Source organism: Lytechinus pictus, chromosome 3, assembly GCF_037042905.1.
Source record: "Lytechinus pictus isolate F3 Inbred chromosome 3, Lp3.0, whole genome shotgun sequence".
NCBI classification, from domain to species: domain Eukaryota; kingdom Metazoa; phylum Echinodermata; class Echinoidea; order Temnopleuroida; family Toxopneustidae; genus Lytechinus; species Lytechinus pictus.
The window spans coordinates 78,421,140-78,565,318 of record NC_087247.1 but is presented as its reverse complement, the minus strand read 5'-3'; the positions used below and the strand labels follow the sequence as shown (position 1 = coordinate 78,565,318).

The window sequence follows — 144,179 nt, the reverse complement described above, 5'->3', positions numbered from 1 at the left end:
TGTGACCTCCGACTGCAGCATAACATGCAGATCCCCCAAGTCCATCTACCATCCAAGTTTGGTGGAAATGCGACTTACGGTTGAGGAGTTAGGTGTCATAAGAGAGTCTTGCATGTAAACTTTAACATTGACCTGAAAATGACCTTTGACCTTACCATGTGACCTCCGACTGCAGCATAGCATGCAAGTCCCCCAAGTCCATCTACCATCCAAGTTTGGTTGAAAAGCGACACACGGTTGCGGAGTTAGGTGTCATAAGAGAGTCTTGCATGTAAACTTTAACGTTGACCTGAAAATGACCTTTGACCTTACCATATGACCTCAGACTGCAGCATAACATGCAGGTCCCCTAAGTCCATCTACCACCCAAGTTTGGTTGAAAAGCGACTTACGGTTGTGGAGTTAGGTGTCATAAGAGTCTTGCATGTATACTTTAACGTTGACCTGAAAATGACCTTTGACCTTACCATGTGACCTCAGACTGCAGCATAACATGCAGGTCCCCCAAGTCCATCTACCATCCAAGTTTGGTTGAAAAGCGACTTACGGTTGTGGAGTTATGTGTCATTACAAGTTTGTGACGGACGGACGCCGGACGACATTTGGATCCCTAAGTCTCGCCTTCACCTCTGGTGGGCGAGACAAAAAGTTTATACTTTGAAAAAGCCCTGGGAATTAAAAAAATATACAAAATGTGGGTAATTTTTCACATATAATCTTGGGTTTGGGTCTCATCTATCCAATGAAAGTAAAAGTTTTGACAGAATGTTACACTTGAATGAGCACTGTCCATTTTTGTAAAGCTCGCAGAAATCTGTTTGCGCAGAAATGCTCGTTTTCACGCTGTGTCAAAGGGACAGGGCGAAATCAAACTTACCCTGCAAAACATTTCCCTTGCACTTTTAGTCAAATGAAATAAAAACGGATACATTCAAGTATTTTGTAACAATTTTACCACCCAATTGAAATTTCAACACTTAGTAAGCACAACCTTTACCCTTTCTGTGCCAGCTGGATCTGAGGGCATAACTGAATCTGAACAAAAGTATCTCCGGCATTTTTTCACTATGTCTTTATCACTTAAAGTGGATTTATATTTCATTTTGCATTTACTTATTTCTCCACACTTTTTCCAAGCTCGACAATGATTAACAAAATGAAAATTAAGCCTAAGCAATTTCATGTAAATCACAGCTCAGTGTATTAAACAAGGCAAAAGCAATTTTGTGTCTCACCCACTTATGAAAATGACCAGAAATATCGTGATTTGCGAGGGCACGCAAGAGAATTATATCGAAACTTCATTGTGAAATGACTGGGAGGGAATAACACTTGTCATAAGAGCCTTGCACGTAAACTTTAATGTTGACCTGAAAATGACCTTTGACCTAACCATGTGACCTCCGACTGCAGCATAACATGCAGGTCCCCCAAGTCCATCTACCATCCAAGTTTGGATAAAATGCGACTTACGGTAGCGGAGTTAGGTGTCATAAGAGAGTCTTGCATGTAAACTTTAACGTTGACCTGAAAATGACCTTTGACCTTACCATGTGACCTCTGACTGCAGCATAACATGCAGGTCGCCTAAGTACATCTATCATCCAAGTTTGGTTGAAATGCGACTTACGGTTACGGAGTAAGGTGTCATAAGAGAGTCTTGCATGTAAACTTTAACGTTGACCTGAAAATGACCTTTGACCTTACCATGTGACCTCTGACTGCAGCATAACATGCAGGTCCCCCAAGTCCATCTACCATCCAAATTTGGTTGAAAAGCGACTTACGGTTGCGGAGTTAGGTGTCATAAGAGAGTCTTGCATGTAAACTTTAACGTTGACCTGAAAATGACCTTTGACCTTACCATGTGACCTCTGACTGCAGCATAACATGCAGGTCGTCTAAGTACATCTACCATCTAAGTTTTGTTGAAAAGTAACTTACGGTTGCGGAGTTAGGTGTCATAAGAGAGTCTTGCATGTAAACTTTAACGTTGACCTCAAACTGACCTTTGACCTAACCATGTGACCTCCAACTGCAGCATAACATGCACGTCCCCCAAGTCCATCTACCATCCAAGTTTGGATGAAATGCGACTTACGGTTGCGGAGTTAGGTGTCATAAGAGAGTCTTGCATGTAAACTTTAACGTTGACCTGAAAATGACCTTTGACCTTACCATGTGACCTCTGACTGCAGCATAACATGCAGGTCCCCCAAGTCCATCTACCATCCAAGTTTGGTTGGAAATCGACTTAGGGTTGTGGAGTTATGTGTCATTAGGTTTGTGACGGACGGACGACATTTGGATCCCTAAGTCTCGCCTTCACCTCCGGTGGGCGAGACAAAAAGCAAATATTGTCACGATGGCCTCAGTGTGTGCGGGAGTGGGGTGGGGTGCAATGCACTCTTTGAAGTGTTTTGGGCAAGGAAACAAGTTTAAAAAGGTAAAAGATAAATTCAAATCAATTTTACTAGCTGAACCCCACGTGTTCTTCATGATTAAGGTCTACTTTTATTCGCATAACTATTTCAAAGTTCTGCGCAAATCATTTTTCACTAACTTTTCAAAAGTGGTGCTCACTCAAACAGATATATTTTTCGACAGTAATATCATGATTTGCTTAAATGGATCTGTACCACTGTTAAAATGTGGACAAATCTTCAGGATATTACAAATGTATAATTTTACAGGATTTTTTCTATGTGTAAACTTTTTTTTTGATACACACTATATATTAACATTTTACATGACAAAGCAGAGAATTACGTTTGATATAATTTCCATCAATTTGAAGCTCGTTTGTGCCCAACTTTGGGCTCTGAATTCATGAATGGAATATATATGTGATACATCATCGAAGGCGCATGCGCATTGTGCTTCTTTTCTCGGAACTCAGAAGACGTATGTCCAGAGATGGAATAAAAATTAAAATGACAGTTTTAATACTTCCAAGTGAACATAACATACTTTGCTGACATTGTCAATATTTTTAGTATGGCCATAAAATCCTATTAAATCATCACTATTTAACATCAAATAATAATTTATATAAATTCAGAGCTCGATCAGAGATATTCGTATTTATTTTGATCGCATGCTCTTTTGCCAAAAATTATAAAATGGATTATCAATCATATCAAGATTAATTCTCGAACGTCATCATAACTCATATTCCACAATCGTTATAATGCATTGAATACCATGATTCAAATGACCATCCAGAGAAAATTACGTATGATATTTATTCCCATCAATTTGGAGCTTATTTTGGATCCAACTACATCTTAGGCAAGTTACAGTGCTCTCCGCTGGTACAGCAGTTGTTTACCGGCAAGCACGTCTGTCGTTTCGGGAGAGTGAGTGTACGGGGCTGCGGACAGGGCTGTAATTTGTGCGAGTCTGGACTGCCAATGCTAGTTGACCAAAAATCATTCGGATCGAATCTGCGTGATTCATGTCTTTAATATTGTTTCATTTTAAACTTATATGTTGTCGTCTGCAAATATCATTGTTAAAGATATTTTGGGAAGAATTCTGCATTGGTCCATTTTTTGTGTTTTGTGATCATGCAAAATACAAATGAACTTTGCTCTCTCGTCTGCTTATGCAACGCCTACCCTCCCAGGGCATACCGTCGCATAGATCAAAAGCTGCAGTCTCTGTATTTTGGTTGTTCCGCTGAACTGCGTTGGCTCACTCACCAATACATAGACTGAAGAGCTTGGAGGCCCGTACGTACAGACAACGTATTAGCAGTAACGTTAGATCTAACATTCGGCGGAAACCCGATTTTCCAATCGTTTTTTTGTACATAAAATGTCACATTATGAAAAAGAAATCACATCCATATTTACGAAAAAATGTTTAAAATTCAGAAATATCGTACCTTACACCGCAGTTTAACTGCTAATTCCTTTCAAATGATGATCGAAACATCACCATCTTCGATCCTTTCGTTGGTCAACGTAAGTTGCCATCTTGGATGACGTCATCCTGATTACACATGCAGGCTTGCACTAACACACTACTGTTAGAGAATGGGGATTTTAGTAAAATGTCAGAAATTGTTGAATAAATCCCCAGAAACTACGGTTATTCCTGTCTAGCCGTCGCAGTGCGTGCATCGACGCGACAGACGGAGCAAAAAAAAAAAATTGATTTTGATTTTCCCGCCGTTAAATTTTGATGCATCAATGTTCAATCAAATTAAAGCTGTCGAACACCGGTTTTCAAAATAATTGATATGACTCAGGCTCAAAATAGACCACCACTAAATTTATAATAGTACCCGGTAGACCTAGTGACCAAAGAAAGGGGGGAGGTGCAACAGGAAGGCCAGCGACTGCCCACATGATCTCGATCTACGATCCGGCGAGCGAAAGTGCTGAGTTGGACCGATATTATTGAATTATGAAACAAATCTGTAGATCTATAACGAGTTGTTGTGTGTCCAGATAGACAGGAATAACCGTCGTTTCTGGGGATTTATAAAATTTATTTAACAATTTCTGACATTTATTGGTGAGTGGAGCCAACGCAATTCAGCCGAACAAATGAACTCTAGGCTTAGATCTACAGAGACTGAACTTAGTGTCCGGATAGACAGGAATGACCGTCGTTTCTGGGGATTTAATTAACAATTTCTGACATTTTACTGTCACAGGGCTCGACACTAGCGGCGGTCCGACGGTCCCAGACCGGTAAAAATCGCTGTCGGGCCAGTAGATTTTCAGAAATAGGAAGATTTACTGTTCCGACATGACCAGTAAAAAATATCATTTTCGGGCCAGTAATTTTTCCAAAAATAGCAAGATTTAAGGGTCCGACATGACCACTAATAAAATCCACTGTTGGGCCAATAACTTTTCCAGAAATGGTCAAATTCATTGCAAACTATTTCCCCCCCGTTAAATTCTGTCATTCACACACAGAATACACACACTAGAGTAGCATACAGTGTACATGTAGCCAGCCACACAACCCACGTGGTAAATTCTCTACTGGCTGCGCGAACGAAGCTTGGCTAAACTCTGGCAGAAATCTCTCACAGAACTGTAAAAATTCACGGTTCATACTCATGAAAGGCTCTTATAAGTCCATATTTCCTAAAAATTGGAGTAACTCTGTCATTTGTAAGCAGTAAAAGGAGAAATTTTCACTTCTGTTTTGGTTCAAACAGATCGGGTTTCGGGTGATATCTTCTGAATACATAATAGCCCCACATATGCATTTATGTGTGTGTTGATACACTTGGTTTCTGACTTTCTTTCGTAGTTATTTTAATTGAGCCAAAAAGAAACTGATAAATTATTTGATGATAGTTTTAGCTTTCTTCCTCTGTTTTCTTCCTATCTTTCTTTCCTTCTTTCTATTCCATCTTTCTTTGTTTCTTCCCTCTTTTCTTTCAATTTTTTTGTTACTTTTTTTCTTTTTTAATTTCCCTTTTTTCTTTAAATTGTTCTTTCTTTCCTTTTAAAAATATTTTTCTCTATTTTTTTTTCTCTTTCTTTCTTTCTTTCTTTCTTTCTTTCTTTCTTTCTTTCTTTCTTCCTTTCTTTCTTTCTTTCTTTCTTCCTTCCTTCCTTCCTTTCTTTCTTTTTGATATTTTTCTTTCTTTAATTCTTGAGTCCATCCATCCTATATTCATCTCTTCTCTCATTCCTTTCTTTCCTTCTTTTTACCCTTTTCTTTCCTTCATTCTTTGTTACTTTCTTTGTTTCTTTCTTCCTTCCATCCATCATTTATTTACCCTTTCTTGTTGTTTTTTATTTCTTCCTTCTTCCAACCCTTTCTCTTTTTCTTACATTCATTCCTTCCTTTCTTATATATGTCTTGTTCTTTCCTTTTTCCCTTTGTTAAATCTATCCTTTTACCTTTCCTTTCTTTTTTTTGACTGCTTGCTTCCTTTCTCTCCTTTATTCTTTCATTCCTTCCTTTCTTTGTCTCTCAGTCTTTCTTTTTTTCTTCCTTTCATCTATTCTTTTCTCTTTTCTTTTTTTTATATTGCTTGCTTCTTTCCTTCCCTTCCATTATTTCTTTCCTTCTATCTATCATTTTACCATTCCTTTATTTCTTCCTTAATTTCCATTCTTCCTTCTTTCAATCCTTCCTTCCTCTCTTTCTTTATTTTGTCCTTCTTTCCATCTCTCCTTTTACCCTTTCTTTTTTATTGCTTCTTCTTTCTTTCCTTTACTACTTACTGGATTTGTTCTTTCTTTCTGTATTGCTTGCTTCATTTCTTTCCTTCATTTCTTTTTTTCTTTTCTTTCTTTCTTTCTTTCTTTCTTTCTTTCTTTATTTTTGTTCCTTCTTTATTCCTTCCTTCCTTTCCTTTAGTTCTTTCTTTTTTTCCTTCCTTCACATCTATCCTTTCTTTACCTTTTCTTTTTTTCTTCCTTCCTTCCTTTCTTTTATTCTTTTCTTTCTTTCTTTCTTTCTTCGTTTCTGTCTTGCTTTCTTTTTGTCCTTCATTCCTTCATTTTATTTGGGGGGGGGGGAACGAAAGGCTAGAAAAATAAACTTGCGCCTTTTTTTAATGTTTTCTTAATTTTGGGGGACCAGTAGATTTTAGGTTTGGACCAGTAAAAATTTGAACAAGTGGAATGCCTCTGGCCGTCTCACCTGCATCACGCGATTCAATATAGCAGCAGTGCTGATTTTGAAAACTACTATAACTCGCACAAGATGTTCAGTGATACTTGGTTACTCTTATTTCCACGTTTTATGAACTAGACCAACACACTTTCAAATTTATGGCTGTAATTCAACAAATACCCCAATTTGGCCAAAGTTCATTGACCCTAAATGACCTTTGACCTTGATCATGTGACCTGAAACTTGCACAGGATGTTCAGTAATACTTGATTACTATTATGTCCAAGTTTCATGAATCAGATCCATAAACTTTCAAAGTTATGATGGTAATTCAACAGATACCCCCAATTCGGCCAAAGTTCATTGACCCTAAATGACCTTTGACCTTGGTCATGTGACGTGAAACTCATGCAGGATGTTCAGTGATACTTGATTAACCTTATGTATAAGTTTCATGAACTAGGTCCATATATTTTCTAAGTTATGATGACATTTCAAAAACTTAACCTTAGGTTAAGATTTTGATGTTGATTCCCCCAACATGGTCTAAGTTCATTGACCCTAAATGACCTTTGACCTTGGTCATGTGACATGAAACTCAGGCAGGATGTTCAGTAATACTTGATTAACCTTATGGCCAAGTTTCATGAACTAGGTCCATATATTTTCTAAGTTATGATGACATTTCAAAAACTTAACCTCAGGTTAAGATTTGGTGTTGACGCCGCCGTCGCTGCGGAAAAGCAGCGCCTATAGTCTCACTCTGCTATGCAGGTGAGACAAAAACTGGGTATCTACTGGTCCGACATGAATAGGTTGGACCAGTAGAAAAAATGGGTTAGTGTGGAGCCCTGTAATGTAGATCTAGATCTACTGGTTAGTGGAGCCAACACAGTTCAGCGGAACAACCAATTGGTTGTTCCGCTGAACTGCGTTGGCTCCACTCACCAATGTCAGAAATTATTAAATAAATCCCCAGAAACGACGGTTATTCCTGTTTATATGACACCTAGATAGATCCTTGGCATTTGATTGGTTGTTTGATATTGTTCATTCAGCCCAATTTGCAATGACGTCATCAACTGTGCGATTTCGGATCCATTCATCGTGCAATTGTGGATCCATATGATTTCGTCCATTACACGCGCGCACCGAGACTGCAGCTGCAGGCACCAGCAGTGCGCATGTTGTAATGACGTCATAACAATCAACAGACCAAACTCAATCGGAATTCATTAATTTCATATGAAAAAAAAAATCTGTTTTTAAGGTGTCATATAAACCAAATAGATCTAATGTCAAATGAATGTTTCTTCATTCGTGGAAGGACAGAATACTTCATTCGGTGAAAGATGAAATAATGATGATGATCCATTCAACTCAGCTCACTCACACAAGCATGCGAGGTTAGTTAAACTCAGCTATGCCTCGTTGAATGGATGATTTCCTCTTTCACGTCATGAAGTATTCTGTCCATTGCACTCATAAACATTACTACTATCCGGACACAAGAGTGAGAAACTGAAGCTTTTGCCTTGCTTGGTCTAACTTAGTGTCCGGACCACCCAAGGGTTCATTACATGCCGCCGCGCACAGAAAAATCAAGCCATAGAAGTCGTGTGTTGTGAACACCAGGGGAGTGTTTCATGAACGGACTTGTCGGACGTTTTATCCGACAAGTCCCATTTTACCAACAGTTACCACAGTAACAGTGCCTCACAGCCAATCAGAGTCGGAGAAAGATGTCAGATCTGACAACTTGTCGGACAAAAATGTTGATGAAACGCTCCCCAGAAGTGGGATCCTCAGCACGCGCGATCCACTAGTTAGAAATCCACTGCCGAATGCGGTTCATGGTGCGAGGTTAGTATACTAATACTTAGACGGGATTTATTCAACAATTTCTGACATTTTACTATAATCCCCATTCACCGACGGTAGTGTGTTAGTGCGAGCCTGCATGTGTAATCTGGTCGGCAATTCGGAGGACGGGTTTTGTCCAGATTTTAATTTCTTTTAGATTCTAAATGACATTATATTATCTTGAACGAAGGCCCACTATTTTTGTTAGACTCTAATCTTTCTTTTGATACTATGTAAGTTTACTATGTAAGTTATAAGAAAATATCAAAAATATGTACGTTACCGATGAGTTATTCCTTATTTTTTAAATTTTCTGCAGGAGAGGAAAAAATGGCAGCCGTGTGTTGTTGTCCTTTACGTTCAACGAGTTGTGCTTTTATCAAGGCTTTCCGATTAAATTTTCGATATCCTGGCCAATCAATGTGAGCGCACGCACATCTACAAGCGCAATGCAGCGGCACAAATCGAGATATATAGCGACTGGTAAATACGTCTGTAAGGATGACGTCATCCAAGATGGCAACTTGAGTTGACCAACGAAAGGATCGAAGATGACGATGTTTCGATCATCATTTGAAAGGAATTAGCGGTAACTGCGGTCTAAGGTACGATATTTCTGAATTTTAAACATTTTTTCGTAAATATGGATGTGATTTCTTTTTCATAATGTGACATTTTATGTACAAAAAAACGATTGGAAAATCGGGTTTCCGTCGAATGTTAGATCTAACGTTACTGCTGATACGTTGTCTGTACGCACTTGTTCACTGCTACCATCCTGCCTGTGGAGAATCTACAGGAAGGACTATGGTATGCCAATGCTGTATTGAGCACACACAATAAAAAATCATTAAAATATCACTTTTGTGACCAAAATTATTAATTTCCATACATTTGCAATTCAATTTTCATTAGTAACTTAGAATAATTTTTGCTTTGACCAGAGCGCCCGAAAACTTGAATTTTGGGCATATATTTGTGTACGCCCTCTATTGGTGGAAGTAATATGGCAAGAAAATTTTCATTTTTCAAGCTCTATTTTTAATAAAGAAAAAATAATTTAAAGAATCAAATTTACTTAAGAGCCAAGTTATATAATGAAAAGCTGTAATGGAAACTGACAGTGTAAAAAAATCAAGCATTTGTCCAAAAGAAAAAGAGAAAATAATCCAAACATTGTCAGCCTTATTTTGCCACACATAGAGATGTAACTGAGAACAAGGTTATATCATAACCTTGTTAATTGAATGAGTGTCTGTACGTACCGGCCTCCAAGCTCTGCAGTCTATGTATTGGTGAGTGAGCCAACGCACGTACGTGCATAGCGCCAACTTAATGTGTTCCGCCATCTTGCTTGTTGGTTGCCGATAAAATGTGCATTTTCAGATTTTTTTACACTCAGTCATTATCCATGACTGAAACATTGACCAATCAAAAACTAAGATTCTATAAGAAATATGAATATTCATATACGAAAGTATAAACATAGATAATTCAGTTTTATGTGAAATTTAAACCCAATACTTCAAAATATGGTTAGTTTTATGTCTCTAAAATTACCCTTAAAACCAGAATTTTTTTTTTTTTAAATAAGGGTTTCCCCAAGTTGCCATGGTAACGCGGTCTGAGTTAAAAAAGCTTAGCAAACACTTCATTTCAGTGATCGAGGATGTACATGTATTTGTTTACGGTATACGTCTACAAAAGTTATAACATTTTTTTCCAGACCATGGATGAACTTTCAAAAAGAGAAATTTTAGGCAAGTTTTTATGATTTCCGGCAATTTTCTGACACAGGATCTTTGTAGACGTAATTTTTACAGAATTAGAAGAAGACATCATGGATTTTCCTAATTATCACGACGGATATGCAACTTACTTGTAAACAAATCAAACAAAGTCTATGATACAATTTTGATAATGCAAAAAGAGACATTCAAGTCTCTGATTGAGAGCCGCAGATTGAACATTCGCACGGCGCAATGGTAACCTTTTCGCCGAATTTGTCGGGGCGAAAACTCCAAGCGAGCCGTACCACTCACCAGTCCCGAACGCTGCGCTGTATGTTTGATGATATATCTGGTGCCATTTCATGCTTATAAATTTGTTTTTTCTACTATGCCACTATCTCATTAAAATTGTTTGTCATGATAACATTGGAAATATTAACGTTTAATGGCCCAAAGGATCGACTGTAATAAAAGATACTTTGAAATATTGTCAGAGAGTGATTAGTTAGGTGATGTTTATGGTCAGAATTTAGTCATGGCTTCGGGTGAACTTACGCGAACACGGTCATTTGCTCACGGGGCAAGTCGGCCTGGCCCTTTGGTGGAAGGCCATTGGGCAACGTGCAGTGCAGCTAGAGAAGAGTTGGGGAGTTAGGTAAAAATACTTTGAAATAAGTAATCTGCATATATTTTTGTCTTATCCCTTTGGATTACTTAGATAAGAAATTCAAATTCTCAAAGTTTAAATCCAATTTTAGACAGTGACATAACAAAGAGTGGTGCTGTATGGGGGGGGGGGGGTCTTGCATGCCCCCAATTCACGAACAAGAAAAAAAAAGGAAAAGGAAAGAGAATCTTGCGAAATTGTTAAATTGGATTTTTGTAACAAAAACATCAAAATTATGCTCATGTCGCTTGCTTGCAACTATATACTTTTATAGATTTTGCCTGATACGCCATATCGTATAACCCTCAATTTTTTTCGCTCGTTGCGCCACTGATATAACAGCTAGTTTATGCCAACATTATTTGGTTGCGGGATCAAAGCATCAGCTATAGCTAAACATTTATACTTTATGCCTGTTCAACTTCCAATAGGCCTGTATTTATGAGATGTTAAGATCTATGGGTGCCTTTATTATTTTCATTTTCAATTAAAAGAATTATCATTAATTATGTATTAATTTAGTATTAACCTCCATGATACAATTTATTGTGTTAAATCATACAATTTTTGTTATTAACTTATTAAGCCCTTTTAAAAACATGCTCAGTAGCAGACCCCCCCATATACAAACACAATAGAAGTGTATATAGAATTAATTGACCCCCCCTCCCCTATTGAGGACAAAATGAAAAAAAATGTTCAAAATAATCGACCGCCCCCCTTTGACGAGGCAGCTGTCGGTGGCATGGTGTCTTCATTGACTTTTTTTTGCTTCGATCTGGATCTGCAAGTGCATGGGGCTGCGCCCTCTCCAACGTCATAGCTACCCCATATCTTTAGGTTCTAGTTCTCATATTATTCAGCTCCCTGATTTTTTGGAAGAAAAAAGAAAACGATGCAAAAGAAAAGAGTGAAATAAATCAAATACGATTAATCAAAATTTGAATTGTTTGAAAGAATTATACTTATCAGAGAAACTAAATTAAATTCTACAACCATGAAGAATAACAGCAATCTTGATAAATTCTGTTTGTTTGTTTGTTGTTGTTTTTTTTTTCAAAATCAGAACCAATCAACCTTTTTCTGATAATTCTGTCACTTTCCATATTTTGGAGAAAAAAAATTAAGGTGTTCATCGACGCCCTGTACTGCATGATGAAACTGTATCCCCACTCGGCCCTCTTAACTCCCCCCTCTCTCTCTCTCTCTCCCTCCCCCCCCCCCCCACCACAAAGCCCCTTGCTCATTTCTCTTATCTCACCTTGACCTTTAATTAATTAATCTTAACTATTTGGCGGTACAGTCAAACGTGACTGGTCGCCATCATAGTTTCATCCCCAACAAACACGGAACAAACAATAACAACAATTCTGTTTTTCGACCCAACATCATTCCTTTCAATATGCGTAAGGCCATACGTGGGCATGCACAAACAACGTGGGTTCACAAAAACTGACCCGCGTTTGGACTGAAATTGTGATTAAAATAAAAATGTCATAAATATTACACAAATATTGGTATAATAAAGGATATTTGATTAACGGAAAAACATCCATCGCTAATTCATAAGAATTCTGGAAAAGATTTGAATGAGGTTTTTATCAACGGTAATCAAGAGGAATTAGTGTATGGATGAATGGCGTTCGAGCGTTAGCCGGTGAGGGTGCGGGCCAAATCTGGCATGAATCTGGCAGTATGGCATCGTCCATTAAGCTGACGTTAGCCAGCGGCGACTGCACGTACGTGAACGCAGTTCAGCGGAACAACCAAAATACAGAGACTGAAGCTTTTGGTCTAACTAATATTAACCTCGCAATACATGTGAGTGGTCCGGACGACAATTTTAGAAAGTCATTTGCACAAATTTTCAAGCGAAGTTTCATCAGTTTTTAGTATGGCAAGTTCCCCCAAGTCTGCACAGGTGCCGCAGTCCCCCTTGTCTGCGCACACGCGTATCTGCAAGATTCTAACATACCTTGTAACATACCTTGTTGTGGGCGTAAAGTTTTACCTATAAAACTTGTTTGCCCCTCTCCTCCTTCCAATTTCTTGAAGTCAGTAAAAGAAGATACACAACGAGCACGAACTTTACACATGCAATACATAGACAGGTATTCATAAAAAATCTGACTCAAAATGTTGAAAAAATAATGAATTTAGGGCATTTCATGTGACGGCCTCAAAATGTCATCTTTTTGTCATCAAAATCCCCGAATCGTGTGCAAAGTGAATGAGTGCGCAGACATGGGGTACCATTTTTTTTTCAATCTGAAAATGACTGCCCGAGGTTTTTTCAAGAAAATGATGAAAATCCTATATTTTCTTTCATCTTTTAATGAGAAATTTGGTACACTTACTCTTAATCATATAAGGAACATTATTAACCAAAAGATTTTGTGAAATAAGAAGAAATTCATGTTAAATCTTAACTCAAATTGTTAGGTGCGCAGACTTGGTCTTGGGGCCCACCATCAATCATACAAAAAAGTGTTAGGAAATATTAGAGAACAAATTGATCGGCATTACAAATACTGAATTGGTATTTATTTTCACAATGTTAAAGGAGAAATATATTGATTATGAATGTGGTCTTATTATATATCAATGGAAAGGTAATGATGTGGGGATTATCAGTGGGTCATTCAAAAATAACGAAAATAATACGTAAGGTGAAAATCGCCGATTAAAAAACGCTAAAATGCCTCTCTGAAATATGCCTCGCATCGGTCTCTGAATTGACTCGAATTTGATGACGTCACTTTCTGTACGAGAGACGTGATTGGCTCTCCCACGTGAACCTCCACTTGCATGCAAAACCTGTTGCGAGGGTACGTTTTCTCCATACTGTCACTGAATACTTCGATCACGAAATGAAAGAAAACCCAGAATTTTATCTAGATTTGGATTTTCAAATTGATGATTTTGAAGATGAAGAGAATGATGATGAAATGAACAACAAAGTGACATAGTTGGAGGTAAATTGGGGGGAATTACGCCGATGATGATGAGTCGGACAATTTAACTTGCAACACGATCACAATCACATGCCGATTCGCCACACTTTCCAGACAGAGTCTCTTACCTCTGTGACTATGAAGAAGGAAAATAATGATATAACTGTACTTACAAACAAGTGAATATAATACGAACCTGAAGGCAAATCACCTCGACGAATAGTAGCAGACGATATGCACCGACGATAAACTTCATGTGGCTGGGATAGATTAATTGTCACTCGTTCTGTTAGATGTAATTTTTATCTCATTAATTTGACAAAATTACGAAACTCGGGGAATTATTTATCTATATAAAAATATAGTAACATCTCGTATTATTTTTTAAATTACGATAAAACCTTTTTTGAAGGAAAACGTCGAGGTAAATTAAAATTAGATATAAAAAGATCATCCCGAACATGCGTAGCTTGTATGCATGCTTGTTTGTCATTGCAAACAAACCATCTCAAACACATGTACTGGTATTCCTTGCTGATTGAGAGCTGTGCAACACGTGCATAGATCAGATCTACTCTCTCAGCCAAGGCGAGCAAGCAATACGGCATGTTTGTGATGGTTTGTTTACTATAACATATATGAGCTGCGCATTTTTTTAAATTAACCTCAACGTTTTCCTTCAAAAAAGGTTTTATCGTAATCTAAAAATAACACGAGATGTTACTATATTTTTATATAGATAAATAATTCCCCGAGTTTCGTAATTTTGTCAAATTAATGAGATAAAAGTTACATCTAACAGAACGAGTGACAATCTATCCCAGCCACATGAAGTTTATCGTCGGTGCATATCGTCTGCTGCTATTCGTCGAGTTAATTTGCCTTCAGGTTCGGATTATATTCACTTGTTTGTAAGTAGTTATATCATTATTTTCCTTCTTCATAGTCACAGAGGTAAGAGACTCTGTCTGGACAGTGTGGTAATTAATTTTCATGAATTCAATTTGGCCCGCGCAGTGCATGTAGCTAGCACTTGTAGCAGCTACATGAGTTGGTAGCGAATCGGCATGTGATTGTGATCGTGTTGCAAGATGAATTGTCCGACTCATCATCATCGGCGTAATTCCCCCAATTTACCTCCAACTACATAACTTTGTTGTTCACTTCATCATCATTCTCTTCATCTTCAAAATCATCAACTTGAAAATCCAAATCTAGATAAAATTCTGGGTTTTCTTTCATTTCGTGATCGAAGTATTCAGTGACAATGTGGAGAAAACGTACCCTCGCAACAGGTTTTGCATGCAAGTGGAGCTTCACGTGGGAGAGCCAATCACGCCTCTCGTACAGAAAGTGACGTCATAAAAAAATCCCCAATTTCGCGGACGTAATTCTGCGTGTTTGAAGCATTCAGAGAGAGAACTTTATAAACTATCAATTAACTGAGTTTCATCGGTCTCCATGATAAATGATGTACATCATCGTGTTCTCCTTATTTTCTTCTTTGATTTGATATATGATTCTCCATTTTTACGATTTTCAATATATTTCTACTTTAAAAACAATACAAGGTAAATGTATGTACATAATAAAATCAAAAGTATAGTGAAATGGCTGGATAAACCCACTCAGCTTTGTTAATATAACAAAACTGTTCTTCCCTGGGGTCCAGAGAATATGTAACAACAGTTACTGTACATAACATGACATAACAACTGTTACTGTACATTACATATGGCAGTGTATCCTATTGCCGGACACCTTTATTTCAGTGCTTTGAAAATGACAACTAGAGGAAATACAATCAAGAAAAAATCACACTTGCTATTCCAAATATTATGAAAATTATGAATATGATAAAATTATTTTATATTTACCAACCATTTTCTTTGCATCGCAGTTGCCGCATACCCCTCCACGAAAAACAATTATTTTCGTGCGCGACAAATTACATCATGATTCCGGACGCGCGCCGGACGGGTTAAGAAGATCCTTGATTATAATGATGTCAGAACAAATTTGTGTGATTTTTTTCTTCTTATATCATATCATAAGTTTTTATTTGCTTTTTTATATCGAATCTGAGCAGATGTTGGTAATAAATTCGTGTTTGATAACTCATTTTATTTTTTCTTGTTAGCTGCATGTTCCATGGCACTTTCCAATAATATATGCTCGCGTTCGTATCGTGACGCTCGTCAAGTTCTATCGATGCGCTGCCGATCGACGGCTATACTCACGGTAAACCTCGCGCACGGGTACCTTGAGAACTAGCCGTCGACGATCACCCACAATACACCACACCTCATCATTCGATCGAAGGAGTGGACGAAATTGAAATTCGGCAAATCAGGCCCATATTTCCGTTAGAAAATATATCAATTGTTAATGTAAAACTATGTTATATGATATTTTAAGCATTTTCTGTCATTTTAGATATAAATAAGGTAAAAGTTGGATTTTTTCGCCTTGTTTTTGCAATCTTGTTCTATGTATTGCTCTGTGAAATTGAATTGCGGAAGTCTTACGGTACGAAATTGTTTTCGAATGCAGTAATATGCGCGTCCGGAATCATAATGTGTCCGGTAATACAATACGTGACTATAAATAGAATTAGGGTGTCTGAAGCCACACTGAAAAGTGTCAGCATAAGACAGGCTGATTTAGGGGAAAATATGGCACATTTTTTTCGGGAAGTTCAGGCTACTAGAAAAATGTGATCTGAATTGATTATTAACTTGTGTTTGGCATGTATGGAAAGAGAAAATTCAGGGGCTTCTTTTGACAGTAAGGACAAGTTTATATGATCATTTTAAATAAGGATTTAGAGATAAATTGCAAACCCTTATTTTTGTGTGTGTTGAGATTGCCATTTCCCCATGCGTTTTCTATGGGAAAATGAAATTTTTGTTTTGCACAATTTTTCATTGTGATCTGGTTTCCAAATCTTTATAAAAATCATACCATCAGAAAGAGCATAAAAAATCCTATTGGACTCCTTATGGACAAGTTTTTGGCATTAATAATAAATTTATTACAGCTCTCGGAAGCTAAAATTTGGATTTGTGTGTGTCCATTTCTTAACTACACAGTCTATGGCAGAGAAATGCTGAAAATTGACCTAATTTCATTCTTCTTTTTTGCAGCCAATAATCAGATTTTTTTCAAAAATGTTAAATTTCTGTCAGTCTGAAGGTCATTTCTCTTCAAATTCATAAAGAAAATGTGATATTTTCTTGAAATAAGAAAAATAATATTTTTCTCCAGACACCCTAACAAGTTAATTAGAATTACCGGTACCGTATGGGTACTAGTATTCAACCCGGCATAATTCAAAGATTTTGACATATTCCCCAAAATATTTATAGGGAATTTATCTTAATTTCACACCTTTGTTATTTCCAGGGTAATCTGTTGTCGATATTTTCTTTGTCAATCTGTCGACTGTATGCGCGGAGGATCGAATTATGCGGCGATGGCCTTTTGCACTGAATGGTACTACTAGTATTCAACCTAGTGAGGATTGATAGCAAATCTCAAAATGGTTTAGATTGCTAAATTAGATCTAGATCTATGTAAGTCTCTGGCTTTGATTAATTCCCTGTTTGGTCTCATCTCAAATGGTCTAGTCCATAGTCGGATGGGACAAGGGCAGATTGAGAGACAGGGCCATCTTTCATCGCTAGGTTGAATACTAGTGCCGACGGGTTGAATACTAGTACCAAAATCCGTCGCCGTATAATTCGATCGCCCGCGCACACAGTCAACTGGTTGAAGAAAAAAATAACGGAAAAAGAATAACCAGCATTTGCTCTTGGAAATAAGACGGGTCTGAAATTCAGGTAAATTCTATATTTCTATATATTTGAGGAAACTCTCCAAACGGGTTGAATACTAGTGCCCTTACGGTACCGGTATTAGAATTACCGGTATACCCAGTTGTTGTGTGTCCGGACAGGTTGTGTGTCCGGACGATCAATTTTAGAAAGTCATTTGGAAAAATTTGAAAGCGAAGTTTCATAAATTTTTAGTACAAAATGTTAGGAAATATTATAAAGAACAAAATAGAAGATGATTATGATGGGGTGTCCAAACTTCGCGCACTTTTCAAAAATATTCATCAGGCATAATTTTGTTCACAAAATAATTCATAATTTATACAAAACCAATTCAAGAAATAGTTACCACATTGACGGCAAGATCGTAAACTATAAAATCATGGACGAAAATGTAAAGTAGGTCAAGGGGTTTCGCCGGTATCGCGATCTCAAAATTCTATTCCGATCGGCGAATGCGGGCTGTGCTGGAAAACCGTTCAGAAAAGTGTGACCTAACTTCGCGCACCAAAGCTTTTGTGGAGATTTAAACAAAAACTCAAGTTCAAAAAGTGAAAAATTAAATCAGATTGATGGCAAAATGCTATGGAATCGGTTAGTACCACATTTAACTCACATTTTTGATGATTTCTGCTTGCAAAATGGTGATATCGTGATGCTTGTGATTTCTTCAAAACGGGCGCTAGTGGTGACAAATTTGCCGATCTTTTGCCAATATTTTCATGAATACTGAACTCATCCTAAAGAAATTTTCATTATACGGTAATTTTTAGGTCGCTTTTCACGTTGATGATGTCAGATTTTAAGGATATTGGCTAGTTTTTGAGATAAGGACCGTCCGCGAAGTATGGACACGCGCGAAGTTTGGACACACTGCCATACAAGTATTGAATTCATATTTTTAGTGTAATCCAAAGACAAAAAAGAAGGCTTCAAAAATATAAAGTGTCCGGACACCCGATCCCCCATCCCATTAATTAGTTTACATAACTAAGTCTAAGATTAAATAATTGAGCGAAACAATAATGAAAAACAACAAAAAGAATGCAATTCATATTTTTAGTGTAATACAAAGACAAAAAAAAAGGCTTCAAAGTTCAAAAATATAAAGTGTCCGGGCACCCGGTACCCGACCCCATTTTTTAACGTACTTAGAGGCGGTCGAGGCCTAACGTTCAGTCGTTGGACAGGCTCACTTAGAATTAACCCAGGGAACTCCCGCCCGCGCAGCGGGCGGGAGTTCTGTGCGGGCCGGAGCTCCCTGGGTTAACTTAGTTAGAATTAGAGAGGCCGAGGCTAAATAAACGCAACGTTAGATCTATCTAGATCTAACGTTATTTTTGTTTGTAAAGAGGCATCGATATTTTCCAAATAAGAAATAATCAATTGGGTGATTAGATTACCTTATCTGAATACAACTGGACAAGTCTTTTCATGCGGCTATGTGGTCCAGAAAACACATCAATTTCGGATGGTGCTGGAGATGGAGCCATCTTGTTTTGGAGTTCCATTTCCAATCTACGTCATGTTTATTACGTCACGCACGGCCGGTGTACGATCGAGGGTATGGCACGCAATTTCCCCAGTAATTCCGAAAACACCCATGCCATGCACTGTTGAAACATCAAATTTGGAAAGCAAAGGAAGAACCCGAAAGAACGTTATCTTTATTTGCCTTTATCAGATCTATCAGAGTTAATTGTGATGAATCTGTTACTCTAGCGGGGTATTTAATGACTTGTTGGCAATTAAAATCTTTAATAATATGTCACATAATTTTTCTGCCTGCCACCTTTTCTTATTTGGCCACATATCACAGTTAAAATCCCCCAACATTATGAATTCACTTGCTGTGTCTTCAAGCGTTTCAAAACATTCTCGTATCTGGGTGAAAATTTCCGCTTTCGCACTTGGTGGTCTATATACCGTTACAACTAAGAATGGCTTCTGTTTTTCTGGAGAAATTTCTGCAACCATATATTCAAGGTTGTCATGCATCAGGTCATATCTTATTCGATAATTCAAATTCTCACTGATATACATAGCAATACCTCAATACCTCCACCTGATCTATTTCTATCAAGTCTTACTAAGTTAAAGTTCATAATACCGAGTTCAGTGTTTTCTATATCAAATCATTTAAATGGGTTTCACTTAGTGTAATTATATGACGTCATCCACTCACTATTTCTTTTGTACTTTATACTACTGATATTGAGGAGATCTGGTTATTATAAGTGAATTCGTTCAATTTTTTTTAGGCGATTTGGGTATCTAGTCATTGTTTTCTATATATATATGATCAAATATAATTGTGTTTTAGAACAAATGCAAAAAAAAAGGTGACTTCATGAAATAATGGAAACTACCATAATAAGTACATGTAATGATATCATTAGGCCTACTTGCACCTTAAATTGGCATTTATCGTGGTTTTCCAGGCCTGATGGCGTCTTTACTCGTACCGTTCATGAATATGATAGACCAACATTCAGAAAAGAAGCCATAAGAGAAATGCAGGGTAATTTGCTTAGATTTCTCATCCCTTTAGGATTCCTATATTTACTCCACCCCCTCCGTATTTATAGTAAGTTTCATGGGTCATGTGAGTGAGGTAGATACATCATTTTTCTTTATTTTAAGATAGTGCCCTTTTCGAATGAAAATATGAAAAGGTGCACTTTTCCCTGTGCCCCCACTTTCAACTTCGCTCCGCCGCCCCTGCATAACGAGATACTAGTATAAGATCTTGACATCCGACCATCTCCCTCTGGCATGTCAGGTCTCTCGATAAACTCTGTGTTTCGCCCAATTAACACTTTTTATCAAAAGAAACTCTGTTTTCCTGGTGAAAAACCTTGTTTATCAAGAAAAAAATACTGTTTATCGATAAATACCTTTTTTGTAGAGCGAAAAAATACATTTTTTATAAATACCTTTTTTTGTAGAGTGAAAAACAGTGTTTATCGGGTTCAAAACATCGTTTATCGTGAAAAATTATGTTTATTGGGAGAAATACTGTTTCGATAAACCATACTTTTTCTCGATAAAGTGTCATTATCCCCCAAAACACCTTTTATAGCTCGAAGAACATTGTTTTTTGGTGCTAAAAATGTTTATCTGAATTATTGGGCAATTGGCGCACCATACCAGGTTAAGGCAGTGTTTCCAGATACTATATATAGATAGTAGCGTGCGCGTAGTCTGCAGGCACAGACCCTGATTGGAACTTTGATCAATAAGTGTGCCTCCACGCAAAGACTAGCACATACAAAACTTGCTGTTCGCCTTCAGTACACAAGGCATGAGTAGGCTGCACATTCAGACCCTTAACTCGAGTGAAGGGTTTGCCCAGCAGACTAGCGTGCGCGTGCGATATCTAGGCTTAGTCTGAAGGCACAGACCCTGAACTTTGATTAACAAGTGGGTCTCCACACAAGCACACAAGACTAGCATATATAATAGACATAAGGGTGTGTGTGTGTGTGAAGAGGCAAAGAGGTAATGCATTATAGTAGTTCCAAAATAGTTTATTTCTTAGTCCAAATTTTCGACGTAAATCCCACGTCTTCTTCAGGAATACAAAAAAGCTCACATTGACAAGATATGGAAATAAAAAACCTCTTTTATCTCATCTATGTCCAACACGCGAAATGTAATATCGTTATACATACACACACACCCTCACTTTTTTTTTTTTTTTTGAATAATGTTTTTATTCTGATTTCATGAACACAAAAAAAATATATAACATTTCAAATCACATATAATACTTGACATTAATTTTCATATTTTCACTTTTTTTTCACTAACTTAATAAAATCATGAATCATATATATCTTAAAGAAAACAATGAAATCAGTTATTATAAAAATGCTTAAAGACCAAAACTTCCCCCTCCCCCTCCCTCCCCCGCCCCAACACACACACAAACACACACACATACACACCACACACACACACACAACACACCACTGTCCAGAAGATCTGCTCACACTCATCATAAATAAATGGGGACATCCCGATAGACCGCGGGTCCGATAGACCGCGGGTCCGTTAGACCGCGGGTCCGATAGACCGCGGGTCCGATAGTCCGCGGGTCCGATAGACCGCGGGTCCGATAGTCCGCAGTGTGTGTAAAATTATGATCAGATATATCAAATGTCATCGAGAGGTCCAAAGGTCAAATGATACAAGGCCATGGGGTTATATCAGGTGCGGATCCATGGGGGGGGGGGGGCGAGGGGGAACTGCCTCACCCCCAACCCCCAGCTCAAAAAAAGAGGGGGGAAGAGGGGAAAAGGAAAATAATAAAAAAAGAAAGAGGAAGATGGGAAAAGAAGAGAATAGAAAAGAGAGTAAGAAGGAGAAAGGAAGAGAAGAAAAAAAGAGAAGAAAAAGGGGAAAGGAAAGACAAAGAAAATGGGAGAAGAAAAGGGGAAAGAAGAGAAAAAAGAGAGGAGGGAAAAGGAAGAGAAGAAAAGAAAGGAGAAAGGAAGAGAAGAAAAGAAAGGAGAAAGGAAAAGGAGGAAAAAGAAGAAAAAAAAGAGGAAGGAAGAGATGAATATTTAAATAGAGGAAGATGGGAAGAAAGATAAGAAAAGAGAGAGAGAGGAAGAGGGGAAAAGAAGAGAAGAAAGAGAGAGAGAGAGGAAGGGGGAGGGAGAGAAAAAGAAAAAAAGATTAAAAGAAAAAAAGGGGGAAAGGAAAGAAAAAGAAAAAGGGAGAAGTAAAGGGGGGAAGAGAAAAAAAAGTGGATGAGGGAAAAGAAAGAAAAGAAAAGAACGGAGTAAGGAAAAGGGGGAAAAGAAGAAGAAAAAAAGAGGAAGGAAGAGAATAATATTTAAAGAGAGAGGAAGATGGGAAAAGAGAAGAAAAAAGGAGAGAGTAAGGGGGAGGAAGAGAAGAAAAACGAAAAAAGAGAGAGGAAAAGAGGGGAAGAAAAGACAAAAAAAGAGAAGAAAAGGGGGAAAGAAAAGATGGGGGAAAAGGAGAAGAAAAGGGGGAAATAAAAGATGGGGGAAAAGGAGAAGAAAAGGGGGAAAGGAAGACAACAAATGAGAGAAGAAAAGGGGAAAATAAAGAGAAGAAAAAGAGAGAGAGAGCAGGAAAAAAAGAGAAGAAGAAAAGGGGAGAGGAAGAGGGGGAAAGAAAGAGAGAGAGAAAGAAAAAAAGAGAAAGGAAGGAAGGGGAATGAGGATAAGAGAAAGAAAAAAAAAGAAAGAAAAGGAGATGGGAAACGGAAGAGGGATGTTGACCTGGACGTCGATTTGATGGCGCCAAAATGACGTTCGAACTATGGGGCGCCGAACTGATGTTTGAACTGGGAGGGGGGCGCCAAATTGATGTTCGAACTAGGGGAGCGCTAATTTGAATTTTGACCATAATGCGACAAATACATGTTTCAGAGAGGGGGAGGGAGGGCAAAGTTATATTTCACATGGGGGCGCCAAGTTTATGTTCAACCGAGGGCGCCAAATCGACCTTGAACTTAGGGGGCTTCATGCAAATTCAGTTTCGACCGGGGGCGCAACATTGCTCGTATTGCCTGTTTATAGTAAAATATATGTCCTGCCCAAAAAACTTAAATTAAATGCGACTGAATTAAAATATATCCTGTTTTTACGATAACAGACAAAAACAATGTTTTCGAGTTTTAAGTCTGTTTAGCGAGATAGATACCCTGTTGAGGGTCACAAAAAGGGGTTATTATAAAATTCAGCTCGCGCTACGCGCTCGCAATATTTGATTAATGACGTATACATCCTCTGCATCAATCCCAGTGTTAGTAAGTGTAAGTGTTAGTGTTTTTCAAGTCAACATACATAGGCCGATCCAGGGGGCAAAGATTTTGCCCCCCCCCCATGGTGGCGCAAAAAAGGGGTAAGAAACAGAAAACAAAGAAGAGAAAAAGGACAAGCAATTAGAATAGGAATTATACCTTAGTCCTTCTTAAGTCAGTATATAAAAAAATTGAGCTCGCGCTTCGCGCTGGCAAAAATAAATTGTTAAGTTATATACGCATCCCGACCTTACAGTTTTTTTATGCGAACGAGAAGCACAAGCTGAAAATATTTGATATTCTAACCTGACAACTGAAAATGTATTTTTCATTTCATCATTATAAAAGTTTTCAGCTAGCGCTTCGCGGTCGCATTCATTTCTTAATAGATATGCATCGTGTTCATCATAACAACTACTAACATAGGCGGATCCAGGCGGCCCGAGGGTAACCCCCCCCCCCCTCCCCCCTATTGACAGAGCAAATAAATTGGGAAAAACGGGGAAAGAAAAAAGGGGGAAAGAAATGAGAAAAAAAGAAGACGAAACATAAAAGGAGGAAGACGAGTGAATAAAATAAGGTCAGGAGAAGACTTGGAAAACAATTTTTGAAAATATTTAATGTCACTGTATTGAAGTTTCGCTCGCGCATCGCGCTCGCATTGCCTGTTCGATGAGATACATATCTTGCTCAATATGATGATATGTAGTTTAAAATATCAAGTTTTGATATCAATATACAAAACATAATTCAGCTCGGACATCGATCTTTCATTATATTGTTTTATTTACCAATTTATGTTTTTAAGTGCTCTGGAAAATGTCCGTTTTAAAGTTTGAATCAACATTTACAACATTTTGTGCGCTCGCACTATTTGCCAAGTAGACCTACATATTGTCTTTTTTTATTTCATATAAGATACTCTAAATATACTTTTTCAGGTGTCTCGATTGTAAAAAAAATAATAAAGGCCTATGAGCTAGCGCTGTGCGCTCGCATTTTGATTGGTGAGTTATGTATACCTTTTTATCAATTCTCTAACAATTAAACTTCTTAAATTCCCCCATTAAAAAATTCCGGATCGCGATTTGCGCTCGCATTATTTGCTAAAAATATATCAACCAATGAATCCTATTCATGATTACAAAAATACTTAAAATATCAGGTTTTCAGGCCTCATGCACTGTCAACAAATTTCACACACTCATTAGGCTAAACAGATTAATAAATATGAAATAAAATTTGTATGAATTCCTAATAACTAAATTGTCCCTTTTTCAGAAATAAATATTGACAAGTTTTAGGAAAAGAAATAGAAGATAGTCATCATTCTTATATGATGACAAAATGTCCTTAGGCCTAAAATGTCTCGATCCTAGGTCAAAATAATAATAAAATATCAGCTCGCGCTTCGCGCTCGCATTATTTATATAGTGCTATCAAATTTCCCTATATACACAGTGCTGTAAACAGTGCTTAAATTGACCCTTTTCACATCGGAATTTCAAATATTATTTTCAGCTCGGGCTCTGCGCTCGCATTATTGATTTTTATGATGAAAAATGAAATGTATTCAGATTGCCAGGATTCTGTCTAACTCTAAAACACGCGCACGCATGTTTTTTTTGCGCTCGCATTATTATTGTAGGAAGATATCAAAAATTATCCATGCTTTTTCATGATTGACAAACATGAATCGAATGTCCCATTGGGGGATTTGAAATCTCATCTTTTTAGGTTGGAATATCAAAAATATTCAGCTCGCGCTTCGCGCTCGCATTATTTAATCGTTGAAATATGTATCATCTTAATGGCTAACTGCAAAACATCCTTAACAGGTCCCTTTTCGACCAGGTCAGAACGAATATTTAACATTTCTGCTCGCGCTTCGCGCTCGTGGTAATTATCTAGTTACATACGCGTCCTGTTCAGGTTCACAAACATTGCCCAAAATGTTCAATTTTCAGGACAAAATACATGAAATTTCATTTTTAGATTACATAGGGCTTAAGAGATTATTACACATTTATGTTGCTTATAAAGTAAAGCTAGGAAATGACTGTTAGGACATGGGCGTTTTGCCCCCCCCCCCCCAAAAAAAAAGAGAGAATCAAGACTAAGAAAAAATAGAGAGAAAAGGAAAGGGATTAGGATGAAATATAATATTATTTTCCAAATATTATGTCAAAATCTATCACAACCTTGTATTTTTGTAATAAAAATGTCATAATATTTGCTTGCTCGCTTCGCTCACTGGCAACTTCTTATCAATTTTATGCGATACACCATATCGAGCCCCCTCGAAATTGTTGGCTCATTACGGCACTGGGACAACCCCTTCAAAGAAACAAACAAAAAAATCAACTTTGAGCGGCCGATCGGGGAAAATATGGGTGAAAAAATGACCCCTCCCCCTATTGGCGGAAGCTGGGTCCGCCCCTGACTTAGGCTTTCAGGATATAATACTTGAAAAATCTATTTAAAAAAAAATCAGATCGCGCTTCGCGTTCTCATTATTTATTTAGGCCTTTTGAGATACCTCAATGTGTTTTTAAGAATGAAATCTCAGATTGTCTTTAACGTCTACCCCCCTCCCACTTCATTTTTTTTTTAACTTGGTGCCGTCGCCACCCCCCCCCCCCCCGTGCACCCATGCTGAATAAATACGCCGCTGATTAGGAGAATTAGTCGATTGCTTCGAGATTGCATTATTCCCAAGAGGTTATCATTAATATTATTGAAGGGTATTCTAAAACAACAGTACAGAAACAGCTCCCGTTCACACAATATTCTAGTAGGGCCTACTCTGGTTAGAAGTTAAACCAAATTGAACCCCCCCCCCAAAAAAAAAAAAAAAATAATAATAATAAAAAAATCGCTCGTGCTTCGCGCTCCCATTTATATTACATTTCATGGATTTTTTTTTTTTTAAGAACAGATGAAAAAGTGGTCTTTTTTTTTTTTTAATGTGATTATAAGATAATTCAAAATCCATTTAAGGCACTTAAGTTAGCCTGGCCGGGAGGGAGTGGGCGCCATTTTTCGAAAAGTACACATGGGCGCCAAAAATCAGGTCAAATCCCCCCCTCCCTCCCACGAAATCCTGGATCCGCGCCTGGGTTCTATAACAATAACCCAATTAGGGCAATCACCCCCTGACAACTACTTCAAGGAAAATATTATCCCCATATTTTTACCGCCGGGGACTGTTACCCCCCTCCCCCGGAAATTTACCCTCCAGACAATTACCCCGGATAATTACCCCTAGTACGGAGCCTTATAAATGCCATCAACGTGACGACATGGCGTGGTACTTTATCTTGCCATGTCTTAATTAATCATTATCGGCGGAAGAAAAAAAATTTAGGGGGGTCCACCTGAAATTTTGGGATGGACACAGGTAAAAAATTTAACAAGCAAATCAACCAAAATTTATAGGAGGGACCACCAAAATTTTTTGACAAGAAAAAAAAGGTTATCAACCAAAATTAGGGGGGGGGACAAAAAGATTTTAGTGGGGGTCCACCTCAATTTAGGGGGGGGGGGCGTAGAAAACAAATTGACAACCAAAAAAAGGTTCTCAACTAAAAATCTAGGGGGGACCGTCCCCCACCTCAAATTTAGGGGGGAAAGATCCCCCCCCCCGCTTCCACCGCCTAAGTAATTAATACGCTTATTATTTCGACATAGCGATATATTCTATCTTGTCAAGTCGATATGTCCACATGGCGAGATATGAAGTATACAAGTCCCGATATATCGCCATGTTGACATGTAACTTATTTAAGTCGACTTGGCAAGATAAAATATCTCGCCATGTTGACATATAACTTTTTATAAGTGGACTGACTTGGCAGGATAACGTATCGCGCCATACGGACATAATAAGCTTATTTAGTCGACAAGGCAAGATAAAGTATGTCGTCAAGTCGATGGCATTTAAGAGGCTCCGTATGGCGTCTAGAGGGTTAATTTCCGGGGGGGGGGGTAACAATCCCTGACGATACAAATATGGGGATAATATTTTCCTTGAAGTAGATGTCAGGGGGCGATCGTCCAATGGGTCATCGTTATAGAACCCCATGGACTCGTATCATTGGCCTTTTGACCTCTTGATGACATTGGATCTCACTATATCCTGATCATAATTTTACACACACCGCGGACTATCGGACCCGCGGACTATCGGACCCGCGGACTATCGGACCCGCGGTCTATCGGACCCGCGGTCTATCGGACCCGCGGACTATCGGACCCGCGGTCTATCGGACCCGCGGTCTATCGGACCCGCGGTCTATCGGGCTGTAAATAAATCATGTTTAAAAGTACAAAACAATTCGATAAACAATTTTGAATATAACAAGCTCACGGGAGAAGCATTACATATATTGAAAGTAAATAAAGACTTACAACTTAACCTTATCACAATTTTACTGTTTCCCATTTTTGCAAGTGCCGCCCTAATTTCCCCATTTTAATAGCTATTTTCTTTTCTTGATCCTTATATTCTAAAATAAGTTTATGTATATCGTCAATGGTTGGTAATACCCCCTCCTTTCTAAATATAAATAATATATATTTTACCATAAAGATAATAGTATTACAACTTTTTATTTTATTTGTATTGCCTGACAAACCAACAAATATATCCCGCCATTTCAAGTCCTTTATTTCATCTAATTCAAATCGCTGTATCAAAGTTTCCCATATCAGTTTGACCTTTAAGCAAGACAAAAATATATGTGCAATATGTTTCTGTTTCCCGTTTATACAGTACGAACAGAGATTATCTTCAGTCAACAAATCCAAATCTAAACAAATTAACTCTAGTGTAAATTGCCCCATGCAGAAGCTTAAATTGAAATTCCCTATGTCTTCCAATTAATAATGTTATTCTTGGTCTAAAAAAACATTCACCAATTTCTTTCTCTGTATAATTATAATTATTTTGTCCATCTCTTATCTGTAAATCATATGACTTTTGCAGTTCTTTAATAAAATATTCATATATTTTTCTTGATGGTACCTCCTTAAAGCTAATTTCCCTCCCCAACAGAAGCAAGTTTATATTAAAATTAATTAAGTCTATCTCACAAAACTGTATCGAACCTAAATCATTTCTCCAATCACTTGGAATTGCATGATATATTTCACCTATTGTAAACAAAAGATCACTTCTCATACCAAGATTCAAAAAGTATGCGACCGGTTTAACATGTCCATTGTCAATGATATGTTCAACCTTAATTAACCCTCGTTCTAATAAATCTTTATCAAATATCATCTTATTTTTTATACAAATATTCTTATTATTGAAAATGATTGGATTTTTAGAACCATTGAAATGCCTTAAATTATCAATCTCTTGCCAAAGCATCTAGCATTTCCAAATAATAAGATGGAATATTCAACTTACTTTTTATCTTTTTCATTTCATAATCGCAAGAAAGTGGCATCGTCGTACTTTCAGCGTATTACCACCGCCTTCAGCGCAGGTCGGTCGCATAGAAGTTGCAGTGCAATCGTCTCGCAGGCTAAAAATAGAATTCGAGGAAGATTCTGCTACGATTTGCGGGATTTACACAGATCGCCATGGTCGCCACGATCGCCTTCCTAGTGAGATGGGGGTAGAAGATAGTCATCATTTTCATACGATGACATGTCCCGGTCCTATATATGTCAAAACTCAAAGTAATTATAATCAAACATATCACTGGACCTCTAGGAAGAACAGAGCCATTATATCAATGGCTCTGAATAGAGTGATCCATCCGTATATTTTTATGTGCATGTTTATATATTTATATTTAATCTAATATCTTGTGAAATGTATTTTATTGTGATTTTTATACGGTAAATAAAACCAAACCAAACTAAACCAAATCACCTTTTTTCTTTAAACATGTTAAACCGTGATCCATATCCACCTTACAATTTTCCTACAAAGTGCTTGAAATACAGAGCTTGAATTGACCCCTTTTCAAATCGGAATATCAAATATTATTTTCAAGCTCGCGCTTCATGCTCGCTTTATTGATTTTCATGATAAAAAAGGTATTTATAGAATGCCCAGATTCTCGGTCGAAATCTGGAAAACGCCCGCGCATGTTTATTCAGATACGCAGCTAGTTCTCTATTTAAATCATTATCCAGTTTCAGATCACAAAATCAAAAATTTTGTGCTCGCGCTTTGCGCTCGCATTATTAATGTAAAAAGTTTTCAAATTACTCATCTTCTTTATGATTTACAAAACATGAATAGTCCCATTTTTAGGTGTAATTCTCGATTTTTTCAGCTCGCGCTCCGCACTCGCATCAATTGTTTATAATTGTATATACTTTTCATTTTACGATTAAAAAAACCATTCTTCAGGTAGAAATGTCAAAATTTTCAGCTCGCGCTTCGCGCTTGCATTATTTAATTATTGAAATAGTAACGTCTTTATTGCTATAACTGCCAGCAGCCGTTAACAAAACCTAACGTATATCAAAATTTTCTGCTCGCGCTTCGCACTCGCAGTAATTATTTAGTTGGATATACACATCTCGTTTAGGATATCACAAACATTGCCCATAATGTTTGAATTTTAGGACAAAATACATGAAATAAAAAAAGTAGCTCGCGCTTCGCGCTCGCACTATTTAAATAAGGCTTATGAAATTATTTTTAATGTTGAATTATAAAAATAAAGTGACTATTATATAGGACTACCCCTTAAAAAAAAACTAAAAAAAAACTAACAAACAAAAATTAACTTCGAGCGGCCGATCGGGGAAAATGTGGCTGCATTTTTTGTTGTTGCTGCCGTCTTATTTAATTCGCTCCCTTGTGATATACAAAAATGCACGTCCCTCCATGCATTAAAAAACACTGTAAATCATTGAAATTCTGATTGTCATACACTGAATAACTTGATGTAATGATTCCATGATACTTATTGATTCACCCTATTATGTATATGTTTTCTGTTTTCACTTTGTTTTGTTACATACATTGAATTGCTATTGATGTATAGTTATTTTTTTAAACTGCAAGGCGCCTTTGAAAAGCAGTTTTGCATAACAGACTAGGCCTACCATGCCGGTATAAAATCAAGAAAACAAATAAATAAATTAATAAAAAAAAAAATTCTCTCCCCTATTGGCGAAGGCGGGATCTGTCCTTGAATCTAACAATTCCTTGCTTAATTTAGTTAGTATCATAAACAAGAATGGCATTGTGAACTGAAAACGAAATTACGCAGACGAAAATCTTGTACAGATTTTGTTGTGTTTTCACAAATTGCCAATTGTTTTTTAATATATAATGTAATATTCCAATAAATGGGATATTTTTGAAAATTAGGGTAAATTGTTGATGATCTCACTTCCTTTTCCATCTTTTTAGTACTCATAACCGTAACGGTATGTTTTCTTTTTCAGGCTGTGTCAAAAGTGTAATAAATATTATTTCTTCGTCCTCTTCTTCCTTTTTCACCCCCCTTCTGCATCTTTCCCCTCACCACTTTCCTTCTCGATTTCCCCCTTCAAGTTTACCTCCTTAGGCCTATATATATATTCTTCTACCCTTTTTTCTTTTCTGTTTCGTAATTTTTATATCTCACATTTGTTTCTTCAATGTCATTTTGTGCATATATCGCTGTTTGAATGTACTATCGAATTGCTTGTTGAATATGTGCTGTTGTAAAGTGTTCTAATGTTCTAATATGCAGATTTATGTTGCAATATTTTACCATAAACATGTTTTGCTGTATCATATCCGTTAATGCTCCTTGTTGAAAGAAGCAGATCAGCAAATAATTTGAAATTTATAATAAATTGCAAGACAAATCATTAAAATAATTTCACCCAAAATAAATTTGCGAATTTCTTGCAGCACTCCTATATCCCCAACGTTAAACTTGTCTTTGTTACGTGTAAGTTTGCTCAATACAATGATTCACCTGTCACATGTCACAACTTAACAGATAGTCGGGTCTGTCAATAGGGGTGAAAAGGATATTGGAAACCATTTTATGATATATAATTTCCATCAATAGTTTTGATAATCCCATATTATGCAATTTAATATTATTCATTAATTAGTCATAATTAAAAGTGTTGGAAGTATTTACACTAGATTTCAAATTATATTCCAAACAAGTCTTATTTATACACAATAACCCCTACAAAAATATTGGTATATGCCCGAACCGGCGTATCCATAACAACCACACGCGCTATGCATCTGTACTGTTTACTCAAAAGATCCGCCTACCCTTTTCCGAAACCACGTCGCAAGATACACTGGGTAGTTTAGATTTTTACATGTTTTTATTTGCTTCACCTGGACATTTTAATCATAACTTCATTTTCCTGTTGAAAGAATAAATAAAAACCATCAGAATGGGTGAATTATTTGATGTACAGCGACAGAACTTTTGGACTGAATCTATCCACAAAGAAGCATATACACGACTGGCGTGGCATGAGAAGTACAGCAAGGAGTTTGCCCGTGAGTCTCGGGAGGGAGGGCAGGCAGCTCTCGCTAGGAGGAAGCGGCCTGATATGGTGCCAAAGGTGAAACTCATCCCTGTTCAGTCTTTGAAAACCAAGAAAGCAGCAGCAAAGATCGACGCTTCCAAAGCACAGGAAAGTTCAAAGAAGGAATTTGAAACACTTGCCGGCAAAGATCCTAATGCACTATTGGTTGAAATGAGGCCAGTTACAGCTGATGTTCGTGAGCAATTGTTCCAGGGATTCAGCAAAGAAGGAACAGGACGCTATGCCTATCTTCAGATGCGAAAATTGAAGAAACCAGAGATGAAGTATGAGGTTCCACTCACCAGTTCATGGGAATATGGATGGAGGTTGAATGATGTTGTGAAAGAATTCCGCGCACCTACATATGGCCGTTCTCGAATCGTGAAAGACACCTTTTTCCGTACAAATGGAATATTGTAGTCGGTGATGATATAGACCCTAGATCTATCTAGATCAGACAATTCAATCTATCTTAAATCTAATGTTAGGCCTACCAAATATGATTGGCTAGTTGCAGATAAATAGAACGTTTTCAGCCTAGAAGCAATAAAAACAAAATAACTGCATCAAAGGAAGCAAAGAGATTGGTCTTGAAAAAAGAAAGAAATTCTGTCATGTCTTCGATTCTTACAAGAAAATGAGTGAAATCAAGCAAACTACAGAGCCAGAGGGTTGATTCATGTGATCTGATTGAGTGATTCAACAAGATTTCAATGCAACATGCCATATGATGTCCTAGATTTCATTCTTTTTCTGTTCTGAAATGACATACGGTACTGTACAGTCTGTGTTGGACTAGATCTACGTTACAAAGGGCTGCATCGAAATGTTGAGAGACATGCATAAATATTTTTTTGTTATTTCAGCAGAATGATACTTTGAATCTATTTCAATTTTATCAAGGATTGGATGCAAGGGGGGGGAATGGTTCAGATAGTCAAGATTGATAGAAATACTGATGAATTTAAAATAGGTTTATTTAATCATATGCCAAATTTCATATTCGTATGTTGAAGGCAGAGAAAGTGTCATACATGTATATGTCATTCTTCCATTCATCCAAATGCCCTCTTTGTCATATCAGTGCTAAATTTGTATATGTGAATTGTATATTTTTTCATAATTGAAACAGTATTTATAAAATTTCACAAATCTATGCATTCCTTTTCATTGTCTGTGATTTGACATTTGTTTTTGTTCAAATTTGTAGAGTTTGAAATAATTATCTTGAGAAATGGTGACATTGCTCCAACATGTTTACAGCATAATATCGACCTGAATGTTTATGTTTAGCTAAGGCAAGAATCATTTGAAAGGAAACCATGCAATATGTATCTTGAATTAAATGAAGATCATTGATGAAGATACACATTTATACTGGTACATGAATCTATTTTACAATTTGAAATTTTGACAGGGTCATAATATATTGGTATGCAATAAATATAGGCCTGTTATCAATTAATGAGTAAAATGGTAATGATTGTTGAGGATACAGTTAATATAATGATTTGTTACAGATGTTAAACAGAAATCCCTTGACCAGCACTCTTTTGTTGTCATAAAGCAAGTAAGAGGAAAATATGTTATATTCAATCCTATCCATGTGCAAATTTTTCATTCATTGCTGCACAGATATTTTTTTCTGTAGTTATATGTATTCAGAATCCTTTTCCCCTTGAACATGCTGATTTACAAGAGATACCAACTCGGGTGATGGGATATTTGCTGTTCTGATTCTTCTTTTCAAGTCCTTTATCTGAGACTTGTATATATGTGATGATGTTTGTTCCTTTGGAACAAATACATGTAGGTGTGGAACAAACTATTGGATTTTCACCTGTACATAGATCTTTGAACTATAATTGTGAATTCAAATTACATTTGCTTATTCCTCACTGGAGTATGCAATAAAAATCATATTGTGCTTTAATTGAATTGATTCCACTATTTTTTTTTTTAAATAAATATATTGGGTGGGCATTTTTAATTTTTTAAAGGTCAAGTCCACCCCAGAAAAAGGTTTATTTGAATCAATAGAGAAAAATCAAACAAGAATAATGCTAAAAATTTGGTCAAAATCGGATGTAAAATAAGAAAGTTGTGACATTTTAAAGTTTCAGTATTTTACACAAAACAGCTACAATGTATATGCACAACATGGCAACATGTAAATGAGAGAGTCAATGATGCCCCTCACTCAATACTTTTGTTTTTATTGTTTCATTTATACAATATTTCAATTTTTAGAGACTTGACTGAACCATAAAATGTTAAAACAATGGTAATTCCACATGTTCTGGGACAAAGAAAACTTTGTTTCACTAGAGAATTAGGGGAAAATTAGAATATTTACTATTTCATATAATAAAATACAAAAGAGATAGTGACGTCATCAGTCTCCTCATTTGCATACCTACCAGGATGTGCATATAACTTTTTTGTGAAAATAAGCGAAACTTAAAAATGTCGTAGCTTAATTTACAGCTGATCTTTATGAAATTTTAAGTGATATGCTTGTTGGATTTTTCTCTTTTTAGTCAAATAAACTCTGTTTGGGTGTACTTGTCCTTTAAAGTTACGGGCGACATTATAAGCAACTGGTTACCCTTTCTTGTGGTAAATATACATCACATTTTCATTGGTGTTCAGTTCCAAAGAATTGGTCACCAGTCATTTGAATGGTTGCTTGTACGTAATGAAGAGCTTTACAAAACATCTACCAGAAGTTGGATAAACATGAGGGGTTTAAATGAGAGCGGCAAATAAAATAGCAGAACAGTGAAAGGGAAGAAAGAGAAGGGAAAGCCGGACAAAGAGAAACCAAAAACAACAGAAAAGGAGAGAAAAATAAACAACCGAAGAAAACAGAAAAGGAGAGAACATAGAGAGAATTGGAAAAGTTAAAGAGAGAGAGAGGGAGAGAGAAAGAGAATGGGAGAGAGAAAGAGAATGGGAGAGAGTTGATGAGTGAAAGAAAATTATGTAATATCCATACATCAATCATAATCTATTCTTATATAACAACATAGGAGATAAACAAAGGTGAAGAGGCAATGCATTCATAATAAAACCAAATAACATGGGCATTGTTAAGTATGAGAAGTGATAATTGTGTTTGCATTTAGATTATTCAAGGAGTAACTTAAGGAACGCTGGTCGATTTACGAGTCGTGTATTATCAGGAAGGTTAATTGTTCCACTTTGTGGCACCAGAATAGAGGAGAGATTTGGTAGAAAGTGGTGGAACAGTCTTAAAATCATTACATTTGACCGTCTAGAATTTCTCGTCGGTACTGTGGCTAGACGTACAATTATACATGAAAGTATGGGTGGGGCAAGTTTATGAATTATTTCAAACATTGTGCAGCAGGCAGATTTCCTTTTAATGTTGGCCGAGATGATTTATTAAATACTTCATTGGACAGGGTTTCCCAGGTTAAGTGTGAAATTAAGTACTGTATGCCACTCTTATGGAGGCGATTAAGGATATCTTAATTGATATGCACTTCTTCCTGTCCATACATTGCAGCAGTGGAGAATATGGGGAATTACTATCCCAAGTAAATTGTTCTGCAGAGAAGGTAGATCTCAATCTCCTCTGAATACCCAACTTTTGCTTGACATCTTTGGCAACTTTGTATGACTTCTAAAGCCAAGATACGATAATGACCGCGAGACATTTATATTTATGAATTTATATAGAAATGGGGAAGCTGCGGCAACAGATCCATAAAACACAAAGTTAACATTCAATCTGATATTTATTCTGAAGTTAGAGCCCTTTCTGGCTATTTTCAGTACTGAAACTTTGCATAATGAACAAACAAAATAGCATGAAATAGGAATTGAAATGAACGGTTAGTTTGCATGTTTTCATTTGTGAAACCAGGGAAGGAGGAGTTAACTCCCACTTCCCTGGTCCAAGTTTCATGTAACAGATCCATTTGCTTTCACCGAGTTCAGTTCAGAGTTATGGTACATGTACATGAAGTTCGATAAACTCAACCTTGGTTAAGATTTCAGTGTTGATTACATCATAAGGATTCGCAAAACTATGAAAAGTTATATTGCAAGCAGTATCTCTGCAAAGAATTTGATTGGTCTACACTTTATTTTCGTAATATAGGTTACAAGTTTCCCGTCTGTATCCCTTTTGAACACCTCATATCACACCGACTACATAAAATTACATAAACATACCAATAGTGATTTATGATTGATTCGGTTGAATATCATGCTTTTCTCATGATCCAATTACACAGGTAGAATTTTCTTTCAAGTGAGCCAGAGCACAATCCTCTTCATCAGACCTATTATCACTACCTTTATCATAACTATCATCACTACCTTTACCATAACTATATCCTAGCCGCTACAATCTGCGTCATCACCACCACCACAAATCACCATGATGTCTATCATCATCACAATCATCATCATAATCATCATCGGTAAATTGCCAACTCGTCCACTTCCCACATGGTCTACCTTCATTTATTCTAATGCCATTCCCTCCATCAACAGTTTATCTAACAACCATTTGGTCCAATCATCACTTTGTCTAATGACCAGTTTGTCTATGACCATTTTGTCTCGTAACCAGTTGGTCTAATATCCATTTTATTCTAATTAATTTCGCCCAATTAACACTTAGTTCAATTAGACCAAATGGGTTATGGACTAAATGGCTATTGGACCAATTGGTTATTAGGCGAAATGGCAATTAGCCCATGTGGATAGTGGATGAAATGATGGTAGACCAAATGATAGAGTTGCCAATTGGACGAATTGGCAGTAGACCAATTGAAAATAAACATCATCATCACCATCATTATCATCACCATCATCATCTTCATCATCAGCAACATATTCGTCATAATCACCACCACCATCGTCATTGCCTTTCATTAAATCCATATTAAATTCATTATCAGTGGAAAGATGGTACATATCAAAACAGGTTGGACTATCTTAGTGTAGGTCTCCAATGACTTCTGATCAATTTCAAGTCCCTCACAGAGGCAGTACTAAATTGGTCAATTCTTGTTGCATTATTTTGTTGTGTGGATTGAACACTTTATTCAACAGCAAACATACTTTGAACACACAGATATAAAACAAAAGTGATATAAAATCTAATACAAATGAGATATGTACATCAAATACATTCTTCATGATCATTATTAGATAACTATATTTGAATAATTTAAGGAAATGTAATCAACAATATTAATAATTAACTTACAATTGTTTTGTTATCTTTGATATGTAGATACAAGAATGTAAACCGTAAAGAAAATAACTGATTTTATTTACAATAAATTACCAATCACAAGATATGTAATAATGAATAGAAAATGGACAGATACATACTTTAGTGAAAGACATGGAAATACAAACAATTGATCAAAGTATATATATTTATACATATATTACATAGGCTATGTAGATTCGAATCAGTGATAGGTCAATTCGCCATCACATGATCATAGCTGCGAGGATCACATTTCTTATATTCTAGGTTTTGACGTCACCTCAGTGAATATAACTGCGTGTATTGTCAATTTCGGCGTTATATTCACCAAGGTGACTTCACTTGTTGCTTACCCTATGGTTGTATAATCAGGTAGTTTATTTGATGTATGCCCTAGTGTTAACACATCGATTGCATGAAGAACGCGCTCGATGTATTTTCCAAAATTTTTCTATTATGACATAGAGGGATCAGAGCTGCAGCAAGAATTTTGGGTTAATCAGAGAGCCAGATGATGAAAACAATCTCTGATGGCGAGTCTACATAGACTATATAATATAACAGATAATGCCTGGTCTATCTTTTTGATAAATAACATTTCAACTCCCCTCCAAAGCTATATTTTTCTCTCGGGAGAATATTTTCCCTCAGCGCTGCACGCTTCGGGCAAAATACAATCCCTTGGGAAAAATATAACTCCGTCGGGGAGAGGAAATGTTATATTCAAACTCTAGGTAGGCAATATCTGTATGATATATATGGATTCAATTTTTGTTAATAAAAGGAATATCCATCCCAAAATTGAATTTATTGTTAGATAAAATACAAGATTATAATCATCAAACACATATAGATATAATTGAAAGACAAAATATAAAATGATAGCAAAAAAAAAACAATTCTCAATAGTTTGCTTTGGAAAAATGTTTTTATAACCATGGAATAGAAAAAAAAATTCAGGATACAATTTAGCTTTCAGACATGCACTGTCTAGATATATAAGATAAAATTTCTAATGGCCCATATATGACCAAAAAAAAATAACATGAGAGAGGGTGCTCAGATTCAAATTTTCACACAGAATGAATTGATGAAAAAAGTGGTAAAACAGCCGCTACATATGATTATGTTGGATATATTGCCACCGATTTCATGAACCATCATAAACCTACATGTAACTTTTGGAATGACGTTTTTTGTATATTCTGAAAGCCCGTTTTCTGTTAACCAAATTTCAGATGAAATAATCTTCACTTTATAAGAATAAGATTCAAATTTTCAATGCTTTCAATGTTCAAAATATCATTTTAAAAAAACAAAATGTCAATTGTTTTCTACACTATAGGAGACTCCAGAATGGGTTTATTGGGTAGGGGTCATAAGCAAGCTTAGATATAGTGTGTGTATGCATCAAGTGATTTACAAACCAAGCTTTATGAAGCTGGCATATTTATTTGACATATACATCCCAAAGCAACCGTTTTGAAATATATTGTAAAATATTTATTAGTAAATTCATTTGTTAAATCCTATTACCAAGATTCATTGATTCTAGATCAGAGTTTGATTATTCATGTCTTATTTCAATATCTTATATTTTTATCAACTATTGTATGTGTATTGTATGTATCAATCATTTTTGTAAATTGTACGCAATTCAACCGTAAGGCTGCTATGTGCAATATTTTCAAACCGAAATAAATAAATACAAAAAGCTAACAAGTGGAACGCCTCTGGCAGTCTCGCCTGCATTACGCAATTTAATATAGCAGCAGTGCTAACTTTGAAAACTACTATAAAATAATCATTCACAAACACACCATTCATATAATGACATAATAACACGTTCATTGACCAAAGATGACATTTGAACGGTGACTTAAGACTTGTCAAATACACCTATGTCCACATTTCATTCACTCTATCCATAAACTTTCAAAGTTATGATGGCAATTAAACAATTACCCCAACATGGCCTAAGTTTATTGACCTTAACTGACCTTTGACCTTGGTTTTGTGACCTGAAACTCACGGGGGATGTTTAGTGATACTTGATTACTCTTATATCCCAAGTTTTATGAAATAGATCCATAAACTTCAGAGTTAGGATGGTAATTCAACAAATACCCCCAACACGGCCAAAGTTCATTGACCTTAAATGACCTTTGACCATGGTCATGTGACCTGAAACTCGTACAGGATGTTCAGTGATACTCGATTACTCTTATGTCCAAGTGTTATGAACTAGATCCATAAACCTTCAGAGTTAGGATGGTAATTTAACAAAGACCCCCAACACGGCCAAAGTTCATTGACCTTAAATGACCACTGACCATGGTCATGTGACCTGAAACTCGCACAGGATATTCAGTGGTACTTGATTAACCTAATGTCCAAGTTTCATGAACTAGATCCATAAATTTTCAAAGTTATGAAGGTAATTCAACAAATACCCCCAACTTGGCCAAAGTTCATTGACCCTAAATGACCTTTGACCTTGGCCATGTGACCTGAAACTCAGGAAGGATGTTCACTAATACTTGATTAACTTTATGTCCAAGTTTCATGAACTAGATCCATAAATTTTCAAAGTTATGAAGGTAATTCAACAAATACCCCCAACTTGGCCAAAGTTCATTGACCCTAGATGACCTTTGACCTTGGCCATGTGACCTGAAACTCAGGAAGGATGTTCACTAATACTTGATTAACCTTATGTCCAAGTTTCATGAACTAGATCCATAAATTTTCAAAGTTATGATAGTAATTCAACAAATACCCCCAACTTGACCAAAGTTCATTGACCCTAAATGACCTTTGACCTTGGTCATGTGACCTGAAACTCGAGCAGGATGTTCACTAATACTTGATTAACCTTATGCATAAGTTTCATGAACTAGGTCCATATACTTTCTAAGTTATGATGTCATTTCAAAAACTTAACCTTCGGTTAAGATTTTGAAAATAATTCTCCCAACATGGTCTAAGTTCATTGACCCTAAATGACCTTTGACCTTAGTCATATGACCTGAAACTCAAGCAGGATGTTCAGTAATACTTGATTGACCTTATGTCCAAGTTTCATGAACTAGGTCCATATACTTTCTAAGTTATGATGTCATTTCAAAAACTTAACCTTAGGTTAAGATTTGATGTTGACGCCGCTGCCGCCGCCGTCGCCGTCGGAAAAGCGGCGCCTATAGTCTCGCTCTGCTATGCAGGCGAGACAAAAACCATGCATACGGTTTTACAAAGATACCTAAACTCGCTGTTTGTGTTTTGCAGTTTCTGAAATGTCTTCCTGGTTTTCATTTCAAATATTCAAATAATTTCAAATGTAAACAAAAATCTTCAAATTGCGATATGAAAGAACTTATACTTTAAGTTATGTGCATCAGAAAAAAATACAAACTTGAAAGTGATTACGGTATATAAAAAAATTCAAGACCAGCCAAGGTTTAGGACAGTTCAATGGTGATGTTAGAATGACAATTTACTCTATCTGAGTTTATGATATCACTTCAAAGCCATGATTACAGATAACATGAACAAGGATGATTCCATAGATCATGTGAAAAATATAAATATATTGTAAGTTTGATGTCATTTTGTTTCTACCATTGGAACACTGATATCAATACATGTAACATTGAAAAAATACATATCCACCACCCACTTACAGTAGTTGGCATAAGTAAACTTTCTATAAATAAGCAGAAATACAACCCCCCACCCCAAAAAACACCCACTAAAACATGCTGCTGCATTGTACATGTATTTTTTTTCTTTACTCACTATTTATAAAAGACCACATCTACTTTGTTTTATGAAGGGAAATTATAAACTGTGTGCCTACATAATAAATTGAAGTCATATTTTACCTTTAAATGATTAAGTTGTTGATATATATTAAAGTGTGATTGTCTTTCAATATCATCTTAATTCAATAAGGGTAGGTTCAGTATGAAATCCATTATATAGAACCTTGATTGAGATGAGGAATAATACATTCTAAACACTCAATGTAGACTAACCAGAAATAAAATTGTGGAACTATATCTAAACAATCGAGGACAAACAATTTTTCTTAAATATTCAAATGAATCACTCAGTGTACAAAATAAAAACAAACATTATCATCTATAGTATGCTACATCATATAAAATGTGTCATTAAATATGGAAGCAAATTAGTGAATTTAGGATATGAATTAGTTGATGCTATTGCAAATTAACTACAACCTCTCATGAATGCAAGGAAAAAGATAACAGATAGGAATATGCAGTTTCCCTTTTCCATAAAAGACTAACGTCATTGTGATAAACATGCATTATTTAAATTTCCTTGAATGCCAAAATTATAATGAAGCATTTTCAACGTGACATTTTACTCTATTTGATTTAATTCTTAGAAACTATATACTGTATCTATCAAGAAATATCTATCAAGAAATATCCTTATCTTACAGACAAAATACTAAATGACCAAGAGATCTACATGTTTTTCATTAAGGATGTTCATTTGTAGTTTGAAAGAATGTTAAATACTAGTAGGCTGCAATGGCAATTTATGAAAATCAAAGATTTTGATTAAATGATTTATGTGAAATCAAACCATATACATGTAATCAAGTGAAGTGTTGAGATTTCCTTCATATTAAGTGGGGTATATGGGTGAGCTATAGTAACAACTGTTAAAAGTATGGGGTGTGATTTGATAATTATTTTTAGGAATTATATTATTTCCTCCATCATATTATCTCTAAAATATATAGCCTTTTTATCTTTTTAATGGACCCCATGGTAAAAATTGATGTGATTTTGCTCAAGTGACCCTTCAAATTATACATTTATCATGACTAGTCCCACCTCCAGTCTTAAAAGAGGATTGCTTTGAGGCTTCACTAGAACATTCCAGTCATACCCAGCTTTTTTCCTATACCTCGCTACCATTATCATCTTCTTCTTGTTCTACTCCAGCTTTCTTGCGATCTTCAATCATCTTTGCCAGTGAGTCCATGTCAGGTGCAGCTGAGATACTATTATTGACCTTCTTAATCTCTCTTCTCTTGGCTTGTCGAGACTTGATCAACCGTTCCCTCTCCTTCTGACCCAACAGACGTCCAGTCTTTGGTCGTGCTGATCCTTGTGGCGTTGATGGCTTGGAACCTGAGGAGTTAGAAACCAGTTCTTCTTCATCAGCTGTGAAAGCCTGTTAGGGTTATAAAGATAGGTAAAATTATAAGAAACCACTTTAATGAAGAACATTAGTCTGCAATGAAGAAGTTTTCAGAGATCCATCAAAGTAATTGAAGAAAGGGAGAGAAAGTAATCACTTTAAAATAAATGACAAAGATAAACTTGTGTGACGTTCTCATCTTGTATATTTTGTTCCATCACAAATTCAAATTAAATAATTTACTTAACATATTAAACATTAAATAAATCCCAATTTAATTCAAGTGATTGATGATTTTACAACATAAGGTGTTTGTATGTAAACAACCTAGAAATACATGTATATAGAGCTCATAATTCAATTATGTAGAAAGCATGATCAAAGACATTTGAAGAACTTTTTTTTACAAAACAAAGATCATATATTAAATAAATAAACATCATGCAAAAATAAAAGCAAAGAATCCTCCATCAACTATTGAATAATATGGGTGCAAAATGGAAAAAATAATGCACAACATGGTTGTTATCACATTATAAAAAAGACATATTTCAGCCTAAAAAAATATATTTTTATTAGTGAATAACCAAAGCAATAACAGATTGTGAATTTCCCCTGTTGAAACACAAGTAGGCAATACTAATAAAAAAAAATCATCATACACAGTGATAAAGCAACCACTGTTTTTGTACAACTTTTGTACAACAGAAGATCATGCATTTAAAGTGGAATGAAACCTTTGGAACAAGTAGGCTTGTGTTGAAACAGAAAAATCAAAGAATAAGAACAAAGAAAGTTTGAGAAAAATCAGGCAAATAATGAGACAGTTATGAGTATTGAATTTTGCAATCACTAATGCTATGGAGATCCTCCTATTGGCAATGCAACAAGGATGTGTGATGTCACATGTGAACAACTTTCCCTTTGATGGACTATAAAATACCCTCAAAATATCTCTTTTTGCTTTTTCTCATGGTGATACAAACTTTTTATCCATGATGTATTCTTTAAAGTCTGTATTACATGCCTTCCTATAGAAAGAACACATGATCTACCAATAGATGTGATAAAAGAGGCAATTTAAGTGACAAATATACTTAAGTAATGGGGAGAGTTGTTCACAAGTGACATCACACATCTTTGTCGCATTGCCAATTTGAGGATCTCTATAGCATTAGTGATTGCAATATTCAAATGCTCATTACTTTTTCATTATTTGTCTGATTTTTCTCAAACTTTCGTTGATCTGTTTCTTTGATTTTTCTGTTTTCATACAAGCTATCTTGTTCCAAAGGTTTCATTCTCCTTTAAGGAATACAGAAGTATGGATATTAAACATATAATACCAATAGTATCTAATGACCTCTACTTTTACAAATTATCAAAGCTCACCTCTCTGGCCAAAACAAGTTATGCAGTGACATTGAAAGTGATAAGGTGACCAAATTTTCTTTAACTAAACATTTTTTTTCAAACTGCAGAATGAATGAAGATCTCCAAGATGATAAATTGACTTCGCATAGATGAAAAAAAAACCCATCAAAACAAAAAACAATCAAATAAATAGAAAATAGTTTTTATGTGTTTCCAAGTAACAAATATACAATCATATGGAATGGAGGACTGTTATCCTTTTTTAAAATTACTGTTAAAACCAACTCCACAAAGACAAGTTGATTTGAGTAAAATGAACAAATGTCAAACAAGCATAAGTCTAAAATTTCACCAAAATCACTTAGATTTAAAGTAAGTTATGTTAAAGTCTCTTACAATTACAAATTGATGTCATACCCCCACTATTTCTTTTGTATTTTATTACAATATGAAATATTTCTAGTCTTAGTGCTTTGATAAAAATAATCTCTTCAGTAATGGTTTGGTAAGAAGAATCTCTTAAAAAAATTCTTATAACTTGAATTATAATGACATGAAGGATCAAACCAAGGTATACATGTTTGGAATGGAAAATTGAAATAATCATATAATAATTTAAAAAAGATATAGTGAGTGTATGGCTCCAATTGTTCCCTCAGTTGCATACTATTAATGATGTGCCACTTGTGCATATCACTGGTTTGTGAAAATAAGTGAAAAATTGAAAGTGTCATAACATTTTCATCACTCCGATTTTGATGAAATTTACATGATTATGCTTGTGTGATTCTTCTCTTTTCATTCAACCTAAACAAGATCATGGTAGGGGGAATTTACAAAAAAAATATCAAATCACATTATCATTGGTACTCAACTAAGTGAGTAACAATATTTACGGATTCGGTCAGATGCATAAAAAGTAGCAAACTGAAAGATCATGCTTCAGCAATTGCTTTTATGCATAACCCTTTTCTGCCTTCAGAAAGCACTAGCAGTTTGAACAATAGCGACATCACGCTGGTGCAAACACGACCGACTCACAGAAAAGGCAGGACTCAAACGCAAAGGTGTGGCAGTGCAAATTACCTTAGGGTAACATTTTTTTCCTGAGACGTGGTGTCAACTAACTTGTTTCTTTTTGATAAATTTATGTATTTGGCATTTGTTTGCATTTTTTATTAGGAAGAAAACATGTACATGTAGGCTATGGTACACCATGGGGTTCTCTCTCAGGTGCATAAAAATAAAAAAAGCGTGAATGCCCTTATCAAGCAAACGCTCAAGCTGCTTTGACAGAGCTTAAAAAACCCCAAGTGCTAAAACGCACAAGCGAAATGTTCGCTTTGTGCATACACTTTTTAGCAATAGCTTAGTCATCAAAGAAATGCTAGCAGTCAGTTAGCAATTGCTTGAACTTACTAGGAAGAGCATTTGCTTGCTCATTTTTATGCATACAGAATCAAGCAAAAGCAATTGCTACTTTTTATGCATTTGACCCATTTTGGTAATGATATGTGTATTTTAAGTGTACATAATTTGGCCTGCTATTCATGTTAATCAAAAGTTGATGTGTAAAGGTGATGAGATGTCAGATCTCAATACACAAATATCATTGTGACAGTGATGGAAACTTACTACTATAGCTTCAATACCATCTGTAAGTGAGTGCTGGGTAATAACTACATAATAAGATGAATAAAATACTGTACAAAATAACAGAGATATAAGTACTCTTATGCAATGGTTTAGTTTCATAGGAACAGGGTTTGCAGGTGACAGGGTGATTCTAGTGTAAAGTTTTCATGGTAACTCTTGGTACAATCCTTATAACCATATGTTTGACATCAGGATTGTGTCATAATAAGATTGTGCAATCATTCAATGCAGAAGAGCAAGTTAAAAGAAATTCATTCAGCAACTGCAATGTGAATGTAAAAATTCAAGGAGTTAAAAACACAATCAAATATAAAAGCAACATAGATTGTGTTTACCATCTAGCATTAAGACAGGGTAAATGTATAATTTATGATTGTGCACATGCTGGTTGTTCAGAAATGGTTTTTCAAATCAAGTATGAATTGTGCAGAAAAAGAGCTTACATGTAACTCACTTGTAAAATCACTGCATAATTTAGGTTGGATAAATATCCCTAAAATAAGATCTTAATTTGGGCAAACACCACAAAACTCAAACTGACCTGTGTAACTGATCTTTCACTGCACAGACAAATAAAATAAGAACAAGGGCATACACATAAAATGGATGAAAGAAACTGAAATTATAAAGTTCTTGATTGAGTTTAAAACTTTGATTATCAAAATATTAGTAGCACTGTATGATATCTACTGAATGAGAGAATTTATATCTTTTCTAATGCCTAACAACATATTCTTCATATATTTGACATGCAGTGAAATATCAGTTACTTTCAAAATCTAAAAAAATTAAGAAATAACTGGAAAACTTAGAAATAATATAGAATATTGTTGTGCACAATAACAAATAGAGGTTTACTAGGGTCTTTGGAGAAATAACTGTTTGTAAACATCAGAGATTATATTTTTGAAGGAAAAAAAAACTGGAAAAGTTATCAAAATTCATAACAATCACAAATTTTAGAAAAATGCAAATACAGAATGAATTGAAATTGAATTTAATAATTGGAAAATTGAATTAAAAAAAGATAAGGTGCACTAATTTGAAGTATTTTATAAATCTTGATTTTTTTTTCTATGCATCCCTTTTACATACTAATTTGCTAATTTCTTCCTCCAAGAAATGTAGACAAGCATGACAGCGTGGATTAATGCTCTTACTGAGCATTCCCTCCTACAAAGAAGATTAATAACAATACCTTCATGAGCACTGAGAAAAATATAAAGATGCTCATTTCTAAATTATCATCACATATCTTCTTATTGATGAAATTGTTAATATTGGCATATAAATGTTTTTATCATAATCTTTCATTCATATCTGGTTTATGATTGTCAAAAGAGTATATTTAAGAAAACAAGTGGAATGCCTCTGGCCGTCTCACCTGCATCACGCAATTCAATATAGCAGCAGTGCTGACTTTGAAAACTACTATAACTCGCACAAGATGTTCAGTGATACTTGGTTACTCTTACATGTATGTCCATGTTTTATGAACTAGACCAATACACTTACAGAGATATGATGGTAATTCAACAAATACCCCCAACATGGCCAAAGTTCATCGACCTAATATGACCTTTGACCTTGATCATGTGACCTGAAACTCGCACAGGATGTTCAGTGATACTTCATTACTCTTATGTCCAAGTTTCATGAATCAGATCCATAAACTTTCAAAGTTATAATGGTAATTCAACAGATACCCCAATTCGGCCAAAGTTCATTGACCTTTGACCTTGGTAATGTGACCTGAAATGCGCACAGGATGTTCAGTGATACTTGATTACTCTTATGTCCAAGATTCATGAACTAGGTCCATATATTTTCTAAGTTATGATGGTAATTCAACAGATACCCCCAATTTGGCCAAAGTTCATTGACCCTAAATGACCTTTGACCTTAATCATGTGACCTGAAACTTGCACAGGATGTTCAGTGATACTTAATTACTATTATGTCCAAGTTTCATGAATCAGATCCATAAACATTCAAAGTTATGATGGTAATTCAACAGATACCCCCAATTCGGCCAAAGTTCATTGACCCTAAATGACCTTTGACCTTGGTCATGTGACGTGAAACTCATGCAGGATGTTCAGTGATACTTGATTAACCTTATGTCCAAGTTTCATGAACTAGGTCCATATACTTTCTAAGTTATGCTGTCATTTCAAAAACTTAACCTTAGGTTAAGATTTTGATTCCCCAACATGGTCTAAGTTCATTGACCCTAAATGACCTTTGACCTTGGTCATGTAACATGAAACTCAGGCAGGATGTTCAGTAATACTTGATTAACCTTATGGCCAAGTTTCATGAACTAGGTCCATATACTTTCTAAGTTATGCTGTCATTTCAAAAACTTAACCTTCGGTTAAGATTTGGTGTTGACGTCGCCGCCGCTGTCAGGAAAGCGGCGCCTATAGTCTCACACTGCTATGCAGGTGAGACAAAAAGGAAGAATCCTTAGGAGCAGAAGATTCACATTCCTTTCCAACAAGTCTATACCCGTATGTAATAAATTAGTAATGCGTGACATAAAAAACATGAAGTAGTATTAAAGCAAACTTCTATCAATTTCTGATTTTACTTTATAAGTAATGCATCACAAAGAACTGCTTAACTTAAGGCAAAAAATTGAGGTGATTTATTTTAGTGCACATACAAGTGGATATATGCAGTTACATGATCCTATGTGGATTAGATGAAATTAAGTTTATGAATGCTTTATGCATGAAATAATGTTTGATTACACTTGGTGTTATACTCAGTTATATACAATAAATAATGTCCAGTATACACATTACCTATAAAAGAACACATTCATCATGGTATTTTCATATCCAGTACCAATCTAGAGTTGTCCAAGGAAAAATTATTTAACAAAGGCAAATTAAATTTGAAGAATTTATTTCATTGTTTTGAAATAGAAATCTAGGTCAATTTTCCTTTCTGATGCACTAATTTTGAAGCAAAAAATGTCCCTGAGCCAGGAAAAAACCCCAATGAGTTTTATTAGATAACCTACTTGATAAAAGAAATAAGAAGTGCAGTGATACAATAACTTACACTCTTATGTCCTGCTCGATAGCTGGATTCATCTCTCTTAAATTGACTATTGATCCGATCGGCTATCTTCATCATCTTCTCATCTTCCGTCAAACCAGATTCCTCTTTCTCCAAGTAATCTTGAAACTGTTTCTTGCCTTCTCCTTTAAACTTCATGGTCTGTGTGCGTTCATACCTTACACGCTGGACACGTTCCTTTACCATTGCTATCTGACGTTCCCTTTCATCCTACACAATCAAAAACATCATTTTATAATGCTTTCATTTGTATTCTCTAGATAAATCTCATTCCATTCATTGAAACACCTGGATATACTGCAGTTTTACTAATGCAATTATAAGAAAATTCACTATGGCCACAATACTTGCTACATTATTTTCCAGTCTAAAAAACATCTACATTTTCTATAAAATCAAATATGTAATATTTTTCTCATTAATTGTCTAGCTTCTATCCATTGATTTCTTTGAATTTTATGTTCCTGTTGGAAAGAGAGTGGGGTTCAATTTCTCATATATCTTAATCTCTCACCTTCTTTTTATTTTCTACCATAGTTTTTTGTCTCTCTCCCAGGCCCAAGATGGTGGTGGCAGCATCCTGAATGCGAGTTTTACGCATCTCCAAACGTTCTTTGAGCTACAAGGAAAATATACAGAAATGAACTGGAATTGCAAAGTATATATTCTCCTTATGTATATCTTGGCTTGTTGAGTATATGTACGGGGGTACCTTGACTACCTTCCATGCTGCCGTGCTTGATAAGAAATTATTTTTATTCATTTCATTTATTTATTCATTTAATTCATTTCAATTCACACTTCATATCTGCTTCTGCATATATGAAAGAGTGAAATTGTTTTTATTTTTTTGTGTGAATATAGACATAATTCTACAATTTTCTTTTTCTTGTAATGGCAATGTGAATTCATAGAATAACATTAATTCAATATTTAAACTGAAAGGATGACACAAGATAGAAGCATAGAAGAAGGATCTACAGTCAGACCGCAGGTCCCTATGCTAATGAGCAAAAAGGCCAGATTCATCCAAATCATCTCGTGGCTGAAGGGGCTGAATCCTCCTCCTTGCAAAATCTCGTGATTCGTGAGATTTTCTTTCTCTAAGAATTTACCTGTTTTAACCTCAAGTTAAATGAAATATTATTGCACCATCAGATAGAGTAAAAGTTACTCTTTCATATTGGTCATTTATTTTGTATACAATATTTTGTTAAATAAGTAAATTTCTGGCCTGAAAATGTGCCTCAAAACTGAATTTTCTTCCTCTGTTTTCTTTTGCAAATTGTGCAAAACTTTTTATTTTGAGCCTCAATGATATCTATATCACCATAAAGCTGAACTTCTGTACTTTCTCACGATGCCACTCTTGATATGCGGCACCTCTTAATCGGGTCAAGATCACACTTTCCCACCAAGGTACAAGACGAGATTTCTGAAATGTTGTACTTGCAAGAAATCCAGAGTTCTGATTGGCTGGATAAGGTTCACAGAACAACAGGCGCGGGGTATTTGAGGAGATTACCACATGGGAAGTGTGACCTTCCCACGAACCCAGGCACTGGGACCGTTGGAATTTGCCATTGTGTGGTCTCTTTGACCAATCAGAGTGCAGTATTCTTGTTTTCAAACTGCTTTATGTACTTGGCAAATGAAAAGTGTGATCTTGACCCGATTAAAGCAATTCCTATTTTGAAACCTATATCATTTCAAAGCATACATATTCAGCTTTATCATGATATAAAAATCATTTGGGCTCAAACAAAAATAAAGTGTGAAAATAGCAGCTTTTGTCAGGTGAAAATATTTATTTTGTAGCATATTTTAGATCAAAATTTTAACCTATATTACAAAACTTTGAATAAATCCAAACACATGACCTGAAAGAATGATTCTTCTTCTTTACAATGGTACCAAATTCATGAAATTCGATGCACAATTAGAGCAGCAATGACCGAATAAAAAGAGGTGTTTTGGTCCGCATCAAGCTCATTAAATATGCGAAACATCTCAAGTCATGAATATCACTTGGATGAAAGAAGCCACTTTCTTGGGACCTGCAGTCTGACTGTCTACCAGCAAAGTAAATTCATATTATAGTAGTCAATGTACCATCAGAGAAACAAACATACTTACCTCATTAGCTCTCTTTTGTCTTTCCTTCTCCAGTTTCCATTGTGCATTGCTATGATGAGATAGAAGCATCTTAGACAAGTGTTGTTTCTCATCTTCAGACATGTCTACATCAACTACAGTCTTCTCTCGAATTAGACCTGGACCAGACTGAAAACAAAAGTCAAATCATTCCATTAAATCATGGACCACATAGGGTTAGGGATTGATGCAAAGAGGAAAGCACAGCCTCAAATAATAACAGCAGAAAAAAAACCACAAGAGCAAATTGTAAGACCGGATACTGATAAGTTTACCTAACAACTCAACACATACAGCAAACTGAATTAAAATGACAGAATTAATGAGTTGAGAGATAGAAAAGATTTACACCACAAATTGAGAGGTGAAAGAAATCCTTAATTTCTAATGTCCCAGTGATATAGATATAAGTGATGTTTGATTACTTTCTATCAAGCAAATCAACTGAGATGTGCTAAAGTGTTGTCTTGGTTTATGAGGCAAAAGGAGGTAGGATCGAGTAAAGGCTTTATGCTTTTGAAAATTGGTATGGCTTATTATTTTGGAACCAATGGCCCCCAATAATTTTGTCAAAACTTGACATGGTCCTAATATGTAACAGGCAGATTGAACAAAATATACTTGACTTAGACACCATTCTCATTATACTGTCTAAAACTGGTTAACTGGAAACCAGTTTGGAACATCGCTTTGCTAGCATTCCCATATGATCACCCGAAAGTAGTTTTCAAAACCACTTCCCGTAAAGCGGTCTTGTTGCTATGGGAACAATCTCAGAGGGGTGACATGTTTCGCACAAAATTTGAAACCGCAGCGTAGGCATTCTACATACAGTGTGTGGAGTAGCGTGCTCGAAATGTGAGAAGATCCCTTCCCGAAATATGGTTATGTCCTCACTTATGCTAAAACCAGTTTAACTAGGCAAAGCGATCTTCAAAACTACATCGCGAGGTGGTTTTCTGAACCGGCTTGGAAGATCGCTTCCAAGACCGCTTTGACCGTTCTCATTACACATCAAACTAGTTTCCACTGAACAAGTTTCCAGTAACTAGTTTTAGGACGGTAGTGAGAACGGTGTCTTAAATTAACCATATTCAGCATGCCTCGAAACCCCCGGGGGGGGGGGGGGGAAGGGCCACTTGCACTGACGAGTGGATACCATGCCCAACCCCCAAAAACATGTAAAAAAAGGATGTCTTTTTCAAGATAGGGCACATTACGTATGTAACGTAATAAGGGTGTCAAAAACACCAAATTAATGAAAAAAGGGTATCTATTTTGCTAGGAAAGCTACGTGTTAAGGGTCAAATTTGCGAGGGTATGAAAAAGACTAAAATACTTTATAAAGGAGGTACTTTTTACCCAACAGTCAATACTGCGTTTTAGAGTCTGATTTGCGCTAGGTGTGGGAGGTGGGACCGGGGCCGTACTAAACCCAATGATGTAGGTAAAGGTAAAACCGACAACCGAAGTCCATGACATCTAACAACTAAAATATCGCTGTAATTGTTTAGGGGTTCAATTCAGAGAATTCTTGCCAAGGTATCTTTTTTTTCAAATACTTGTTAAGGGTAGCCTTTCACATGCCAAAACTTGGTAAGGGTTGCGTTTTCAGAATATGGAAAATACTTGTTTAGGGTGCTTTTCAAAACCCCATGGTCGCGCATGGTATCCACTCGTCAATGGAAGTGGCCCCCAATAATGCACTAGAACAGAAGAGAGAATTCACACAGATGACCATGGCTCCGGAAAAAATACTTAGCAATTGATCGTACAGTAGTAGAACAAATTTTTAAACTATTGATTGCATTGACAACAATGTTCACTCAATTGTGAAGATCAGTCATACAAATCAGTCACATGATCAGTTTGCTCTATATGTTATGGGATTCTGATAAACTGAGCAGACAATTATCAAAACATCGTTTGTGTAGAATACTTACCTGTAAATAAGGTCAAAAAAATTGAGACAATTTCCCCCTAGCATAGCAAAAATCATGCAAGGTGAGAAAAATGCTTTTTCTAAATTGAATTAGCATACACATAGAATTTTGGTTAATGTTGATATAATTTAGGTGAAAGTTAGAACCATTATTTACATTATTTCATGCACTCTATAAGTGAGAGGTTTGTATATTAGGTCTGGTATTATTATTATTTTTTTTTTTTAAACAAAGAAGTGATATATTGGGTAAAAAATGTTAGCAACACCACATAATTCTATTTACATCCCCTCTAATCTAATACTAGTCATTGACCTTATGACAAAATAAAGAAAGAATGACAACAACAGCTGGGGAGAAAATAATAATGCTATATAATATGATGCATATGTATGTACATACAGAAGCACACTACAATAAACATGCAGGTAAACTTGCATGATATCATAATTCACATTACATTTCATTATTCACCTGCACGAGTAATAATCATGTGACCAAAAGTTTAAAAGACCACATAAACCACATACCTCGCTTGAGAGAAAAAATATTGATCTCTAAAAACAAGTTCTTCTCTACATACACATGAACATTTATGATTGGTTTTGATGATATGCAGTTACTAAGCTAGACATTTGAATGGTACATTCAACTATTCACCATTAGACTGAGGACAAAGTATTTGTTTTTATGAGCATGTTTGTACAACGCTTGAGCCAGTGGATATGCAATTATGATATTAAAATTAATTTAAATGGCTACAGCATATTTCAATTAATATTTATAATTATATGTTTTCAGAATAACACACAATATAAATATCTGTGCTGTCCTTCATTCTTAAAACCCCACAAACAACCAAGTGTGATCCCTCGGACATTTTTCACAATGTAAGCAAAAACATGAACCATTGTTTGATTTACAATGTATCCCCTCCTTTTTTTTTATAGAAACATGGTTTGCAACGCTTTTAAATTGGTCATATCAAAAACTCATTTTTTAAAGCACTTAAGATGACATTACGACATGTAAAAACTAAAAATGCATGGCTCCACAAGCAACTTTCATCAACAAATAACAAATATAATTTTGATGGTTTTTGCGATGGTTCAATGCTTGATTTATCCAAAAAAAAGAGAAAAGAACAACTGCACTATGCTGACACTGTATTTTGATGCACAAAAATCACTTCATTGATTAGTGCCAAAATAGATAATACAGCCTTCACAGTCACTGCAGTTTCAAAGAATGGGAAGGCACAACTATTCAACAATCCACCATTACCCCAAAGAGTGACAATTGGAGAAAAAAAGAGGTAAAATAAGAAAGGATTCTTTTTTCTTCAAATGTTGCACTTATCCTTGGTATGGTATCATAAGCTTAGACCCAGTATTAGTTTTCATTTGATTTAATATCCATACTGAACTATTGGCACATGTAAATATATTTTTGTAATCTATGCAGGTTCTGAGGATATGATATCACTGCTTGACATAACAGAATATTATCAATTCACCAAAAACTGGAAAGCCAAAAGGGAGGGTCTTTGGGATGGAAAGCGCCTTTGTTCTTTATGCAATAACTTCAATCAACTCACCAGATCCTCAGCTTTGGGTGGTGCCCCAAAATGTACCCCTTTCTTGCCCTTTTTCTTGGGCTTTTCAGAGAGGTAAGCAGTAGATTAAAACAAATAGCAAGTTAGACACCCACAATTAATAATAAGAGCTTTGATCTTATTTTGTTATAATTCTTGTTCCATCCACACACTTCACAGATTTTTTTTTCAGTCAGAAGTATCATTATCTATATTGATTCAATATGATAGAAAGCATACCTCGAGACGATCATTCACATACAACAATATAAAAGTCAGGCCTTACATACCCAAACCGGACCCAAAAGTGAAAATGACAAATCATATACCAATCGAAAGCTCATGAACAATTAAACACAGCAATGCAGACTTTATGCATTTTCACTGCTTACCAGCTAAGTACTTTGCTAAAACAATTACTGGGCTTCAAAAATAGGCTTTGAAATGTTGTGATTCCATACGTTCGTACAGAGAAAAAAAACGGGTGATATTTCTGCTTTTCAGATATAGTGCATTTTATTTCCTTCATTTTATTACATTGAGATATCATAAATATCTTTCAGTGCAAGCTTGAATTGACGAAATCTACAGCTTTGAACTAGTTTTTGTCATATTTTATTTCCTGCTTATTTGGCGCAGCTTTCCAATTCTATCTGCATTCAAAATTATGTGTAACAACTTTTCCTGACATAGTAATTTAGGCCCAATAAGAGTCAAACAAAGAAAAAAAATACAAAATTCTAATGAAGTGTTGTAGGTTTCCATCCCTTTGAACAATGGATGATGTCAATGCGCTTCTCCTAAGCAAATTGAAAAAAAATAATTAATAAGGAAATTAAAAAAATAAGCTATCCTTTCTACATGTACATTCAAAGCTATGGAATCACAACCCTCCTGACATAATGTGACATCACGCAATTCAGGCCGTTGATGAACCCTATTGTAGAAATACATTAAGTTAATTTTTTTATTAAAAAAAATACTCAGCTGTCAAACTGTGAATATGCATAAAACATACATTGCTGCAGGGGCGGATCCAGTCTTCGCCAATGGGGGGGGGGGGGAATTTTTTCCAGCTGTATTTTCCTGATCGGCCGCTCGAAGTTAATTTTCATTTATTTCTTTGAAGGGGAGGTCCTATTAATCAACATAAATGTGTAATGATACTTTGATAATCCTTTTTAAATTGTGCGAGCGCGAAGTACGAGCTAATTTTTTTTCAATTTCGTGTGTCCTAAAATTTGAACATTCTGGGCAATGTTTCTGATCCTGAACAAATCCAAATCCATATTTTATTGTTCGAAATAGACACCAGAAATAAATTACTCCGAAAATTTGTTTTGCCCAATTGATCGTGGGCCCGGCAGCCACTGTGCAGTGCCAGATCGACGAGGCTCTATCCCTTTAATTGTTGAACGCCAAAATTAGCAGCAACTCCCATCTTTTAACGTCTTTTGGTCTGACGCGGCCAGGGTTTGAACCCCCGACCTCCCGGTTGTGAGACGGACGCTCTACCAACTGAGCCAACACACCGGTTGATGTGTATTGCAACTAAATTACTAGGAGCACGAAGTGCGAGCAGAATTTTTTTTTTATCTGATCAAAAAGGGACCTGTTAAGGACTGCAGTTAGCAATGAAGACGATTAATATTTCAACAATCAAATAATGCGAGCGTAAAGCACGAGCTGAAAGTTTTTAACATTTCTACCTAAAGAATGGAAATTCTAGGCACTTTTTGTAATCACGAACAAGATTTTTAACTAAACAGTTGATGCTAGCGCAAAGCCGCGCAAGCTGAATTTTTTGGGACATTTCTACCTTAAGAATGGAAATTCTAAGCACTTTTTGTAATCATGAGCAGGATAAGTAAAACTTGAGATTTAGACCTGAAAATGTTTTGTAAATCATGAAAAGGTTGAGTAATTGGGGATCTTCCTACTTAAATAATGAAAATGCAAAGCGCGAGCACAAAATTTTTGATATTCTGATCTGAAACCGGATGATTTAAATAGAGAGCAAGCTTCGCATCTGAATAAACATGAGCGCGCATGTTTACAATTTTGTCCTAGAATCTGCGCATTCTAATAGATTATTATTATGTAAATCAATAAAATAAAGTGTGAAGTGCGAACTGAAAAATATTAAATATTACGATCTGAAAAAATGTTAATTCATCAGCTCTATATTTCAAGCACTTTGTAGGAAAATTGTGAGGTTGATATGGATCACACTTAATAAAGAGCTGATATTTTTTACTTTGAGTTTTGACATAGGACTGGGATATTCTAATTACATTTTGTATTTTGTCATCATATGAAAATGATGAATATCTTCCTATTCCCCTTTCTAAGAGATTAAACTCATTCCATTCGATATTCCATTCTGAAAAAGAGGGACAACTATTAAATTGATATCTTATTTATAAATCTAATAAGCCTAATGACAGCGCAGAATCTGTTAATATTATGGCCTGAAAACTGGACTTTTAAAGCACTTTTGTAATTAGGAATGTGATGCATGAGTTAATATATTTTTGACAATTAATGCGAGTACAAATTGCGAGCCGAAAAGTTTGATAAACTGTCCTGAAATGGGGATTTTAAGTAGTTTGTTTAATATAGAATTAATATTGAGATATACACAATTAACTCGCCAATCTAAATGCGAGCGTGCAACGCTAGCTGATACCTTTTGACAATCAAATCTGAAAATAGATATTTTTGATAACTTTATGAAATACAGGAAAATGATAGGTACTTGACCAATCATATTTTGTGAGCGTGCAGCGCAAGCAGAAAATTTTGATATTCAGACCATAAAACAGAAATTTTTACAAACACTAGTTTCTTAAAATCAATTTGTAAATCAAACAAAATAATGAAAGTTCGATTTCCAAGCTGAAATACGTTTTGTATATTGACCTCAAAACTTGATATTTGAAGATCGCTATCAGCCTATTAAGCAAAATATGTATATCACCTAATAGGCAATGTGAGCACGAGCGAAAATTTTATACACTGATATGAAAGACCTTTTTTCAAAATCTTCCTCTCATTTGCCTCTTCTTTTTTTCTCCCCTCTTTTCCATTTTTTCTTTTTTTCTTTCTAGGGGGGGGGGGGGTAGGCCCCTCACCCTTCCCCCTGGATCCGCCTATGTTGCTGTACTATGTAGCTCATAAATTTCCCATTTGTCAATTTCACTTTTAGCTTCAGTCTGTATCTTTGTACTGTGTGTTGATAATTATTTGTTTTTTAATACTTCCCATTCTACTTCAGCCAAAGTCTATTTCAATTATAAAGAGACCACTATCAACTAAATCAAAATGTAACTTCAATATCATATACATGTGCATGTAAGGTTCTTTGATACATAATTTGCAGAGAAAACCACTAACTTTCCTTGGACAAATAAATATTAGAGTTTGTGCCAATAAAATTTGTATTATTAGTATGCTATAAAAAGTGCAAGATTCTATATAAAATACAGCTTACCTCATCCCCAAAGTTCACCTAATTTAGTTCCAGGGAATGATTTGAATGAAATTAAATTATTATGGGATATGAATAAGTGATATGGCATAAATTTTAATTCAACACACATGATTCCTAAATACTATTATAGAAATAGGAATACATCATTGATTATTCATTCTTAGAACCAATATTAAATATTTTGAAAGCCATAAAATGATGTCTAACCAACAGTTTGAGGTATCTTAATCTTCATCAAATTCCATCACAATTACTCCGAATGGAAATAAGATTTTGAATACAACTAAGGTGCCATCAATAATATGATCTGTAAAGAATTAGGATTGGTGCTAATACTGTGTATAACATGACATATCCTTCCCTGGTTTTAAAAGGATCAGCTGCAAATTAAGAAGGCATTAGTACCATTATACAATGAAATCAATATCACTGTAAATCTTAGATAATACAAGAATGAGGCCGACACGCAAAAAATGTAATATGAAATATGAATGCATTTGTGCATCCCAGCCATATGGCGTAATTTCCTTCGGCAAGAAATTTATCCACATTGTGCTGCACTCAACCCAGGTGAGGTGAATGGGTACCTGGCAGGAATTTATTCCTTGAAATGCGTGTGCGCTGTAATCTTAGTAATTACGGCTGCCAAGCTACAGCTGGGGTAATAATATCCAAGTCCTTTGGAAGCGCATAGAGACATTATTCATAATTGTGATATGCGCTATACAAGAACTGTGTATTATTATTATTACCTTCTTTTTCTCTTTCTCTCTTTCAAAAGAGACCTCTCTTTTCTTTTGCTCTTCTTGAGCCAACCTCTCTGCTTCGGCACGTTCCTCTGCTGCTTTACGTCTTTGTTCTCTTCGGGCAGCCAAACGATCTTGCATCTTGAAGAATGAATAGATAAAAAAATGTTAATTGCTAACTTGTGTTGATCTTTTACATCATTACACTCAGACACATATGATGTGAATATTACAATTATATTCAATGACAAAAAAAAAGAAAGGAGAAACTAATCTCTTTGTGTAAACATTATCTGTCTAAAAAACAAAAAACAGCCCACTTGACCAAACTTTACAGTAGTCCCTCCTATAACACTGAGCTCCTTACCATAGTGTGTCATGGAATATAAACCTACACATTCATGTTAACACTTAAAATGCAAATGTTGATTAAAGTTTGATATCATAAAACAGATATGCATTTCATCATTAAAAAAAACCATCTCAGAAGAGTATGAGGAAAGACATTCTAAGCACATGTTTGGTAGGAATCAGTTTGATGAGGTACAAGGTATGACCACATGAAAACCATACTAGCCACTATCGGTGTATTAATGGCCTGGTTCTAAACATTTGGTTCTATTCAATAGGTGGAATTAGGTATTCAATAGGTCATATCTTGGGCCTGTTAAACAGATCTCTACAAATATTGGGTTGTATTATGTGTATTATGATTGTTTAATAAGAAAAGAAAATATTACAAGATGAAATACCCAAACCCAAAGTAATTGTGCCTTTACCACTTCAGTAAATAAAAAAATATGCATCAAATGAATTGATCCTTGAACATTGAAAATGAAATACAGTGGGAAATACATCAATGAATAAATAAATTGAATACAGTAAGAGCATATTATATCACTTGAAAATGTAATTATATTCTCCAACTTTGTAAAATATATATGTTCAAAAGATGATCTGAAATAAATGGTTAAAAATTAGAAAACTCCCAATCATGACTCCTATTTCAGAACTTTATTTGTTAGCTTGGATAATAATCGAAAATAATGTCTAGAAGTGACTATTGAGAAGTACAAAGTAAGCATTCATGATAAAGAACAATCTTGGACAAATCCGTCGCTAATGTAAGAGATGAATTATCTTCTAATGTACTTAGTAAATAAATTTTAAAAATGATATCCAGAAACTTTATTTAAAAAGTATGTTACAAATAGAATGCCTCACCAGTTGATTTTGTTTATTTTTTTGTTCTACTGCTGCTTCTTCTTTCTGAGTTTTGCTTTTTTCTGCAGCATGAATTAGAGCTACAGACAACTCATCTTCATAGTTTTTATCTTCTTGTTTCTGTTTCCTTGCAGCCATCTTCTCCATTGCTTGACGACGCTGTCGCTCAAGTTGAGCTTGCATTGCCTAATGAATAAAAGTTGAAAAAAACACAAACAATGAAAATCTAATGTTATAGAATGTTTGAAAGATAATAACATGTTACACTGAGATATTACCAGAACAGTCATGTAATATTGCTTTTTACTTTAATTTACTTTCCTGTCTTCTACACAGTAAAAATACTTTGTTCTGCCTGGCTTATCACATGAACTGATCAGGCATTGTTTGAATTTTTGTTTGAAATACATACATTCATTGCTAGTTGAACACTGGTGCTTGTTTTGTTTTTTAAGGTTTGTTTAAACCTCTTTAGACTGAAGAACAACTCTTAAGTTTAAATAATGAACTGGGTTATACTAAATTTATACATGAGTACTGTGTATTTACTGGGTCAATCTTAATTCTATCATGTGCACCTGTGTTAAATGTTAAAGTGATACGAATGGGAGAAGTGGTTTGGTAAATAATTTGATCTATAACTCACGATTTATAATTTTTTTTTTTGATTGGTAAACTTATCCTTATCAATTTCCATCTAACAGGAATTCTGATCTTAATATTTACCAAACAAGATTCTTACAAACAATCTACTTTATATTTACTTCCAATACATGTATCTAAACTTGATAATTTTGCCATCACTTCTTTCCCTTCCTCTTTTTTCAACATTCAACATTATTCTAATTTTAATAAAAAAATGAAAGTAAACGTTAATGACTTATATTACCCTTTTCTTAGCAGCAAACTGGGCCTCAATTTCTGCCATCATAGCATCAGCATCATAGGCTTCACTAGGACGACGCTCACGTTCTAAAATAGAAGAACATTACACAAGTTTACACTACAATTCATATTCATTTATTCCATTCTCATGGGGTACTTCTGTCAGTTAAAGAACCACTTTCTACAATTGAAAAGCTACAAGGAATGGATGCATTGACAGTATAAATAGAGAAAAAGCAACCATTAATGACTTCAAACATTCAAAGATACACAAAGATGACAACCTTCACAAACTGAAAAAGAGACTCTGAGATGAAACAAGTGGAATGCCTCTGGCGGTCTCACCTGCATCACGCGATTCAATATAGCAGCAGTGCTGATTTTGAAAACTACGATAACTCGCACAAGATGTTCAGTGATACTTGGTTACTCTTATGTCCGTGTTTTATGAACTAGACAAATACACTTAAAGAGATATGATGGTAATTCAACAAATACCCCCAACATGGCCAAAGTTCTTTGACCTTACATGACCTTTGACCTTGATCATGTGACCTGAAACTCGCACAGGAGGTTCAGTGATACTTGATTACTCTTATGTCCAAGTTTCATGAGTCAGATCCATAGACTTTTAAAGTTATGATGGTAATTCAACAGATACCCCCATTATGGCCAAAGTTAATTGACCTTTGACCTTGGTCATGTGACCTGAAATGCGCACAGGATGTTCAGTGCTACTTGATTACTGTTATGTCCAAGTCTTATGAACTAGACCAATATACTTTCAAAGTTATGATGGTAATTCAACAGATACCCCCAATTCGGCCAAAGTTCATTGACCCTAAATGACCTTTGACCTTGGTCATGTGATATGAAACTCAGGCAGGATGTTCAGTAATACTTGATTAACCTTATGGCCAAGTTTCATGAACTAGGTCCATATACTTTCTAAGTTATGCTGTCATTTCAAAAACTTAACCTTCGGTTAAGATTTGGTGTTGACGCCGCCGCAGTCGGAAAAGCGGCGCCTATAGTCTCACTCTGCTATGCAGGTGAGACAAAAAAATTGATCCCGCAAAAAGTATTTTATAAAAGGATAATGAACATTAACTAGAAGGTAAACAACAACAACAACAAACAGATCTTACTAGAAAACCTTTTAGAGAAGTTTGTATGTACATGTTGGTTTAAAAAATGACAAACTGGCAAAATAGGCCATGTTTGAAAGAAGAACAAGTGGAGCACCTCTGGCAGTCTCACCTGCATCACGCGATTCAATATAACAGCAGTGCTGACTTTGAAACCTACTATAACATAATTATTCACAAAAAACACAATTCATATAATGATACAACACTATGTTCATTGACAATAAATGACATTTGACCTTGATCATGCAACCTAAGACTTGTCAGGTGAGACAAAAACTATTAGAAGAAATAGAAAAAAGGGGAAAAATAAAAAGAACAAAAAATTAGAAGGTAAAAACAAAAACTAAAATAAAACAAGATATTAAGAAAACAAATTAACAAAAGCAGCCGATTTATAGTTCAATAGAAAATAGGGGAACAAGTATTTTTTTAGGGGGTACTGGGTGCTTGTGTGTTTAAAAAGTCTTTTAAAACCCTTGGGGCACCTCTGCATTAATATGTCTTCTTAAATAATACAATTGACAATTTAAAAAAAATTAACATTGGAAAAAATAACAAATTTGACAAAAAAGTACAACCCAATGTACAGTAAACCCATTTTCAAGGTTTATTTTCACATTATCAAACAAATGCAAATTCATCAAACCATCTAACAGCTAGCAGACAACAACACATAAATTAACAGTGACTTCACAGCTTGGTATTGTTAGTCCATTGTTTATCTTAAAACAGGAAATTCTTGGCACTCCAAATCTTCATTACTAATGAAATAGAAGTGTATCATTACCATTTTTTAAAACAACATATTTTGACTTTTGACATGTGTCATCAATCCAAATCTAAGATATCAATTCAAATTATGGCAGAGTCACAGAGTTGGGAACAAGTTTTTTCTCTATTCCGTAGTTCAGATAAAAGAGACAGTAGCATAATTTACGCTAAAAATTCTAGCTCAGAGCAAAAACGTTAAGTATTCTTTTTATTTTAGATTTCTCAAAATATTGAAATATAATTTTAAATCTTATATCAATATACTAAAACCATGGAAGCATGAATGTCATATTTCTTTATTTTCTTGTCTAAATTCATCAGTTTTGTCTTCAGTGGACAATGGTTACCAATTTAATAATGCACATTTTTTTTAATGTAGTGCAGTGGGCATATTAAGGACGTTCCCCAGTTATGTTTGTGCACATCCCTATCTGTGCATATTTTACGCCATGCTCGTTGACTTCACAATAATACCTCGGTCACATTTGCTCTACGGCGGCCGTACGGCGAGTCGAAAACAGCCGTTTCAATAGATTTAATTCAAGCCACCTATATGTAGCTGGTAAAAAAATGTTAAAATGGCTGTTTTTGACTTGCCGTAAGGCTGCTGGAGAGCAAATGTGACCAAAGTGAACAGATGAGTATTCAGCTACAGGTATCAGTAAATCTTGATATGTTATTTTACGAAGCTGGTAGCTGTAAATGAAATATGGACCAACTTTTTAATACCCTCTATCTCTTCAGAATACTTTACTCTGCAGTGCTGCAAAGTATGACCTTGAATTTGAATAAATAAGATAGTGGTGTAGAATTTCCCTTCTAAAGATACAAGCCTTTTGGTGCGTTTTTTTGTGTTTTTAAAAGCACATTTGTTCCAACAAAAGTGCTGATATTTTGAAAACAAGCACATGAACCCCCAACTTTTAATGTTTCACACCTCTTTAGTATTCCTTTCTCTACAATCAGGCAAAATTTTGAGAAAATGACATGGGTTTTAAATGAAATGCAGCATATATTGCACTTCTTTAATTTGTTTTATAAATTTCAAATTGAAGGTGCTACTACTCTTTAAAGAGCAAACAAATAGCAACTAATATGAGTAGATTCTTTACCTTAAGAATATAATTCAAAACTGTACAATTTGGTGAAATTTAGATGGAATTTGACTGATTAATTAAGGTTTACACTCAATGTTGTCATCTCGTGGGGTTTAAAAACATAAAATTATTTTTATTGCGTATTTCTCGAGACCTCGTAAATGGATGAACTTCAACGCTCAATAGCAAAAAATCAAGCACATGAACCCATGTTAATTTTTGTATATTTGGAATAATTAGGTGCTAAAGTAACTACCGGTATGTGCAAAATTTTGTGAAAATGACATGGATTTCATTTTGACTATGGAACGTCCTTAGGTGATCTTTGTGTAGTCCATCAATTGATATGTCTAGGGAGATGTCTCTTCACATAGAGTGAGTACATTGTGACATGAATTTGCGGAAACAAATAAGTGTGTGATATGACAACCTCTTTTACAAGAGACATCACACAGAACAGTGATTTTGGATAAGAAAGTGATTAGGTGTGACAAGCAAATCCTCAGAGTTCTTTCATTATGGTTTGGAAATCCAGTTTGTTATACATTTATGATATATACAAAACATTGTGATAGTTGTGAACATAAAAATCCTTGTTTTTATTATTACTTTGTGTGTTGTTCAAATTTTTTACATCTCATCACAATACTAGATTCCCATCGGCACAACAAAGGCAGAATCTGGAATTCTGACATGACTTGGGCCTATTCCAAACAAAATTAAAAATACATTTTTTTGCCCAATTTCCAAAATCCACTAAAACAATCCATACAATTGTTAGTTACTCAGTTTGCAATAGATGGGATAGAAAATAAAAACCAAAACAACACAACTCGAATTAGTTAATTTTCACACTATTCATTCAATGGGTACTTACTTTTATCTAGACATATAAAGTAATGGACGGGAAATGTCAATTAGTTCAGTAAAAAGAAGCCAATTTAATATGACTGTTAACAAACTTTCAGATAATAAATAAAATGGCTTTAAAGATGTAGAGTTTGAAGATATTTTGAGAAGTACAAACTTCCTAACAGTAATATGTCAGGACAAATACAAAGTGATTAGTGTACATCATAATATAAAACGTTTTGCTTTTACTTTTTCTGAAGATATCTCTATATTAAAGATCATCATAAAGCATTTTTTTCTGATTTCTCTTGAAACTCAATATTTTTAAAGAATTAACTCAATAATTGAAATGTTGGCTACTTCTTTAAAATTAGTCTCCTTATTGCGATTAAGTCATCTCATACCCTCACTCTTGAAACAAGGTGTAGATTTCAAGGTAATCAAATAAACAAGCAAGTTTTATATATAAAAATTCAAAGACACTGTCTGCAAGGGTACAACGTGAAATCACACCACTGCATTATGACAAGTTCATACCTTTTTCAATGGCTTCTTTCATTTCTTCATCAAGTTTCTGAAGTTCTTGTTGTTTCTGTTCCAGTTCTTGGTTAACCTCTTTCATCTCTGCTTCCTGTCTTCTCTCCCTGGATTGCTCCTCTTCTAGAGCCTGAGTAATCAACAAACGTCATCATCATCATCATCATCGTCGTCATCATCATCATCATCACCACCATCATCATCATCATCATTTATTTAACTCCAATGAGAGTTGCTTTCTTTTATGGCACGAATGTAGGTGTCATCGAATTTTTCAGCCATTAGAATTCAAATGTGGAATCTGGCACTCTCTCTCAACAAGGCAAACGCCAAGCGTTGTCTCGCCTGCATATTGCAGTCATGAAGAGACTGCATGTCAAAACTATGCTATATGACTTCTGAGGCTGTCAGCAGTTTAGGGGGTGAATTGTGGTTCTGACAGTTTACATATGCATTAATGGTATAGGCCTACTTTATCCCTAGAAAATCAGATAACACTAAGAATGCTGTTAATACTATGAAGCTATAATTATTTCCATGCAAGTAAGGAAATGAATGTTAGTGAAAAAGAATGTAATTGATAATAATGTGAGTAAAATTGTAAAATTAAATTAATTATTAAGGTGTTATGGCAAACTTATTGTTTGAAAAAATGGAGGAAAGGTTGTGCATGAAAGATAAATATAAAAACTTATTGTGTGTGATTTTTAGCCATCTTGCCTTCACTTTAGCAGTAGGGTTTTCTAAATTGATCTGTGTGCATATGATAAGTAAATGATGCAAGAGTGAAGTACTACAAGCTATAGAAAGTTATTGTGTGTACAACACAGCACAGTGCCAGTCATGGAAAGTTCATCGACCTGTGACCTTATTCAAATTCGACTCATATTCGAACTTGACCTGTGCCTTCAGGAGATGGACCTCTGGTATGAATTTGGTGATCCCACCTCGAAGCTATAGAAAGTTATTGTGTGTACAACACAGCACAGTGCCAGTCATGGAAAGTTCATTGACCTTTGACCTTATTCAAATTCGACTCATATTCGAACTTGACCTGTGCCTTCAGGAGATGGACCTCTGGTATGAATTTGGTGATCCCACCTCGAAGATATAGACAGTTATTGTGTGTACAACAGAGCACAGTGCCAGTCATGGAAAGTTCATTGACCTTTGACCTTATTCAAATTTGACTCATATTCGAACTTGACCTGTGCCTTCAGGAGATGGACCTCTGGTATGAATTTGGTGATCCCACCTCAAAGCTATAGAAAGTTATTTTGTGTACAACACAGCACAGTGCCAGTCATGGAAAGTTCATTGACCTTTGACCTTATTCAAATTCGACTCATATTCGAACTTGACCTGTGCGTTCAGGAGATGGACCTCTGGTATGAATTTGGTGATCCCACCTCGAAGATATAGACAGTTATTGTGTGTACAACAGAGCACAGTGCCAGTCATGGAAAGTTCATTGACCTTTGACCTTATTCAAATTCGACTCATATTCGAACTTGACCTGTGCCTTTAAGAGATGGACTTCTGGTATGAATTTGGTGATCCCACCTCGAAGCTATAGAAAGTTATTGGGTGTACAACACAATTGTTGACGACGCCGCCGGAAATAGTGATACCTATGTCTCGCTCCGCTACGCAGGCGAGACAAAAATAGGTGTATTTTTAAATACAAATAGCCCTTTGACCACTTGCTTTATTTATAAATATAATAACTGGATATAAGTAAGCTACAGACAAAGATGATATCATAAAATTATCAGCTGATTCTATGACTCAGAATGGGTTTTATACAACCAAAACAAAAATACCCAGTTATTTTATTTTGATCAGGGACCCGATTTTTGGTGCAAGTAATTTCTAAGCTCTTTCTAAGCACTTACAAGTATGAATGTTCATAACTTTGTTGGTAATTTTTTGTACTCTATCAGGAAAAAGTATAATGCAAGTTAAATGAACTGTATCAATACAATATCCCACCTTCTTTCTGTCTGCATATTCCTTCTCTAGCTTGGCAATCATGGCATCCAGTTCATTGGCTGACCTACCACTTCCTGAAAATACAGAATGTAGAAAATATATTACTCTTAAACAATGTGACATATGTGTAATTCAATGATGGTAATTGTAAAATACAAGAGCTCAAATTACTCATAGGAGGGGAGGGGATCTGAACACTTTATCAAAGTCCTTTAGATCCCAGCATGTATTGTACATATATGAATTGTGGAGGACCCATTTTCAAAATCAACCCTTAATAAAATACTGGTTGAATCAGTATTTTTATGAACACTAGTATGATAATATGATCATAACCCTGTATGTTGCCGTTGATCATAAAAAATAAGTTTTGGGGACATTACTCCATCCTGAATTATTTTTGTCTTATCATTGATGACGTCAAAACTGAACTCTATTAGCAAATGTATAGTAATTCAAATAATTATGACCAAAAGAGTGTTTGGTTTAAATCTATAATACCCTAAGTGAAACCTTAACTGGAAAATAGTTGCATTCATGTGGGCACCATAGAATGACTATCTCTAATGGCAATCTTTCAGAATTCAATAGACTATAATTATATTAAAAAAAGAAGAAAAAAATAAACTGCAGGCCATATAAATGTGCACTCTCCCTGGTTTGATGTCCACTAATCACATTACTTATTTGCACAAAGTAATCTTGTCACCTTGTAGCACACACATTGTGTGTGATGTCATGCACTGACACCAGACCCTTCATGGCAAATATGCTCACTTTCATGACCCTAGTGAGTATGCTATATTAACAACACATACTTTGGACAGATCAATTACACAGATACTTATCATGATGGATACTCTACAATACCTGGATACTTGCTCTCACACACTGAAGCACTTACCATTTTTCATTATCTTTGCCTTTTTCTCTTCAAGCTCTTTATCCATAGTTAAGAGGGCATCCTCTCTAGCTTGTATCCTTTTAGTTATCTCCTCAATCTCAGTGGTCATCTCAAGAGTGACCGTAGTGTTGTCAAACACTGTGACTGCTACATTGTCAAGCCATCCCTCCCGCCGTGCTCTGCGTTGAGAAAGTTTCATCTGAAGGAGGAACTCATCACTCTATGAATAGGAAGGAAACAAGTGCATGTTAGTATATGGTGTAAATACATCATCATTGTCTAAGTATTACTTCTATCAAATAATTCTCTGAGACTACAAGAAGAAGCTGAGCTCTTACCTGCAAGACTTCTCATATTTATTTCACCAGATGATCTTTACTCATTTATGTACATAATGTTCATGAAAAATATGAGAAAACTTTAATTTCATGTTATAAAAATTAGAGTAAAAAAATTGAACAATCAAACAATTGATAACAATTGGCATGAAATAACATTTTCAATAATATTTAAATACCATTTGAATGACATATTTTGTGATATATTTCCTAATGCAATGTAATGTTAGAAGAGAAGTTTGATCATGGTAAATAAAGTAGGCTGTTTATGTTGACCTCCCATCATTATACTGTTACCTTTACTTTTTCTGTAGATTCCAAGAAGAATAATTCTTTGAATGAGTGTCCTACACCAGAAGCAATGGATGCCATACTAAGACGTTTATCAAGCCCATAAGGAGGAGGGCCTCTACCTTTCCTTTCATCTCCCTAATTGATATATTGAAGGTGAATAGTGTGGTGGAAAGGCAAGCATGTGAAACTAATGTGATATAGTATGAGAATAGACAAATCCATGAAATAATCTTTTTGTTCATCTGACCATATTTCTCTTCATTCTTACTTCACTTTATAAATGGCTTGAGCCATGAATATTTAAGAGTATTACACCCTTTCATGTGAACTAGATAAAAGACACAAATCATGTCAGAAAGAGCCATTGCATAGGGGCCAGATAAACATATTTCATGGAATTGCCCCTAAATCTCTAAGATATATGAAGATGAACGCCTCTTGCAATAAATGGTAAGAGGCAGCATTAATGAAAAAGCATATATGCTATGAAAACATGCAATACAATTACTTTTGCAGAATGATCACTTAATATGCATAAAGTTTGAAATATTATGTGCAGCATATTAGGTGGGGGAGGTTTATCTGTTTCTTTTTCCAAAATGAAATATTCATGTCATACTAATAAAGAATAAAAAAAATGAATCTAACAGTGAGCTAAAGTGTACTAAGCAGGAACAATTGACAGTATTATTATCAAAAGCATTAACTGTTTGATAACTACCTCATGATCATACAATGTGTTTTAATTTTCTAACAAACTATATAAAAGTAGCAAATTATTTGGGATAATTATGCAGTTTATCAACATGAATGAAAAGTACATGAATCTATAAACATACATGCTATAAAGTATAAGTAAAAGCAGCCAAAACATAAGGCACTGGAAATATAGATCAAATAAGAGAATTAAGTGGTGGGAAATTATTCACTATTATATGATATATTGGACTAAGAAGCATCTCAGATATGAATATGATTCTGAATACTGGTATGCAAAAGGTGACAGATTAAATAATACATATATTTATGTAAATAATACACAACATGGTGGACAAGCTGAAAGTGATTATAGAACAAGGCTTATGAATTGAATTAAAAAATGAAAAAATAAATTGGCGTGTAAGCTTGAGCAGAAAACAAGAGAACATAAGAGAAGTATTTGTTAGACTAACCGGAAAGCCTTCCAGCACATGCTGGACAGCACTGACTTCAACACTTTGTTTTTGTTGAAGCTCTGTTAACATCATGATAGCAAGTTCCTCTTCAATCTCTTCCTTTGATAAACGATTCTCCTCAAGCAATGAACGACGGGTCACTAAAGAAAGAAAAAAATAATGTAAAAGACTTTATATTTTTTGTTGCTTTGTGTTGGAAGATGGAAGTAAACAAAAAAATTATTTATTTACATGTTCTGTTCAAATTTTTTAAATCAATGTATCAGTGGGCCTGTCTTCCACCCCATCTCTCTTTCTCTCTTTTTTATACAGCAGAAGAAACAAGGTAATAATATCATGGCACTGGATTTACATAAAACTTGAAGGGGGTAGTCAATTAAAAACCCTGTCTTGTCGAATCAGGTGGAGCAGTAATAAATATCACTGCCTCATCATGTGATCTATCATAAATGGAATAAAAAATTATTTTAAAGCTGGTGAACCAGAGCTATAGGCAAATCTATATCCTGTGCTCAGATCTGACTTTACATTCATGCTACTGTGTTAGACATGTAGTCTTTGTGATCTACTATGTCATCACCAATGTCTGGGCACATATTGCCTTTATTCCCAGACTGCAAATCAATTAGCAAAATATCTGCAGAAATCATAACAAGCCACACTACCCCGGGGTATGTATCCTAGAAGATGGTAGTCCTGGGGGTAATCAGGTAAGGGTATCATCCTAGTGGAAATTGCCCTTATGGGTGGTTGTCATAGTGGGCAGTTGGCTAGAATAGTTGTCCACAGGTTCATTGACCAAGAATGCAGTTGTCTTTAAGGGGGAGGGGGGTAATCAGGTGGGGACAATAATATCATGGGGTAGTTTGGGAAAGATGTCCAGGGGAACTTGTATTAAAGGGTGGTTGTCTCAGGATCCATATACTTCCAATCTAATGTTATTAGAATTCTATTGAGTAGCAAAAATTACCGTTCTCACTACCTTCCTATGACTAGTTTAGTGGAAACTAGTTTAACGTGTAATGAGAATGGTCGAAGCGAACTTGGGAGCAATCTTCCAAACCGGTTCATAAAACCACCACGCAATTTAGTTTTCAAAACCACTTTGACTTGTTAAACTGGTTTTAGCGTGAGGACACAACCGTTCTTCGGAAAGCGATCTTCGCACATTTTGAGCGTGCTACTCCACAGAACAAGTGTAGAATGCCTACATTGAAGTTTCAAATTTCGCACGAGATTGTTTTCATAGCAACGCGATTGCTTTACGTGAAGTGACTTTGAAAACCACTTTCGTGTGATCAAATGGGAACGCTAGTAATGCGTTCTTCCAAACTGGTGTCCTGAACTGGTTTCCAGTAAACTAGTTTTAGAAAGGATAATGAGAACGGTGTCTTACTGCAGAAGTCATGCCATAAGGGATGTGATATCTTACTTTCTATTTTGATGTTAATAGCATTCTTAAGAAGTCTATGTTGTTGTTCTTGATACTCTGAGACCTGTGTAAGATGTCTTGATAATTCTTCTTCATTCAGATTAGATACATCTACATCACCAAACTCTAGATCAGCATCCTCTCGAAGCTGTCGTCTTTCTTCCTTCAGGGCTTCTAACTGGGCAAGCAGATCCTGCATCAAAATATACAATGAGTCTCTTGTATAGTTATAATGCTCATATATGCTGATGTAAACACAATCAAACAATGTCATATTAACATATTCATCTAAATGTATAATATCCTTGATGATTTGGTGTTTGCTTATTTCATTCAGACACAAATATTAGATTAGAGCAGAGTACTCCTGATTGCTTCATGCATGCATGGTGATCATATCTTAGGTGCTCAAACATATCAGTCATTTAATCCACTTGAATTTTAAATCCAATATTGATAGATTGAAATTCTTGGTGTTAAAAAGCATCAAAATGCAAGTTTACTACTTGTTAAAATATGCTTGAGTAGAGAAAATGAAATCCTACTTACTTGAAACACCAGGGTCAAGTTGGGATGAAGCATAAGAAAATGTCAGCAGTCATGCATGAAGTAACTCATAACTTGCTAACAGTTATATTCAACTGCATAAATAAACTTATTACTTAATGATGAAGTGGGTGCTTATCATGTATACCAGGAATAAAACTGTTATATTAAGTTCACACTATTCATTTATCAACTAAAAGTTCTTTCCTACCTTGAGAGCTAGCTCTTCAAGTCGTGAGCGTTCCTTGGTATCATTCAAGGCACCATCTACCAGAGTGACTAGAACATCTCTCTCATTACTCTGCTTCTTATCTACCTCATCCATTACCGTAGAAACCAGGGATATAGGATCTTAAGAAAACAATATCAGGATTAAGATTATTCAATTAAAGTCACAAACATACACTGATGAAAAAATATAGGTTATAAATGAATATCAATCTCTTGCATACCCTCTCAGGGTAGGTCCAAACAATTACATGACTTGATTAGTGTATATCAATCTATCTATATTGACATCAAATGTAAACCTGTATAAACCACAATCACACAGGGACTAATCTTTAGATATAATAAATGTGATGTTCTCTTACAAGCACAGTATGAAAAAATTGTTATCATACATAAGAAATGTATACATACAACTGCTACAGAAAGAATGATTTGTTTATTGCTTAATAGAATATGCTGCGCTCTTCAGAAGTGAGATTTGATACATGCAGAACAAAATTATGATAATTTATAACCATATGCACACATACAACTTGTTCCATTCATTTGGGTTACTATTCATCAACAACAATGAAATGATAACAAATGGGTTAGAACATCTTCTATCCTACCCCCTCCCTCTAAGTAATAACCTGCAAATAATATACTTATATAAAACATGACAAAGAAGTACTAGAAATAAGTGCTAATGTTGGTAATGAGTTACCTTGCTTCATAACAAGAACGTCTCCATCAGCTGATGAGTGTGATGGTGAGGATAGGAGATGGTGCACACATGATGGAAGCAATGAAGATTAAATTGTACATGTAGAATGAAAATATGTTCTCCAAACTCACGGTGGCATGTTGATAAGGTTAATAAGTTAGAATAGCTAGTGATCAGTAATTACTCTGCTTCAATACTGCTTTAAGTGGGTGGATATTATATCTATATGTGATATTAAGTTCTTGTTAGTTATAATGAGTCAATGCTATGGGATGCACAGTTACAAATAAAAAGATAATGTCTTATATCATGGGGGGGGGGTGGTGGTGGTGAATATAAGTGAATTTGCTTTGTGTTCACGACATGGCATTTTGCATGTTAATAAGTGAAGCCAATGATGTGAAGTAGAGTTAAGAGATAATTGTCAGAACAGTTATCACACAAAGTGTAATTATAAATCATTATCTTTCACATGATATTATCTACATGCAATGAAGATGGAGTTGATGGATGAATGTCCATTACTGCATTTCATGGAATACAGGTGTGTAAAGTGGAATATAAATCAAGTAAAATAAATGAATATGAGATTTTATTCAAAGATATTAACAGAAGCAAAGTGGACTAAGAAATGTTAATTAGTAAAAACTATGCAAAGTCTATAGGAATAAAACAATGAACATGGTAATAAATCATGTATCAGTGACTTGTTAGACTTGGTTAAATTTAACAATGACAGGAAGTGAATTCAGGCATGATTACACAGAACTTTTCACCCAAGTGGTAATACTCTTTGACTTAATGAATTCATTAACATATAATTCCTTTGCATTTTGGACAAAATCTAAAGATACAGGTATATAAGATTGATAAACTGGGACTTGAGTTACTAAATTAAATATGATTCATCTTCATGGATGTTGAAATTAAAGAGCAACCATGAAATATATTACATCCTAACACATAGCTACCAAGCTTTTGAGACCAGAAATCAGAATGAAGTAAAAAGTAGAAATCTTTACAGAAGTTGTATACTTAAGCATTGACTTTTCATTGAAAAACAAGGAATATTAATCTGCCAAAATAGGAGTAGTTGGCAGCTATGCTAACAAATCTTGACATTTTTCGTGATAAATCCGCCGCGCAAATTTTTTGAGCGCGTCACTCACTGACTTTTTACTTTTAAGTCTCGCGCAACTTTTGAGACCAAAATCGTGACCCCCGGGTACGCAGGTCCAAAATTACATAACATTTTGTAAGTGCATGCAGACCCAAAATTACTCAAAATTGTGAATTTGTGTACAAATCCAATGCAAATAGTGTTTTTAGCCAAAATTCATGAATATATCATTATTTTTCCTTTTACTGCTTAAAATCAATTAATTTTATTTTTTTTATGGTCAAAATAGAGTCCCTGACAATTTCCATTGAAAAAAACAATAAACAAGTGGAATGCCTCTGGCGGTCTCACCTGCATCACGTGATTCAATATAGCAGCAGTGCTGATTTTGAAAACTACTATAACTCGCACAAGATGTTCAGTGATACTTGGTTACTCTTAATTCCACGTTTTATGAACTAGACCAACACACTTTCAAAGTTATGATGGTAATTCAACAAATACCCCCAACGTGGCCAAAGTTCATTGACCTTACATGACCTTTGACCTTGATCATGTGACCTGAAACTCGCACAGGATGTTCAGTGATACTTGATTACTCTCATGTCCAAGTTTCACGAGTCAGATCCATAAACTTTCAAAGTTATGATGGTAATTCAACAGATACCCCCAATTCGGTCAAAGTTCATGGACCCTAAATGACCTTTGACCTTGGTCATGTGACGTGAAACTCATGCAGGATGTTCAGTGATACTTTATTAACCTTATGTACAAGTTTCATGAACTAGGTCCATATATTTTCTAAGTTATGATGAAATTTCAAAAACTTAACCTTAGGTTAAGATTTTGAAGTTGATTCCCCTAACATGGTCCAAGTTCATTGACCCTAAATGACCTTTGACCTTGGTCATGTGACATGACACTCAGGCAGGATGTTTAGTAATACTTGATTAACCTTATGGCCAAGTTTCATGAACTAGGTCCATATACTTTCTAAGTTATGCTGTCATTTCAAAAACTTAACCTCAGGTTAAGATTTGGTGTTGACACCGCCGCCGCCGTCGGAAAAGCGGCGCCTATAGTCTCACTCTGCTATGCAGGTGAGACATAAACAAAAAGTCGAAAAACAAAGAAATACATAAGAAATTTAGAAAACAATAGAATACATAAGAAAATAAATGTGATGTTGAAATTTTTGAAAAATAAATTTGATCAGATGCCTATCTAGAGTATGTGAAACAAAAATTAGCATTTTAGGGGCATTATTTTATCAATTAGAGCAAAGTTATGATTTTTCGCATAAATTAGCATAATTAATGAGCAATGAGATTTTTCGTAGAATTTGATATTATAGCTTTGTAGATAATGCCATGGATAACGCGCATGCCATTTTTTGTCGTGATCGCGCGATCGATGGCCGAGATCATAAGGGGGGGGGCTGAATCAGCCCCCCCCCCCAGTCTTCTTAGGCGTCGAAATAGCCCAGTCTATTTAGGGTTAATAATCCAAAGAAAACCCCCAAATATGATATTGTTCTATTGCTACCATGCATCTTACCTGTCTTGGTGGCATGTGCTGCATCTGCTTTAGCATTCTCTTTCTCTTCAGTCAAAAGTTGTTCTTGAATTTCAGACCTTGTAAGATGCTCTACTTTACCACTTTGTTTTTCTGTTGCCATCTTGGCTCGTCGAGCTGCTAATCTCTCTTTAGCAAGCTGCTTCTGACGTTCTTTATCCTTCTCATAGCTAAGGTAACATGATAGAAAGAAATAATTACACTGAAGAACATCTAAGCCTCTTATTCCTAAATCTCGGGGGGGGGGGGGATTTAATTCTGATTTTGGAAATTGGGTTATACACAGTCATATAGAAAAATATAGAAATTTCAGTGACATGTGTTTGGTAAACGTAATCTGACACACGCACGGTAAGTCCGATAGCCATAAATTTGGTTTCAAAATTTGCGGGAAGGATCAGAGACAAAAAGTCCTGAAATTTTGTTTTGAAATATTGAGGCATAAGGAAGTACCCACAAAAATTTGACAGGAAGGAAGGGCCATAATACTTTTCGTGAAAGTATCATCAAATAGTGTAAATAATTACCACACAGACACACCCACACATATGCATCTGAAAAAGCTTGATGAAAAATAAAGAAATGCTTCTCCCAAGCATGTTCTGCCAAACCGACACATCCGCGGTGGCAGAACATGCTTGGGAGAAGCAGCACCACCCAGATTGGGAGGGTGTACATTGCATTGCCAAAGAGAGACATTGGTATACACGCAGGATTAAGGAGGCTATTAGTATACGTCTTTGTCCTAACAACTTCAACAGACACAGCGGGATCGACATCCCTGATTTCTGGATGCGAACCATCCGACAGCACAATACCCCCTTACCTGGCAGTGCACGCCGACCCGATCGTTCGCGGTCCCGAACGAGGGACCGCTCAGCTAGTCAACCCCTGCCCACGGGGAAACTAGCGAGCCCGCCAATTTGGTCTCATTTGCATATTGCCGACCCACGGCGTATTTGCATATACCCCCGGCTTATTTGCATATACGGATTACCGGCCGCACCGCACACCGACGCAACGGATTAGTGCCCACCTATTGTTCTCGCGTTCGTGCGTACGGTCCTGGAGATTAGTATAAATAGAGTACGTTATCAGATAATTTTCGTCACTTGATAAAGAGTTGCAGCGGCACTCAAAAGCTCGTGAACTTGTAAGCTAGTGAACACTTTTTGCGAGAGTGATCACGAATTTCCTAGAAAGCCAGTGAACACTTTTTGCGAGAGTGATCACGAATTTCCTTGTTGACCATAGTAGATTGCGAGACAAATGAATACCCTCTAGCGATTAACGATGAAATACATAAGAAACAACTACCACAATCTATATTTTTCTTTCAGGAATTGATAAGGGAGATATGAAAGACATTTGTACCAAAAATTGCTATTCCCGAGGCTTTATTTAGTGAGGAATACCAAAATCTATGATTTCTCGCTTAAATAAGCATAAATTAATAATAAAAATAAAAATAAAAGGACTTTCGTAAATTTAGCTATACAACTGTGTAGATTACATTATTCTTGACCCCTGTGCAAAATTTTGATCTCAGGGGGGTCATAATGCCCCCCCCCCCCCCCCGTTAATAACAAGCTTTGAATACCCCAGGAGTATCAGGGTTAATGCATTTCTATCAATTATATAAAAAGGCAATATTTCATATACAAAGAAAAAAAGTCTTTTGCTATATGTTGGGTGCAAAATTGTCAACATTCAATGGAAATAAAAAATATTTTTATCATAATTCAAATGTGCATTTTCTTTCTCTTTATATCCCTTCCTGTTCTGTGAACATTTTAATATAAATGGATAAGATGACAATTTCAACACACATTAACAACATGCCAAGTCCAGCATAAAAGCTTCCATCTATTTTACACACATGTATATTTCAATAACATCTCTAAGACTTACTTGGTTTCTCTAGCCTTCTCATGCTGTTGTGCTAATCCAAATAAAGCAGCAGCTGCTTCAAACTTCTCCTCATCTTGTAGTTTACGTTGATCTCTTCTAAGTTTAGCCAAGGCTAGTTGTCTTTCTTTCTCTCCCTGAAATGAATCATCTTGTTTTCTCAAGGCAGCTAGAAGAGCATTTTTCTCATCCTCAAAGTGATTGTTCAGTCCTTCTAAGATGTTCTAAAAGTGCAAGAAGAGAAAATCAATTATTTGAACTTCCATGCTGTCATTAGGCATGTTCAAGTTCAGTGTTAAGGATGCTCAATTATGATAGCTTATCCCAGCTCAAAAACGTAACCAGAGTTTACAAAAATGATTATATTACATTATTGACAGCTCAATGCCTAATGAACTTCATTCCTGCACCAGCTTCATTTTAAGTGTGATGCTATGCTAATCTACAAATTCATCTTCATAAAAAATGATCGACACAGTACTTCATATTACCGATACACTACTTGCTTCTCTTATGAAAATATAAAAACCTTTTTAAAAAAGGAAAAATATTACTGTGAGAAAAAAAGCAAATACAAATAGACTAATATCCTTTGAAACTATATTTGTGATTATCAAGTAGAGAGTCAGACAAAATGACAAAATAAGGAAAAGAAAAGAAAGAGAAATAGAGAAAAGCTTATAGATACAAAAGAGCAAGAGACAGAGAGGGAAAGAAATAGAAAGTAAGGTAAAAAAAAGGTAACTCACATGTCTCTTTTTCCTTTCTTCTAGGACTTCCTTTCGAGACATCTCATGTTGTACAATTTCATCTAACACCTCATCACTAGCCTCTAATCCTTGGGCTTCACGTTCCTCCTTTAACTGCTTCTTTCTTTCAAGACGCTGCTTCAACTTCTCTTCCTGCTCAGTTTTGGTAGCCCCTAGCAACCGAGCAAGTTCTGAACAAATGAAATTAAAAAAAGTGTGATAAAACTATGTTTGTAAATTGAAACAAATGAAATGATAGTATTTTTGTGGACATCATCAACACCATTCTTTTTTTCCACCTCATTTTCATCTTCCAAATAATCAACGCCAACATCAACACCACCACCATCACCATCAATTATCACCATCATCATCATCATCATCATCATCATCATCATCGTCATAACCATCATCATCATCATCGTCATAATCATCATGATCATCATGATCATCACCACCACCATCATCACCATCATCATCATCCTTTCTACCTGCTTGATCCTTGATGCCCTGACTGAGTAGGGAGTTGGCCTCATCAAACTTATTCTCTTGTCTCATCTTCCGTTCCTGGAGCTTGAGTTTCATGAGACGAGCTTGTCGCTCACGTTCAGTCAGCTTGGCCCATTCTGCTTGACCTGTCTGCTTAATCAAAGCCTACAGAAAATACAAATGCATCAAAATCTTCACTCAACACCACAATGATTTATCTCATACAGCACCAAATAGTAAGGTCTTGTTGGATTGCTGAAAGATTGTATGGAGTAGAACCAAGAATGCAGCATGTGAGAGTAGTAGCAATAGTTATAGTTCAGTGTCATTACGTTTCAATAAATATAGTTGACATAATATAGATAATAGTGTACCAAATTTAATTCCTTGGAGCTCTACTGGTGTGTCAATGGTCATCGTCGATACCTCAGCCATAATATATAAAACATACATACACATTCTACAGAAATCCACAGTCTAATCAATAGCAGAAGTACAGTGAGCTCACCTCTGCCAGTAGTTTGTCCCTCATTACATCATATTTGTTCTCCAAAGCTTTTAAGAGTTGTTCTTCAGTCACCATCTCAGTATCTGACTTGGTCACCAGGACAGTGGCTGCTACATTGTCATTCCATCCATTGGCCCTTGCAATGAACTGGACTTGCTTCAATTGCTTCAGGGTCATTGCACTCTGAAATTAACAAAGATCATAGATAAGATGGTATTTCTTAGATGTACATTAACAAGTCTGGGGTGTAATGAGAAACTGCAATTTGTTTTTTTGCATTGTGAAAGAAACCTAAAGATATCAGAATACACAACTCATCACCTCAATCTGTGGGTCATAGCTCAGTTATTCTTAGGACAGATCATTCTTCTTGAAACAATAAATGACAGATTCTCTTCAAGTATAATCTCATCAATTTTGTTCTTTCCTGTCTCCTCATCATTCATTCCTTTGTGTTCATAGTACTGTGCAGTGCTTTGACACTTTAGTAATGCAATGCATTACCATTATTATATGCTGATTTTCCCTATGAGGTGTGATTTCTTACCTTGCTTTCAAGATCTTCCATGAGATAGCTTGCCTCTTTGTCCTGTTTCTCCTGAAGGTCCGCAATAAGGCTGACCTCTACATCTTCATCAGTGACCTCTTGACCTTGATTAGCTTTCATTACTTGCAGGCGACTCTCAAGCAACACAGCTACTCCTTTCTGGAAGTTTATAGGTTTAAAGGCAACAAAGATGAAACATGTTAGGAATCACAACAAGTGATATAAAATGAGAATTTGAATAACAGCACATAAAGATAGTATGAAGAGATAAAAATGATTCATGAAGTAGCTTTTGAAGATCTATTCACTTTGTCAATGAACTTTTGCTGTGTTTGTTGCTCAAATGGTAACTTTGGGAATGTCATGACTGTTGAGGGGCCAACTCGGGCAGGATGTTCAGTAATACTTGGTTACCTTTGTGTAAGCTTCATGAACTAGGTCCATATACTTTCTAATCTAAGTTATGATGACTTTTCAATAAATTAACCTTAGGTTAAGATTTCGATATTGATTCCCCAAAATGGTCTAAGTTCATTGACCCTAAATGACCTTTGACCTTGGTCATGAAACATGAAACTCAGGCACGATGTTCAGTAATACTTGATTACCCTTATACTAACCCATATACTTTTCAAGTTATGATTATAATTATAAAACTTAATCTTGGTTAAAATTTCAGTGTTGACGACACTGCCGTTTTCGCCGTCGGATAAGCGGCGCCTTTAGTCTCGCTCTGCTATGCAGGCGAGACAAAAAAAAAAAACGCTTCGCGCGATAATTCCAAAATGCAAAAAGATAGTGCCACAAAATTTTATGACTTTTATCTTTGAAATCTCACTCAAATTTTGAGACCAAATTTGCGACATACAGGTATAGCAACACGATGCCACATGACTTTTTACAAGACAATGTCAAGCCGAAAACAGCTTATTTTTATACTTTGTGTACAAAGTCTTTGGAAGATGAAATTCATAAAAGGGTGATTTTTTTCATTCTAGTTGGTCTTCTTAATTAGTTTAGGGTTTAATTTAGTTGTTAAATGGTCTGTATTAATTTCCATTGAAAAAAAAAAAACAGTGAAAAACGAAAGATGAAAATACAAAGAAATACATAAGTAATTCTAAAAACAAAGAAATACATGAGGACGTTTTCTTTGTGGAAACCTCTAAATTAGATTACAAAGATGACATCTAGAAAAAAAAAAATTGAAGTGAAATTGGGTGTTAAATATGCAAATAATGTTTTTCACAAACAACTTTGCATATTTTATTCATAATATATATACAATTATTATTTTAAGAAGTTTTTATTTTTTACTGGCTTGTAATTTATGTGGTAAGAATGTGCTTGCCAAATTTTGGTGCGATCATGCAAACAGCGGTTGAGATCAGAAGGGGCCCATCATGCCCCCCCCCCCAGTCCTCAATACATCTCACATAGCCCAGTCCTTTTAAGGTTCAAACATCATTAAGAAGAGACTAATATATTTAGATCAAGACAAAGATGAAATATGCCTTCCTCAGGCTAGGAGTAGTCAACTGCAGCCCAGGCAAAACATAGCCACACTTCTCCATTACCACCAAATACAACAACAGCTTAACAGCAACTTGAGAAAGTGAACGAGTCTCTGTAAATAAGTGTGACAGCAAGCCTTCGAGTTTGAGCTAAGTAAGAAGGACAACTAAAGTGATGGCAGTCCACATACAGCAAAGGGAAGTTTACATGTGAGTAAAGAAGCTGTGGATTTGATGATAGGATGTGAAGCATGCATGACATGGGAAGCTTACACGGTCAGGATCTTAGCATTGATGTGTACAAAGCTCTGTCCAATACGCTAAGTTTTCATTGCGATGTGAACAGTACCATTGGGGCAGCAAAAGATAGCAAACCTCATCCTAAAAACTGTGACTAGCCTTGTTAAGGAGTGAATTATTGATGTAAGCTCAATATCAGAGGCAGTTTCTTGAGTAAGTGTGTTATCTCTTTGCGTAATACAACCCAGAATTGCTAGTATAAACTCTGGCTTGGCAAGCAATTTTATGTACCCTGATATCCATGGATTGCCATAAACTGACAATGATCTATGAGTTTGTCAGTGACTGAGAGATTTACTAGAAATTTTTTTGTCACTCCTGTATATCAGATGATGATATAAACAGGCGAATGGAGCAATCAAAGAGAGATGAGAATAGTACCATAAACAAATGGAAAATTCAGAAGTTGGGGAAAGTAGAATGGTTTACAAGAGAGAGATCGAGAAACAGTTGACTGACCCTTAGAATGTCAGTTTGTTCCTCTTCTGTCTCTTTGGTAGGCCCACTTTCTCTCCATTGTCTACGTTGTTCCTTAAGTTCACTGAGTCTCTGTTGACGTTTGTCCTCAGACATCAGATTTGCAGTTTTCCTTAGGTCTCCCTGACTTTCATCTTGCACCAGCTGTACAAGAAAAAGCAAAACATGAGAGCTTGAAATTTATCACTAAGGACTATTATTCTGAAAAATATATATTCCATGATTACATATGCAATCTAGAGCATTCTGCAGAGTGGGATTGCAAACTATCTGATATAAGGTCTACATATATTTGGTTTACTGATTATAAAACCTCTCTTAATTTAACCTGTATCTCCAAGGATAATATGAAATTCTTCAGAATCCTGCATGGTGCAGACATATCCACTCATTAAAGATTAATGTGTAGATTAATTCCTTTGGTTTTATTTCTGGAAAAGTAAAAAATTCCAACCTTTATCATCACCCTTGCTCTCACACACATGATCTCAATCAACCCTCACCTGCATCAAGAAGTCTCTCTCAGTTGCATGTTTCATCTCCATCTCTTGGATAACAGCCTCCTGTAAGCCTTGTTTGTCATTCTCATTCTCAGGTAGCATTACAGGGGTAACAGTCTCTTTCTTCTCCCGGGAAGCTGCCTTCAGACGGCGTCTCTGCTCTAAACGCTCCTTGGCCAACTGCTCCTGTCGCTTACGATCTTTCTCCACTCTGTAGTAAAAGTATAACATCAAAAATAAAGGAGCATATACAGCAAACTAGTAACTTCATACTTATCCAAAGAACTAATGTCAACACACAGTATGTCAATATTAGCCTTTTGTTTCCTGGAATAATGTATACAAACATTACAAGTACATATATATTATATCTGGCATTTAGAATGGAACTAAATTGCTAAACAAAAAGGATTCAATGAATTTCAATTTTCCATCTTTTATAAAACTCTTTTTTATAAGCCTGCATCATCAATTTTTTGCATGAATTGATTAGGTAGTTGTGTCTTTAGATTTATATCCAGGGTACAATGAATACTGAGGGCAGTGCTGTAATAACAAAGGTCAAAGGCATTCTAATTCACAGAAATAGAAACATTGTAATTTGCTTGACTCCAATTAAAATACTTTCCGTAAATTATGGGTAACAAGTAATTACACAGCATATAATCTTTTGCATCCAAACTAAACTGTCTATCCTTTGTTATGGCATGCCCAGTTCAGAAAAATAATCATACATCACAGTCCTTGCTTGAATTTAAACTTTATTCATAGTAACTTACGCATCATCAGCTTTCTGTGCAAGCCCCATTACAAGAGCAGCAGCTTCAAACTTGTCTTCATGTCTAGCCCTTCTCTGTTCCCTTCTCAGTCTAGCTAGCTCTGCTTGCCTCTCTTTCTCACTTTGAAGTCTGTCACCTTGACCTCTTAGTGCTGCTAACAGGGCTGCTTTCTCCTGTGATGTATATTTATAAATATCGTCATCATATCATCACCATTGTCATCATCATCATGATGATCATGATGATGATGATGATCATCATCATCATCATCAATCTACATTATCATGATCATCATCATCAATCTACATCATCATGATCATCATCATCATCATCATGATCATTCTTCTACATGATGATCATCATCATTCTTCTACATCATGATCATGATCATCGTCATCATCGTCGTCATCATCATCATCAGCATCATCCCCATCATCATCATCTATCATTGTCATCAGTATCGCCAACCACCAATAACATCATCATCCTCCTCCTCATCATCATCACTTTAATCATCCTCATCATCAATGACCTTAATCATCATTATCATCATCATCATATTCATCAGACCGATCCCAGATTGTCAAACAACCATCCAATGCTTTTTAAGAGCATTTTACCTATGGAAACGTCGAAAGGACTAATAGTGACATTGTGAAAGAAATTATGTTCATGTGATTTTCTACAATAACTTACATCATCTAATCTATTGTCAAGGTCTAGAAGAATATTTCTTCGTTGCTTCTTCAGTTCTTCCTCCTCCTGCTTAATCTCTTCATCCTCAAGACGATCTACATCTTCCTCACTCATTCCTAAATGATTTCAACATTGACAGTAAATAGATAAAAAAGTATAAATTTGGGTGTATAAATCTCTCTTTAATAACTTATAAGCAATTTGATAATGTCTGTAAAGATTACATAGATCAAAATATTCCAATAAAACAGGCAGTGGCTTAGCCATACATGTAGCTATGTTTATCAAGAGTTTTGGGTTGTGTTTGATTTCATTCAGGAAAGTTAGTTAAGTTGTGAGCACAACCGATACTGGTTAGTGAAAATTCTGCTTGTAACTACACCATGAGTAAAGTTAGGCCACGGGCTCACTTCAGCTCAGTCGCTTGACCTGAAGACTGATTTTCAGGTCTCAAATGAGGCTGATCAAGATTTTTTTCCCAGATCCTTGGGATTGACTAACTCCTCTCCTTCCTCAAAATTATACTAATTGCTGAACCAACCCTGGATAGAATAATTACACTATACTTTCTAAAACTCGGTAAAACTCGGTAAAATTATATTTTGTATTATTTTAACAGGATAGCCCGAACAGTAGCTGATTTGCTGTTATACTGGTAGCCCTGAAATATGTTGTGATTTTGTAAACTTACATGCACGTTACATATTTCATTCAAATCAATAGACTTATTTCAATAACTTTCTTGGAGTCATAAAAATCAATAAAAGTGCTTCAAGCAATCACAATTTTTCTCTGGATGTCTTATGCTGCTATTACACTTGCATGATTTGAGTTCCCGCATTGCCACGATTTTATCTCGCCAGTCCGTGAAAATGTGGGGCACGAAATGCGCCAATGGTGTGTGCCATAGTCCCGACGTGTTCACGACAAGTTTAGGCATAGGCATGACGTGTTCACGCAGTATTTACAAATAGTTCGCGCACTGTCACCAGGTGCTTATCCAGCATCAGATCCTTCAAAGCATTTCATGGGCCCAATTGTCTGGGGGCAATAGTGACTATTATGCTTGTGCATAGCCCATACATTTCTTTGTCATAGTTGATGCTGGATACGTTATTGGTCACGTCATTCAATTCATCATCATTCATTGCAGCATAAAATCGAACTCAATGAATTTGATATAGCCAAACTGCACAAACTGCGTGAATTATGCACAAACTATTGTTTAACTTGTCGCAAACAACTCGTGGACTAGGCGTGAACTAGTCATGAACTTATTATTTATTTATTATTCATTCGGCACTTCATACGTATTGAAGATTACGAAAGAAATATCAATTATTACAAAAAATGACCTAAAATATCATACAGGTATGTGCAATATTTGATAGCAGTTTGCCCAGTGCATCAGTTCGTGGCCAGGGAAGAGGAGAGCAAACTTAAACTAAATTTGTTGTGCCATGATTTTAGAAATCATAAACTTTTTGGACGACACATCAAGCATTGTTCCGCACTGGCCAGCATACTTCACGAAATGGAATGACGTGGCACGACTCGATGCGTGAACTATTCGGGCACAAAAATCGTGCAATTGTAATAGCTGCATTAGTTATGGCTTCAGCTTAAAAACTTGAAATACAGGGCAGCTTAATATCATCATCAATAGGTGGAAAGGGAGTTCCAAACAAAGAGCAGAGGTATCCTACTTCACTTTGACCTAGTACATGTGGTAAAAACATTATAAGAATAATTACCTTCAGCGAGTCTCTGTTTGCGTTTCTCAAGCCTCAACCGAAGTTTCTCTTCTTGTGCCTTCTTAGACTCCCCCATTAATGCTTCAAGAGCCTTCTGTGATTTTAAAGCATCTCCTAGTAGTGCAGAGGCTTCGTCCATCTTTCCTTCTTGTCTCAGTCTTCTCTCTTCTAGCTTGAGTTTCATCAGACGTAGCTGTCGTTCTCTCTCTGACAGACGAGCCCATTCACCTTCGCCCATCTGGATTATAGGACATTAAAAAAGAACATCACTGTCTGTTTTTTTTTCCATTCATTTATATTGCTTTCAATGTGATCTGCCTTCTAGTTCAGAGTTCTATCTATGCACCTAAACTTTCTAGTAGTATAGTTATTTCAGTCTATGATCTTTCAATATCCAATGATTTATTGATACATCCATCTATCAATCTATCTACTATTTAAAGGACAAGTCCACCCGAACAAAAAGTTGATTTGAATAAAAAGAGAAAAATCCAACGCGCATAACACTGAAAATTTCATCAAAATCGGATGTAAAATAGGAAAGTTATGACATTTTAATTTTTTGCTTAATTTCACAAATCAGTTATATGCACATCCTGGTCAGTATGCAAATGAGGAGACTGATGACGTCATCCACTCACTATTTCTTTTGTATTTCATTATATGAAATATGGAATATTCTATTTTTCTCCTCATTGTCAAGTGAAACAACCATTAAATCCTCCCTGAACATATGGAATGAGCATTGTTTAATACCTTATGATTCAGTCAAATTGGTCCTTATTGTCAAATCTATTAAAAAAATGAAATATAGTATAATTCAAACAATAAAAAGCAAAAGAAATAGTGAGTGAGGGACATCATCGACTGTCTCATTTGAGTAGTGCATATCACTGTTTTGTGAAAAATAAGCAAAACTTTGAAATGTCATAACTTTCTTATTTTACATCCGATTTTGATGAAATTTTCAGCGTTTTGCTAGTTTGATTTTTCTCTGTCTATTCAAATCAACATTTTCCTGGGGTGGACTTGACCTTTAAGCTGGTCTAACATTTTATCTACTTCCAAACATTAACATTTAAGAGATGAATAATCTGCTGATTTTTTGTTGTTGATATAAAACACAATTACCACATTAATTGCAATGAAGTGAAAAAGGTTAAAATCAGATGAAATCCACTTTTTATTCTCAGTGTTTATCATTTCATTACATAAAAATATCCCACAATGAGAATAAGTAAACCTGATTACAAAAAAAAAAAATGTGAATGGGACATGTATTAACAGAGCTACTGATAGCCTTTGTGTTATATAATGTGGAATTCATTGAGCTTCATCCTCACAGCAATAAGACTGACAACCACTTACCTGTTTCATGAGTGCATCAGCAAGTAACTTGTCTTTAAGAGCATCATATTTAGCTTCTAGAGCTTCTACCAACTGACTCTCATCAGCCTGATTACCAAGATCTGTACTTGTTATCACTATGGCTACATTCTCATGTATATCAAGTTTGATGGCTTCTAAACTCTCCTTCTGAAGCTTCTTCAGAGCTCCTAACTCCTACAAGAAATAATTAAAGATGAATATACATGAATATAGGCAATGTACACTGCTTTTAGTAGGTGTTTAAGAAAAAGAAACCATACTAAGTAAGTATTAATAATAATAATTGGGTATTTCATTCAATGCAAACATCCACCAAATGAGGTGCTCCTTGACTAGTATACAAAAAATGAATGTTTATGAGTGCAATGGACAGAATACTTCATGACGTGAAAGATTAAATGACCCATTCAACAAGGCATAGCTGAGTTAAATGGATCATTCATTTCATCTTTCACCTAATGAAGCTGTCCATTGCAAGAATGAAAAACATTCATTATTTGGTTTAGATGACACCTAAAAATAGATCCTTGTCATTTGAAATTTATGAATTTTGATGCAAAATATGCTCATGTGCACAGTGCGAGCTCAGTCTGTTGATTGTCACGTACATACTGTGCACGTTGCAAACACAAGTGTTTTTACTTGTGGTGCCTGGGGCTGGCCTGGTGTCATTGTAAAATGAGTTGAATGATCGACATCATGCAACCAATCAAAACACAAGGACCTATTGAGGTGTAATATAATTTACCATAAAGAATATTGCTCAGGTAAAGCATTATCTCAAACAATCAAGTGACCAGTACATGACTTAGGGTTCTTAATATAATTTTTTATCATAGCAATCATTATCATTTGATCACTGAAGGATAGGTAGGTCAACAAAGCTACACTTATGACAGGTTAGAAGAGAAATATAGCAGTAGTAGTATATCCGAAGTTTTAAATCTATGTTTGTCCCTGTACATAGGAGTTTCCAAATTTATTTCACAAGGGTGGAAAGTGGCATTTGCAGTTAAATGCCTTGTTAATAGAAGCCAGTGCTGCAGGGGGATTTGAACCTCGCAACATATGATACACAGTCGAGAGACTGATCCTTTTACCCTTTACTAGTATTATGATGGAATATCTTACCTTATCTGGAAGGGTCTGTATAATAGTCTCACTCTCTTTATCTTGATGCAGCTGTAAGTCAGCCATGATAGATACAATAACCTCATCCAAGGTAACCTCTGAACTTGTAGACTGTAGAAGTTTACGACGCGACACCAACTTCAAGATGGCTGCCTCTAACAGAAGCTTGAAGTGTTCCTCTTTGTTATCTGAATGAAAATAAACATATTCATATACAGTGCGTCCCACAAAAAACGAAACCGAGATTTATCGATGATTTATCATAACTTAATCACAAATACAATAAACAAATGACCTACCATTGTAAAGCTTAGAATCTCCTCTTTCATCTGAAATTTCTTAGATTATTTCTCAGTCACGCATGAGTGAGCAAAAACAATTTGAAAAGGGGATACCAAAAAGTCATTTGGCGGGCTGTATCTGGGTTTCAAAAAGATAACCGCATATTTAAGAAGTTCAATATCTGTTCTTTAATTTGATACCTCAATTACAGAAAATGGTCAAGAAATAACAAAGTTCTGGTTATTTGAAATAAGGCTTGAATTTCAATAATTTCATAAAATGAAGAGGTTTTACAGGCTAGCGTTCAAACTCACTCGACAGACCATTTTGTTGACGATCAGCCATGCATTAAGTCTTTTGTTAACCGTGCGATGGCATCTGTGAAAAACTGATGAAAACACGTTTATTAAATGAAATTGTGGAAATACAAGCATTGTTTTGAGGGAACATAACTTTTTTACTTCTTGATCATTTTTTGTGATTAAAGAGAAATTCCAGTAGTTGCAGTAAACACTGATTTCATGAGAAAGTCTGTAAAACCAGGCTTAATTGTCAGTATATCATCGAGGATCTACATCTGGTACAGTTACATAAACTGAACTTTGTGAAATCTTGAAATCTACGCTGAAAAATGTTCAGAATGAACTTCCCCAACACAGATAAGCGCACATAGGACAGTGTATAATTATTGCTTTGAGCGTCGGGCCCGACGCTCTACCCGAATCCTGTGCTTATTTGCTGATTTCTCAGCAATTACACAATTTCTTCTAGAATCCTTTGGCACATGCGTTTTATTTATACAAACAGACACTTTGGTGGTCATTTCATTTGATTCTGTACGAACTCATTTTGATATCGTTACCAAAACTAGCATTTACCTTTAAGGTATCAAATAAAAGAGCAAACATTGAACTTTTTAGACATGTGATTTTCTTTTTGAAATTCAGATACCCCCCGCCAAATGAGTTTTTGGTATCCTTTCTTCAAATTGTTTTTGCTCACTCATGCGTGAATGAGGAATAATTTAAATAGTATCTGATGAAGAGGAGATTCTAAGCTTTACAATGGTAGGTCATTTGTATATTGGATTTATGATTAAGTTATGATAAATCATCGCTTAATCTCGGTTTCATTTTTTGTGGGACGCACTGTACATCAGTTGATTTTTTTTTTAACTTTGGAATACATACAATTTGTGGAATTATCCATTACATAATTAAAAATAACAACAAAAGTGGCTACTTACATAGTGCACAATTCTACCTTTTGGTGTTGATGGTAAATCAAGAAGTATAATGTACACATGGCCAACAGAAATAGGAATTATCCTGAACAAAATATATCATTATCAAATCATTAAATACAATTGGTGTTCTAAAACAGAAATCCAATTAAAACAAGGACACGCATAAAATATTAAAACTACATAATTCTCCTACCAAGTTTAAAAATATTTTCTACAGATGACACAATGTGAATCTTGCCGGTTATAGACTCTATTAGTTGCTTACAATACTTACTTAAGTTGAGTTGTTTTCTCTGATTCCATATCTCTTGTTGTTTTTCAGCTCTTGCTTCATTCATGAGATTCTCTGCAACAAATTTCTCTTCTTCACTAAATTCATGTTGAAGTAGACGTAAAAGAGCAGCTCTCTCTTTCTCATGCTTGATCTCTAACATCTTCATTACAGCATCCTATCAATATACAGGTTAATATGATGAAACTATTACAGAAACACAAATCTTGATCTCTTATGAAACATATCAAGACCTAGGTTCTACAAAATATTTTATGGGGCATTCATCTGCAGAATATCTTAATTGTAAACATACCTACTTTTGACAAAACATGATTGCTTATACCAATTTCAAATAATATATGTACCTCACATATTCAAGACTTGTTTCACAACAAAAACTAACTGAAGTGTTTGAATGAAGCTATTATTAACAAAATAATCAACAAGTGGAGCGCCTCTGGTGGTCTCACCTGCATTACGGGATTCAATATAGCAGCAGTGCTGACCTTTGAAAACTACTAAAAAAAAAATTCACAAAAACACCATTCATTTAATGATACAATACGACAAAATTTTTCAACCGCGCCGCTCGCTGACTTTTTCCATTTTCGAATCTTGCACAACTTTTGAGACCAAATTTGCAAAGCCCGGGTACGCGGTTACGAAACTATGCAACATTATGTCAGTGCATGCCAGACCCAAAACTGCTCAAAAACGTAAATTCATGTACAAATCCGATGCGAATTGTGTATTTAGCCAAAATTAATAAATGTATCACTATTTTCACTATTACTGATTTAACTAAATTAATTTTGTCTTGTGTATGATCAGAATTAAGTCTGCAACAATTTCCATAGAAAAAACAATAAAAAACAAAGAAATACCTAAGAAATAAAAAAAAAACCAATAAAACACATATGAAATAAATTGCGATACCAAATTTTTAAAAAGTACATTTGATCGGGATCCTACAAAGAGTATGTGAATAAAAAATTATGAGATTTGGGGCCATATGATAGTGGATAAGAGCAAATGTTTCATTTCATACATAAATTAGCATAATTAACAAATTGAACGATACGGCTTGTAGATTTTATCGCACACTACCACCGTGCAAATTTTCAAGGCGCTCGCACGATCGAAGGTCAAGATCGGAATCCGCCCCCCTCTTGGCTCTGAGATGAGTCCAAATAACCCAGCTCTTTTAGGGTTAAATTACCTTTGACTTTGGTCATGTGACCTGAAACTCGCACAAGATGTTCAGTGATACTTGATTACTCTTATGTCCAAGTTTTATGAACTAGAACAATACACTTTCAGAGTTATGATGGTGATTCAACAAATACCCCCAACATGGTCAAAGTTCACTGACCTTAAATGACCTTTGTCATGTGACCTAAAACTCGTGCAGGCAGGTTGTTCAGTAATACTTGATTAACCGTATGTTCGGTGATACTTGATTAATCTTATGTCCAAGTTTCATGAACTTGGTCCATATACTTTTTAAGTTATGCTGTCATATCAATAACTTAACCTTTGGTTAAGATTTGTTGTTGACGCTGCCGCTGACGGAAAAGTGGCGCTTATAGTCTCACTCTACTGTGCAGGTAAGACAAAAATTAAAATTAAGTACAATTGGAATATTAGACAATACCTCAATAAAGTATGCTTATACTAATCAGTCGGGTCGCGTGCACATGCGAAATCACTCAGGTTTTGGATTTCAATGCGATTTTTTTCTAACCGCGTCTTCAATGGGACAAACACGCTGGGAAAAAAAATTGCATTGAAATTTGAGTTTCGTTTAAGCCGGCAAGTGCGTTAGAAAAAAATCGCATCTAAATCCAAAACCCGAGTGATTTCGCACACGCAAGTGACCCTACTGACTAGTATAAGCCATATTGTACACATTATTGAATCTTTACATCTGTAGATAGGCATTAAACTTACCTGCATAGCAGCCTTATCTCCACTATTTAGGATATCAAGATCTTCTTCGCTTTCCTCTTGGATAGTTCCAAGTTTCCTTTTCTTCCTTGCAGCTTCCAAACGTTCCTTGGCCAACTGCTCTTGGCGTCTCCGATCTTGCTTTAGCCTGGTCAGTATTCAATTATAACAATTAAATTCATGTTTACGTTTGTGTATTCTAATATTTTTCTGTACAGTTCTCCAATGTTATTATTACAATACTATTTTTTTTGGCATCACATAAGCCTGGGAGGCAACCAAACCACTAAGACACTTCAACATAATTTCGTTTAGTAATGAATTAATTTTGAGCAAAAGACTTCTGCAATTTTAGACAGTCTGTTTCATAAACATTTATAACTCTACTTGCCCTGGTGGGCGTTTCATAAAACTGTTCGTAAGTTAAGAGCGACTTTAAGAACGACTGGTGATCCTTTCTTGTGGTAAATGGTATATTGAATTGCCGATGGTTTAGCATGTAAGGGTTCACCAGTCGTTCGTAAAGTCGCTCTTAACTTACGAACAGCTTTATGAAACGCCCCCTGCTCAAATGAGATATCTCTATTGAACTTTCACTGCACCATTCCTGTGTGAATTCCAAAATATTTCTCTTTTGATATTGTTCTTTATATACAACTAACCGCTCATCCTCAGCAGCCTGGTGTCTCTCTGCTATTCTTAAGATTGTTCTTCATATACAACTAACCTCTCATCCTCAGCAGCCTGGTGTCTCTCTGCTATTCCTAAGATTGTTCTTCATATACAACTAACCTCTCATCCTCAGCAGCCTGGTGTCTCTCTGCTATTCCTAAGATTGTTCTTCATATACAACTAACCTCTCATCCTCAGCAGCCTGGTGTCTCTCTGCTATTCCTAACATTGTTCTTCATATACAACTAACCTCTTATCTGCAGCAGCCTGGTGTCTCTCTACTATTCCTAACATTGTTCTTCATATACAACTTACCTCTCATCCTCAGCAGCCTGGTGTCTCTCTGCTTTTCCTAATATTGTTCTTCATATACAACTAACCTCTCATCCGCAGCAGCCTGGTGTCTCTCTGCTATTCCTAAGATTGTTCTTCATATACAACTAACCTCTCATCCTCAGCAGCCTGGTGTCTCTCTGCTATTCCTAACATTGTTCTTCATATACAACTAACCTCTCATCCTCAGCAGCCTGGTGTCTCTCTGCTATTCCTAAGATTGTTCTTCATATACAACTAACCTCTCATCCTCAGCAGCCTGGTGTCTCTCTGCTATTCCTAAGAGTGTTCTTCATATACAACTAACCTCTCATCCGCAGCAGCCTGGTGTCTCTCTACTATTCCTAAGATTGTTCTTCATATACAACTAACCTCTCATCCGCAGCAGACTGGTGTCTCTCTGCTATTCTTAAGATTGTTATTCATATACAACTAACCTCTCATCCTCAGCAGCCTGGTGTCTCTCTGCTATTCCTAACATTGTTCTTCATATACAACTAACCTCTCATCCGCAGCAGCCTGGTGTCTCTCTACTATTCCTAAGATTGTTCTTCATATACAACTAACCTCTCATCCGCAGCAGACTGGTGTCTCTCTGCTATTCTTAAGATTGTTCTTCATATACAACTAACCTCTCATCCTCAGCAGCCTGGTGTCTCTCTGCTATTCCTAACATTGTTCTTCATATACAACTAACCTCTCATCCGCAGCAGACTGGTGTCTCTCTGCTATTCTTAAGATTGTTCTTCATATACAACTAACCTCTCATCCTCAGCAGCCTGGTGTCTCTCTGCTATTCCTAACATTGTTCTTCATATACAACTAACCTCTCATCCTCAGCAGCCTGGGGTCTCTCTACTATTTCTAAGATTGTTCTTCATATACAACTAACCTCTCATCCTCAGCAGCCTAGTGTCTCTCTGCTATTCCTAAGATTGTTCTTCATATACAACTAACCTCTCATCCACAGCAGCCTGGTGTCTCTCTACTATTCCTAAGATTGTTCTTCATATACAACTAACCTCTCATCCTCAGCAGCCTGGTGTCTCTCTACTATTCCTAAGATTGTTCTTCATATACAACTAACCTCTCATCCTCAGCAGCCTGGTGTCTCTCTGCTATTCCTAACATTGTTCTTCATATACAACTAACCTCTCATCCTCAGCAGACTGGTGTCTCTCTACTATTCCTAAGATTGTTCTTCATATACAACTAACCTCTCATCCTCAGCAGCCTGGTGTCTCTCTCCTATTCCTAAGATTGTTCTTCATATACAACTAACCTCTCATCCACAGCAGCCTGGTGTCTCTCTACTATTCCTAACATTGTTCTTCATATACAACTTACCTCTCATCCGCAGCAGCCTGGTGTCTCTCTACTATTCCTAAGATTGTTCTTCATATACAACTTACCTCTCATCCGCAGGAGCCTGGTGTCTCTCTGTTTTTTCTAATATTGTTCTTCATATACAACTTACCTCTCATCCACAGCAGCCTGGTGTCTCTCTACTATTCCTAAGATTGTTCTTCATATACAACTAACCTCTCATCCACAGCAGCCTGGTGTCTCTCTACTATTCCTAAGATTGTTCTTCATATACAACTAACCTCTCATCCTCAGCAGCCTGGTGTCTCTCTGCTATTCTTAAGATTGTTCTTCATATACAACTAACCTCTCATCCTCAGCAGCCTGGTGTCTCTCTGCTATTCCTAAGATTGTTCTTCATATACAACTTACCTCTCATCCGCAGCAGCCTGGGGTCTCTCTGCTATTCCTAAGATTGTTCTTCATATACAACTAACCTCTCATCCTCAGCAGCCTGGTGTCTCTCTACTATTCCTAACATTGTTCTTCATATACAACTTACCTCTCATCCTCAGCAGCCTGGTGTCTCTCTGCTATTCCTAAGATTGTTCTTCATATACAACTAACCTCTCATCCTCAGCAGCCTGGTGTCTCTCTGCTATTCCTAAGATTGTTCTTCATATACAACTAACCTCTCATCCTCAGCAGCCTGGTGTCTCTCTACTATTCCTAATATTGTTCTTCATATACAACTTACCTCTCATCCTCAGCAGCCTGGTGTCTCTCTCCTATTCCTAAGATTGTTCTTCATATACAACTAACCTCTCATCCACAGCAGCCTGGTGTCTCTCTACTATTCCTAACATTGTTCTTCATATACAACTTACCTCTCATCCGCAGCAGCCTGGTGTCTCTCTACTATTCCTAAGATTGTTCTTCATATACAACTTACCTCTCATCCGTAGGAGCCTGGTGTCTCTCTGCTTTTTCTAATATTGTTCTTCATATACAACTTACCTCTCATCCACAGCAGCCTGGTGTCTCTCTACTATTCCTAAGATTGTTCTTCATATACAACTAACCTCTCATCCACAGCAGCCTGGTGTCTCTCTACTATTCCTAAAATTGTTCTTCATATACAACTTACCTCTCATCCGCAGCAGCCTGGTGTCTCTCTGCTAATCCTAAGACCAATGCTGCAGCATGGAAGCCATCCTCCATCCTTGCTTTGCGTACCTCTCTCTTTAACCTAGCTAACTCTGCTTGACGTTCTCTCTCATTCAGATACTGGGCTTCTACTCCCCGTAGTTGAGCAATCAGAGCTTCCCGTTCCGCATCTTGACGCTTCTCAATCTGAGTAAGAACATCAATGTCACCTTCAGAATCTTCATCCTCTGAGATACCTTCATCTTCACCTTCTTCAATAGGGTCTAAACCTGATGAATACAAATATACAGATATTCTTTGGTTAATGGATTTACTTCTCCAATAGGATCTAAATCCTCGCATTACGATAATTATAATAAGACACTTCTGATACATATATCAGAGCTGCCAACCACACCTGACCAAAAATCATATTATTTCACCCCCAAAATCATATATTTAGACAAAGAAACATATTCATACCCGTCGTGCACTTTCCTATTAACATCTCATTATTTTATTGTGTTCACTGTAATTTTTACATGTATATAATGTATACGACAGGTATGAATAGGATTAGGGGGTAAAATCATAGGATCTTCATTTAGTAACGTAATTACATGCATGACTGATAGGTTACCTCATTTACATGTGGAACCCTGATGCAGCTGCTGATGTCGCTGCTCCTTTGCACTTACTTAATAGATTATCGCTGAGTTTCATTTCAAAGCAGTTTTGTCCTTTACATTGGCATGTTGACTTTTGAGTTAGAATATCACTTAATGTTGCAGTACTCAGACTGGACCTAAACTCTGTCTTATTCTTTCTCACCATACTGAAAAGCCTTTCGTCAGATGCATTACTATGGGAGATAGACAGAATCTGCATCATGACTTTAGCTAGATGAGCATAGCGCAACTGCCCACTGTAGGCCCGTTTCGGGTACACGCATGGTCAAGTCAGTGCACGTGTACTAAATTCCATCACAGTGTACACGGTAGCATCTGCATAAAGCTTGCGTGGGACTGTAAAGTCAGTGAACAAGCTCACAGCCTCACATTAATTCTTAGTTCTCAGACACTGCACAAAACTTTTAATCACTAATATGTCAATATATTTCAATTAACCTAGAGTGAGTTTACTTCCAAAATCGCCGATTTAATCCACATTTATTCTGGAGACTCAAGTTTTTGTACCACACGAAATGGGTATGCTCCGGTCAGTGCAGGGCCCTAGTTAGCGCCGACGTTCGTTGGATGCGCATTTTGCATACTGTACCGTACATGCATGCACAGATCGCAGCAGAATTAAGTGTAACTGAAGTTATCGATTGATTTTCATTATTTTATTGCCAATTTGAGGAGCGTGTGTTTGTAGGCTTGTAGCACATGAGTATGAGCGTATAACACGTAACTGGAGACTCTCGTAAGCGTTCTTCAATCACTTTCAGAGCCAATTTGACAATCACCAATTGCGACAGCGATCATTGCTCTAGTTACGTGTTATTATACGCTCATACACATGTGCTACAAGCCTACAAACACACGCTCCTCAAATTGGCAATACAATAATGAAAATCAATCGATAACTTCAGTTACACTTAATTCTGCAGCGATCAGTGCATGCATGTACGGTACAGTATGCAAAATGCGCATCTAACGAACGTCGGCGCTAACAAGGGCCCTGCATTGATTTACTTTTGCATTCTTTATTAATTTAATGCGCTGCTAAGCTGAGTAAACTTTTTGATTGCACCAATTTTTGTGGATTTATACTTCTAACTTCTCAGGTAAGCTTTAAAACCGTGACTTAGGCTACATAGACCCCGTTTATGTTACATTGACAGGTTGATGCGGGTCCGTGAATGTCGACATTTAGGAAACGCTGAAAACATACCGTAACTCACTCTCAGTGTTTACAACGTGTACACAACCGAAAAACATGCCAAGTACACGTGCATCAAAAATGGACTTTCAAACCGGGCCTAGCCCACTGGATGCAAGGTGATGTCCTTCGCACCGCTATGCGATATTGAGAACTCACATGCACATGCGGTACATCGAGCGGTGTAATTGTTCTTCTTGCTGGCCACTATGCATGGCCACCTAGTCGTACATTCGGATAGGAATGTTCGTCTCCATGATGATCCAGATCCTTTTGATGTCATGATGAATATTACAGAATTTATTCAACACAATGATCACAGACAACGCACAACGACGGTGCTCAAGAAGATGAGTACGAGGTCGAAGCGATATCACCAGCGCACTAGTGAATTTCGATTCGCACCAAAGATGGTATAGCGCCGCGAGATTCACACACAGTAAATGCATATGCATGCACGCGTGCACACCTGAGTACCTGGCTTGGCCATGGCTGCGCTAGCGCTGGGCACATCGTACTTGCCTGTTGTGCACACACACACATTTACGTATAGCGAGCGCGGTATATGATATGCCCGTCAGTATAACATAAGCAACGCTCACGTATGTACAGTAAGTATTCATGTACAAAAATGCCAATGAGAGATACACACATATAATACACGGATGCCTATCGCTATATTTTCGTAAAATCATATTTTATTTAGAAAAATCCTAGTGTCGTATTTTAAGTGAAAAATCGTACGGAATAAGACAAAATCGTACTATTTGGCAGCTCTGATATATACATACCTTGTGATACTCTCTTTTTCCTGAGTTCCATCTTCTGTCTTCTTTTCTCTTCATATTGGGTTCTCTCTGTGCCCATCAATGTTTTAATACCCTCTGATGTTACAACTATTCCTAACTGCTGACTGATCTCTGATGTCTTCCCTGTTGAAAACAAATTACAAATCAGAATTGACCACAAACAACTACAAATACAGCACATGGATGCAAGAAATGAACCAATGAAGTACATTGTTTTCTCCAATAAGAATTCAATTATATTGTATTTAATATTCCTGTAATTATGGGTAGTTAACTGTTATGGGTGGTCAGCTGGTTAGTTGAAATTCAAACACCACTTAAGGAAGTAAGATGGCTGTACTACATCATTCATGCATGTTTTCATTTTCTTTGAAATCAAGAGAAATTATTTTACAAAAGAATTTAAAGCCTATGGTATGATTCCAATCAGGGATTCTGAGAGAAATAAATTACAAAATATGAAAACTATGAGATTTACCTTCAGCCCTAAGTCTCCTTTCCTGTTGTTTGAGATCATACACCATCTTATGTCTCTCTTCTTCACTCAATTTATCCCATTTCTCTTCTCCAACCTTTTTTATAAGAGCAGCTTTCAGAACCTTCTCTCGTAGGGTGTCATATTTCTTGTCCAGGGCCTTCAAGATAAGATAGACAAAATACAATTTAGGATAGTGAATGAATTACCAATAGCAAAGGCTAGCTCTAAACAAACATAAGAAGCAATAAGATGAATGGATTTGCATGTATGTATTTCATTGATATACAAATAGAGCAAAATATGCAAATGTGCCACAATAGGGAGGGGGGCACTCACATACATTGTTGTGCGGGGACGTGCCGCCTTGATGACCCCCTTTTTCAGACCTAACTTTCAGTTCTCTAGATACTGGGAATGACAAAAGTTCAGTTCAGAAGCTGCCCAGCCCTGCATGCAAGACCCCCGTTACAAGACATCACGGTTCCCAACTCCCAAGCCCTACCAAAACTGTCAAGCGCTGAAACCGCATGCGAGAGATGCATGTACGGCATCGCAACTCCCTCCATAACTAGTAGCCGCTCCATGCATGGCTAGCGCATGCACAGCGCTAGTGTACACCATACCTACAGTGCCCTACAAGACCCTGTACTTTACCCTTGTAGACAGTTCCTTAGAACCCCATCTCAGAGTTTTGTGAGGCACACCCCCATTAAAATATATTTTGAGTGCCCCCCCCCCCCTGGAGCTGTGCTGGCAACTATTCCACAATTTTGAACACAAAAATTGAAATAAGCTTTCCCTTTTTTTAAACAACTCTTGCAATGTCTATTAATTATCATGAAATTTTGAACTTTCACTAAGAGAAATACATGATGGAGAATTAACTAAACTATGTGTCTACATACATGTATGTAATGAATATCATATCTTGAAATACCGATATCATAATCTGACCAGAAAAACAAGGCAATGCAAGAAGAGATACACAAAATAAATAAAAATGCAGATTGCTTGAAGGCACTTCATAGTTCAATGTCATTCAATGATTATAAATATCAATACTTGGTTGTCATTTTTGGCACCATCACATATCCTTTCCTCTATCACTTGCTTTCCATGGGCCAAATAAAATTGATTGCACAAGTGATGATAATTGAAAGTCTATGGTAAACCATATGTATTATAATTACAATCAGTTTTTAAGTTTGATTTAAAGTTAAAGGGCTATCTATACCTTCAATAGACTGTCTTCATCCCCTACACCTTCATACTGTGTAAGTACAATCAAAGCATTGCTTCCCTGCTCATTGTGACGAGACCAGATCTGATCCATTCGTAGACGTGAAAGCTGCTCCTCATTCTAACAAAATAAAACAATAAAAAAGTATTATAGATATAGCTACTTTGGAATTGTTCCCCTGTTCCAGATGGCATTCATATACTAGCCATAGCAGCATTGGCATCAGTAGTTCAATAAATCCCAATATACCCCATTCTTGCACTAGTCACACATGCATTAACACCCCTCTACTTTATTCAATCCTTAAACCAACCCTCTCACTCCCCATCTTTTCTTGCTTCTGAAATAAACCAAACAGTGAATAATCAACATAGGCTATACAGTACATCAAATGCATATTAAGAAGTGAATACAGTTGCCATGATGACTTCACCTTGAATAAAGACTGGAGTGAAATAATTGTATATTTTGAAGTAATTTTTTCCTTTTCTTTACACTGCCATGAGCATCTTTTTATGATGGATACCAGCACATTGCAAATGTCCATATTATTAACATTATCATTATTAAACTAACCATGGTGAATATAGTTGCCATGATGACTTCACTTTCTTTCTCTTGTTCTTCCTGTAGGTCAGCTAGGAGTGTAGTCGTCACCTGTTCCTGTTCTACCTCTTGACCTTCTTTCAACTGTTCTTGCAACGTCCGATGACGAAGGATACTCTTGATGGCTCCAGCTTCTTCAAGGATGTCACGGTTCTCTTCTCTCTCTTCTACAAACATAAGATTAGATTAAATATATGATGTACCTCTGAGTTCTTACCGAGGTGTATCAATCAGATTTAAATTTACTTCTAGGACTGACCTTTAATGACACCAGAGCAATGGAGATAAACAACCTTGCTCATGTGCATAGGTATCAGGGCCGGGTTTCAAACTGTCATGGGTCAAACACTTTAGCTCCTTCAGCCATAGCACCTTCGCTGTGGTAACCTGATTACCAGCGCTCTATAAATGCAATATATCATAATTAGATAAAATACTGTGACCAAACTAGTTAGAGCCAAGAAGTTCTACTACAGAAGCTGAAAAAATTATCATTATCAATATATGAATTAGAAAAAAATTAAAAAAGTCTAAATATAATATGTATGAGCAACGAACGTATAGGGCAGCAACACACAAGCGTGTTGCTTTAAGGAAGGTCAATTCCGCTCGAATTCTGTGATCACTCTAAAAAATAAGGTGGGTTTTGGGGAACTTTGTAGAGTTGATTTTTTTTTCATTTGTTAATTAAAAACATTTTTTGATGAAACATCTTGGGATCGGGAGTTCTTTATAATAATATTGAAAATAATATTTACATTTTTGAAAAATATATTCACCTTGAATAGTCTGGATTTTATCATTTTCTCTCATTTTGGAATATTAAGTCTGTAACGAGGATACCTCTGGTCTGTTACTTTCTTCTGCTAAATTTCGCTGCACCACTAATAAATGCATAGACAACCACCGTCCAAATCGAGGTCGTTCTTCTGGCCTGGATGTGCCGAGTCTGGGCCGGTCGCGTAGCTAGCTAGTGACGTTGATGCGCTGGGGATCCAGGCGACTCGTCATAGATCTTGTAGTAGCATAGACAATGACGTCTAATTTGCCTGGCCTGATTTTAAGTGCAATTATTTCAGGCCTGATGTTTATCAACGATAATTGTTCAAGGTTAGATTTCAAATTTTATATTTAATTTGACTTTTTAGTCTAAAACTCTGAAATAAAGGCGCTGTATCCCCGAAATCCAGGTCGAAATTCAACGCCGAGACCATTGGCTGCGCGTTGCATGCACAGCCAGCTAGTCGAGGCTGCGTTGATAGCTAGGTCGATTGAGCAACCAAACTTTCAGAGCCAAATTCCCTGGTTTTCTTTATACTTTTCTGAGAAAAATCTCAGCCAATTGAGGCAAACTGATTGCAATGTTAGATCGTTTGGCAGAGAATCACTGTTTGGCGTAAGACCTAACTCAGTAGGGTCTAGACCTAGTCTAGTCTAGGGCCATCTAGGGCTGGGGGGCCAGATTAGTTTCTTGAGACAGAAGTTGAACTTAAATTGATTTGAATTAATTTGACCATTGATTCTCTGCAATCAGTGTTTTAAAGAGTTTTACATTTGTTTATCATATGGAAAATTGTAAATTTTCTTGGGCCTTTGGTTCGGTAGAATGCGTACAATTTTCTTTTTTGAAAGCGAAAGAGCAAAGTGACAGATAGAGCTTGTGATTTAATGCATTTTCTAATAAAAGTGAATTTTAAGGATTTCATGTCTAGATCAAGGCTTAACGGTAACTTGTCAACCAAAGAATCTTCTAGATCTAGACTCCAAGAATTTACCCTGTATGGACTAAAAAAAATCCTTTCCTAGCCAAGTGGCCTTAATTGCATGGACCAAACCGAGCGTCGGGGCTTGCATGGCCATGGGCCAACCCTTGATTATGGTCTAGATCTAGGTCTATAGGCATCCTTTACTATACTATAGATTCTATAAATATTATTCCAGGAATATTATTATTTTTTTTTGCCTTTAGCATAGATCTATCTCCTATAGTCCTACCAAGTAAAACAAGTCGTAGTAGATTCTACTAGGCCTACCGGGTAGGCCTAGATCTAATACTAGATCTTAGATATCCTGCACGGTGGAACATCGACAAACAGATCCAGACTGTTCAAAGCTTATTGTCTAGTCAGACTAATAAAGTTAGATCTTAGACTGAGGTCTATCGATCTAACGTTAGATCTAAGTTAGATATGGATCTAACGTTAGACTTCAGTTATTTGGATGAATTGTAAGCCTAGATCTAGATTTAAACGAAGTTTTGGGAAAACGCTGAAAAGGAATGATAACATTAGACACGGATCATTTTTTATACCCATTGGCATTGGCATTGCTACCGGTTCTTAAAAAAAATAAAAATCAATGAGACGGCGCCTAGGCTATGGGCTGCGGATAAATGCTGGTCGACTGGTTGGCCGCCACGTCGTGGTCTGCCTAGCCTAGGTACACAAGAGGTTGAGAGCTAAGCAGACGACGAAACATACGTAGCATAATCATGGAGTGATGTTGGGTTCAGCGAAGAGCTCAGAGAAAATAAGGTGGTCATATTCAATCGCGAAATGCTTTGCGAGTGGTCACAAAATCATCTCGGCGCAAATCACCTAATACAGCTGTCTGGTGAAATCGCTGATAACAACAATCACCGATTTGGTAATGAGTTTAGTTTCCAAAACTTATATTTGTATGGCTTTAAATATTAATGTATGTTTTTAAAAGTATGTATAATCCCATAGGTATTTTTTAAATGTTATCTTTGATATCGTTGTAGTCATACCCTTTGATATTGTTTTCGTGGTCGCTACTATTTTGTTGTTGTATTTGATCGGCGTTTGATTTCGTTGGCATGAATAATAAAATGTGCGCGCAGCTCAGCTGCATGCGCGTATTGAGTTGACCTTCCTTAGAGCAACACGCTTGTGTGTTGCTGCCCTCTACGTATGTTGTGTATGAGCAATGTAAACTTATTTGTGGCTACTCCAATATGCTGAAAAAATCTGGAAGTTTAAATCCCCTCTATACTTTAACAATCTTTAAAAGTCATACTTTTGAAATACAAATTATGTGCCCTAATCCAATTTATAACACCCTCTAATGATAAAATTGTATACATGTACCTTTCTTTTCCAAGTTTAGACCCTCAGCTTTGGAGCGCAGATACAAGAGGCGCTGTTGACGGCCCTCTTTGCCCATCTTCCTGGCAGCATCTCTTACATCTTCACTCCCTTCATCCATCACTATGGTAACTAGAAGTTCCACCTCTGCTCTATGTTTGCGATCCATCTCACGAAGGACAGCATCTCGCCAAGCCTCCAAATCACCTGGTACACCACAAAATGAAATGTAAGATACAATCATTCAATTATTTGCATGAGGATCATATTGTCTATAAACTGTGAATGGATAAATGTCAAAAGCTCTACATTAGAGATATGATTTTTTCCAAAACTTTGCTGATTGGGAACCTTAATTCTGTCATTTTCTCCATGTAAAAAAAAAATCACACTCAAATATGCCTCTATTTTAATGCATGTTTTGAACCGGGGTTCAATTGAGGTATCCTTTTGGCTAGGAGACTGTATAATATGACCCATAGAGGGCGACATTTCAGCAAGCAAGTTTGCTTCATCGGTACTTACGATACGGCCGTGAACAATATGCATCGCGAGAATTTTTCTTCAATTCTATCATTTTTTTTACAGTTGCAGATTAGAATTATGATGCTGCTTGAAATAAATATTGCTTTTGCTGTTTGATTGGCAAGTGCATTACGTCAAACCCTCGTTTGGAGAAAGACCGCAGTTCAGATTGCAAACTGCGGTTCTAGACCCCAATTTTCGTTTGAAAATCTCAATAACATTTCCAAGCCCCGATAAACCCTTCTTGGCCAGGTAATCCCCGTTGTCTCAATTTCACCTCCACATGCCAGTAAATGAGCGTTGAGCCAAGGACGAAATGATAAACAACAGCTGTGTTATTACGTAAGACTTCTCTGCCTGTAGTAGGACCTTCGGAATGAAATTATTGTATTCGATATTTAATCACGTTTTCAAAGGCATATTGTATTCAGAAATCCAATGTTAGTCCATTTTCAATTTTGAACGAAGAAAATCGACCTCGAAATAAGGAAAGTAAGTAAATAAAATGACGGCATGCTTTGCAGGGACCGCGCTCGGGCTATTGTGTTATCTTCGGACCGAGGTCAAGAAACAGGTGTTTTGATACTTAAATATTATTGCTCGCTAGGGGCAGTGGTTTTGTCGTACCATGGACCTAATTGTGATAGGTCCATGGTCGTACTTGGAGAAGAGAATTGATTGAGGGAAATTGGGGTATAGTATTTTCAAATGGAGGTTTTCGTCATGATTAGGACTGTTTGACACATCTAATGTTTGTATAATATCTAGCCTTAGTTTTCAAGAAGACTTCTTGTTGATTGCCCAGGTGGGTCTATTAATCCCATGTACTTTAAATCGCTGTAATCCCCCAGTCTCTACCCGGCGCGCAGCCCTATACCAGGCCAGCAGCGCTTCCATTTTGCCTCCCCTGTTGTCTGCCCCACAAAGAGATTGTCATTTAATATCACAAAAGATATGAAATTAATAAGTTTCTTAATCTTGATCAAGGTCAAAGGTCATTTGAGGTCAATAAACTTAGTGCATGTTTTTTTTTCTCCCTTAATGAAAAATTATTAATCCTGATTATATTGTTATTTCTTGACACCCCCCCCCCATTTTTGGGGGATTTTTCCCATTTAAAGACTCAAGCCAGTGCCAGAGGGGGGGGGGGATAAGTCTGCTGTGCAAAGCTAGTCTACATGCACAGACCCTGATTGAAACTTTGATCAACAAGTGGGTCTCCATGCAAAGACTAGCACATAAAATCTTGCTGTTTCCTGAGCGAGAGGGCCTTCAGTACACAAGGCATGAGTAGACTGCACATTCAGACCCTTAACTCAGGTGAAGGCTTTGCATAGCAGACTAGCAAACCCTGTACTCAAGGAAAGTGGTCTGAATATGCAGCCTAAGGTTTCTGCCAATGACTTGTGTACAGGTCCTTTTGTTGAACAGAAAGTTGTATTCGTGCTAGTCTTGTGTGAAGACCCACTTGTGGATCAAAATTTCAATAAGGGTCTGTGCGTGCACACTACATGTAGGGGGCAATGTTATTATATAATGGCAGGTTCTCACATACATGTATAAGAACCCCTTGACATTTAAAGAAAAATGAAAAATAGGTATTGAAAAGTTTGATTTTTTTTATGTTGAATTGATAAGCTTCATTTTGTACATAATGCTCCATCATGTTACTGGATACATACATGTACATGTACAGATACTATAATGTATTGCATGTACAGTTTGATGAATATTTTATACCTTGGGCAATTTCAAGAATGAAGAATAGTTTAAATACAAATGGAAAGTATAATATTTGAGGATATCAATTCATAATTTTGTATTCAAAACAGAATTTATCACTTTTGGTGAAAAAATGAAAATTCCCGAAAATTCCCAAAATTCCCGGCAGCTGAAAATTCCTGAAACTTTCCATGGAAATTTTCCAAAATTTCCGGAAAGTTTCCAGCCCTTTGCAACCCTAGTCACTCAAAATGTCAAAAAAGCTAATGATCGGAACAAAACAACACTGAATAACGCCACTGAAGAGCTAGAATATGAGCAGAAAATGTGATTTTTTTTTACCGCGCCACTCGCAGAGTTTATACTTTAAAGTCTCGCGCATCTTTTGAGACCAAATTTACGACGCCTGGTTACGCGGTTCCGAAATTATGCAACATTTCGTAAGTGCATGTCAGACCAAAAATTGTTCCAAAACATGATTTTGTGTACAAAGTCAATGCAAATTGAGTTTTCTCATCTTATTCATAAAGATATGATTATTTTTACTCTAAACAGCTGAAATCAATTGATTTTAGCATAATTATGCTTCAAAGAGGTTGTGCAATAAATCTGGCGAAAAAAACAAAGAAAAACATAAGGTTGAAAAATAAAAAAATTCATAAGAAATTCATAAAACAAAAAAATACATATGAAATTGATTTCCATACCGAAGTTTTTTTCAATTGCGATTGTTAAGAATGCTACAAAGAATATTTTTACCAAAAATTAGCATTCTAGGAGCTTTATTAAGTGAATTAGAGCAAAAAGTATGATTTATGCATAAATTAGCATACATGTAATTAATTCATATAAAAAAAAATCTCATTATTTTGGAAAATTTTACCATACAGCCTTGTAGATTACATCACACACTACCAGCGTGCAAATTTTTGCGGCGCTCGCGTGATCGGCGGCCGAGATCTCGGGGGGGGGGGGGGGGGTTTTGAATCAACCCCCCCCCCAGCCAAAAAAGCCCGGCCTAGTTAGGGTTAAAGGACACTTCTCACTCTCTCTCTTTTCTTCCATTCCCTCTGTCTTCTTAAAGTGCCTTGATCATTTCTACCACAGTGGACATGGCAACATGAAATATCATGTACCAAATGTTATTATTATACATTTATATTCACAAAACAATGTGACAGAATATGCTAGTATTCAAAGCTAAGGGTCAAAGTTGGTAAAAAAAAAATTGATGACAAACAAATTGAAGAAATTCTGAAAGATAAGTAAATTAGCAGCAAACCTTTTGGTGGTAAGCTAGGATCATCAAAGTCATTGTCTATAACTTGGCCTGATTTCTTCTTCCTTGCTGCAATTCTTTCTCTGGCTAGCTTCAGTTGACGTTCACGTTCTGCCTTCAGTCTATGGGGTACAAGTTAACAATGAAAATATCAACATCAGAGCTTTCCACTTGACCCAGGTGCAGTAAATGCATTACATGACTGGTATATTCCTTTTAAGCTTGTGCAACGGAATAAATGCTTGATAAATTGCATGAGCATTATTCTAATTTATTAACTCAATGATCTGTATGACAGCATCATATCAATATGTGAAGTTCAATTGTAAATATCAAATACTATTCAGTACAAAACTACAATATATTTTGAGGATTTGTGATGTCTGTGAATTCTCCATAGATAAAGCTTAAGAGTTATCGATACGGCTTATGATATTCTTAACCAGAAAATCATATGCCAGACAAGAGTATTATACAAATAAGTCCAGGATCTTACTTTTCTTCCATGTTCACTTTGTTTCTTTCAGCCAGACCAAGTAAGATAGCTGCTTCATCAAAGTTAGATTCTTTAGCAGCTCTCCGTTTTTCTCTTCTTAGTCTTAACAGTAGTTCCTGACGTTCCCTTTCATTCAGGTATTGGTTCTGCTGTTGCCGTAATAACATCATAATAGCATTCAATTCCTCATCATGTCTATTCTGTAGGTCTTTCAGGATGTTGCCTCGTTTTCCTTCTTCTTCTTGCATTTCTGTTTAGAAATATTTTAAAAGTGATAAGCCCCAGAAAATAACTTCCTGCATGTAAAATATATTCATGCTTGCACTAAACATTTAACCTGCCAAACATAAAAGATACAGAAACTGATTGTTTTGATGATATGAAATCCGAGCACTATAAAATGTAATAAAACGTATATTTTGTAAACTTTCATTGTACTTTCTAAATACTTGATACTTGATGCGATAATTCCTCTTGCAGCTCCAAAAAGCTAAACTGGAATGAACTTTGCAATATGTCGTAAAAGATTGGTGTCGTAGTGAAGATCTCTATTTTACAATAAAAGGAGAGTGCAATGTGCAAGTAAAAACCTGGATACATCTTAAAGAACAAGAGATCCGGTTGGAGGCTGCAGATTTCTAATGATGGGAAGTGCAGCCTCTTTGAATGCTGGTAGACCTGTTTTGTATACAACTTCGCCAGGCAGGTGGTTCCATATTCGGATTGTCCTTGGGAAGAAGGAGTATTTGAAGGAATCAATTGACGATTTTGGCACAGCAAATTTCAGTGTATGGTCCTTCCTTGCAAGGTATGTTGCCGGAGTGACTATAGCTGGCATTGGCATGTTGACCAGTCTGTAGTGAATCTTGAAACGAAGAGAGCATTGGTCCAGGAGTCGCCGATGATGTAGCGTGTCCCATCCGTGAGCAGACAACAGGTGTAAGGATGACGTAGACCACCTGTAGTCATGGGCAACAAACCGAGCTGCTGTCCTTTGCACTTGCTCAAGGTTTCTGATGGCAGTCAAGGTGTAGGGATTCCATGCCTCTGAGGCGTATTCAAGCTGGGGTCGAACCAGGGCTGTGTAAGCTCTCGACTTCACTTCTCTTGAGCATGGCAAAGAGTTCGGCGGATAAGTCCTAGGGTCTTGCTGGCTTTTTGCCTGATATTTTGGCAATGTGTATTCCAGCGAAGATCTGGTGTTACAGTTACTCCCAGGTACTTATACTCCGAGACTCTTGGGACAATATCATCCTGGATGTGATATTGGTAGATCCTTGGACTGCGTTTCCGAGTAAAAGACATCACACCACATTTTCTAACGTTAAAGTGCATGAGCCAAGTTGATGACCATGAAGTTAAAGTATGAAGGTCCTGTTGCAAAGCATTATAGTCAGAGTCTGATGAAATTTCACGAAAGATTACACAATCATCAGCAAAGAGACGTATGGATCATGAAATGTCATCTTTAATGTCATTGATATAGAGTAGGAAGAGAGTAGGGCCGATAACTGAACCCTGCGGTACTCCTGATGAGACCTCCTTCCATGATGATTGACTCCCATCAACAACGGCTGACTGTGACCTTCCAATAAAAAAAGCACGGATCCAGTTGAGAGAATCCCCAGAAATGCCATAATATTGTAGTTCGATGGAAAGACGCTCATGCGGTACTCTGTCGAAGGCTTTCTGGAAATCCAGAAATACAGCATCAGACTGACTACGACTTTGAAGTGTTTGAGACCACTCATGGACCACCGAGGTAAGTTGTGTTACAGTTGATAACCCTTGTCGAAAACCGTGTTGTGCATCGGCAAGAATGTTATTTACTGCAATGTGCTTTGAGATGTGGCTCAGAACGATATGTTCCATGATTTAGTAAGATATATACTAGTAAGATATATAAAACTGAAGTTTAATGCTACAGTTTTCACTTGAAGCAATGAGGAGGTGGGGTTACATAATGACATTAAAAACATAATGAAAATTGCAAAACAATAAGACTCACTATGATCTAAATTATTAGAAGGATGGTTATCTGTAGAGACATCAGTTTCAACTTTTTAAATGGGGTCAGGATTCATGATTTGTATATTTAAAGAGACAAATCATATTATCAATACAACCACAGTGAGTATGGAGGCTCCAATGCTTGTACTACTTCAGCTAAATTAACATATTCACTATCCAGAATATGGCTTGGCAAACCTGAAATCATTCTTGCGATGTGTACATGAGCAATAATAATCTAACCTGTATCACTCTCTGTATCAGAGTCTAGTCCCATGGCTTTACGCTTCTCTCTTTCCATCAACCTCTGCTGAAGTCTTTTCTGAAATTCTTCACGATTCTTTCCCATCAACTGCTGAAGGGCTTCCTTATCCTATAAAAGATTATTTCATAAAATATGTCATTAAGTGCTAAGATTTAAAGAATGATCAGTGACTTGTTAGGAATGTAAAATACGTAAAAAAAAGCAGATGAAATTCTAAGTACAATTCATATGAATGACAATAGGACTGTGACATGGTTTGTGACTGAATCACTTGAAATTTAAAAAGAGAGCACTTTTAATTTGCATACTGGTAAAACAGAACATGAAAATAACATTAAAATGGAGAGAACCATTTAATCTCTACACACTTTCAAACAAATTTTAATGACGACTATAACAGTTACGACAGTTAATATTGCTTGATATATCACATGAAAACAATCGAACCTTCTCCTGGTCAGGTAATTGGTAAATAACATGACTAACCACACTACCCTCACCCTCCCAAAAAGCATAAATGTTTTGCAAATATAATCCAAGAAGGGCTACCTTAATGCTATCTCCAAGAAGTTTGGCTGCCTGATCAAACTTTCCTTCTTGTCTTAGACGTCTCTCTTCTAGCTTGAGTTTGATAAGAAGTCTTTGCCTGTCTCCTTCAGACATCTTCTTCCATTCAGCTTCTCCATATTGCTTCAATAGAGCATCCATCAACAGCTTGTCCCTGTTGAAACAAAAGACATATAGAGATGATGATGATAAGAATCAATAGACAGTTATAAATAGTAAGTAGAAAACTCAAATGCTTAAAGTATACATCCAAAGAAAATTCACAAAAGTGATGATTATAGACAAATTATATATGAATGGAAAGGTCTTGTCTTTTTATACACAAATATGTCACTAAAAAGTCTTATTGATGTCGTGGAAATGCAAGAAATGAAATTATTAGAGACCATTCTCAGCCCCCCAGACAGACAAATAACGCGATCAAATACAGTCGAGAATAATGACGTCACATGATGATCGACTCACTCAGCCGCTCTGTAGCTCTGTGCAAGCCAGCAGTACACTGATAGCTGATTCACCTTCCTGGTCTCTATTTTTCTTTGAATTTACCGTTTTCTTCATGTATTGTGATATCCGAATTCTGTTTTCGACAACTTCAGACTATAAGGGAACCAGAACTGTGTTATTTTGCCCGGTTTTTATTGAATTGTGAACTGGAAAGATCGATTTTGTCCACTCGACAGTCTTCGTTGTGTTGCTCTACTAACTATTGAAAAACTCCAAGCTGCACGGTCCCATTCACTTGCTCCCGATGCATGTTGCAGGTTACGCTGTTTGATCCAGTCAAAAGTCAAGGTAAGCATGTTTGGAAACTGTACTTGTTCTGACGATGCATTCAGGTCAGATGACAGATACAGATCTGATATAAGTTTAGAATCATGCATTTTGGCATAACTACTATTAAAATTAAAAAGTCTTTATTCTAGAAATAATGTTTTTGCACAATTCCAGCAGATTTTTTCTTCAGATTTCTAAAACTGGTCAGGACTCAGGCAGGCAATTAAATTATTTAGGAGCACTGGTATGGACCATGGCTGAAAATCTGCTGTTTCAGAGGAATGTTTAAGTTTTTATTATACACAGAATTATATCACCATGATGCTGATGTCATGAAACCAGACAAATTTTCAGCAGTGATTACCCACCCAAGGGTTCATTACATGCCGCCGCGCACAGAAAAATCAAGCCATAGAAGTCATGTGTTGTGGACCCAAGAAGTGAGATCCCAGCACGCGCGACCCACTAGTTAGAAATCCACTGCCAAACGCGGTTCGTGGTGCGAGGTTAGTATACTAATACTAATACGGCGGCATGTAATGAACCCTTGGGTGGGCCAAAATTAGAGTCTGGTGTTTCTTTCTGATTAGAGTGTTGCTGCATATATGCATGCGTAATGCCTTCAACAATGAAGATAAATGCAATCTTTGTAATGACACAGAGACTCAGAGAGCACCGTACCTCAAGTGAAGTGGAGTGGGGCCTACACAAACATCACTTGAGGTAGAGCACCAGTGTTCTGAGTGGAACTTTTCAGGTGTCTAAACCTACTATCATTTGTTGTTGACCGGGAATTACATGCCACCGCACGTCATCAATCATCACGATAATTACATTCATACTTTGATTTGATTATTTAAACTATTTCTTTTTTTCTCTCTTCTACACACAGATCTGCACACTTGCTGACTCTGGTGACTTCTGGTCTCTGCTTGCTACCTCAATCTGGGAGATTCCATCATGTCCTTTTACTATGATTTGGATATAGCCATTTTTTTCTTCACTCTTTCCAGGACCTACGGTTTGCAAGTTGTGGACTGATAATGATACAAAAGAAAAATTTTCTTTATCAATCTTGGAAACAATTTTGAGCACAGTTTTGGAGAGAACTAAGAAATTTGACTTGGACAGGAATACAGCTTGTCAAAAATAATAACACACAATTTAAAACGAAAGAACAATTTTAATGTTACTAGGGCATTTTGCGAGAAATGTTATACTCAATCACACGTCCCAAATCAAGGGTAAGTCCTTTGATTAAACATGTAGTTGAATTGCAATTGCAACTCGACCTTATTACGCTTGAATTTGAATTTAAGACTTACGCTTGATTTGCAATTGAACATAAGTTTCTTGCAGTGCCCCATAATTATGTTTTGTTATCAGATATTTAACGTGCTGATTTTTCTCGAAAGGTATAATATATTTGTCCTTTTAAACGGTATTTGAATATGGGTACGCCTTTTATTTGTTTTCCACAATATTTATTGCATGTATGAACAGAAGTGAAATATTTATTGTGAAGCACTGTGAATGTTGTGTGCTGTTGTGTGATGGTTCATCATTTTTGTTATAAGACTGAAAGCCTGGTGGATGTGAGGAAGTGGCCTGGATGAAAGAAAAGTGAACATGTGTCCAATTACTGATTTGCATATTCTAAGACAATTTTGTTTCTGGATAAATTTTGCTATGCATTCCCTACATTAAGAGTAAAGGAGAAGTCCACGCAATCAAAAATTAATTTGAATTTAAAGAAAAATAACAAGATATTGCAGGAAATTTCATAAAAACTTTGATTAAAATTTATATAATTACTATTTTAACAGTTCCGTAAATATAACCTATTGTGATCAGATGAAGAGTTTCCTATCGTCAAATCTGCAAAGAATAAAAAACAAAATGCCACAAAAAATAGAAACGAATGTGATATGAGTGACAACTCTAATTTGCATATCATTGTTTTGTGTATATGACTGTTTTGAGTAAAAACAACAAGGGAAATTACTCTATTCAAATAATTTTTAGTTGATGTGGACTTGACTTTTAACTCTACCCCTCCCATCCCAAATAAGAGTAGAAATAATCTAATCAAGAACTTGAAAATCAAAAGCAGCAATTAAGAAGCAAGATTTGATAAATACAGGTCTGAATAGAATTTCACAAGAAAATAAATAGAAAAAAAAAGATGGGTAGGGACAGGGAAGGAATAAAAAAAAAAATGCCCAGAAAAAAAAATCTGAGTTTCGAACCAGGGTCCTCACACATGACAAAACAATGGCCAACGCATTTGGCCACAGACAATTGCCCTACCGGAAAGGCATTTTTAAGATATATGAAATAAAGTCCGCTCGCCGCTGTTGCCTAATAATGCTTCGGCAATTCAACTGCAATTTTCAGTCATTTCGCGATGGATATTGCCGTGTTTTTTTTGTGGTTCCTGACTTTGCTACTTAATGAAATTTCATAATTTTTGTTCAGTCATAAAGAAGAATGTCTATGCTTTATATTGATTATAATATCAATGTGACGTAAGTGTGATTTCTACGTGAAAATATGCTTTGTTTATTCACATATATTTCTTGAAAAAAAAAAAAAATTCTAAGCTAAATATCGGTTACCAAAATACGTTAAATGTGCACTTTTTTTCACTGTTCAGTAAATTCAAACTTTTATCTATATAACAAGACCAATATTAAGAGCAATAAACAATTCTAAGAGCAAAAAACGCTGATTGGAAAGATCGTCTCCAATGGGCTGCTGTCTGCTCAGCTGCTCACTGCTCATTGTGTGACGTCACTCAGCTGGAGCTCGCAAGAGGACCGGTGGAAGGCAGAAATATGGCATGAAAATAAATCATTTTTGAGAGCTGATTTCTGCAAACTCTGATCACTATTTTGAAAAGTGAAGTTATATATCTGATTAGTAATACTTCCCCTTTACAATGATGACCACATAAAGTCATTATAAAATACTTTTGATTCTTCGGATGTATACTTTAAGCTCTCTTAACATTTTGTAAATAAGTAAGATCCTTTACCCTTAGCATTCGGAAAGAGCCCTGATCTCTGCTCTTAATAGTCTGCTTAGGAAATGCTGCCAGAGACCTACCTTGTGTTAGTTAATAAATATCAGTTATCTGCATTAAGAACTTGAGCCTTTAGCAGGTACAATTCTGCAACTGGTATTCAAAGCGGACCAAATATGGAAAAAAATATACATGTAAAATTTGAATGACAGAAAAAAGAGAGTAAGAAATGGCTTTTCATGGGCCAAGACTAAAAAAAAGTGAAATTCAATACTGTTTTCCAGATTCGTGCGAGCCCTCACTGAAGACCAATAAACAAATATTGTACAATTACGGTTATGGCAAAGTAGACTGAAACATGGGAGGGGTAAGGTTTTCACCATACTTTACTCAATCTACATCATCATTTTCTTTAATCAGCAAGATCAATCATTAAATCTGTTATTAAATATGCCCTCTGGACGATACAAGAATCACATTCCTCCTCTTCTTTAAAAAAAATTATTTTAAGTCTCAGAATCTTTATCAGAACCATAGAGGAACCGGACATATTATCCCCCCTCTTTCTCTCTAAAATGAAAAAAAAAATGTTGCTGAATTACCTGAGGACATCATACTTGGCTTCCACGGCTGCTACTATTTCAAGTTCTTCAAAAGAGAGTTCAAAGGTTCCAAGGATCACTGCTGATATACCATCCAAAAACTCTTCATTCAATGCACCGTATTCACGACGCCAGATTGACATTAGATCTTTGGAGTCCTTTAGGGGTTATCAAAGTGAAATGTCAGTTATAAATCTAATATAAATGTTCAACAGATTATTACACAAGCAACATTTTCATCCAAAATCATTTTTCATTGTTGCCGAAATATTAAATTCTTTGACATATTGATGGTCAATAATTCAGAAGTTAAAAAAAATATAGATACAGAAAGGATGGTTTAAAAAACTTGCTGTTGTGTAGAAATTCCTGCTGTGACACTTGGGTTAAAAAATCATCATCAATTTAAATTACAGGAAGAAGTCCAAGCATTTCATTATATGTGCAGAGCCCTTCCCCTTCACTCTTCAATCTAATATCATACACCCCTAGCTAGTTGGTTACCTTATGTTGCATTTCAAGCAGGATTCTCTCTAGCTCCCTAGAGTGATGTTGCTGAAGATCAGCCATGAGATGTGCAGAGACTTGGGTCAATGTCAAGTTGTGACCTCCTCGGATGTCAAGTTGTCTGAAAAAACAATAACCATAAACAAACATAATTTTTGTCATCTTGGTCTTTACTAGGAAAAATGAAAATCAATAAAGCTAATTTGTTTTCAGAAAAATTGTACATAAAAAGTAATAAGATATATTTTTATTATTTTTTTCTTTCAAAAGAAAATTTAAATTGTAAACCAAGAGTGTTTCACCAACATTATTCTTCTAACAAATTGACAGATCTGATTCTATGGTAGCTGATGGATAAAACATGACTTGTTGGGTAACAAGTCATTTCATGAAAGGCTCTTCTGTGTTTGCTCATCACCAGCAAGAAATATATTTCTATTAATTGGATAATAAATCAATTAAATTCAGAGTACATGTAATTTGAAATATCCTAATGTACACGTAACTGCATGTAATCAACTAAGAAACAACTTTTATTATGAATTAACCCTACATTCTATCTCAAATACAGTATGTTTTCTACATATTCAACATCCATCATTATGATCATCTTTTTTTTCATCATCCCCATTTTTATCATCATTTCCCAAACACAGAGATGCCAACCTTACTTGACCAAAAAAACCTTAATCTTTTCAAGGCTATGAGACTTATTTTCCCCATGGCTACATTGTTTCTTCATTAGGAAAATTCATGTTTGAACTATTGAAACCCAAATTTCGAGTTCCTAACAATTCTCACCAACCCATCCCTATATCAGCAATCCTTTGCAGGAATGGTAATGCTTAAAGGGATACTTCAGGATGAAGATATTTATATATAAATAAATAGAGTAAAATTCACAGAGCAAAATGCTGAAAATTTCATCAAAATGGGATGACAAATAATGAAGTTATTGAATTTTAAAATTAGCAATATTTTGTGAAAACGAAAGCACCTCGTCATGAATATTCATTAGGTGGGCTGATGTCACATCCCCACTTTCCCTTTTCTTATGTTATTATATGAAATCATAATTGTTTCATTTTTCATACATGTGTAAATGATGTGTCTCCATCATGATGAAATAAGTTGCAGCAATAAAAAGCAAAATATTTTTTTTAGTCCTTGGCAGAAATTTTTTGAATAAACCTAATTTCATATAATAAAATACAAAAGAACAAGTGGGGATATGACATCATCAGTTTGCTGAATTTTAAAAATTTGCATTATTCCGGTGGACAGTTCTAGGCATGTCTTTATGAATATTCATTAGGTGGGCTGATGATGTCACATCCCCACTTGTTCTTTTTTATTCTTTATATGAAATTAGGTTAATTCAAAATTTTTCTACCAAGAACTAAAGCAGTTGGACTGACAACTGATTAAGTATGTTAGTTATTTATTGCCGCAACTTATTTCATCATAACGGAGACACATCATTTACACATTTATGAAAATGTTAAACATTTATTATTTCATGTAATATAATAAGAAAAAGTAAAGTGGGGATGTGACATCACCAGCCCACCATGAATGAATATTCATGACGATAAGCATATAACTATTTTCACAAAATATTGTTAAACTATAAAATTCAATAATTTCGTTATTTGTTATCCGATTTTGATAAAATTTTCAGCATTTTGCTCTGTAAATTTTACTCTATTTATTTAGATATAAATATTTTCAGCCCGGACCATCCCTTTAAAAGTTTGTTTATACTATATATATAAGATGGACAGCTGCAATCCAACTCCGCCGCTGAGGTCATCAGCCTTTTGTGGTGGTTGCTGTGTGTTATCAGCTCTTATCAGCTGTCAGTCCACTCCTCCTCAATTAAAACGAGAGAAATAAAAAACTCTCCCCAAAAATGATAATGGGGTGGTAAATACCCCACTTGTGCTCCCATTGAGGTAAAACGCAAGGCAATGGGGTTCCTGTGTTATAAGTTGGTGGGGTATTTTTCTAAACGGAGGAAACACGTAATGTTCCCGAAAGTAATGTTGTATTGGCACTAAAAAAGGTAATATAACAAAATCATGTTGTTTGGCAGCTCTGCCAATCTTCAATTTAGAAGGCGTCCATCATTATAAGGATCATCACCTTACAGCAGTATATGGCTCCTCCTTCAAATCATCATAAATCATCACCATCACTACTCTCACTATTACTGATGTCATCATCAACATCATCACCACTACCATCATCATTACTGCCTTCACCATTATTTCCATTCTTATCATATCAAAAAAGAATAACACAGTATTACATACTTGTTAGCATGATACAGCCATGTTCCTTCCAGCAGCATCTTAATATGTGCATTCTGCTTGCTCCTAATGTACTCAAGAGGACTTTGTCTCCAATTTGAGCAAAGTGTTCTTAGTTCATTGATACGTTGTTCCTTGGCTTCTCTTGAAGGTCTTCTATTAGCTGCAGCTCTCCATGCAGTACTTTCCTTGCCTTGTAGCATGTAACTCATCATCTAAACAACATCCAAGGCATCAATGTATTATGAATTAATTTCTATTATATGCACTACTTAAGTATGGACAGATATTCAATAGCAAATGAATAAAAAACAAGTTCATGAATATAATTTCAAATATTAACTGAGTCCTCAGGTATAGAAGAAAAACTGTGGATCTTTCAACATTTTACCTGCATGAACACATCATTTAATCCCCATGTATTGTATTATTATTATTATTTTGTTTTTTAACATAATAGTCCGGTCTGTTAGCGTAAAAAATGCCCTACTTGTGGACACGGTGGACAAAAGCATGATTTTTTCTCCAGACCTTTGTTTATGTATAAGAATTAAAAATGGGGTATGCTCCAAAAAATCTGGCTGCAGGAACAGAGAAAAAATGGGTGAAAATGTCAGAATTTATGAGTTTAGATTGGTCTGATATATAGACTAGCGCTAGTGCAAAACTCAATAGCAGTGCATTATTTTGCATTATATTAGTTCTTGAATTCAGACCCTTTTTGAACAGATCTTCTGTTTGACCTCGCATCTCAATGCACCAAATATCTGAATGCAGATGCTAACCAATCCCAAGGGTGGCGGTGGAGGGGGTTGAATGTTGGTGTGTATGTACATATTTTGGTCTTGGGGTAAAGATGTGCAAAACACATTTTTTGCATGTGTTGGAAATGGTGTTGCCATGGTAACAGTGTATTATGGCAAAAATAAGGTAAAAATCTTGCAGTTAGAAATACTTCCTCTGTTTTTAACCGATTCTCATGAAATGTGGCACACACATTGGTCTTGAGGTGAAGATGTCTAAGGCACATATTTGTGTGTCTTTCAGAAATCTTGTTGCCATGGTAACAACATATCATTTGGTGAAAATTTGGAAAAAACCTACTATTCAAACTGCTTCATCAGTTTTCAATCAATTCTCATGAAATTTGGCACACACATTGGTATTGAAGTAAAGATGTACAAGGCACTTTTTATGTGTGTTTCAGAAATTGTGTTGCCATGGTAACAACATATCATATGGCAAAATTTAGGTAAAAACTTGCATTTGAACTACTTCATCAGTTTTTTTTGTTTTGAACCAATTCTCATGAAATAATTATGGCTCATACATTGACCTTGAGGTAAAGATGTGCAAGAACCTTTTTTTTTTTTTTTTGCATTTGTCAGAGAGTGCATTGCCTTGGTAACCACATATAGCCAGAAATATGGGGAAAACTCATTGTGGATCAATCTACTTCTCTGTTTTTAGCCTGTGCTCATAAAAGTTGACACAAATATTCATTTTGTGTAAAGATTCATATTCAGTAGTAAAAGGGAATCCAGCCTTGGTCATAATGTGTGCATGGAAAAGGAGAAAAATAAGAATGATGAAAGTTTGAAAGAAATCGGACAAGCAAAATAAAGTTATGGCTGCTTTATAATTAAGATCCCTAAGGCTACTAGTATGTAAAATTCTTATTGGCAACTGGGTAAGTAAATTATGACAAGGAGTGAGGGCGCAAGGATAACTTTCCCATAAGACTAGTACTTAATTATTAGGAATTTTGATTTTCTCCTAAATCCCTATTCCATTGGGGCTGTAATATAAACCGGGGTAGTATAATGTTTTATGTCCTAATGAGCGAGATATAATTTGAAGTAAAACTTTTGAAAAAAAGTGATTTTAGCCAATTAATTATTCCAGTACATGGAAGAATGGTCCTTGTTTTACATCACTATGACATCACATATGCGGTCAATTAAAAGTCTTCATAGGTATAGTGATTACCAATGTTTACAACTTTTATATATTCACAACTTTCTTATGGTTTGTCCGATATTGTTCAAACTTTGACCTATAAACGTGTCTGATTTTTCATTTTCTTCTAAAACAATTGTTTATTTGGGTTGGATTCCCTTTTATAACGTCATATAATAGCGCAAGGTATTAATCACCTTTAATAATATTTATAGGTTCTTTTGGAGGGGGGCAGAGAAGGTCCTTAAAAACTGACAACATCAAAATATAGAATGTTAAAGGCCATGACCATTAGGAACTTTAACACTCTTTAAAAAAAACACCCCTTCCATTTTTTTTTTTTTTTTTTTTTTTTTGGGGGGGGGGGGGCTTTAGAAAATTGCCACATAAAGAGTGAAAGGAAATTATTACGACTAGGAACTTAACCCCCCCCCCAACAAAAAAAGGGTGGGGGGAGAAAAATCCTTTACACTTCAGCATATTAATTTAAAGTCTAAAACATTCTGCTTTAAAAAAAAATTGTTTCCGGTGTCCAATTAATCAATGTTTTATTTATCTTCTTCTACTCAGTCTTTGTTCATTTCAGTTCCTACTCTGACTGTCTTTCATCACTCTTTGCACTTTTGAGCTTTACCATACCTTCTTGTTTTGTTTCCTCTCTTCCCCCCCCCCTCTTTGTCTCCCTTTCTAAGTACATTTTTCTTTGCTATTTTAATTCATTATTATCTAGCAACAATTATTCCATTTTGAATGCTTACACCTACACCAAAATATAATACCATGACATTTTTTTTTTTTTCTTCATAATCTTTTAAACTCCATTTTGGCTACACTCTGTCGATACTATTAGCAATATTCAATTTCTAGTTTAAAGAATTGAAGAAACGACTGTCATGATATTATATTTTGGTAAAGGTACATCAAATTCATATTAACAAGGTTGCAGCATTCAGAATGGAATAACTGTTGCTTGACAAAAATGGATGTAGTTATTTTCCGAAAATCCTCTGTGAAAATTTTAGTTTTATATTATATCACTGAGTTTTCCCAATCCTGCAGTTACCACCATCTGAAAGGAATATGACTAGAATATAATTATATGTAAAGAAATAAAAGTTTCTCCAGATATAATTATATTCTAGTCATATCCCTTACGTAAAGTTTGTCTTTACTCCAATGGAAAATTATTTGCATTTGTTTTGGGCTATCACAGAAATATACTGAAAAAATTAAATGAAAGAAAATATAAGGCTAAAATCTGTTGTGCACATATGTATATTTTTGATATGGTATGTTATTGAGTCATGGATTTGCAAGTGAATTTCTAAAACAAGTGCAGAGATTTTTGTATATATTCATATTTCTATAATTAGTTGCACGATTAAAGGTACACTTTAAAATATGTCAGAAAAAATATACTTGGAGAGAGAGAGGAAACAGAAGGAGATGGTATGGTGAAGCTCAAAATCAAGAGTGATGTGAAAGTTAAAAAGAAAGAGTAGGAACGGAATATGAATATGAATAAAAGACTGAGTAGGAGAATATAAATAAACAATGGTTAATTGGGTACCGTAAACATTTTTTTATCAAATGAGAATGCATTAAACTTCAAATGAATGGTCTGAAGTGCAAAGGACTCTTCTTACCTTTTAAGGGGGGGGGGGCATTTTCTGCTCAAAAAATATATCAGCCCCCTATTTTTTCGGGGGGGGGGGGGTTCAGTTCCTAGTCATAATCCTTTAACTTTTAACTTTTATGAGGTCATTTTCTAAAGACCCCCCCCCCCCCAAAAAAAAAAAAAAAATCAAAGACACCTGAGGGGCAAAGGTGTAGGTAGACTGGTTTGAGCATGGGGAGGTAGAACTAAAAGTGGTATGGGGAGGGGTGCACATCTTAGGGAGGTGGAACTAAGGTTTGGAAAATCAGCTGTTGAAAGTAGAAGGGGTACACATTTTGTTTTGCTTGCCAGTGTTGGAACTCCTCTGCCTCAGCGGAAGGTTTCACATTCACCCAGTGTACCTCCAGCCTATGCCCTTGAGGGGATGCATATTTTAAGAGTGTTTATCATGTTTATGTTTCTAATGGCCACCGCCTTTAACCTTCTTTATTTTGATGTCAGATTTTAAGGACCAATCCCGCCCCCTCCCCCAAAACCTAGAAATATTAATGAAGGTGATTAGTACCCCCACACTCTGGCGTGAACATTTTAATGCAGAGAAGACATTTAGAATTTAATATTCATCTTTACCCCAAGATGAATATTTCTTCCAACTTTTATGAGCACTGACTAAAAACAGGGGAAGTAGTTTGATCCACAATGAGTTTTCCTGCATTTCTGGCAATCATATGTGGCTACCCTGGCAATGCACTCTCTGACAAATGCAAAAAAAAAGGTTCTTGCACATCTTTACCCCAAGGCATATGTGTGAGCCAAATTTTCACGAGAATTGGTTCAAAACTGATGAAGTAGTTCAAATTGCAAGTTTTTTACCTAAATTTTGCCATATGATATGTTGTTACCATGGCAACACAATTTCTGAAACACACACAAAAAGTGCCTTGTACATCTTTACTTCAATACCAATGTGTATGCCAAATTTCATGAGAATTGATTGAAAACTGATGAAGCAGTTTGAATTGTAAGTTTTTTTTCCAAATTTTCACCATATAATGTGTTGTTACCATGGCAACAAGATTTCTGAAAGACACACAAATATGTGCTTTAGACATCTTCACCTCAAGACCAATGTGTGTGCCACATTTCATGAGAATCGGTTAAAAACAGAGGAAGTAGTTCTAACTGCAAGATTTTTAACCTTTTTTTGCCATAATACACTGTTACCATGGCAACACCATTTCCAACACATGCAAAAAATGTGTTTTGCACATCTTTACCCCAAGACCAAAATATGTACATACACACCAACATTCAACCCCCTCCACCGCCACCCTTGGGATTGGTTAGCATCTGCATTCAGATATTTGGTGCATTGAGATGCGAGGACAAACAGAAGATCTGTTCAAAAAGGGTCTGAATTCAAGAACTAATCCAATGCAAAATAATGCACTGCTATTGAGTTTTGCACTAGCGCTAGTCTATATATCAGACCAATCTAAACTCATAAATTCTGACATTTTCACCCATTTTTTCTCTGTTCCTGCAGCCAGATTTTTTGGAGCATACCCCATTCTTAATTCTTATACATAAACAAAGGTCTGGAGAAAAAATCACGCTTTTGTCCACCGTGTCCACATAATTTCGCTAACAGACCAGACTATAAGTTAAAGTGATCATTTCACTTTGTTCTGATTTAAAAAATTCTCCTTTTGGTTCCTGAAAATGTGCTAAATATTAGGCTTATAGTGTAAAAATACCATCCCAAAAGTTTCAAAGTATTATATTTACAGGATCAGTTTTAAAACCTTGGAGATGTAAACCAAAGTTTGAAAATTATTGGGAGTTGGTTTCAATGACTATGTGTATACAGGGAATCTGTGCAACACAACACAATAATTCTAGATGAACACAGCATGACCTACATACAGTGTGTACAAGGTATTCACTGAATGTACAGTGCAGCTAATAGTGTGTGTATAGGAGATACACACAACAGAATGCAGTCAAAACAGCCAACGGACTTTTTGAATTGGAGAAAACTGGTCATAAGCTGAACCCGTCTACTAGACGGTTCTCAAAATCAGGCTAATAAATTGCTACTTGTATCTAAATTAGAGTTTTTCATCCTATATTGTGGTCTGTTTCAGGGTTTTTTAGGACAAATACAGGCACTCATACGCACGTTTCAACTCAGTTTGAGAAATTTTTTAATCAGCTGCTCACAAAGTTAAACGATCCCTTTAAGAAGTGAACATGTCTCATCAACATTAATTATCTAAAAATTTATCAGATCTGACAACTTTTCTTGATTTTCATTGCTTGAGAAAAATAGTTATCTGAACTCTGGTGGTTTATATTTTATTTATATATTATTTAAATAGTCTAATACCACATTGGCTATACCCATTTGGTGTAATGCTCAGCTTTGTCTACTTATCATTTTTCTACTTTGTCAAACAAAGATTTAGTTCCTAAAGAGTTCATCCAACTATTGAGATTAAGTCGTGTTAGACATATTAGAAAACAAGTGGAATGCCTCTGGCAGTCTTGCCTGCATTACGCGATTTGATATAGCAGCAGTGCTGACTCTGAAAACAGCTATTGAATAATTAAGAAAACATTCATATGATAATAAAATATTATGTCCATTGACCAAAAATGGCCTTTGACCATGATCATGTGACCTAAGACATGTTCAAAACAATCATTCATACTTGATCACCCAGCCTCATGTCTATGTGTCATGAACTACATCCATAGACTTTTTAAAGTTATGATGCCAATTCAACAAATACCCCTAACATGGCCAAACCTCATTCACCTTAAATGACATTTGAACTTGGTCATGTGACCTATAATGCGTACAGGAAATTCAGGGATACATGGTTGCTCTTATGTCCCAAGTTTCATGAACTACATCCATAAACTTTTAAAGTTATGATGACAATTCCACAAACACCCCAACATTACCAAAATTTGTTGACCCTAAATGACCTTTGACCTTGGTCACGTGACCTGAAACTTGCAGAGGATTTTCAGGGATATTTGATTGCTCTTACGTCCAAGTTTCATGAACTAGATCCATAAAAGTTGTTATGACAATTCCACAAATACCCCCAACATGGCCAAAGTTCATTGACCCTAAGTGACCTCTGACCTTGGTCATGTGGCCTGAATCTCAGGCATGATGTTCAGTAATACTTGATTACCTTTATGTATAAGTTTAATTAATTAAGACCATACACTTTCTAAGTTATGTCAACATTTCAAAAACTTAACCTTGGTTAAGATTTTGATATCGATTTCCCCAACATGGTTTAAGGTCATTGTCCATAAATGACCTTTGACCTTGGTCATGTGACCTGAAACTCAAGCAAGATGTTCAGTAATACTTGATTACTCTTAAGGCCAAGTTTTATGAACTAGGTCCATATACTTTTAAGTTATGATAACATTTCAGAAACTTAACCTTGGTTATGATTTCAATGTTGACGACGCTGCCGTCGGAAAAGCAGCGCATATAGTCTTGCTCTGCTCTGCAGGCGAGAAAAAAAAGGAATAAAACTTTACTGGAAATCAAAGAAAATGTTCAATGGGCATTGGCAATCAGAACAAATAATTAGTAGACGAACTAGAAGTAGATAAATCAACTTTTTAGACTAGGATAGACACAACCAATTGAGCACTATGGTAACTGTCAGAAAAAACCCAAATGCTACAATAGTGCTGAACTTGTATATACTCACCATCCTCTCATGCATTTGTTTTCTAAGTACAGCCCTCATGATCTCAACCTGAAGATCCACAATACCACGGTTCCTGCCTTCCATTGGAAAGTGTTCCCCTGAAGGCTTGTCTGGACGCTTGGATGCACCATCTTGATGTAATCGATGCAACCCAAGCAGTTCATGAAGATCACGATCATAGTCGTAGCTGGGCATTTGGAATATGAAGACGAGAAAGAATGAGAATAAAAACGGATTTGATGTCTCTGAAGTTGATTAGATTAGATATTTTAATAATTCAGAGGTTAAGGGTTAGTTTTCTTCAATTTCATTTTAGCTGATTTCAAAACTTTGTTTAATAAAATGCAATGTTATACATACATCTATATCCTCCAATGTAATCTAGATAAAAATGCCTATGGATGCTGATTACACAGGGCCTGACAGACATGGCACTTTGATATTTGTAAAATACAGTTCTCATGATTCAAGGGGATTAGGTCGGCCTCTTGTGGACCCTTTCATTTTTTCTTTCTCTGTTTCTCTCATGCAATGTTTCCTGCATTCTTTCAGTTTCACAACCCTCACTATATTTACTCTTTCTCATCATCACTGTAAGTTGCTTACTGGAACCAAACAACAACTGTACACAGTCTATGGGAATCACTGAATTTAGTAGCCAATGAGGTAACCATGGTCTCCCTCCCCCTCCTTCTTTTCTTTTCTGTCATTATATTTTCCTCAAAATAATTGTTTTTGTACATAAAAACAACAGGGGCCAAGACACAAGGATTGGTTATTGATCATTAAGTTCAGGGCCCCGCCTTACAAAGAGTTGCGATTGATCTGATCAACCACAACTATGGACGGCCAGCAAAATCAATGCTTAAAATGTATGCATGTTTGTTCAAAATATTTTTTAGATATGATGTAATGTATATGCATACATTCATCATTCTCTTGAAAATTCATTGTGATTCTCTTTGTTTACTACAGAGATTGTGTAAATTTCCAGTAAAAAAAAAAATTATGGTATGGAAGAGATTGATTGGATCACATGTAACTCTTTGTAAGACAGGGCTCCACTTGTATGCTTGAAAGCACATAATAATCTGGGGCCGTATTCTGAAAATTGTCTCAAGAGAAATATTCTTGTATCTTTAGAGTTTTACGTATTCCGAAAATTATTGTATCTTTCCTTGTAAATTTTCTTGTAACTTCGCTGAGCGCGTATGATGTCAGAGCTAGAATTAAGCGTAAAGTAAAAACGACGCATAAATATCCCTTTGCGCAAGATAACATATCAAGATAAAAGGTATTCTGAAAATTCTCTTATCTTTGCGTTCTGTTAACTTCCTTGCAAAATACAAGAAAATTTACAAGAGGTAGGGGGCTATTGTAACTTATTGTTGCATGCGATATTTGTCCGTCTGTAATAATTATTTCCTGCTGCATCCCGCAATTTCATCATGTTTTACAAAAGGAGACATTCCAAAGACATTATAACAACGGATTGGTAGACTTTTCAGCAATTAGAAATTGGTGTTCGAGACGATGAATCTTTTCAGAGAAAATGTCTTTAAGAAGAGCCACGTGTATTTTTAGCACAGAAGCGCATAAGCATAAGCGTCGGGGGCGCAAGGAAATTACGCCTCGCATTGTTATGCACTTCATTACTTTTCAGAAGAGACGCTTCTATTGGTTGATCTAAGCATATAACAAGCTTAATGATTGGTTGATGATGAAATATTGGGCGTGTCAGAAATAAAATACGGGACATCCTTATAGAGATAAGACAATTTTTAGAATACCAATTTAAGAGAATTTTAGCGAGCTGTTATCTCGCTGACTTACGAGAAAAGTTACAAGAAAAATTAAGACAATTTTCAGAATACCACCCCAGCCCTACAATCATGCTTTGTTTTCAATGGGTCATGAATAATGTGATAAATCAATCCAGCAACAAAGTTTGACAGTGAATGTGATTCTCACCAGGATGATTTAAGATCTTGAGTTCTCTCTGAGATTCCCATGGCCATAGCTGAATACTCTAGTTGAGATGGTTCCCATGCTGCTATCAATTGCTGGGTTACATAATGGACATATTCCGTCACCATCTCAGCAGCAAATAATGGACGACCTTGACTTCCCTTCAGTAAGGAGAGGACAAACTCTCTCTCAGATACATGACGCTTGTGAAGGTCAATCAAAAGTTGACCTGCAGTGGCTCTTCCTGCAATGATTGTGAATAAGAAATTGCATGCAGTAGAGAATTTATCAATCAATCAAAAGAATACAGTGTGATCATTACCATGGTCACATGATCAAATTTTTTTTTGTTCATTACCCAATAAATACATATCTGTTATCCTTCACTCAGTCTTCATCATATTTCCTACTTGGAGTGTGTACACATTTACTGTTGGAGTCTATTTAAATAATATGACATCATCATCTACCAAACAAATAAATAAATAAACAACATTTAGACAATTAATGAATAAATATCAAATCAAATGAAAATAAATAATAAAATCGATTGATCAATCAATCATGCAATTTCAACTTCCTACAAATTAAACAAAGTTAGAAATGAATATACAAATTCATGAAAAGGAAAAGCATGTTACAAATTAAACTGAGAGAAAACAGTAGAACAGAAAGAAAAAGAGAATTAAGAAAAGCTTATCATTATTTTGTCTTAGCAGTTATCACAAAATGCAATATTATGTTTTAATTGCAGCATGATTCTTGTTTTATCCCCTTTGTGTCTATCACTTTGTAAAATATGGATGCATTAAAACTAACTGCTTGTATTTGTCATAGTAGCATAGTATTGACCTCAGATTAAAATGTCACCTGATTTAAGAGCAATCTACTCACCTTGAATCTTCTGCATGTGTTCTTCTGAAAAGACTTGATAAATCTCATCTGATGTCTTTCCATCTAATTTCATCTTCTTCTCTTTGTCTTGTAATTCTTTGAGGTATTTTAGATGGGCCAATCTTTCATACCCCATCATGGATATCAGAGTACTATTATAAAGTTGGTAGGAGACAGACAGCTGTGTGATCTTCTCAAAGTCACCTTGAAGTCAAGGGATACAAAGATCAATACAGTCATGTTTGACTATTACCATAATGAAAAATATTGTGACATTTCATATTACTTCATACTCCAGCTTGACATTACTTATCACTTCTAGTTGTGGGTCATTCAGAAAACAGCGATGAATGTTGTGTAATCAAGGCCACTGGCTGTGCAGCAGGCAACATGAACTTGGGATATATTGTAAAAACCTGGTTTAAATTTGTGCATAAAACCATGTTTGGAGTCATTTCATACAGGGAAAAAAATGTGGCTTCCAACAGAAAAATTATACAGTGACAAGCTTAATGAATTATGAACATATTAAGTGAATTACAAAGGGAAGAGGTTCAATGCTATACCTCCTAGCCATTCTTGTATAAAAAAGAGGGTGTGTTCAGATTCCACCGTGGTCTTGCGTCCTTTGGAAGGGGTTAATCCATCCTTTTGCCACTCTCGACATAGGTGCTAAATGTGTATCCAGTAGGATGTGAAAGTCATTGTAGCTTGTCCAGTACTGTTTATGCCTCAACAGCAACTGACTGGGATTAAGTTGACAGGAATACTTCCCAAGGAATGGAGGATGTGCATACATTATGTGCGGGAATGACTGATTGAATCCAATGACCAGGGTAATAATATATCTGTAAAGCGCTTAGACACATCGTTCCAATGTATTAAGTGCTACATAAAAGCAGATTATTATTATCAATATCCAATTGCATTAGGACACTACTTGTAGAGTAACACGAATATTGTAAATTAATACAAATTCAAGGCCTATACTCTTAAAAAGAAAAGACTCAATCTAAAGAAGAAAACAATAAGAAATACTTACCCTTGACTCTGTATTCAGTCTCTTTGGTCTTCACTCTCAAGACTTGTTCTTCATGCTCACTCTCCCTCATTGATGACCAAATGCTCTCACCTACATGAAGAAAAAAATATGAGAACATCATGATTATAAATGTATAAAGGTCTGTAACCCAGAAAGAATAAACTAACACTTCAATATGAATACATGTATATAGAAAAATCACATCTAAGGATTTTACTGTTATCAACAAACTAGGTAAACTGTACATGGACTTCATATATGTAATAATAAATTTACTACTACTACTACTACTACTACTGCTGCTGCTGCTGCTGCTGCTGCTACTACTACTACTATTACTACTACTACTACTACTACTACTACTACTACTACTACTACTAATTCTACCTACTACTACTACTACTACTACTTCTACTACTACTACTACTACTACTACAATAAAATGGACATCACAACACCACTTCATCTTAGATAAGAGAAATATTTTCAAAATAGAAAACAATGATCTATTATATTGAAATGACATTCCATCTAAAATTGTGTATTTTCATTAAAGATTCATGTTTTGTACATGAGTATGTTTGTTATTTATGCTAATTTCGTATTTTTATACCACCTATATACCCAGTTAGCAATCCTTGACAGAACCAGAACAAAAGAAATTGTCTGGTGAATCTATTGGATTGTTCTGGCCCTGAGTGTAGAGTCGAGTGTAGTTACACTAAAGATTGTTGACTGTCACTCTAGCATCTCTCAGATTTGCTTTAATAAAAATACTTCATTGTTGTTTGATTATACTTACCGACATGTTTCTGAGTGGCTTCCCATAAGAGTTTCTCTCTCAGAATATCATATTTCTCATCCATAGCTTCCATAAGATCTTGGACTGAGACTGTATTTCTTTGTGTACCATCTCCTTCAAAGGCATCATATCCATCATCAAATAATAAGGACTCTACTCCTAGCTGGACCCACCTGGTAAATAAATATGTACAATTCAAAAAGGTGAAATACAATATATATCACAATCAGTAAACACTTCTGCACCTTTTGAGCAAATGCGTTATACATTTCTATCATCAACATTTGTGGTGCTATACAAAAAAAAAAAAAAACCCTCATTCACCTGGCATTTTTTAAATCACAGGTCATTAATATGCACTCAACATTTACCTCAAGTAAAATGATCACACCATTTAGGGAAGGGGTTATATACAACAGGATTTTGCTTCTACAACGATGGTTTTGCCTCATGTCTGTAGATCTAGATGTGGTCATGGACTTGATTTTCATGGATATGCACGGTGCAGCTATAGCAGCTGGATGAGTTGGTATCAGCAGATTAATTTTTCTGACTCACCATAACCGGCGTAATCCCCCTAATTTACCTTCATTCCCGTAATTGTTATTCACTAGAGCTAGAATCTTTATCATCCATTACCTCTTCTTAAAAATCATGAATTTCGAAATCCAAATCTAGATGAACTTCTGAGTTTTTGTCCATTTCGTGATCGAAGTATTCAGTGAGTGTAGAAACTATCAATTAACTGAGTTTCATTGGTCTTCATGATAACTGAAGCACACCACCGTGTTCTTCTTATTTTCTTCTTGAATTTGATATGTAATTCCCCATTTTTTGGAACGGCAATATATTTCTACTTTAAAGGAAACCGAAATACAAGGAGAAAATCCATCTTATCAGAAAGAATAAAATGCGAAGAGCAATCTAAAACTTGTTTTTTCAAAATGGGTTATAGAATAAGCGAGTTATGGAAGTTTGAAAACTCTTGTACTTTCTATGGGATCCTCAAATTGGCAAATGTGCTTCAAAATGGCTGATTCTGTGGACAACTCTCCACTTGTTTTGTACAAAAAATTTCCTCACATTCTTTCAAATTGCATCTTGCCTCCTTCTAAGCACAACATATGTCATGGGAAAATATAATTCACAGTTTCACACCACATATGTCAAGGTCAGGAGGAGATAATGTGAAATATGTAAAATAAAGGGGAAAATCTGAAAATTTGTGTACAAAACAAATGGAGAGTTGTCCACAAAATCAGCCATTTTCATGATGCGAATTCGTCGTTGTAGAAAACAAATCCCGATTATGAATCATGGAAAATATCATCACCCCGGGCCAGTTATTCAAGTATCTGAACATGAGTTTCTTGACCTCGATGGTTCTGAAAAAACTGAAGTGCAATTACATACGCAGCGTGCCGATTCAAGCATACTCGCCATTGCATGCAGTTATTTTTATTTCTCTTTAATAGTTTCATTATTTCGGGGCCGATTTTCTTCGTTCGAAACTGAAAACAGAATAACATTGGATTTCAAAATACAATATGCCTTTGAAAACTTGATTAAATATCAAATAAAATAATTTAATTCTGAAAGCCCTACTACAGGCAGAGCTGCTCTTACGTAATATCACCTATTATTTACGGTCTACTGTCGGCTTGCCTGATAGAGGGATTATCGGCGATACAGGGTTGATAGCGCTTTGCATACGAAGCGTGACGATTCAATCAAACCCTGCGGCTTACCAGCGCATGCAATTAATTATATTTTCTGTAACATTTTCCTTTTTTCGGGGCCGATTTTCTTCGTTCGAAATTGAAAACAAATTAACATTGAATTTCAAAAATGAAAATACGACATGCCTTTGAAAAATTGATTTAATATCAAATACAATAATTTAATTCTGAAAGGCCGACTACAGGCAGAGCTGCTCTTACGTAATATTACAGCTGTTGTACGGTCTAACCCTCTGGCTTGCGCCTGCGGAGGAGAAACGTTACATAAGAGGGATTATCAGGCGATTCAGGGTTGATAGCGCTTGGGAGTGAAATATCTCGGTTTCTCTGAGGATTTTGTTAAGGGGGTATAGGACCGTAGCAAAACCATTTGCTGCGGCGGCAAATTCTGCGAGGGTTTGACGTAATGGAAGCATGTTTGCCAACTTGAGGATCCCTATAGAAAGTACAACAAGACTTTGTTGACTTTGTTTGCTTACTATACTTATATAATTTTGTCAAAATTTTTATGTTGAATTTCAATGTATATCATGCTGTTTTTTTTGTTCAATGTACAGTGACGATGTAAATAAGAACATACAAATAAAAAAAAAAGTAAAACAAGAATTTTTAAACGTCCACAACTTGCTTATTTTATAACCGATTTGGATGAAACTTGTTTTAAATTGTTCCTATCATTTTACTCTTTCCAATAAGATTTCTTCTCTTCTTGGGTTTTGGTTTCCTTTACACCAATGAAACAAAATTATTAGAGACTTGCCCTCTTATTTCTTGAGTTGCATTTAAATGCAACTCTTTCTGCATAGGGCCACAGAGCAGAGTAATTATCATACCTGTTCAATTTTCGCTTGGCCTCGTTCCTGAATTTGTTGCTGTATTGTTGTTTTTCCTGAGCTTCAATTGCTTTGATGAAATCATCCTAATAACATGAGAACAGATTTTAGGATATGAGCAGTGAATGTAGTTTACTTTTGTTTAACAACTTGTCATTCTGTCGATCAATGTTATGATAGCAACATATATAGTACACAATGCCAGCTTGGACACACTAGGTGAGATCAATGTGACTACATTGATGTGACCAATCATTAAATATATTCACAGACAAAAATTTATGTGGGGAGCTTGGAGATGCATGTTCTTGTGACCCGTCTTACTAATTCATTGTCATGTGTCTATAGAATGTGCTGCTGTACGAACATGGATAAAAACATCTATTATGGCATGCAAAAAAAATCTGCATTCTGGTCATAAAGTCAACGGTTAATGAGAATGCCCCCAAAAAGGTTTAGCACTTATTTGGTACATCATTCTTGCACATTCTTGGTGTGCCACATGACTTTTCATTACAATTTTTATACTATTAAAACAAAGTAGTCAATGTCATGTTCAAATGTTAGATGATGATGCTATCAATTACTGTGTCCTAAATTCAGGTCATACTGCTTATTCTTGGAAGTTGGGATTTGAAAACATATTTAAGTAAATAATTTCGAATTGAGTGTGTGCCTGAGCAACAGACTCGATGCACCATTTGTCTTCTTGTTCCTGTGTAAGTGCTGATGAAGATAAAACGCACTGATGGGGTGTGTTAATGTGGAGATACATGTATCATGTCGATACCAAGTCAAGATAATGATGGGGACAATGAATCGTAACATTTAATGGTGATGGGCCTACATATTGGTTCAAAAGATTCAAGGCCAAAGACTCATCAAAATTAAGTTAAGGGCCAAATTCAATCCTTACGCTAAGTCCCCCTTAAGACCATGTAAAATTTCTTCAATCTTAAACTACCTCAAGATTCATCACTTTCTTCCTCCTCTGCATATCCTGTCTCTTCTTTTCCTTATCCAACTTCTCTCCCATTGCAATGACTTCATCATATCCACAGTGTGTCCCATGAAGTGGCCAATTACATAGCCACATGCGTATCTCAGAATAATTGATGTCTTCATGAGGGTGTGAACGAGACTCAAGGAATGATTGCCATGTGATGGTTGTAAAATGTTCTTGGTGAGTAGCTTTCATCAAAAACAGACCTTCCTTTACTGATATTCTATCTGCATCCTGGAATATCAAATATGGTAAAAATTGTATATTGAGAAACATATTTTCTGTTATTTCTGTAAAAAATGACATAAATGTACATGTACACATGATGTCGATAAAATATCATGGGCCAGTATTTCTGAATTAGACAGAGAAGCAATATAAATTTTAAATAGGTAACAGCAATCAAAACAGAAGGAAACAATGGGTTTATCATGACACATTTGACTTGATCATTACTTGCTTAATATGGAAACCACATGACTGAATAATACTGCTGTACATGGCAAGTGGTGAACACTACTCCACAAAAAAAATAAAATCTTATAATAAATAAATGTCAAAGACCAACCTTTGTATCCAGAGCTTTGAAGTCCCACCAAGATCCTTGTTCAACCTGCCGTCTCCGCTCTAATTCCACCACCAGATCTAAAAATTGACTCTTCCCACATCTTCCATCAGCTTCTTTGCCACATACATGCTTTATGGCTTCATGTACCTTATTTGCAAAGAGAAGAATACATTTCAAACTTGTTAGTGAATATAGTAAGATTTTTGTATTGTGTATTGTGAAGCAAATGTGTAGGCCTATTGGGAAATAGGTAATAGCGGGAAAAAATTAGACACATGTAACTAAAAATATTACATATTGTCAGTAGAAAATTCATTAAGTTCCCACTGAAACTTTATACGGATATAAGAATTTACATGGACTCTTGAAAAAAAGTTCTTAAAGGTGCATTAAGGGGGTGGCAAATTGCCCTTGACTGGATTGAACAATCAGCAAGTCATTCTACAGCAAAATTGCAGGTAGATCTGGTGTGGGGGATGGAAGAATAAATTTTGAGCTCTCAAGTTATACTAGTTCATGTGTGGTTCAACAGGAAAGCTTTGACATCCCTTCTTTATATTGTTTCTATAAAGATTATAATTATTATGATCTCTGTCATGACCTCTAAATTAAGCTTTTATTAAAAAGGTTGATATCAATGTTTCTGAATCAAAGATTTTGAAAGAGTTTAATCTATAAGATATGGGCCTATACAAAATAGATGATAGATAGATCTGATATTGTAGGAAGTTTAATTGTACATTTTGGATGCATCTGTTCTGTTCAGTTAAGTATTTAATTCAGTTCAGTTTGGTATGTTTTTCAGTTATTTATTGATACTTGTTCTTATCCATCACATCAGTCACTGTCCTACATGTACTTCTCTGGTCATCTTCATTCCTTTCCTATACAGATGTGCTCATTCATTCCATCCTCACATCTGGTTCTTTTGTTGAATATTATTCATTACATACATGTAATCACACTGGTCATTTACCCATCCTCATCCTAGTGCTTTCTGATTATTTCCATGATTTGGGTTACGACATTTTCTTTCACTTCATTGCATGGTTAGCTGTATGTTTATATAAATATAGTTATGTTACTTTTTTTTTCTTATTTTGATATAGGTCGGGAATGCTAGGTGTATAAAGAAGACAGATATTTTTAATAAAGATACAAATACAGATAGACACATGATACAGATCTCATTTTATTTTCTTCATCTCCTTTATGTTCCTATGGAGTTGCTGTTGTGATACTACTTCCTCTCAGAAACAATTATACAAGTAGGTGTTTATTTTCAAACCCTACAGTGTCATATTATCATTGTGACAAGACTAAATTGCAATGTTATTCACAAGCTGTTATTTATGATATAAAAGTTGTTCAAATATAAACACAGATAATTAATGAATACTAAAATACAAAAATTGCCCTCGATTATGGGATTTTGGGAAATTAAATATCGATAGGCAAATAAACTTACTTGATCTCTTGCAACAGGCATAAAATAAAATGCCTGGTAAAAATCAAGAATCTCATTGTATTCTATGAAACCTTTCTGTCTGGCATCCAAGAGGTCAAATATGGTGTCAAATTCAGATTCCACTCCCATTTTGATGAATGAATATTACTGAGAAACTACGAACTTCAATGGCATTGCCATCATGACTACTGTGTACTTTGCATCTGTATGAATAGGAAGCAAGAAAAAAAAAGAATTATTATTGTACTTTCATGTAGGGCTGTTTTATTTTGAAAATTACAGACAACAAAGTAATACTAATAAGAAATGCAAAGCGTATTGGTTAGAAACTATAACATTGAAAAGTGTGAGTAATTTTTATATCCCACACTCAAACTTTCATTTATGTTATTCTTATTTCTTAAGTTGAAAGTGTTGAAAAATGGAAGTTGGGGGGGGGGGTGAATATAAATGTATGTGTGTGGGTCCATAATCCATAATAGAACCTTGCCAAAAAGTTTACTGATTAGGTGTTATGACCTTATGAGAGCTATTTTTTTTTCTACAAACTTTTTTTTGGCATCAGACAAGGTGTTATTTCGTCAAAGACTACACATCATAAATATTCTGCCACCAATCATATCTTTAAAAGTAGTTGGCAATTAACAACCTGAAAATTCAAATCTCAATATCTGCAAAATATACCTAGGCAAGAACTTAATAGGAACAATTTTCTCCTTTTTTGACTAAACTTGAAGTCTTGTAGCCCAATTCAACTGTCAATGTCATCAAATGTCATGACGCGCGCGTCAAAGCTAAAAAAATTCTTCAAATGGCTTATAAAATTTTTTTGGTAGGTTTCAGGTCATTTTAAGCATTTCAAAAATTTGCGCGCGCACACTTATGCGCGCGCGTTTCCCCGCGTAACGCCTTAACGCAACGCAGAAACACCGTTTTTTTTATATCATTGCATTGCTAATATAATTCTGAGCAATTTGATACCTTGATCAAACTTCTACGACCATTAATAACGAAATTAACACCCGTTAAAGTTTGCAGCACGTGTGCGCGCGAGCTCTCACTATAGGCCATATATGGGCAAAAACATGCCTATTGTAAATTCACTGGGTGATTTCAAGTACGGTGTTGAAATCTGGTGTTGGTACAACACCAACACCAGCCACAACACCATACTTGAAATCAGGCTGGTGTTGGGATTGACCTCGGAAAATATGACGTATTTCCGGCAGTTCGTGTTGAAGGCTGGTGTTGAATGTATTCTGCTGAACCCAGCACTTCGGCTGGTGTTGACGATCTACGTGCAATTTCCCCATTCACCAACACCAACCCCCAGGGATTGGGAAAATCGTGATTTCAAGTTCGGTGTTGGTGTTGATGAACTGTAGCTCACGAACAGGCAGCGAACACGATGAAACATCTCCGTAAAATTATCTTTTACAGATAAGATGAGCGAAAATCATTAGAGTTTTACACATTTAAGTGAAAGATAATATTTATGCTTTCTGATTATTGCAGTGATTTTAACCTTTGCATTCTGTACGATTAGGTGTTATGACCTTATGAGAGCTATGATAAGATTTTATTGCAGTTTATTCCCGATTTCACTTTCGTCGTCGAGAATTTCTTGCGTAAAGTTGAGATGATCAGCGGCGCAACACAGAGGCGTGACGTCATAGGTTATCGATAACGCGATCGGTATCGCTCCTCTGAACTCAGCTCGGTTCAGCAGCCTTTTCACGCTCTCAACACCAACACCAACCCCGAACTTGAAATCACCCACTGTAGCTCTTTAAATAGTCCGTTGACCCCCAATTTTTTTTTCATATATTGATAGAATATGAGTTGTAGATTTGATTTCATGTCACCATTGTCCCTCAATTACATTATGACGTCATCAAAATGGCGTCGGAAGTCAAAATATCAATTTTCCTTGTTATGACGTCATAATAATTATGCAAATTAGGCTCTAACTCCGTGAATATTGGTCAATTTTCGCCCAATTTTCTATATGATGTAGCTCAGGTCTTACTCTTTCTGAGATATTGCCTTTATTTTTCATTTTGATGAACGGATCATCCTGAAAAATTGCAAATAATAAAGGCATGTCATTTTTACTCATTTTGGGTGTAATCTCTATGGGACATGACTTTTTCTCAAAACTAGATTCTACATTCCTCTATTTCGTGAGCCATATCTCAATTTTTCTCGTCAGTTTTCCCTGAGCTTTTCGTATGTTGGAGCTGAGATTCTAAGCTTTCGCAAGTGTGCCCTCCATTTTTTGATCAGATGCCGCGATCATGCCTGTTTTTCACTTGCAAAATTGGAATTGTAATTCTCAAATTTGCTTACGTGTAATGGGGAATATCGTGGCTCAATGGACAACGCACTTGACTTGCGCTCTCGGGGGCACAGGTTCGAGTCCTGGGGTACCGGTAAACAAGATTATTTTTTTTCCATTTTTTTTTTTCTTTTTACCACCTCGTACATGATCCTTCATGATAATTAAAAGGTATAAAAGTTAAAATTTAGCAAGATAAAACAGATTATAATTACTTTTTTTATATCACATGTATTTTGCGTGTAATCTCTATGGGACATGACTTTTTCTCAAAACTAGATTCTACATTCCTCTACTTCTTGGGCCATTTCTCCATTTTTTTGGTCAGTTTTCCCTGAGCTTTTAGTATGTTGTACCTGAAACTTTCGAAGACATTCCCTCCATTTTTTGATCTACCCCCGTTTCGATCGGCCATTTTTGTTAAAAATCGTAACAAAATGGCCGATCGAGACTGGGGTAGAGGACAGAACTTTTCGGTTTTTTTAGGTTCCAGTCTGTGCCCAGATGTCAGGAAACTGCCACTCGTTAGACCTTCATCCATATAATCGTGGTAATTGTATACTTTCTGTTTTCACAATTCATTTGGAGAAATATTTAGACCATAAATCACCCTAGTCCGCTGAATATGGTCAAATACACGGTAAGCTTCTGGGGTGGTATTCTGAAAACGTTCTTATCTTTGTTCTTATCTTTTATCTTATCTCATTGAGATAAGAAGACGCTAAAATCATTGCAAATCGGTATTCTGAAAATCTTCTTAACGCGTTCTTATCTTTGTAAGGACTGCCTCCTTCTTATCTTCAACACGCCCATTTTTAGGATATTACCAATCAAAATGCGCTTTATATTGGCAGTTTAACCAATAGAAGCGTTCCTTATGTCAAGAGAATATAATGGGCGCTGTGCGTACACTGTTTCTGGCGCATTGCGCGAAATAGGCATTTTATACGCAATGACTGATAATTATTTCGAGACACGTGCACAAAATAAAGAAAGAAAAAAAGTAAATAAAGCAGGTACGAATAAACAATAAAATATGAAGAAAGACAGTAAGTAGACATAAAGGTGTCAGAATGAAGCAGAAATAAAAAAAAAAGATGAAAGGAACAAAGCAGAAAATAATGAAAGAAATAAAGAGTAAATGAAAGTAAGCAATCAAAAAGGACTTAAGAAAAAAAAAAAAATAAGGAAAAAGAAATAGAACGATTATCAATGATAAAGTGAGGAAGAAAAAATAAAGAAAGAAAAGAAACTTAAAGGAAAAAAGTAAAAGGACAAAATAAAAAAGATTAAAAGAGGATAAAATGAAGTAATGAAGAAGTAAAAAAGAAAAGTTTGAAAAAAAAGACAGTGTGAAAGAAAGAGAAAACGAAAGAATAAAAACATGTAAAAAGTGAAGGAAGAGAGGAAAATGAAAATGAAACAAAGAAATAGAGATGAGAGAGAAAAAATTAAAAGAAAATTAAAGCAAAAATAAAGATTACAGAAAGATAAAAACTAGAAAGAAAGGTAAATTCAAATAAAGAAAAGGAACGAAAAGGGAAAATAAAAAGTCAAGAAAAGTGAAGAATGAATAAAAAAAGAAAACGAAAAAACATTAATGGAAAGAAGAAAAATATTTTTTTTAATTGATAGAAGAAAGACACAGAGAGGAAAGTAAAGAAAGAGAGTAAATAAAGAATGAACGAAAAAGAATGAGAGAATAATAATAAAACACAAAAAAAGAAAGTAAATAAGACACAAGAGTGTCAGGAAGCAGAAATTGAAAAAAAATAAAAGAAAGAACAAACGAATGAACGAACGAAAAAAGAAAAAAAAGAACCCAAAAATAAAAAAGAAAACAAAGAAAAGAAAAAAGAAATAAAAGGAAAAAGTAATATTAAGGGAAGGAAGAAAGAAAGAAAAAGGGGAAAAAGGAAAAGCACATATAAAGACGAAAGAATGAAAGAAAAAATAAGGAAGAAATAAAAAGATTACAAAAATGTGACGGAAGAAAGAAAAATGAAAAGAAAAGGAAAGGAAGAGAGAAAGGGGAAAGAATAAAAGCAGAAATAAAGACTTATTCGAGAAAAGAAAGAAAGGGATAAAATCAAAAGGGAAAATAAAAAAGGAAGAACGATGAAGAATAAATGAAACAAAGCGAAAGAAAAGTAAAGAAATTAAAAGATTCAAAAGAATAAAACAAAAAATATAAAAGAAGAATGAACTTAAAGAAAGGAAGAAATACAGACACATAGAAAGGAAAAAAGACAGACAGATAGAAAGGAAGAAAAAGAGAAAATAAATAAAGAAAGAAAGAAAGAAAAAAGGGATAGAAAAAAGAGACGGGAAAATAAAGGGTGAATGAAAGAAAGGGTGGGAGAAATACTTGTGGGTACTTGGTACTACTAGTTGCCATCGATTTTAAGCAAGAAAGAACGCGGACATCGTGAGATGTGATAACCCTCTAGCTATCTTAAATATTATCATAAATATCGTGAAAGATAAGAAAGAGAAAAGATAAGAACGTTTTCAGAATACCACTTATCTTCATTTTGTTCTTATCTTTTTAGCGCGCTTTTGTATTATATGCGCGAGTAATACATTTACGCGCTCAGCATAGGATGTTTAGCAAGATAAGAAAAAGATAAGAACAAAAGATAAGAAAAAGATAAGAACGTTTTCAGAATACCAATTTGAGATCGTGACGTAGATAAGAACAAAATTAAGATAAGAACGTTTTCAGAATACCGCCCCTGAGCTCCCGCCCGCTGCGCGGGCGGGAGCTCTCTGGGTTATGAACGGGGCTGTGAATTACCATGTCTGTACCGAAAATTGCTTCGCTGGCAAGCCGGTCGGCCTCGCACTGGCACTGCACCGTAAGGTCAGCTGAGCCTGCTGAATTGGGGCTGAGTCTGGAGGATGGATGGAGCTTGGCCTGGGGCTTGAGTTGAAGTTGAAGCGGAGTCTGAATTTATGAAAATAATCCTACTTTCCGGACCATTTAACAAAGTTAGGCGAATCTGGACAGAGTAACGCAAAGATTACGACTGGTCATGACGTGATCGATACCGTACTCTATTCCCGATCCCGGATATTGTCAGCCGGCGCGCGCCAGGCGCTGGGGTATGACGTCAGTGTTGCAAAGGCAACCCGGTGCCAATCAATTAAGCCTTAAAATAAGTAAAATATAAAAATCATTTTTTTTATTAGATTTTAAAAAATCAATTTTTCATTTATTTACTTATAAAATGTTTATAATTATAATTACGAAATAATAAAAGAAAAATTATACTTCAAATTAATTCAAACGTTGAAATATTTGCCAATATTTGCATGGTCTTCCGAAATGAAACTGAAAATCCTAACATGGCCGCGCTCATCAGAGGACGTACCGGTATCAGAGTTAAAGAAAAATTAATGTAGTTGCAGGAAACACTGATTTCACGAGAGAGTCTGTAAAAACAGGCTTAATTGTCATTATATTATCGAGGATCTAAAGTTACATAAACTGAACTTTGTGAAATCTTGAAATCTACGCTGAAAAATGTTCACACTGAAGATCACTACCCGGGATCACTAACACCCATATATAACACAGATAAGCGCACGTGGGACAGTGTATTATTATTGCTTTGAATGTCGGCCCGACGCTTGACCCGAATCCCGTGCAATGTTTGGACCTCATTGGTACTAGGAGTGATCCCGTGCTTATTTGCTAATTTCTCAGCAATTACGCAATTTTTTCCAGAATCCTTTGCCTTTGGCACATATTTTTTATTTATTTTATACAAACAGACACTTTGGTGGTCATGACATTGGATTTTGTAAAGTGTAAGAACTCATTTTGAAATCGTTACCACAACTGGCATTTATCTTTAATTAACTCTTAATATATCCACATTGCAACACGCAGCTACCATCAGGATGCAGGACCATCTACTACACGGCTGCCAAGCCCATTCATATTTACATAAACAATTGACAAGTATGGATTTTCGGAAACAGATTTCACGATTCTTAGGGAAGGCAGCTCATAGACGATGGAAGGATGTAGCAAGTGACATAATGGCAGTAATTGGAGGAATTAAACCCAGTTTTTTGTATGACTATTCAACTTGTGATTCAAAATTTTTGGACAAACTTGTTGCCGAAATGGAATCATTGACCAAGTGGGAAACACAGAAAGCTGACATTTCTCTCTCACCTGATAGTGATAGTGAGAGGGTTGCAAATCATGGTATTCGAACAACTGGTACATTGAATATAAAGGATGATGTAGTTGTCTTCAACAAAGAAATTTTGATCAGAAAACTCAAACATTTTATTTTGACCATGAAGAGTGATGCAACTGATACTGATAGATCAGGAGAGGAGAACCCAAATGAACAAGTTTATACCTTGGTTGATGTTAGTGGAAAACTGTTGAATCCAACCTTGGCAGACAGAAGTATTACTCAGGAGATAGTGATCATAGCAAAGGACATTTTAACACAGATTGAAGCTGAATTTGCTGACCCAAGGCGGAGCTCCGGTGAGGTAGCAGCAACTATTCATATCGAAGATCATTGGAATGTATCAACAATATTTGGCCTTTTGCTTGGATACCCAGTATTGTACTGGTATCAAGTTGATATTCAAGACAATTGCCTTGCTTATACTCCTCTCAGTGTCATCAAATGTACATGTAAATGCATGGTTAAAACAAACAACTGTGGCTCAGAGAATGTTTGCAGATCTATAAAAGAGATGAGCAATCATGATCATGTTATGTACTCGTTCAGTATTCCCAGTCTCTTATTTGAGCATGCAAGCAAACGAATTGCAAAATGGAAAGAGTCTATATGTCATGCTGTAGATTTATGTGAATATTTTACTTCTGCTTCTTTTGAATGTAACACGGTAACATTGCCGGTAGTTGCATTATGAATGGATTGTGAAACAAGTCATTTTAGGCCTGCAGACCAACAATTAAATGTAGGAATACATGCAGTACCAGTGCATTACGAAAGAATGCATAATTGTTGAAAATTAATTCTATTGCCAAAGTAGAGGGATCAATGCAGAACAATACAACCTGGATTTGTCTTCAATTTTTTAATGGAATTCCCGGAGGGGCCACTTACGTTGACGAGTGGATACCATGTGCGACCAAAAACAACATGTAAAAAGGATGTCTTTTTCAAGATAGGGCACGTTACGTACGTAATGTAATAAGGGTGTCAAAAACACTAAAATAATAAAAAAAGTGTATGTATTTTTGCTAGGAAATCTACGTGTTTAGGGTCAAAATTGCGAGGGTGTAAAAAGTCAAGACTGAGATGTTTTATAAAGGATGTACTTTTTGCCCCAAGAGTCAACACTACGTGTTTAGAGTACGATTTGCGCGAGATGTGGGGCTGTACCAAACCTAATGATGTAGGTAAAGGTAAAACCGACGACCGAGAATATAACAATAAAAACATTGCTGTACTTGTTCAGGGGGTCAATTCAGGGAATACTTGCCAAGGGTATTGTTTTGTTTCCAATACTTGTTTAGGGTAGGGTTCACACGCCAATACTTGTTAAGGGGTGCATTTTCAGAATATGGAAAATACGTGTTTAGGGTGCTTTTCGAGACCCCATGGTCGCGCATGGTATCCACTCCTCAATGGAAGTGCCCCCCCCCCCCCCCCCGATGGAATTATGATTTTGAATTATTTCATTATTGTTCTCTGAATATAAATATATATTTTTTTTACTTTTTACCAAAAAAGGATATCATTAATAGGAGTGAATATGTCTGTAAAATAGTTTGAAGGGTGAGTTTGGATGAGAGGGGAATCTTATGGTGTTCTTAGATTGTCTTTAAAGGGATGGTCCAGGCTAGAGATATTTCTAACTCAATATAAAATAAAGTAAAATTCACATCTAGCAAAATGCTGAAAATTTAATCAAAATCGGATAAAATATAACAAAGTTATTGAATTTTAAAGATTTGCATTATTCCGGTGAAACAGTTCTAGGCATGTCTTTATGAATATTCATTAGGTGGGCTGATGTCATATCCCCACTTGTTCTTTTGTATTTATTGTATGAATTTCAGTTTATTCAATTTTTTTTACCAAGAACTTAAACAATTGGATTGACACCTGATTAAATACATAAGTTGTTTATTGCCACAACTTATGTCATCATAATGGAGACACATCATTTACACATGAGTGAAAAAATGAAACATTAATGATATCATGTAATAAAATAAGTAAAGGGAAAGTGGAAATGTGACATCATCAGCCCACCTAATGAATATTCATTACGATGTGCATATATAACTGTTTTCACAAAATATTGATCATTCAGTAACTTTGTTATCCGATTTTGATGAAATTTTCAGCATTTTGCTCGGTGAATTTTACTCTGTATATAGATATTTTCAGTGCGGACCATCCCTTTAATGAATGATCAGTAAGGAGTACTAAGGACTAGCCTGCCATATTATTCATTTTATATGTGTATTGTGTTTTTAGGGGTGGAAACTATTTATACCAGCACCTTTGAGTGTTTTCAATTTCTTACATGGAATTATTGAAAATGTTTTAAGAACTAAAAAACAAAAAAATAACTTGCGCAAAACTCAATTTTTTCCTCTTTTAATAAATCATTTTATTGACATTTGCAAAAATGAAATTCAAGTAATAATAATTTTCATTCATTAAAAGGTAAGGTCACTTGATATATTACACTATATTACACTTTATAAATGACACATATTGTAATTGTATACGTTTTACTTAAATCTGAAATAAAAGATTCAAC

General features: G+C 35.8%; 4 protein-coding genes across 17 annotated transcripts in view; 2 read left to right on the top strand and 2 right to left on the bottom strand.

The window, feature by feature from the left end:
* Positions 1–209, bottom strand: part of LOC129258027 (F-box/LRR-repeat protein 5-like) — an 18,207-nt gene extending 17,998 nt beyond the window's left edge. The window contains exon 1 of the mRNA XM_064096105.1: positions 156–209. Coding sequence (XP_063952175.1) covers positions 156–209 — 54 coding nt within the window. The remainder of the gene's footprint in view (positions 1–155) is intronic.
* A 31,520-nt stretch (positions 210–31,729) lies between these two features.
* LOC129256661 (protein SPMIP1-like) lies at positions 31,730–32,463 on the top strand. The gene has a single exon (XM_064097771.1). The coding sequence runs from the start codon at positions 31,815–31,817 to the stop codon at positions 32,370–32,372; it is 558 nt and encodes a 185-aa protein (XP_063953841.1). The 5' UTR covers positions 31,730–31,814; the 3' UTR covers positions 32,373–32,463.
* Positions 32,464–36,983: 4,520 nt separating this feature from the next.
* Positions 36,984–140,520, bottom strand: LOC129256662 (trichohyalin-like). 14 transcript variants are annotated; one of them, XM_054894823.2, is made up of 55 exons: positions 140,211–140,520; positions 135,065–135,267; positions 133,597–133,743; positions 132,990–133,262; positions 132,026–132,111; positions 129,454–129,626; positions 128,652–128,741; positions 127,610–127,813; positions 126,719–126,959; positions 124,748–124,934; positions 117,428–117,639; positions 115,110–115,233; positions 114,606–114,763; positions 110,184–110,355; positions 109,613–109,742; positions 107,360–107,609; positions 106,867–106,985; positions 103,341–103,544; positions 100,201–100,397; positions 99,619–99,744; positions 98,385–98,541; positions 97,889–98,029; positions 95,215–95,503; positions 91,761–91,905; positions 89,811–89,985; positions 88,009–88,196; positions 86,857–87,051; positions 85,489–85,726; positions 83,735–83,850; positions 83,039–83,211; positions 82,263–82,470; positions 81,742–81,903; positions 79,469–79,627; positions 78,922–79,104; positions 78,416–78,578; positions 77,925–78,115; positions 77,179–77,399; positions 75,250–75,437; positions 72,573–72,602; positions 71,847–71,986; positions 71,090–71,282; positions 69,655–69,797; positions 68,486–68,617; positions 67,851–68,070; positions 66,947–67,020; positions 64,955–65,084; positions 60,551–60,633; positions 59,662–59,847; positions 58,444–58,578; positions 57,692–57,709; positions 54,202–54,261; positions 50,644–50,790; positions 49,022–49,126; positions 48,490–48,717; positions 36,984–42,420 (listed from the first exon to the last, which is right to left on the bottom strand). In XM_054894823.2, exons 2-55 carry the CDS (start codon positions 135,191–135,193, stop codon positions 42,145–42,147), a joined length of 8,814 nt encoding a protein of 2,937 aa, XP_054750798.2. In that variant the 5' UTR covers positions 135,194–135,267; positions 140,211–140,520; the 3' UTR covers positions 36,984–42,144. The 14 variants fall into 14 exon arrangements, with proteins under 14 accessions (XP_054750798.2, XP_054750797.2, XP_063953834.1 ...); XM_054894822.2 differs by having other exon boundaries at positions 140,200–140,492; XM_064097764.1 differs by lacking the exon at positions 72,573–72,602.
* A 689-nt stretch (positions 140,521–141,209) lies between these two features.
* LOC129256665 (UPF0739 protein C1orf74 homolog) lies at positions 141,210–142,403 on the top strand. The gene has a single exon (XM_054894828.2). It carries the CDS (start codon positions 141,309–141,311, stop codon positions 142,308–142,310), a length of 1,002 nt encoding a protein of 333 aa, XP_054750803.2. The 5' UTR covers positions 141,210–141,308; the 3' UTR covers positions 142,311–142,403.
* The last annotated feature ends 1,776 nt before the right edge of the window (positions 142,404–144,179 follow it).

Bases quoted from the DNA above. Each gene is read 5' to 3' on its own strand.
- LOC129256661 (XM_064097771.1), top strand. From the start codon at position 31,815: ATGGGTGAATTATTTGATGTACAGCGACAGAACTTTTGGACTGAATCT.
- LOC129256662 (XM_054894823.2), bottom strand. From the start codon at position 135,193: ATGGGAGTGGAATCTGAATTTGACACCATATTTGACCTCTTGGATGCC. The intron at 91,906-95,214 runs GTAAGTTGTATA...AATACTGACCAG, and splicing joins CAGGCTGCTGCGGATGAGAG to GCTAAAGCAAGATCGGAGAC. The intron at 68,618-69,654 runs GTTAGTCTAACA...TATATCAATTAG, and splicing joins ATGTGCTGGAAGGCTTTCCG to GGAGATGAAAGGAAAGGTAG.
- LOC129256665 (XM_054894828.2), top strand. From the start codon at position 141,309: ATGCAGGACCATCTACTACACGGCTGCCAAGCCCATTCATATTTACAT.